A 115496-nucleotide genomic window follows, 5' to 3' on the forward strand; every position below is an offset into this window, starting at 1 on the left:
CAAACTATCCCAGTGTCACATTATGGGATCTCCCTGGTATTGGCACCACCAGTTTTCCTGCTGACAAATACCTGGAGCATGTTGGATTTGAGAAGTTTGACTTCTTCATCATCATCTCTGACACTCGCTTCAGAGAAAATGATGTGAAGCTCGCTCAGGAGATTCAGAAGATGGGGAAAAAATTCTACTTTGTTCGCTCAAAGATTGACAACGATGTACGCAGTGTGAAAAGAAGTCAGAGAGAGTTCAATGAGGAAACAACTCTGGCACAAATCAGGGAATACTGCATTAAAGGTAAGAGGCTTCTGACTGAGATTTATAATCAGAAATAAATAATTACCAGATTTGATGAAATGGACAAAATGTTGATACCATTTATTTCTTTTGTGATGCAGGTCTTCAAAAACAAGGTTTTGAGTCTCCACAGGTCTTCCTGGTGTCCAGCTTTGATCTCCACCTGTATGATTTCTATCTACTAGAGGAGAACTTAGAGAGAGAGCTTCCTGCCCATAAGAGGGATGTTCTGCTGTTGTCTTTGCCCAATGTCAGCCTGGAGATCATCAACAAGAAGAAAGAGGCTTTACAGGCCAAAATAAAATATTATGCCACGCTATCTGCAGTTGTAGGAGCTGTACCAGTTCCTGGGATGTCTTCTGCTGTTGACATAGGCATGATAGTTGGTGTTGTTACACAATACAAAGTTGTGTTTGGTCTTGATATCCCATCACTGGAGAGACTTGCTCAAACCACAGGAGTGCCATTAGATGATCTGAGGGCTGTCATGATTTCACCACTGGCTGCAAAAAAAATTACCGCTGATCTTGTCATGAAGCTGTTATCACAGTGTATAACCACAGCCTCATTAATGGCAGTAGAGGAATGGTCCAGATTCATTCCAATATTTGGAATCCCAGCAGCAATGTGCATTTCTTTTGCCTGTACATACAAAATTCTGAATACTTTCCTCAACATGCTCGCCATCGATGCACAGAGAGTGTTCACAAAGGCCCTGGGTCTCGACACAGCAGTGTGATATAAAAGATAAATGGAAACATGACATTTAACGGCACAATTAAATTTGTAGCAAAGAGTTTTTGAATGATTTTACTTGAGTATATTTGATCATTTTTGTGATAAAGACTGGAAACAAAAATCAGTCTTTTATCCGAGCTGCCGTTTGAGCATATTTTGAGTCTATCAAATGGCCTCATTGCAGGTCTCATTTAATCTAATTAGTAGAAATATTATTGACAATCAACTTGTCGCTGCTTACTGCATTCAAACATCTTTCTTTATTATTACAATAATTTTTTATCTTATTTTCCAGATATGAAATGGGTACGATGCAAAAGCCTTTGAATTATTTGTTAGTAGATTGCTTTCCTCAAATTATTTGTTTTATACTTTGTTGTTGTTGGTTACATTAAGGAGAAGAATAATATTAACATTTACAACAATACTGATATTAATATTCATGTTCAGAAGGTTTGATGTTGTGATGAGTTCTCACTGCCTCTGAGTGGCCACAGTGAGGAATTACAACATAAAGTCAAACAGAAAAAATACAGATATTGTTAATTTGTGATTTGTGAGTATAAATAAAACTGACATAGTTTAGGTAAATTTACTGCATGTTGAGCTACTGTGTAAAATTAGGAAATATGTTTGCCTAATTGTTTTTATTATGTTGAAATGAATGTCTTTGGGTCTTCAAATAAAATTCATTAGAATTAGCTGATGACTTGACTTATAATTAAATTATCTATTATAAACTGTGTAGTGTGGGTTTGAGGTTGTTATGAACTTTTACTGTCTCCTAGTGGCTAAAGTGAGGTATCTATCTATCTATCTATCTATCTGCATCATACAATGTATTCTAATACAGGATGAGGTACTACATCTCCACTTTCTTCAGTGGACAACACCAATATTGAATACATGACCCATCAATCAATCAATCTTTATGTAGCGCCAAATGCAAAGACCTGTGAAGAGAACTTCACTTCATCAATGCCCTTATTCACTGATACTCATCTACAGAGTCACATCTGACTGTCAAACCTTTTTTTTTTAAATCATCATCATCACATCTTTGATTATATTTACTTTTGTATGTAGGCTATAGCTAGTCTGTATTGTGAGCACAAGCAATCAGAAATGAAAACTCTAAAGGAGAACATTCTTTAGTAAAGACTCTTTTCATCACAGCAGTATATTTAGACTGATCTGTCTAAAGGACTGAATTCAGCTTTAAAGAGCCTCCATTTAAGTATATATTGTGTAAATGTACATATGCTTCTGCTCCAGTCTCATCCATTTTGACATCAGAAAGGAACCTGAGTGAGTAACTGCTATCATTCAAGTTTAATGTTGAATTAGTTTGACAGACTTAGCAATAAGCAGTGTTAGTCAAATACAAAAGAATAATGTAGCATTATTCTACATCTGATACACTGTTTATCTAGTGTCAAACATTCAGTTATGTCACCCTTAACTTCTTTTTTGGAAGTTAAGCTATCAAGCTCTGTACGTATAGACACTTTATAAACACCTATATGGAAACTGTCAGACCTGGACGTGAATGAGGTCTCAGATGCAGAGGAAGGACTGTTAAGGCAGACTTTTGATTCAAAGGCTAAACTTTACTCTATTGAGGCTTGGAATGTAGGGAGAAAAGAGTTAATTTTCAAAATAAAACAGGAAGGCACGAGACAAAAACCCCAGGAAGACACAAACCTCACCACGGTGTGACAGAAACATAATAATGAACTAATCGTAAAGCTGTACAGTAGCAGCCAGTGCAAATGAAGTATAGCGCATGAGTGTAACAAGCACAGCCCTCCTCTCTCTGTTTCTTGTAAATCAGCTGCTTTACTGATACTACTGTACCCTCCCTCCCCATAACAGGATGCTTTCATTGGCCAGTGTCTGAAGTCAAACTAGATAAACTCGATATATGTCTTCACTGCCTTTGAAATGAGTTAAAGGTTGACAGTTGAAAGATGATACACTGGAGAATAAACAGTTGAACACTCATACTAAATATTATCTCTATTCTGGTGATCATACATTTCAGGAAGATATTTATCTGTGATCTGTTTCAACATCAGGAAGAGACTTCAGTGAGTAGATTCTAATATCTATTTGAAAATGTAATGTTTTCTCTTTCTGCTCATATGTATCCGTATGTTGTATAGGTAATGTAATAGCCTATATGCTAATGAAATGATGCAAAATGGATCACACTAGTGATGGAGTTTAACAGGATGGGTTTTATGGTTTTTCTTAAGATGAATATGATTTGTTATTTTATCTGGTTTTAGGTAGTTGTTATTTAGGTAGTTGTTATTTTGTATTTTGTTTGTCTGTGCAGGCCATTGCTCAAGTGTGTCCATTTATTTCCCAAAGCCAACACAGAGACACTAATTCATGCTTTTATTACCTGTAGAATGAATCCTGTGTGCTTCAAATCTTTTTATTAGTTTTTAAAGCTTTTAATGGTCCTTAGTCCTTCTTATTTATCACATTTGCTTTGAACTTATGAGCCATCCAGAACTCTCAGGTCTTCACATAGAGGTCTTTTACTCATTTCTAAAGCTAGAACCAAAACTCAGCTCAGATATTTATTATTACGGCCTACGTATGTGGAACGGCCTCCCTGCTGACCTTAGAGCAGCTGTGAGTGTGGACATTTTTTTGATTCAATTTTTTATTATATTCTATCCTTTAATTTATCTATTTTAATCTTTAGTCTATTAGTTTATTTAGCCTATTTATTGTATAATTTTAGTTGTTTATATTATTATGTCCTTGTAATAATGTCAACTTTTTAATTCTGGTTTGAAGTTATATTTTTTAAGTAATCACCTTTTATTGAAAATGAACATTGTATTTTATTTATTTAGTTAATTATTTATTTTTAGCTCCTTTTGTTTATTTGGCTTTACAAGACTCTGGTGTTTGCTCACTGCAAATTGCTGAGAGTAAGATAGCGCTTCCTCAGTTTTCAGTTGCCTTCCTTCAAGTGTGTACGTGTTGAACAAGTCCACAGTGAATTACCCACAAATTCAGTTAGAATTTCTTTTCTCATTATGTTCTTACCTCTGGTAACTGGTAGATCATATAGATGTCATACAGTGTACTGTATTAAGTTAAATACAAAAATTATGTTTGTTTATTATCATGTCAAGTGTATAATGTTACAACATTGGCAATTCCAACTTTACCCTAAAAACAAAAGTAATTTTTTAAACTTTTTTCTTTTACTCCAGTTTTCAGTGATCTAGATGGATACCCAGGTTGATTGTGACTTAACAGAAGAAATTAAAGAAGCACTACAAAACAATGATCTGCTTCTAGTTGCTGAAAAGATCCAGAAGTATTTGGACAAATGTAGTACTACTCCAATGAACATTGCCATCACAGGAGAGTCTGGTTCTGGTAAATCAACCTTTGTGAATGCTCTCAGAGGCATAGACAACAGGGATGAGAGATCAGCCCCTACTGGTGTTGTAGAGACTACCAAAGAGGTTACACCTTACCCCCATCCAAACTATCCTAATGTCACATTATGGGATCTCCCTGGTATTGGCACCACCAGTTTTCCTGCTGATAAGTATCTGGAGCATGTTGGATTTGATAAGTTTGACTTCTTCATCATCATCTCTGACACTCGCTTCAGAGAAAATGATGTGAAGCTCGCTCAGGAGATTCAGAAGATGGGGAAAAAATTCTACTTTGTTCGCTCAAAGATCGATAATAATTTACGTGATGAGGAAAGAAGTCAGAAGGAGTTCAAGGAGGAAACAACTCTGGCAATAATCAGGGACAACTGCACTAAAGGTAAGAGGTTTGTGTGTGTTGTGTAATGATTTATAATCAGAGTGAGATTAATTACCAGATTGATGATAAAGTTTATTTCTTTTGTGATGCAGGTCTTCAAAAACTAGATATTGAGGCTCCACAGGTCTTCCTGGTGTCCAACTTTGATCTCCACCTGTATGATTTCCATCTGCTACAGGAGACCTTAGAGAGAGAACTTTCTGAACACAAGAGGAATGCTCTGCTGTTGGCTGTGCCCAATGTCAGCCTGGAGATCATCAACAAGAAGAAAGAGGCTTTACAGGCCAAAATAAAATACTATGCCTTACTATCTGCAGGTGTAGTAGGTGTACCAGATCCTGGGATTTCTTTAGTTGTTGACATCAACATGATAGTTGGTGTTGTTACACAATATGTATTTGCATTTGGTCTTGATGTCCCATCACTGAACAGACTTGCTCAAATCACAAGAGTGCCATATAAGGATCTGATCAATGTTATCTTGTCACCACTGGCTGCAACAACAACAACCACTGATCTCATCATAAAGGTGTTACAGAGTTTAGGCAGCACAGCTGCATTAATAGAAGCAGAGGAAGTGTCCAGATTGATTCCAATATTTGGAATCCCTGCAGTAATGGCCTTCTCTTTTACCTCCACATACAGAATTCTGAGCACTTTCCTCAACACGCTCGCTGACGATGCACAGAGAGTGTTTAAGAAGGCCCTGGGTCTGAACACCTCAGTGTGATATCATATGGTGAATGAAAATATATATACTAATACTACACTGTTAATATACATTAACAGTGTAGTGGACATTGTAAAAAATAACTTTTGAATTATTTTTCCAAAGTAAATTTGCATGTTACTTTTTATGATAAATGCTGTAAACAAAAATCTAAGTTTTGTATCTAGGCTGCACAATTGAGCACATTTTCATTCTAACAAATGGCCTCCATGCACTTCTCATATACTCTAATTGGTACAAACATTATTGACAATCAACTTGTTGCAATGTATTGAAGAAACATTTCTCTTTCTTCAATATAGGGATCTTATTTTCCAGATTCAAAACTGTGTACAAGGCAAAAGAACTTTGAATTATTTGCTTTGCTCTTTGAATTATTTTGTTGTTGTTGTTGTAAAATGAATAATATGAATTTGTATCAATACTGATACTAATAATCATGTTGAGCAGACTATTCATTGTGTCTGTATGTATAATAAACTCTTGTGGTGTCTGTGAATTTGATGTTGTGATGAGTTTTCACTGCCTCCCAGTGATGAACTACAACACAACCTCAATCTACAGAAAAAATACAGATATTATGATGTTTATAATTTGTATTCATTGTCATTTTACCAATGTCAGTAATAAAGATGTTACTACTATTGTAGGTTTTATTTGTGATGTTTGGATCCGATAAAATCAACTGATACTGTATAAATAAGTGTTTGATCAGTGGGGAAACTGGGGAATAGGACAGTATTCACTCTTATCCCTTAAAATAATGAACCAGGAGCTGTTAGTCCTCTGGTCCACTAAAATGGACATGCTGTAAAATTAAAAAATAGTAACACATTTTAAAATGGCTTAAATGTAAAATGTTATTTTTAACACTGAAGGAAGGAAATCACAAAAGAAGAGAACATTGGAAGACACTTTTTTCCTCGACTCCCAGGATGATAGGTGGTATACCATACACTTCAGATACACTTCTACTCCACATTATAGTATTATAACATCATACTTAATGTTCATGCCTTTATGATGCTAACATTGTGATAGAACTTCAATATACTTTTGTGAACATAATTGCACACTTTTGAAGTAATAAATACAACCAGAAAGTACATTTGAAATTCATTGCAAATGTTACAGAGGCATTCTAGAATGATATTCAGAAGTATGATAAGAGTGTGCTCATTTTAAACTGCCTGACCTTTCACTTCTCAGCCTGTGGTTGTGCACACGGGGAAAATATATTGTGTCTAACTCAGTTTCTCGGTACCATGAAAAAGACACCGTGTGGGTTCAGAGATACAGGAAGTTGTGGTCAAGACAAGGTAGAAGATGGCTAGCAATGAACTTGTGAACTTTGCATGACAGCCCCAGCTTTACATGCTCACTTACTGTGTACAACAAAGCAGACTCAGAGAGCATCTCTGTGCTCTTTAGACCAGTAGACTAAATGCTGTATGTTGTAGATGTGTTGGATCTGGCTCAACCTGTAAAATATTGACAATAATCTGTTTTTGCCATGCATTTCTATTTTTTCTGCATCTTCTTTATCATGGACCATGTGTAAAATGACTCATGTATGGATGTATATAGCAACACTATATCGTGAACTCACTCGTCACTCAATAACTACAGTGATGTCAAAAAGAAAACAACTGAACTCAAACAAACTGTGATTGACAGTCTCATAAAAGAAGTGGCAGAATCAGACTTTGTGCACATGCTCAAACATCTGGATACACATTTTTGGCCACAGGACTGCAATGCATTGATCTATATGGAGAGAATGAGGTATGGGCACTTGCTAAAATACTCTTCAAGCCAATCAGAAAGGGGGTTCAAGAATTTCATATTTTTTCTGCCAGGAACAAGAAAAAGAAGTAACCACAGCAAATCTTCATAGCAATGAATGAAAGTGCAGTCAGTGCTAAAGAAATAGTTACATTACAAGCTGTCAATAGTGATAAATCTTTCAAATGCATCTTCCTACCACAACTTTACATAGACCTTGTTAGCTTTGTCTGTACTTGCATGTCAGTTGTAATTCAATTAATTGACTAAGTTTAAAGAGACAAGGTGAAACACATTTTATCTCACATACTGCAAGAATAGAAAGACTAGAAAGAAAATGGAAATCAACATTTTCTGAATTATCAGTATACCACACCTCTGATTTCATTTACCACACACACACACACATATATATATATATATATACTGTATACACACCATAGACGCACCCACTTACCATATACAGTATAGCAATTATTTCTGTCAAATCAAAAGTCTAACAGACAAAAGCAAACCAGGCTCCTCCTTCCTTCCTATTTCTCTTTAAAGTCAGCTTCCTTACAACGATCACTGTAGTCTGCACATGAGGAAACAAGAAGAACATTCTATAGTTTAGACTCTTTCATCACAGCAGTATGTTTAGGCTCATCTGCCTGAAGGACTGAATTGAGATTTAATGAGTTAAACATCTGTAGAAGTTCTCATCTACTGGTCTCCATAAATCCAGTCAGTGTTGTTTCTGCTCCAGTCTCATCTGTTTTGCATCAGGAAGAAACCTGAGTGAGTAGCTGCTATCATTCAAGTTTCACTAGCTAGGACCTCCAACAACAAGATGCAATTAAACAATTTATTACAGTTTACAGTTATTACAAGCTCTATCTTTGATACCATTAACACTTGTAGTCAATGCATTTACTAAGTGTCAGCGTCCTGCACGGGTCCCATTCTGTAAACCTGCATCTACCCATACCTGCTGTGTCTACAACAGGTCAGGTATGGAGGATCTCAAGGGACATGGAAAGAGGAATAAAGCATTTCATTAATTAATTGTACAATTAAAAACAGGAATCATACAAAAACATAATTTATAAGATACATTAATGATTTCCCAAATAAATAATTGAATTTCAAAATCAATTTCAAAATGCAGTTTTAAAAACAGAAATAATTCACTGAATTTACAAACTGAAGAATACAACTTTTATTAAGGCATTTAATGGGGGAATTATGTTTTCTATTTGTATTTTCATTTCATTGTTGCTTTTCCTTATCCTTTCACTAATGGATTTGCTGAGTCATCAACTCTCTCCATGTTGCTGCTCCGTTGCCTTATATGGTAAAAACTTTGCCGATACAAATTAGCCATAGGCTTAGATGTAAGAAGCTATCTGATTGGCTATCATCTGACATTCAGATATATGACGTGGGTGTGGAGGAATGTTTATGTATGAACATAAACGAGCTAGACTGAAAACAGTCGCAATTTTAAAAGACACTTTATTAAGATTTTGTATTTTTTCATACTTGAAAACAACTATGTAGATTCCAAGTTTCCAGTTTGTCAACAATAACTATCAATCAGATAGCTTCTTGCATCTCAGCTCATGGCTAACTTGTATTGCCACAGTTTTTAACATATAATGCAATGGTGAATAGGAAAAGCAATGATGTTTTATTCCCTTATATTCCCTTATATCCCTTTTTATAATTCCTCTTTTTAATTGTATGTCATTAGTTATTAATTATTGAAATGCTTTATTCATCTTTCCGTAACCCTGGTGGTCCTCCATACTCAGGATTCGTTGCAATGACAGCAGTAGATGGGATTTTTAAAATGTAAACAGAGAGTTCTGGGAGGACGCATGCACGAATAAACTACATGATTTAAATAAGGCTTTTTTCAACTCTTATTGCAGGCAAATTGTTCCAAATGTGTTGCTAAAAATATATATTTAGCAAAATTACTTTTTAAAAATAGCTTACAGTAAGTGTTTCACTTTAGACCGGCGGTCCACATGTGTCTGACCCGATTACACAATAGGGTATTTTTCAAGGGTTTCATTAAAATTTGTGGACCCCCAGGATCCATACCCTGCACACAGAAAAAGTAAAAGCCACAAGTGTTAGTTTATATTATCAGTGTGTACTGTAGTTACCTACTTAGTGCTTTGTGTCCTTGTAAATACCACCTAATCCTAACCCTAACTCATTTGACTAAGAATGGCTGGAAGCAGAGCAGTTGTGTGTATTATCTAGTGCCAAACATTAATTCAGGTCACATTTGACATCTTTTTTGGAAGATAAGCTACTTTTACTTATTCAAAAATAGCACTGCAGTGATTTTCACATAATTTTTCTCTCTTTTTTAAGGATAAATATGGATTATCTCTTTAATTCATGTCCAGAAATTGAAGAAATTAAAGAAGACCTGCAAAACAATCGTCTTGATTCAGCAGCTGAAAAGACTCAACAATTCGTGAATAAGCAAAATAATGTTCCATTAAATATTGGGATCACAGGAGAGTCTGGTTCTGGTAAATCCACATTTGTTAATGCCTTTAGAGGTATAACAAACAGTGATGAGGGAGCTGCCCCTACTGGTGTTGTAGAAACCACCTCAGAGGTTACACCTTACCCCCATCCAAACTATCCTAATGTTACATTATGGGATCTTCCTGGTATTGGCACCACCCGTTTTCCTGCTGACAAATACCTGAAGCTAGTTGAATTTGAGAAGTTTGACTTCTTCATCATTATCTCTGAAACTCGCTTCAGAGAAAATGATGTGAAGCTCGCTCAGGAGATTCAGAAGATGGGGAAAAAATTCTACTTTGTTCGCTCAAAGATTGACAACGATGTACGCAGTGAGAAAAGAAGTCAGAGAGAGTTCAATGAGGAAACAACTCTGGCACAAATCAGGGAAAACTGCATTAAAGGTAAGAGGTTTGTGTGTGTTATGTAATCATTTATAATCAGACTGAGATTAATTATCAGATTTGATGGAATGGTCAAAATTCTGATATAGCATTTATTCCTTTTGTGATACAGGTCTTCAAAAACAAGATTTTGAGACTTCACAGGTCTTCCTGGTGTCCAGCTTTGATCTCCACCTGTATGATTTCCGTCTGCTAGAGGAGACCTTAGAGAGAGAACTTCCTGAACACAAGAGGAATGCTCTGCTGTTTGCTGTGCCCGGTGTCAGCATGGAGATCATTAACAAGAAGAAAGAGGCTTTACAGTCACAAATAAAATACTATGCTTTACTATCTGCAGGAGTAGGAGCTGTACCAGTTCCTGGGGTTTCTTTAGTTGCTGATATAGCCATCATAGTTGGTGTTGTTACAAAATATGTATTTGCATTTGGTCTTGATATCCCATCACTGAAGAGACTTGCTCAAACTACAGGTGTGCCATATGAGGATCTGATCAATGTCATCATTTCACCACTGGCTGCAACAACAATAACCACTGATCTCATCATAAAGGTGTTACAGAGTTTAGGCAGCACAGCTGCATTAATCGCAGCAGAGGAAGGGTGCAGATTCATTCCAGTATTGGGAATCCCTCTAGCAATGGGCCTCTCTTTTACTTCGACCTACAGAATTCTGAGTGCTTTCCTCGACATGCTTGCTAATGATGCACACAGAGTGTTCAAGAAGGCCTTGGGTCTGAACACCTCAGTGTGATGATGAATGAAAATATGGCATTTAATGTCACATTTAAAACTGTACAAAGGAGCTATTTTTTGTAAGTACATTTTCATGATACTTTTTATGATAACAATGACAAAATTCTAAATCTTGTATCCGAGCTGCACATTTAAGTACATTTTTCTATCAAATGGCCTCCATGCAGATGTCATTTACTCTAAGTACAGCAGCTCAAAAATGATAACAAACGTGTTGTAGCTTAGTGCATTGAAACTTCTCTCTCTATTGTTCTCTTTAGTATTTCAATATGAGGATTTTATATTATGTTCCAGATATAAAACTGTGTACAATGAAAGACTTGTTTGTAGTTAGTTATACTAATCTGAAGAAGACAATTAAATTATGCATCAATACTGATATTAATAATCATGTTCAGCAGGCTGAATCTGTATCTATAACAAACTTTGTGATATGTTGGCATCTGTGGGTTTGATATTGTGGTGAGTTTTCACTGCCTCCCAGTGGCTACAGTTTAGAACTACAACATGCCTTCAATCAACACAAACATTACAGATAGTAGAAGCAATTTTGTGAGTTTGGGCTAAATAAAGCTGACTTTAAGTGCTGGATTCAAAACATAGTTTGGTAATCTTGCTAAATTGAATGTAAAACAGAAAATATGATGTTTGCCAACTAATTTCTTTGGGTCTTCAAATAAAGTTAAGTATGATAACTGTGCCTGATCTATCTATCTATCTATCTATCTATCTATCTATCTATCTATCTATCTATCTATCTATCTATCTGTCTGTCTGTCTGTATTTATGTATAATAAACAGGCATCTGTGGGTTTGATGTTGTGATTAGAGCCGTTGATAGAGAGAGTTTGGACAACTCGGTTTCAACAGTTCTGTGTTATGATTGGTTCAGGGGCTGTCACGTGATTCTCATTGACATTAATTGAAAGCAACAGGTGAAGATCAAATGTAGAGTTATTTAGACACATATTAAAATGAAAATGCCATGCTGGTCAGTTTATGGCTGCAGCGAAATTGTAGTTGTTTTTTCAGCAGATGACGTCACACACACGCACATACACACATCCACTTTCACACATGGATCCACTCACACACACATGCACTTTTCTATTAAAGACTGGTTTATTTGAATGCACATTTTAAAAAAAATCAATCATAATAAAACATATTACACCTGAAACAGTGTGTCGGGTCAATGGTTAATGGTCCGGTAATGATTTGCTTAACTGACCTATACCGGTAGCCAGACCGGGTTCGGAAGAGGCTATGAGTTTCAATGAAACCTTTTAAAAGGACCCAGTAACTGTACATATTTAATACAGTGTGTATATACTCACTCGACTTCCAAAAACTCTTCATCAGAGCTTGTCACACAAGTCTCACCAAGCTCACTGTCCTCAGACTCTGCGTCCAGAGTCAAACAAAACATCATCCTCTGAGAGAGAATGCTATAAATACAGAATGGCAATGCTCCATTTGTATCTGCACATACACACATACACACATGCATTTACACACACTCACTTACACACACACACACACACACACACACACACACACACACACACACACACACACACTTATTTTCATTGAGCAACTATGAACACACATTGAGGTACCTCTGTAGGGATCCTTTCCATGTTGTGAGCAAATGATGATGACATTCATGTCACTGGAGAAAACAAACGCTTTATTTAGACATATTATGTTCGCCTCGTTTTAATGAACTCAGCACCATAGCTTTATGGTGACAACATGGCACCGAATTCTCTCTATCAATGGTTCCAGTTGTGATGAGTTTTTACTGCCTCCCAGTGGCCACAGTGAGAAACTACAATACGTTAATAAAGATTGTGATGTTATCATTATTATTCATTGTCATTTTACCAATGTCACTAATAAAGCTGTTACTACTGTTGTTGGTGTTATTTATGATACACATTTTTTATTTTAAAAAAAGTATATATTACTGCATCATACAATGCATTGTGATACAGGATAAGAATAAGTAATAAAATAATAACTAGAATAAGGTAATACACTTTCACTTTCTTCAGTGAACACCAACATTAAATTTGTGAGCCAAACTCTCTCATGTCAACCAGTGACCGTGAAGAAAAGAATAAACAATCAGCTGTAAGGGACAAAAGTTTATTGTAACCCTACAAAAGACACAGGGTGAGAAAAATACAAAACAAAAATAAAATTATAGAAATGAAAAAAAAAGAAAGATTCTCATTCTTATACAAGTCTCAAAACTACTCATCATACACGGACCACAGTTTAATTATTCATATTTTTAATATAACATTTTGTTGTAATGCTGTGTGTACATACAAAATATAGCAAACTAAATAAGGCAAATAAATAGAGGTACAATTTACAGGAAAATGGAACATTCCTCAATGTTTTAATCTTTTTTTAATTCTTATCTCAAACATCAAGAATGGTGTACAAAATGCTTTTTTTTCCAACTGTACATCTTTCGGTGGAGGATACTTTTTATTTTCCAACCATAAAAATACTGACTCCTCACAATTATACAACCTCTAAAACTGGGTGCAACTTTTCTCAGGCAGTACAAATTGTCGTGTAACAGGTGTGTTCCATATTGCAAGCAATTTTCTATCAAAGGTCAAAGTCAACACATCACACTTTGTGCACCCTTCTTTAGGCATGCAGGTCAACGCCAAGTGCATGATTTGACAAATGTGGTGGTACTAGAACCCCCCACTCCCACCCCTTTTTTTTGTCTTTTTTTTTTAAACACACCAAAGCGACAGACAGGTGAGGCCTTTAAACTCAATACACTCCTGTTACTGTTCGTACAGTAGCGTCACCTCTTTGTGTCTGTGTCCTGTCCACTCATGTCATCTTACAGACTAACTGTTATGTGTTTCCAGCGGCCCAGCCGGAGTCCCCAACCTCACTTACCCTTTTCCTCTCTTTCCCGTTCACACCATTTTTTTTTTTTTTTTACACCACTCTCTCTTGCACCCTTCTCAATTTCAAAGGGATCTAAGCCCTGAAAAAATGGTGCCATGAATGGAAATGTCCCATAATAAAAAGTGCATTGAACAAGCTATTAATTTCATTCCTCTGATTTCCATCTTTACACTCCAAAAATCAGCCAGTCAATGGCCAAATAAACATCCAAACATGTAACAACACAAACATGTAATAATACTGACAATGTTGCAATACCCCATACTCAGTAAATAGTCTGCACTACAATACGGGTTAAAGCTCTGGATTAAGAGTTTAAAGGGTCTGCCAAAGTCTGATATACTAACTCTGATTAACTGGAAAGACAAAAGAGAGAGGTTAGAAAATAGGACAGCTCAAATATACATGAGACGCTGGTTAAGAATATGCAATCATATGTCATTTTCCCCCTAAGGGACTTTCCCGATTTGTCAAAGTGTATTAAAGTTTCAATGGATTTGGTTTACAGGTTAATCTCTAAAGTGTAGGACATGGGAGCTGAAAGATCATGTCCTTTTCAGACCAGCCTTCTCTCTGCTTTAGTTTGAGGAAAAATTGAAGGACTATGCCCCTGGTAGGATGAGATGTCTCTGTCGAATAACTGATTATGGATAAATTAAAGCTATGGGGGGGGAAAGGGAGCGGGATTTTATGTGCACAGGTAATTAAATCAAACCTCTCTGATGACAGGCCAGCTACACAGAAGAATTCTTGTGCCAAGAGCTGAAGTCAAATGCCACATCACGTTGACAATTTGAACTATAAATGCTTGTGATATCAGATAAAACACAAGATGGCGCCAATATGTCCAATCACAACTGTCAGCTGCATTTATAGCAAATACATTGTTTTTGAAAGCAAAACGCACATAAAACACAATAACAGGAATGGTACTTATGTGAAAACAGGGTCACAGGCACTTAAAGGTGGAAATGAACATGTGTTTAGAACAGAATAACTGGAGGACTCAAGGGCAAACTAGGATAGTCACTGCTACAGATCTTAATTACATACAGTAGTAGATGATCAGTCTATCAGATTATAACTGATGTTCTATAACAAAATAAGTTTGTGGATCCAATATAACAGACCCAGCCTGATTCTCATGGTTTGTTACACAACTATACTGTATAAATAAGTGCTTGTTCAGTGGGAAAATTAGTATTCACTGTATCTGTTACTATGCTCTTATCCCTTAAAAAAACAGATCCAAGAGTTGTTCGGCTAGTGTCTCAGCCTTAAACGCCCCTTTCCTCTTCTGTCTCCGGATTATTAGAACACATGCCTACATGGGCTAACAGAGGATTTTAAACATATGATGACTCTTCTCCCCCAATTCCCCCTGAAAAAAGAGAAGTCAAATCCTCTTACACACAGCCCTATATTATTCAGTATGTGGATGGAATGATAAAATGGATCATTTAAGAGCAATATATTTAATACAAATATGATTTCACTCCCTGGACTAATCTCTATAAATGCTGCATAACAAAAGATGGAATTCACCTACTGTTTGTGACCATCAGCTTTCTCTGTCCACTGAGGAGGAGCTGTAGCACTGTAACAGCTTCGCTAATTTACATTGTTGTGACCCCGTTATATTAATCGTAAACCCCTGTAAACCTCAACATATGTCCTTTCCTCCTATTTTAATGAACTTAATGAGTGTGCTGCCCTCCATTTGCCTACATATTGTTGTATGTTAATATGCGGTGCATGTTGCTGGTTTCAAATTGATCCTTCCTTTGATTTTATGCCCTAGAACTCACCCATCAGCTTCCCTCAACTGTGGGTACACTTCCTGTAGCAAGTTACAGTATGTCCATCTCCAAGAAGATCTAAATGTAGCACTGAGTCGACCACATACATTGCAGCCCTTGTCATATCTACTGCTAAGATTTTAGAAATGCATATATTAAAAAAATACTACTTTGAATACGTCCAAAACTCGAAAAGGAAAATGAGCTGAGTTGGCAGTAGTACAGGCTGCTGACTCTTGTTTGTCCTATGAGTTGTAACAGGTCGCTTATAAGAATGGAGCCTGGACAATTGTAAACATACATTTACGAGAAGCTGGAAGGAAAGCTGGAAGTAAGGATTGTTTTCTGAGATGCTCTCTGAAGCCTGTTAGTGTCCTGCCAATGTGCAACCATTTAAAGCCACTATTTAATAATGTACACCCTCTAAGTGCTCTGTTGTACCCTGACATTGCAGTAACAGACTCATCACATGGTGTGGTCTGATATTACAATGCAAACTGAAATACAAACGTGCAGAAATATTGTACAGTTACCTTGGTAACAGCAAAATCAAGCACTCGTTTGACTTGTGAGAGTATAAAATGTTGGAGTGGACTGATGGCTCTGTCCACAGAGTGAATGTTTTAGCACCAGGGGGACAGATACTATGGATGAGGCTCATTAATGGCCCAATGAAAGGCCTTTACTTTTCTACTACAGTAGCGTCAATGCGACCTACATTACATTTTCCGGTCCATGGAGCACAACACACACACACTCGCACAGATACAAACATACAGTCCACATTCACATGTGAACCATGCAGACTGACAGTTGAGCAGCAGTTGAGTGCTGTAAACAAACGGCAGATTCTGCCTTGGAGTTTCAGACAGGCAAGTTTCCTAATTTCTAAATGGCATTCCTTCATTATCTTTGTCATCACTTATTGTTAAGTACAAACAGGACTTGGTCGTGGACTTAAAAACCTGCGAGTGTAAAGTTAGTCAGAAAAGCTACAGTGCAAATGAAGACATACAGGTGTGAAACGGACAAGCAAATATCTTTTTTTTTACATAAAGCGCAAAATGTATATAAATTCACTTCAACAGCAATGTGAACTTGCAACACCTATGAATAATGCATTGCGAGTACAAAACCCAAAATGCCATGAAAACATACAAAAAAATCCACCCTCAACATCTTTGCAATTAGCTTGTCTGCATCTAAATATAAATATAAACGCCTAATTGCAGTATGTTTTTGTATTAATACATTTACATTTGCTTCCTCTTTGCTTTGGCACTGGTTAATGCCAGAACAATGAAACCATTGAAGAGCGGAAGTGATTCGTGACACCTTGTGGCACAGTCCTCATTTTTTCAGGTGGATCAAGCTGTTTTCCTTGAGAAGAGATGTATCCTCTGAAATCGCAGCTGGAGATGTACGTGCATCCTCCCTGGGAATGCTGTGTGCTCGAGGAGGCCACTGGGATGAACGATAACGCCCTGTCGAGTAACCTCCGGCTGTATCCTTCCTCTGTCGTTCACACTCTACGCCCTACTTTGCAGTAAAGGAAGTTCATGAACATCCATCCATTCCGTTGCTGAAAGATCTCTTTTACATCTGTTGGACACTTGAAGCGACCTTGACAGTGGAGGTATGGCTTATTTCCTCCATCCCAACTTCTTTTTTTTCCCTGTTTTTTAAACCAGCCCTGGAAGAGCTTCAGAGTCCTTTTTCCAACCCTTTCTCTTGGCCTCACGTTTATGTACAGTGTGACTGGTTGATCCCAATACCCCTGTGTTTCAGAGCCAGATAGCAAGAGACAGGGCTGCTCCAGTACCAGAGAACTTACTGAGGAACAGCAAAGGGGTTGTGTGGACAAAAAAAAGAGCAGTGTGAAACAGGGAGTGATAGAAAGCGAGAAACTAGAGCACAGTGTTTAAAGGATATGGTCAAAGACATGGGATAATGTGTCACAGTGGTCTGTCTGTCCATCCGTCCATCCCAACTGCCTTGTGTCCAGCTCAGGAGATCGTACAACGTCCGGGACATACGGTTTGGGAGTAGCTTTACAAGACCAATCAGAGGAGTGTGTGGCATCCTTCAGAACGACGTGGCTGCCATTACATGTCTCAACATGTCCAGTCCGGCCGTTATTTACATCCTCTCCAATGTCAATGGTCACTGTTCCAGAACCTGGACTAAAGGTGTTAAGAGATCTACACCACGGCAGAATTTAGGTGTCTAGTGTGTATGTGTTTTTTTTTTTTAATTTCTCCTTCCTTTTCCCGAACTAGTAGTTGACCTTGGTGACAGCTCGTTCGCGGCCGCCGCCCTCCACCAGCTGGTTGACGGAGCGCTTGCGGTTGCGCTTGAACTTGTTCAGGTCCTTGTCGAAGACCTCGCCAGAACGCAACGCCGACACCAGGTCGTCGAACTCACCGCCGACCTCGTCTGAGGCCCCGCTCTTCTTGGCTCGCCGTTCCCGCTCCCTCTGCTCCTTGAGCTGGAAAGGGAGAGAAGAGGTCAGAGGACAAAGACGGAGAAGGGGTTAACACATGCGTCATACATCTCAATTTTTTATTTTTAACTAGAAAGTATGAGAACAGCAATTGAGAAATGACTATTGGCGACTGATGAAAAACATTTCTTTCTTGGACTACATGCTAAATACTGTAGAGCCGGACCGATATATTGGTCAGCTGTTATTGGCCAATATTGGCCTATCACAGATCCGTATCAGCGAATAAGTTGTACGATATGTGCCTATATATATATATATATAATATATGTATATATATATATTTAAGTTACATGGGCAGTATTTTATGTATAATTATAATTGTTGAACTCCCAGCAGTTTTTACTGTCATTTTATACAATAGATAATAAATTTGAGGGATCATTGCAAAAAATGTGTGTTCATGTATATATTCTGTACATAGAACATGATCGGTCAATATATCAATATCAGAATTTTTTTGCTCCCTAATATCAGCATCCGCCCCCAAAATCCAGTATCGGTCAGGTCCTAAAATACAGTTTGTATTTCTCAGGTTTGTTTCTCACCATGGCCTCCATCCGTGCCCTCCTCTCCTCCTCGTCCTTGCGTCGCTGCATGTTCTCCAGGTCTTGCCTTGCTTCGCCGAACGACTGCAAGAATGTGTCGAAGATCCCAAAGAACTCGTCGGGCTGCATTCGGCCCTCTTCTTCCCCAAAGTGCTTCAGAGATTTGGTAAACTGCACAGAGACAACCATGTATATACCTTTTACATTAGGTGAGTGAAAAGCTGGCTGGTATACAGCAGCTGATAAACACACAATGAACTATTTCACTAAAACACTAATATCCACTGTACTCTCTGCTCTGAACCAGATATCTCTTTAAGTTTAGGTGTACACGTGAGCCAGCTTATGCATGTCTTTGTTCTAATTCATCTGCTGGTACACACTGCTTGATGTTCTCAGAAACTGCAGGAACACACACACAAACACACACGCACACACATTAACACACACAGGGTGGGAGAATGACTGCATGATTTGACCACCGTATGTCTGCCCTGTTCAGTCCAAGCTGTCCAGTGCTCTGTGCCAGGACGAAGCCTGAAGCCAAACCTACTCTACATTCCTGCACACACAGCTTCATCCTGCGGTAGAGTATACAACAGAGCACACAGTGAGGCCTCACTAATGTACTTTAAACACAACAATGTGATAGGTGGAGGAAAAGATTTTAGCTATGTACTGTAGAATCCAGTAGTAGTTCTTCTGGCAAAAACAGAATATGGACCAGTTTTCCTTTTTTATGTTTCAGTAAACATTTCACGTTCACATAACACAAGTTCACCTAATATTTCCAACAGAGGCAGCAGCTTTTCAGTCTTGTCTTACTGTAGTGCCCACTATCAAAATTGACAGAAATTAAAGCAGTGGTGTAAGAAACTTTTAGAGGCTTTCTAGGGGGAAATAATAGTATTGTAATGTAAAAATATTGTAATTGACCAGACACATAATCACAGTATTGTAATGTAAAAATACTCAATAACAATGCTTTCAAAATTGTATTTAAGTAAATGTACAAAAGTATTATCAGCAAATTGTATTTAAATCTGGATTAATTGCTTTTCGACCACTTGGGGGCAGCAGAACCAGCTAAGACAAATGTGTTGGCAAACACTTGTATTCACACATCTAGTAGTTAGACAGCAACATTAGCATTCATTTGGAGTTATGTTTCTGCTAATGTGAGGAATAAAAGTCCAATATTCACTCTCCTTCTCCAATCCTTGAGGGAAATATCTGACTCTTTAAGCTGGTAAACGATCCTCTTTTAGAGCTCCGCATGAGATTTTTCACTGAAGAAAACAAAGTTGATGAGAATAAAATGGGGAAAACCCAAACAATGATCTGAAATAGACTTTAACAGCTGTATGATGGAAGAGACCAGCAGAATCAGGTGATGGTTCATCACAACAAGAGAAACCTTTCATATTACATGCAGTCATTTGATCCATTCCTTATAGAAAAACATGGTTTACAGCAGCTTTAAAGTATATGAAGTAAAGCCATTATACTGTACAGAATGGTTCCCTTCAGAGTGTTTTCTTATTGATGAAATTGCATGTAAGGAACATTTTAAGGCTGCAGCTGGTAAAGGTGGAGTTATTTCTAACTACTTTATATCCTCTTGTGTGGTTTATTCTATATACATGCCTCAGATTATGTAAAATGAAAATGAAATTTGGTAGAGTAGAAATATAAAAGAGTATGAACTGAGTCTTTTAGAAGTACTTGAGTAAAAACTTTTATATTTCTTTAAGTATTTAGATTCTAAAGTAAATAATAAATGCAAGTAAAAATATGTTGTACTGTTTTTCTTCTCTAACAATGCTGGCTGCTTCTCCAATTTGTGCAAATGACGCCTCTGTGGTGCCCCAAATCAATCAAGTTCAAGTTAGGTCAGCAGGTTAAAAAGCAGCCATCTGTACTGTACTATACTTAACTACTCGACTCTATTAGTTTCTTATGAGCGTGTAAAATGACAGACAACTGTTCCAGTTCATAGGAAGCTAGCAGAGTCTCTTGTGTTCTTATTGTTGTGATATGAAGGAGTTGGGGCTTGCTCTTTTCTGAGGATGCAAAACCATCCTGTCATTATGGCCCGGTCACCATAGCAACCACCACCATCATCGCTCTCCCTCCTGTGATTATGTGTCTGGTCAATTCTGTTTCCTCTCGTCCCCTCGGGTCTGCGCTAAATGAGTAAACACACACAGACACGTTCACACACACACACACACACACACACACACACACAGACACATACATGCACTAACACTGAAATCGAGAATATGAAGTCACAGAGATTTAGCTGCTCTCACAAAGACAAGCACACACCCACAGTGGCTAATTATTATTTTCTTGTTTTACTGTTGATAGAGTATTGAATGCATCCCTATTGTTTTAGGTCTAGTTTTCTCATTTGTTTATCATAGATCTTGAATGAAGACATTGTCCAGCACTTAACATTTAAACCTGTTAACCTCCTCAAATATTTAAAAGCTGCTTCAGTTTGCCTCTGATTAATACATCCTGGAGTTGGTCGAGCTTGACTGCTTAAATCCTGTCAATTATTCAAAGGTACTCTGCATGTAAGAACTCGCATTATTTTTTTTTATCCAGCACTAAACTTGGATTAATCTGACATTCTGTGGTCTGATCCCTCCATGGACACTAGCACAGTGAACACCAGAGGACATGAGCCAAGCATGTCTTACAATAGTCTCCCCCGCTAGTCAACCTAACCATCCTGCCAGCTGCGTCACGCTGTGCCAACTTATTAAGAGCAGGAAGAAACAAGGTGAGTAATGGTGCAATAGCTAAAGCATAAAGGATTAGTAGCTTGAGGTGTGAGGTTCAATGAAAGTGGGCAAGTGGGAAATTAAGTGTTGGACATCGGTGCCGAGCTAGAAGTGAGAACTAAACATTGTGTGTATGTGCAGGAAAAAATGCAGTGTTGTTTCTAAAGAGCTTATGTCAGATGCTCCAGTTTAAAAGGATCAAAATGTATTTCTTTTTTTAAGCTGCATTACTTTGTTACGTTAGCATTGATCCTGTTAACTGCACACAACATGGAGAAACTGGCCCCGCTGTTGGTCACATGGTTAGACATCCTATGAAAATGTAACTATTGACTTTAAAATGGAACACAGTATTTTTTTTGTGCATGTTTTAGCCAATTTACTGCAACTCACATGTGTTTTACGTTTCCACAAGCCAACATGTTTTTAATTGTTATCCAGGGGAGCCAGTATTGATTGGTCCGCTTTACTCCAGGTTGAAATATCTCTGCTAATGTGAAGTGTGACAATACTGAGGTCAAAAAAATGATAACGATCATATCCATGTATCATATGATAAGTTCATATATAGACATGATGATGTTAATAATTACATTATTGTATGATAAGTTGATAATTATTGTGACAGACCTACAAATGTTAGCAGGTTAACACGGCAAAGAAAGATGTTTAGCATCTACCCGAAGGATTCATGAATATGTCTGTTTCGATTTTTTACCAAAATTAAATGACTGCTGCGTCAATCCACATTTTAATCTCAAATGACAACTGCATGACAATATAACTTGGACACATTATAAACACAGACATGACATGAGAAAACAACTGAAACTAATGGCTGTCATTTAGGTGGGAAAACACATTAGAGAAATCACTTAAGGGCAAACAGTACTTCAAGCATGCTTTGGGTTGACTTATGGTTGGCATTAATGTGAAGTATACATCATTTCAAGTAAATGGGCTAAAATGTGCTAAGACAGTGGGTTCGGTTGTATGAACAATGAGAGAGTGACTTGACGATACACCTAGGTGCTGTTTTTAACGTTCCAACCCATCTACTAACAGTGTTTTATTATCCAAATTACTACCTGGACCTGCATTTTTTTAATGCCACATTTAGCACTAGTGTTCATAATTCATTTTATCTTCAATGTTTCCCCTTCAATAGCACATGTGGCGATGGAGTATCTAGAAACACTCCCTGCTCCGCTTTTTTAAATTTGTGTTTAAAAAAAGGTTATTTCTTGGATATAGACTGAATCTTGTATTGTCTGTGAACATGTTGGCTGTGTGGGTGTGTGTGGGGACTCGTTGGTAAGTATAAATCCGACCAATCTCTCTGGATAAGAGAAAAATCCCTTCTCTCCTCTAGAAACCTCTGTCCCAATAACCCACATGACCCCGGACAGCTGTAATCCTTTGTAATGTATGTTGTAGTGTCTGGTGAGGGTGTGTATGTGTGCATGTATCTCTCTCTCTTACAGACACACACACACACACACACACATTTGTTGCTATGGAGCTTTTATGACCCTCAGTGGATGGCCTGCTAGGTTTAGTCATCCTCTTCTACCTTCTTAAGTCCGAAGCAGCGACCGCACACCCACACTTCCATATTTGTGTTCCACTGGAAACCTAACGGCGCGTCAAGGAGCTTTGACAAGCTTCGAGTTAATGCGTCAGACTACCCACTTACCACACACACACACACACACACACACATACATACACACACAGACGGACACACAGTCATGTTGGGAAAAGTGTGTATTAGGAGTCTGGGTCGGTGAACACAGGTTCTTTTGTTTTCCCGTTTTTTACCGGTGCTCCGCTCCTCCCGTTCTTTTCCCTTGACATCCCTACTGGCCCATGTTCCCTCTGGTTTTTTTTACCGACCTCTTCCTTACACAAATAATTAAGTAGAAGGGAGACTCTAACGCGAAAACCCAAGGGCCTTTCCTCCTTCTCTTCCACTCCATCTCCCTCACAATCTGTTGATCATTTGGAGAATTTAAGCAATTGGTGGTGTTTAGCATCATTATGTCAATTATGTTGAGAAAAACACGAGCCTAGTAGTAAAGCACAACGCAATATCGTTTAAATGTAAGCACTGAACGCAGCCTGCAAGATTTAAAGGCGTCTAATGTGTCGTCGTCAGAATGCTGAATGTGCAACGGTTCACCGGAGGCCTGCAAATTAAATAATATGTTCGAATAAATCTTTTCAACACTGTCTCCTTTTTTAAGCCTTTGGGATTCCCGCAGTCCCACTGATATCTTCAGCTCGCATGCTTCCTACCATACATCAATACACGAGCCAGCAGGGTTCAAAAGGCCATTCGTCCCAGTTGGACAAAGAAGGAGAGAGTTGGATTTTTAAAACACTAACTCAAAGAGACAAACATAACGAGAAGACGAGACAAGGGAGGTGGTGGTGGTGGGGGGGGGGATCTAGGGTAATCTTTCAGTGCTGGGTTTCCCCGACGCTGCTGAAGTCATCACACTGGACTATAAGAGATGCGCAGACCCACAGATTCTCCCCTCCTCCTCCTCATCCTCATCTGTCTGACATGAGGGCTTGGCAGTGAGGACAACTAGCAAAGGATTCATTCAAGCCACCCACACGGTTATATGAACTTAGAGCGTGATCTCATTCACATTGACATACATTATTCTCTCTATAACTGAGCGGTTGAGCTGTTAACTACCTTGTCCTTGGCTTCGCTCAGCTGGTCCTCCAGTTCGGAGAAGCTGAAGCCGGCCACGGTGATGAAGTCACCGATCACAGCCACAAACTTATCCCCGCGTTCCCTCGTCCTGCTCTGCTGGTAGTGCAGCTCCTGTGGAGAAACACACAAGAGGCGACCGTCAAGCTAAAAAATTGATCAACTTGTGAGGCTGATGGATGTTTCATATTAACTTTCTGTGAAATGCAGTATTTGTACATACCTCAGTGTGTATGTGTGCATGCGTGGGTGTGTGTGTGGTCTGTCATAAGCTACTTTCAAGGACAAATTTCAGACTTAAGACCAGTTAATTGGGAATGGTTTGTCCAATTGGAGACAAAAACTGTGTCTCCATTTGGTAAAAAGCTGATTTTTGGGTCAGTGGTTATGGTTAGGGTTCTGTTAAGGTTAGGGTTAGGTAAGTAGTGGTTATGGTTAGGGTTAGGATAAGTTTCCAGGAAATGAATGTAAGTGTAATGTCCCTAAAAGTGACCTAGGGCAACTTGTGTGTGTATGTGTGTGTGAGTGCATGCACATACAGTAAGCTCTTGTTTCTGTGTGTGGTTGCAAATGTGACATTTGGCGTTCCATGTGAGCGTGGAACATTACCAGCATTTAAACACTTCACCCTGCTGTCCCTTTCTGCAGCGCTCAAACACATAATTACAGACAGGAGAAGAACCAATGGGAGGGAACGTGACACAAACTCACCGCCTCGAGAGCCTTCAGTCCACTTTTGATACTGTGCACCTCTTTTTCCAACTCTGACAAACTGGTGAAAGAAAAGAAAAGAAAGAAAAAAACCCAGATATTAGTAAAGCGTTTCATTTTTACTCAACCGCTGTTGACTCTGCAATACTTGAAATCTCTTATAGCAGATATGGTGAAAGTGTCTTTTCGCTGCGAGGGTCCCTACAGGCTGGGTTACATGTTGTAAGAATGCACTCACTTGACTTTTGCGGCCTCTGGTACACTGTTGAGGTCTCGCTGGATGTTCAGTGTGTCAGGGTAGTTCTTCTCAAAGATCATGATCAGGTAGTGCAACATGGTGATGCTCCTGTTGAATCACAAGTATGTAATTACTTTAAAATCACAAGTATGTAATTACTTTAAAATCTCTAGAAAATGTTACCCAACAAAAGGACCACATTTTAACCCTTTGAACCCTGGGCTGTTTCCTCTCAATTTTAACTCCCTTTATGTGCAGGCTTATGATACAGTCATTGTATTTTAGCTGATATCAGCGGATAACTTACTAAGAAATGCCATTGTTTAATTAATTGTTAATATTCTATTAACCCCTATGTACTGTTCATGGTCTCATTGGCCCATTTTTACATTTTAAAGCTGTAAAAAAACACCCTATACACATTTCTTTTAGGTGGACTGATCGTAACATGACCCCAAATATAGAAAAAAAAGCATCATATTTTCATGTTTATGTAGCCAATACACATTTTTGTATATACAAATGTTCAAATTTGACCCTTTTTACTTTTCATATTCTATAAAATGTTCTCCTGGACCATAATATAGTGATGTGAATGTCTTTTTTTCCATATATAAGCACTGTTTGCTCTCAGACAGCTTCATTAAGGATTCATTTAATCAATTTATTAATGACTAATGGGGAATTTGTGAATGTGAATGGGTGTACAGACTAATTATGAGTCAGAATATGAACAGCATTTAAGGGTTAAAATGTGTATATGAATGAACAGAGGGGAATGTCAGTGTTTTTTTTTTCTTATTTCCGTTTGGGATGATTATAATTTCCGTTTTGGCACTACAGTTCCAATTATGCTTTGGGTGATAAAGTGAAGTTTAATACTGTCCCATGGAGAAAATAAGTCATGTCTAGGAAAATCATGCTGTTACTATAAGTGACTAGCACTGTAACCATGGAAGCAGGGACAACAATCAGCTGGATTACTTTTGATACTGACCAAAAAAGTTGATTATTATGCGTCAACATGAAGTTCTGGATCCTTTTTTTATATGATTTCTGAACAGATGTTTGGAGAGTAATCTACAACTGACCTCTGATGAACTAGCACAGTGCTGATTCCACCAGTATGTCTGTAAAATGTGTTTATTTCGGTGTATCTGACTGTGAGAAGCTTTGATTTCCAATACAGACTTCATCAATCATGTGCTAAGGGTTAATTTGACCTCCACTTCCTGTCCCCGCTGGCCCACCTGTCTATGCTGGACTTGGTGTCTGCGATCTTGTTGAGGCTGGAGACTTTGAAGCCGTAGGCGTTGCCCCTCTGGCCCTTGTTCATGAAGTTGCCGAAGGCCAGCACCACCTCCAGTATCTGAGTCAGCCTATTGCTCCGAACCACCTCCCTGGATGCGTTCAGGATGGCTGGAGAGAAAAGAACATGGAGAAGAAAAGCGAGGGAGAGAGAGAGAGAGAGAGAGAGTGAGTGAGAGAGAGAGAGAGAGAGAGAGAGAGGGAAACAGCTGGAGAGATCATATCGTAGGTGATTGATACAGTGTGTGTGCAGTTTGTGTAGTGTATCACTTAACCTTTTTATATTACATAATGATCTGGCCTTTTCCATTCTGTTTCTCTACTCAGCCCCCACGGACAACACATGCGAACTAAAACCTCAACTCTACATGGCCTAAAGGTTCTCATCCTTAACTTCATTTTAAACATTCATCATAATGATTGATCAATACTTCCCACAACAACTGGGCAACTCAGTGGGGAAACCCATCAAGTTCTTCCACCCATCCATAAAACAGCAGGGGGAAGGGAATATTCCAAACACAACCCCATGCCGTCCGTTTCTTTCCCCTTGAGATCGGACCTCTCTGGCAGAGTGCAGGTGCTTCCCTCTCTCCCTCTCCCTCTCCCTCTCTCTCTCTCTCGCTCTCTCTCTCTCTCTCTCTCTCCACAAAGGAAACCTCAGTGTGAATGTGAAAATCATTAAGAAAATCCATATTGTTATTGTTACAGTTCTTTCTGCTGCGATACATCATGGGAACCATTCTTCTGGCTGTGCTGACAGTGTTCTGCTGGATGTAAAAAAAGCCTGGCAGCACACTGCACTGTCTCCTGAAATGCTGCTCTTGAACATGCTGGGTGGTCTAAGGCAATGTAGTCTCATCTACAGTATATGACAAGTAAGTAACATGAATAATAAAAGGGGATGAGAACTTTATTATGGGCAACGATGAGCCTTTGCGGTTTGGGAACATTTGGATCCAACAACAAAGATTCTGCAGGCTTGAATCAATACTCGAACTCACAGGATTATGCCTCCGCTCGTACTCTCTTTTCCATTTCTGCCGGCCAGTAATTCATGTCAGAAGATACTTTTTATTTGATGTCGGACTATAATGGATCGACTACGTTCAGCAATTAATTAGTCTTGAAACCAGCACACGTAAAAAAACAGGCGCGTGCTCGTGATACAAGCACATAGAAGGAGTTGTGATGAATTGCGAGCTTGACCTCGTCCCTACAGGCAACTCAACTACTCGCTTTCTCATCAAGAAGACTTTTGAGGATTTAAAGGGATGAGACAGACAGTGGCTGATGTCTTTTATGATGTTATTTAATGGCTGGATCGTAAACAGCTTTTAGGTGCATTACCGCCACCTTCTGGATTAGTGTGAATCAGAACGATTACTGTACTATTCCATTAAATTCTTCTATGAATTCCTGAGGTTTTCTAAAAATCTGAAATAGCTCTGAACTCTACATCACCTGAACTCCTCTGCAAAATCTCTCTAACATGTAGTGTGGCTCCTTTTAAGTCTCTCTTGATGATGTCTAGGATAGTATAAAAATACATGCTGTACTGTTTCCTGCAGTCTGTAATGTTCACGTCAATCAGTAGCACCTCATCCTCGATATCATGTCTTCCTCCCTTCTACTTCTACGACTTCCTCTCATTTCTTCTACTTTTCTTTACATGCTTTTGTATTATCACCCCTTATTTACTCTATCTCATTCATCTATCCCCTCTATACTATATGACCATTCTTCTTATTCCTCTTTTTGAATATTTTCCTCATTCTCATACACCAGTATGTGCAGGAATCCACATGAACTATATTTCTATTCCTGCTCTCTTAATACTGAATATTGTTTACTTCTGTAAAACACAGACTGTCATTATGGTTGGGGATAGAGTTATTTACCTTTAATTCTTCTGCAGTCTCCGTTCAGGACGTACACAGTGAGGAATGGAGGACACTACTCACTTTGTGACATGAATAGCCTCTTAGCTGCTAATGTGAAGTGTGGAAATACTGAGGCAAAACAAATGATCCAGGTCATGTCCATGTATCACATGATAAATCCATATATAGACATGATGATGTTGATAATTATGTCATTGTACAATAAGTCAATAATGTAATTATTGTGACAGGCCTAATGTCTGACTGCATGTATTTAATACTTGTTTGTGCAGTACTGGAATCAGAACTTATTAAAACTTTGATTGGTTTGACTTCCTCTGTCCAGCTTAGAGCTAAAATGGTTGTTCTGTCAGGCATATACTGTGTTCAAGTGTGAAAGTGATCAAACTGAATAGCCAATTAAAGGTTGTGGTCTGTATTCAAAGTGACCAATCTAAGGAGAGGAGACATTAGCCACTGTCTATTCCATCCACTCCTCCAAAGTCTCAAAAGTCAGCTTAATGAGTGAGCCAGTGCTGAGCAGTTGGTGGTGCGTAGGGACGGTCGTGGGACTGGATTTGTGTACACAGAGCAAAAACACTCCCTCATGAGGATGCTTTTCCATTTGCAGATACTGTTCTGTGCTCTTGTATCATGTGCACGCGCCTGGTTTTTACGTGCGTGTGTTTTGAGACTAATTAAACACTGTACCGTCTGACAAAACTGCTGCAGCACACAGACAGGGGCAAAACTGTCAGTCAGCACTTGCTGAAAATAAAACAGCGCTGGCACAAATAATACGATGTTCTCATCAAAGCCCAGAAGACATTTAGGCAGAGAACTGTCTTTCAAGTAGGTCTGGCTCAAACATACATTATGACAGCTCAGTCATGACACACCCATGCTGCACTCACACGTGCACACTGCACACACACACATCTAATTGAAAGGCTTTTTCCTTCAGTCTTTGAACTGAGCTGCAGTGTTTACGAGAGAGGTTCTTCCCTCTCAACACGGGCCAGCTTTCCAAAACAGCCTCCCTGGTAACCTGGAAGCCTGCTTGCAGGGAAAAACTAGACACCCTCTCACACACTTGCACAATGAACACATAGAGGGGATTTCACAGCTTATTGTGAAAGACATTGGTCAAAGTGTTCAGAGCTGATGACATTTTTAGTGTCTGAAACACTTGTTGTGCCTCCAGCGTGTAACTGTATACAGTCATATCAAAGTAGTACACACTAAATACATGTTGTACAGGGTTTAATTGAATGTGCTGCCTCATTTGTATGCATCAGTGTTTAAACCACATAATGAGTGCACTGTTTTAGGATAGTTCTGAACAAAGGAGGCTTATGGTAGTTAATATTTCAACCATTTACAGGATAAATGCTTAACACAGGACTTTGTGTTGTGTCAATTGACAACTGAAAGTAGGCATGGTACTGCAGATGCAGATGTAGAGTGTGACTGCAACAAAATTCATGGCAGTCTTTTTGTGTTATTTATTGAAGAATAAGAAAAATACAGCTTATTTGCAACGCAATCCTTTTATAGGCCACAGAGGTGTTGCGTCCTTACCTTCCACCTTAGGCTTGGTTTCAGCAAGACGCTCTGCAAACTTCTTCTTAAAGAACAGAGCCTGGAGTCTCTGCTGGTAGTGGTCAATTCTGAAGAAGAGGGGAAAAAACAGAAAGAGAGGAGGTAAGTTACATTTGTCTCCAGGGAGTGTAATTTAAAAAGCTGGAAGTCACCCAATCGTCTAAAACCCGCTCGAAGGTCTTTTTATCATGTGTAATAGGCTCCCATCAAGTTGGAGAGTTGACAAATCGGTATGTTAAACTTGCCCAAAAGTTCACAGAGGGGAGGGAGTGTGAATTTCAAAGGAGGGACGAGTGATATTAAACGGCAAAAAAACTAAATCCCGCACGTATTCCTCAGACCAAAGGAGATGCGGTCAAAATGAAATAAAAGTGGACGAGGATAATATTTCACAAAAAGGAAATGAAAAGGTTTAATTATCTTATATAAACAGAGCAGATTCTTAGACAGGATAAGATGCAGAAAAAATGATTTAAGATGTCTCTCCTAGCTCTCTGCTGTGATTGGAGTCTTCAAAGGGCAGTCGGAACGTCTTTTCTCAGCTAAATGATGAATCACCTCCTACATCTGAGGCTCCGTCTTTATCCCAACCTCCCCTTGCTGCTTCATAAGCTCATTCTTTTTGAACAGTGACTGCAATCTTTTTTTTAATACTGTACTGTAGCAGCTATCCTGAGATGACCTGCCGATACATTCGTTGCTTGCAGTTTTTGGAAACCAGACAATACGCAATGCTTCTGTCGTATCTCACAGGATTAGTCAGCTATTTAAAAATCAGTCATTAACCAGCCCTGATAATTACAGACTGAAGCAACTCCAATGATTTCAGATGATTTGGCTACAATTAAAAATGTTTTACATGTGAAACAACAAAAATCAAACATCTAGTTGTAAACGCTGTTCTGTGTACCTGCTCATCTCAAAGAGGAAGCGATCGGCCCGTGCCATGCGCTCCAGCTCGTGTTTGTGCTCTTCCAAGAGATCAATGTCACTTTTCTCTGGGATAAACTTCAGCAGCTGCAAAAGACACATGGACAGTGTTAACCCAAAATGTCAAAGCCACAGTGACTGCAAAAAATAAGAGAGTTTATTAAGAGTTAGAGTAAAAATCATAAAAATGTAAAAGATAAATAAATACAAACAAGAGAGAATAAATGAAAAAGCTTATTAAAAGTTAAAAGTTAAAAAAAAAGGTGAAATAGATTAAAAAGACTAAAAGTAACTCTCTAATTGGTCTATTGCTCAGTTCTGTCTGTATATAATCAGTATATGTTTAATTTTATGGATATTGGTTTAGCTTCATATCTTTATTTAGCAGTATGTCTCTATCTATATTGTCCTGTGAATTAATTCTCTGCACTGTGTGTAAATATATTGAAAGTTACTGAAATCAGAGGCAACTTCCTTCCATTAATTCTGATTCCTGTTGTTCAAAAATGACTAAATTATACAAAACAAAACCACTTGAACATTTGTGCTTATGTACTTTCTGTTCCTTATAAGGATACATGAGATACAAAGCATTACTTTGTCTGGGCAAAGTGCAAATCTAGCCCTGTCAATCCATTCCATATGCACTGCCTTTCCTTAGCCAATCAGTCGTAACAGACTTAATGAGCCCTGCTGCTACGCTGCTGCACATGTCTATCAAACATTGATCCAACCTCACCTGCTCCAACATATCTTTGGCTAACTCTTCTCTCTCATCCATCTCTAGGATCGCCCTCTTGATCTCTTCATTGCTCATTTTTAACCTACACAGACAGAAAAAGAAACATGTTTTTAGTTAATAATGGCAACATATGATCACTACATAACGTTTGCTGCATTCTGGATGAAAGCATCATTTTTATGACTTTGTATTCCCACCTACATTTAAACATACGCTACGTTGGGAGCATGTTTTAATGAACTAACACATTATAATACACAAACTTAGAGCAGCATTACTGAGCATGATACTAATGTCTGTGGTCTGGACCAATGTCAAACCCGGGAGAACTGCCAGCTGTTTTCAGTGCATCTGATCAGTGTTAAGTGTGCCGGGGCTGGGATCAATAACAGCATTGTTAGTCTGTGCATCAAAGCCTTATTGACCAACTCCTGACCCCATTTGGGTCTAGTTCGTACCCCTGGGTCATTTGCTATTGACACGAAAGTGAGTTCGGGGACCATGCTGCAGTTTTGTCAGACAGAGGAAGGCCTCAGGAAGCCTGTTTATTGATCTGGAAAGAAAGGTGGGGGGGGTTAGGGTTCAGATTCTCTAAAGGGTTTTGGATTACTGCTGTTAGGAGACATACAAATGGTCACCATATTGTTGGGTGGGTCTTAAGTGATGACAATTGATTCCACTTCAGATGGAGTGGGACTCAAAGCAAAGAGGATGGGGTGGGGGTCAATTTTATATGTCTTAATTGATTTTATATGATTATATTTAGAGTCTTTAGCGTTTTTAAAAGTAGATAAAAACCTTAATTGTTGAAAGCTGAATACTACTCCTGAGATGCATTCCCTACTGAATGTTTCCAATCTGTCATGTGGCTACCTTGTTCTTCCTTTCAAAACACACCATTGGTAATCTAATTACACTGACAGCTGTCCTTTAGTCCTTTAAAAACAAATATCTTGTACCACACATAAGAAACACCTGCCTCAAGCACCTCCACAATTTGTTACTGCTAACATTAACATAGTGACCATAATAGCCTTGCTTGGACAATCTCTTCAGAATCACAATCCAGTTAATAATAAGCAGGTGTTAACTGATGGTATGATGTAGCATCATAAATCATTCTGGTTTTGGACACATACTTTGAAAGCAGGATGACACAATTTTGTGCACGTCGGCCATCGATGACCGACAGCTCTTTGACCTTCCTCGTGCTGACGTATATGTCGTCCATAGAGCCCGTCTCTTTCTGCACAAAAACATCAAGACAGAGAAACCGATTAACTTTAGTCCCATTTATAACAGTGTTCAAACAAAATGGTGAAATGTCTCGTCCTCACATCTGCTTGACATCTTTATCTTGTTTTGAGATGACACGACCCCTTCTGAGCATTTAACAATGTGTTAATTTGCAACAGATTTTTTTTGTAAAAACTTTAAAAAACTAAAAAGAACCGAGGTCAGTCATTGCAATTCGATCGCCGCCACTATCAAGTTCAGAACAAAAGGTTGCACTGCAGCCAAATACTTTAGCTGGCCCCGGGTCAAGATCACTGACCTGCTTTTGCAGTCAGTAACTGCGTATGACAGGTGTCATGCATCATTTCTAAGAGGCTGTAATGCACATTTCATTAAAAATGATAAACACTGGACTGAATGGAGGAATGTGTATAAAAACATACCGAAAGGAAAAAACGAGTACATTTTTAAAAATGTCACAAAATCATGTCAGTAAAAAGCTGCAAATCTAAAGCAGGTCTTAGAGAGAGGAAATCTTTTTTTGGTGAGTCACCGCTGTGAAAAACACAATGCAGGCAGAGCTATAAACCTCTCAGAGGAACAGGAAACGCTGTTCAAAAACTCGGTTCAGGCGAGTCACATATTTTTGTAAGCTTCACACAAATGTAGTATTAAAAAAATCCACATGGGGAAAGAATACATGTCTGAGAAAAAATGGTTGGGGCTGAATGTTAAACACATTCTATTTATGGTCCGAGCCAGTTTCCTGCTTGCCAGAAAACGGCCTTTTTTGAGGTTACTGGTTATGACGTATGTAAAACAGATGCGGCTTGTAAAGAAAGTGTCGTTTTTCCATGCCCGCGTTGACCTACGGTGCCTGGCAGCGGACTGAGGTTGGCACAGGGTTAGGGGGGGGACAACTCCCATTCACTGGGTCTGCCAAAACCCTCTGTGCCCACGCGCTGAAGCCGAAATTTGCCAGCTTGTGTACAACGTGTGCACTCAAGCCAATGCAACTAAAGACTATCCCCTTCATCTTTTATGACCGTTATTAAGTGGCAGCGATCAAAATGCGGTCAGGTGTTTGAACTCTCTCTTTTTTCTTCTTTTGTGTGAGGCAACATGGTTTTGAAGGCTTTTCCAATATGCAAGTAGCTGCACTTAAATCCAGGCTTCTCGTGCTCACTTCATGATGAATTATGACGATTGAAGCAATGAAACATGATGATGGTAGTCAACTCAATAACTAAGATGGAAATGGGAATGATAATAAGAAATAAGGTAATGATGATTGAGATTAATGCTGCATTTACATCTGGGCTTTTGGAAACCTCTACAAACCTCAAGCCAACCAGCTATATACCTTTAATGATTTGCTATATATTCTTCACTTTTATTCATACAGAGAGGAACATAATATGTTTAAACCTGCAATAATTGACTTTATTAACCACTTGGGGCAGTGAAATAAGCTGAACATACATCATGGACATGTTACCACCTTATAAAGTTACTATATTGAACAGGTTGGCAAACACATTTGGAGTAATTTTTCTAGGGACCTGAAGAACGTAAGTCATGTATTCTCTCTACTTTTAGCTCTATTTTGGTTTGACCCAACTTCTGATGGAAATATCGGACATTTTTGTTGGGAAATCCTCCACTATGTTGACCAGCTAGTTGCTATCTTTGTAATGTACCTTTAATTCTTCTGCAGTCTCCAGTCAGGATGTACACAGTGAGGAATGGAGGACACTACTCACTTAGCCAATGTGACATGAATAGCGTCTTAGTTGCTAATCTGAAGTGTGGCAATATTGAGGTCAAAAAAATGATCATACGATAAGTAGATATGGTGATAATTATGTCATTGTACGATAACTCGATTACACAATTATTGTGACAGGCATAGTGATAATTATCTATGGGTTTGTCTTTATGAGCAACACCTTTCAAAGTACATGTATTACAAGTCACATGACCCACTATTACATTTCACATTAATAAATATACATTCATGATACAAATAACTCTCTTTGCTGGCTGCCTGCAGTGTGGCAGAAGAGAAGGAGAGGAGTGCAATGAAGGTAGATAATTGTGTTGTGAAGAAGCTGGAAGAACCTTTAACTCACCTGTTTGAAGGATTGGTTAGTGAGCAGGTCCTGCCCAGGCAGTCGGAGAGTGCAGAGAGACAAAAAAATGAATAAAAATTGAAAAACACATGCAAAGATTAGCACTTCAAGCAGAGAAAAAGTGGTGGCTAGAGCAAAGAACTACAACTATGCACACTAGAAGCTGAAGCTAGGAAGCCCACTGTGAGAGAAAAAAACATCTACTGGTCGAAGTCGTCAGGGGCTCATGAAATCTGTGTTGGTCCCTAAAATGTGCCGATGTTGCATAGCTGAATAAAAATCTAGTTTTTCTATCCTGGTTTGCTTTGCTTAAAGAGGTCATGTTTTTGTATTTTTTATGTATTCTTTTGATTGCATCTACCATTCGCTTTGACATGGAAAAACAAGAGCATGAAAAATGAGTGTGGAAAAGTAACTAATCCTACAGAGGGCAAATGTAAACAAATGCCTTTTCCGACCAATGACGAGCTTTACAAAAAAAAAAAGAAAAAGCAATTATGCCATGTATAAACATTACAATATTGTCTAGTTGAATTGAATCTCGCTCTTGCCAAATGGAACCAAAGTTGTCAAAGCCAGGAAGACGTTTGGGATTTTTATGTGGCTACATCCATAGAGATCTACATTTAACCGTCGGCTTGTGCCAATAAAAACCTGCACTATATAAATAAATGCCCACAGTAAATCACTGTCAGCTACAACCTCAAACGACCCATTACTCTTTAATAAAAGCCTGTGAGGAGACGTTGTGCTTTTAGCTGTCAAAAGGCTTTTAAGCATGGCAGCAAAATGCATTATAAAAGAATTCAACAATGGTAATGCCTCTGTAGAGTTTACACATCGCTCCACCATTGAGACCCTGCTTTAAACCGTGATTACCAGAAACTAATTAGGGCGTATTAACATTCCACGTAAACCCATTTGAGGTAGTAAAATACATCAATTTATGCAATTGCAGTCAATATTATCACATGACAAGTGGTGTGTAATTAGTTTGTAGTGAGGGAAGTAATTGCTACGTACTGTATGGTATTGCCCCAAAGGCGTGCATACTGCAATTATCCTATTAGTTAACCCCTGGTTCAACATGGTGTAGTCAATTGCCTCTTTATTTGAGCACGCTAGCGCCAGTGACAAGTTTCCTGTATCGTGACTCCTTGTGACTTTAGTGGTATTGACTGTTTCCTCTGTTATACTGGATCCATGAGCCCGTGAGGACCCCAGTCAGAGTTCCCCAGCTCTCTCACACGAAATGCTCTAAAAAAGACACTAGGGCAAAGCTTGAGCTCTGTGGCATCTCTACAATAGGGCATTCAGCAGTGAACAGCTGCTCATGTTAGCCTGGAGACGGACCCTTGGCGCTGTCACGAGTCCTCTTAAAACATCTCACCCATCAGCCCATAATACACACACACACATACACAGACACACACACACTCACTAATACACACAAGTTCAATAATCAAGGCCAAATTCACACTTCAATGGAACTCTAACAGTTATTACAGGCACACAATGGATATCTGTTTCATTCGCCAACACAAACACGCATACACACACGCAACTGCAATCCAAAATAGTGTAATCTACTGTCCAGCAAATCCAAACCTGCTGTCTCTGATAGGCTGAGAACATCTTCTCTATGTCTTTGAGGTCGAGGATCTTGAAAGCTTTCAGGTCATCAATGTCATTCCAGATGGTGCCATTGATCATATTCTACCAAAGAGTGGAGGGAAAGAAGGGAATAACATCACACATTTAGGAGAATCAAGGCAATATTAAATATATTTGAGAAAGTTTTAATATATTTGCACAATCAGATATTGTCAGTCCTCTCTCACCTCTCCTAGTTTAGCCCAGTTGAAGGACTTGAGAGGATGTGAAGGCTGAGGGATGGACTTGGAGCGCAGCGTGGATGCTGAATTGAAAGAAGAGGGTATGGGAGGAGGCGGAGCTCCGAACATGGGAGGGGCTCCCGGTGGAGGAGGTGGGCCGCCTGGCGGGGGAGGAGGTGGCGGCGGAGGCGGGCAGCTGAACGGTAGCGGAGGAGGAGGCGGAGGGAAGCCGCCCATCATCGGCGGCGGAGGAGGAGCCACTGGGGCGCCGGGAGGAGGAGGAGGTGGGAAAGACACAGTGCCGCCCTGTTAGAGGGGAAATAGGAAAATGAAAGATGGAATTATTATGATTTAAACAGTTTATGTAAAAAACAAAAGTAAGTGAAAAGCTAGATTTCATCAAAGCTTGGGAGTGCAACCATCTCAAATAAACAGTTTAGCACTTTAAAATGTGTATAATATAATATGTATATAATATAATGCTTAAAATGGAGGTAAATACCAAGAATACGCTCAAATTTTGGAAAATCTGCTTTTTTGCTGTCTTATCGGGAGTTGGGAAGGACGTCAGATATCAATTTAATATCATCATGATGAACTTGCAGTAAGAAAGTAAAGAAATATTTACTGTAAATTCTGGAATATGCCTTTAAACTTGATCTATAATTGTTCTTTGGGAAAACAAGAATTTAATATAGTTTAAATTAAATAACAAAGTCCATTAATAAAGCAAAAATAAACATTATTAGCTACATGATTAAAGAGCAGCTGACTCATACAGCATGTTACATATTATATTGTATTAAGAAAAGCTTCACTACTCACAGCTATGTCACTGATGCGTGAAGACAGATCCAGGACTTGTTCCCTGGCTGAACGCAGCTCCACGCCCTCACGCTGCAGTTTATCCTTCATCTTGTTCAGAGTCTTCATCATGTCCTCTTTTTCCTGGGTCTTGGTCTCGCACTCCCGCTCCTTCCTCTCCAGTTTACCTAGCAGCTCTACATGATCTGAAAAAAAAGCAGAAACGAGGGAGGCAAGAGGTTGTGAGTGGAGATCAGATTTTATAGGCAAATATATATTTAAAAACTGTTTGTGTCAAACTAGTCTCACCTTTCCTGAACTTCTCGGCCTGGTCTCGCCACTGTTTCACCTCATTCTCATTGACCAGCCTGTGAAGTACCAAGACAAAAATGAGCATCAACACAAAACAGGCAGGTAAACTGAGCACTGCCTTACACAAGAACAGATTGTAGGTAGAGGTCAACTGCAGTCCAACAAAGTCAAGCCGGATGTGAGGAAATTTAATAATCATTGGCAATCATTCTTGACTTCCTGTTTGTGAGAGATTCATATTCTTTGCCAGCATTGACTAGGTTGTTGCAGTTTGCTCTTTTTAAGCTGCGTAATATAACATTAGTGCTGGAATTAATTCTGCAGGGTTTGAATCAGTTTAAGAGTCAAAGGGTTACTACAAGGTTCTGAAATGATGTTTGAGAAATGAGTGTTTCTGATACTGAAACAATTAGAGTCTGTAAATGGATAACATTTTAAATATGAAGTAAGATATAAAAAAGAAAAAGAAATAGAAACAGAAAGATGGAGTGTTTTAAGACATTAATTCAGAAGAAGAAAGATCTGGAAAGTGAAACCTTGAGCATTGGTGGTAGCCATGGCTAGAGGTGAAAGAATAAGACATTTAAGATTTTTCAGAGTCACAGCTTTACAAATATATATGGGTCAGTGACAAATAAAGTTTGGCAAGATGAGCAATTCAAAAATATCTTTAAAAATAGTTTTATAAGCAGCATCAGGTTTGTTAAAAATGTACATTTAGTATTTTTGTTTGTTTGTTTTTACCAAAAGTCAGACTGAAAATGTCAAAAGGTGTAACCACAAAAGAATGATAAATATTTAATATTTTATCCACCTACAGTGTATTTAAATGGACTTATACTAACAATGACTTCATTAAAAAAATGTAAATGGTTCCTGATCTCCATGATTCTCCAGATTAAATGTAATATTTAGAACAATTGTATTCCATTAGCTTTATTTAATATAAAAGTTATAATGTAAGATCATGCCAAACTAGTTGATATGGTGTTTTATTGAGTTTAATTATTTGGTACAAAGTTTTTATGGTTACACCACTTAGACATTTTTACCATAATCCTCTAATATATTCTCTCTAAATGGATTAAAAGCAGAAATTTTATCCTGAATCCACAAAAAAAGAATGTGTGCAAGTTATTCATATGTTTATTTTCACATTTTGACCCCTTTGAATTTGACCACATGGACACAAAAAATGTCATTGACCTGTATAGAGAGAGTATAAACAGTGAAAAAGACAGAAGAGAATGAGAGGTGGAACTGCTGCGGAACTGTGGAATCGCTGAGGTACAACTGCCAACGAGGATAAAGTAACTTCACCGCGCTAATGATTCGCACTTAAACACTTGTAATCAATTCACACGAGGAAATCCACAAAGCAATTTAAAGCCAAATTGGTCATTAATCAGATTTAAGTCTTTTTCAGATCTTGCATTAAGCGCACAGAACCGTTTCAACTTGATTACAAAGTGGGTTCAGCTTTAATTACGGCTCCAACTCGGCTCAATTAACACACACGCACACACACATGCAAAAGACCCAATCACTTTATTGTCGGCTCGTCAAACATACCTTCAACACAGCAGTGGAAAAAATGTGATTTGTACAAGAGTGTTAATTTTGGGGGTCCGGCACACGTGTGAGTAGTCTTGGACGTCGTCATGGCGACCGCATATGATGAATGACTTTGTCTCCCAGTTGTTTTAACAGTTGTTTTAACGCCCTCCCTCCTCCCTCCTTCCCTCGCCTTCTGAGCCGCCGCGGCACGAGACATACGTTTTCACCCGTTAACCGTCGTGGGCCTCCGGCACGCGGCCAGAATCATGAGGAAATGGTAGTTTATGCATCCCTTTTCCAGACGTAACTTACTCTAGGAGAGTTTATGGAAACACAACAAGGTTCTGGCAGTAATGTAAAGCATGGAGAAGGAGGGGGGGGAGGGGTGGGTAGGTTCTGACCACTGTGATGGATCCACAGTGGACAGTAATGGACGTCTGGGCTTAGATGCAGCGTCCAAGTTTGCTCTCTGTACACTACTGGAAAGAATTACGCTCCAGTGTGCTGATTGCACAAACAATGGTGGCTGAATTAGCGAACGGAGAGGAGGGAGCTAAGCAGGGGCCAAGGTTTACCACGCTACATGCTTTATGGTGCTTTCAGCGCTGAAACTAAACACATTCATCATTGACCTGAAGCTTTCGGTTTACAATAACGAAAAAAAAAATGTAGACAGATGGTGCAATAGACGAATGACAGCGCATCAGAGGAGGAGACGCACACTAAATGTAATGTACAGACAAAAAATAAAAAAGCCTCCGAATGCCATCTTTTAACACCACCTACACTCGTGCACATGCCGCGGTCTTTGGCTTCTAAGCACCAGTCGGGATTAGTTACAGTTTTCGGCGAAAACCCAAAACCACAAAAACCCAGCGAATGTCGACGATGGTTTGGAAAACAATCTCTCCCTGCGACGGTGTAAACTGTGCCCATGATGACATGCAGAAAACATCCACTTCCAAGTCATAATGCTTGGGTTTTGCTTTATAAAATGATTACTTCTCCCTGTTGTCTCTCGGGTGAAGCCAAGCGAGCGCTGCCGCACCTAAACATGGCTGACTTGGCCGGCCTGCCCAGCTTAATGCGATTAGAGCGATTTCCTTTTGATCTCCAGCTTCCGCTTTCATGCCAATTCACGCTCCGAGGACAGCTTCCTCTGATTCTTACCCCCTAGACCCCCTGCTGCCACTTCACCTCACCTTCCTGTTCAATCATCTCCTCTCTGACCGCTGGCACAAGTCTTCAAACCAGTCTTAGTACACACGTGAATACTTGTTTACTGTACACTAAACCTCTCATGAATAACTCACAATATCTCCCCTGCTCCTCTGCCTTCTCACCATGCCTCCATCATTCTGACATAAAAGCGCATAACGTCGATATCAGTCTCGTCTTTGATCTTAGTGATGCTGATTGGATGCACGAACCGCAAGGATTTTTCCAGAAATTAGAGCGTGTTTACATCTTCTGAGGACGAGGAGAAGCTTTTACAAAAAAGGCACGGAGCCCTCACGGGAAATGTAGTACACTTACAATAAATCTCTCTTATGATGAATGAATTATAATGTTTCATTCGTATTATTTTAAGCTGCTTTATAAACATTTGATAACTGCATTTATTCCAGACATATAAATCAGACATGTCCAAACTATTCCATAAAGGGTTGTGTGCCCGTAGGTTTTTCTTTTAACCAATCAAGAGCACGCATGATTCGACCAATTAACTGTCTGAAGACTGAGATCAGTAGATTAAATAAGTCAGGTCTGGTGTGTTTCTGCTTGGTTAGAATGAAAACCTGCAGCCACATGAACCTTTATGGAATAGTTTGGACTTACCTGATGTAAATGTAACACAAGAGGAAGTATTGATACTATATAACAGCTGTTAATGACACATCTGCTTTGAGTGAGGATAATAAGATGCATGATGCTGTATGATTATTAAAATCCTTTTACTATATTGTATTTGTTTGTTGATATTTGCATACTGTATCAGGATCAATTATGTCAGTTTTGTGGTTTAGTCAAACTTAAAGGGGTTAAAATTTGAAAATAAACGTATGAGTAACTTGTACACATTGTTTTTTTGTGGACTTTGCGTAAAATTTCTGCTTTTAATCCATTTCGAGAGAATATATTAGAGAATTATGAAAAATGTCCAAGTGGTACAGTATGACCATAAAAACTTTTTAAACACATAATTCAATTATGTAATCACCATTTCACCTTTCTTAAAATGAAGTAATTAATTGTCTAAGCACACTTAAATGCACTGTAGGTGAATAAAATATTTAATATCTATCATTATTTTGTGGTTACACCATTTGACATTTTAAGATTCTTACTGTTTAAAACAATTTTTAAAGATATTTTTGAATTGCTCATCTTGCCAACCTTATTTCTTTGCTGCTTTACTGCTATGGCAATACAGTTTTCTGATCTGTCGTGCCAATAAAGTTTATTTCAATTTGAATTTTGACTGAAATTTTTCACTTACATGCGAATGATGTTCTTAACATTGAAGTTGTCCAGAGGGGCCAAGTCGGGGTCCTCTCCCTTGTCGTCCTGCAGGACTATCTGCTGCAGGATCCTGTCTAGAAGCTGCCAGTGCTGCAGGCTGCCTCCACCACGCTTATCTGGATGTGGAGTCAGAGACAGAAATGTTAAAATACCTGATATGTTGGAGGTCTATTTCAGGTACATGAGGCAAAAAAGCCCTGCTATGCTGACGATGCATTCATTCATCAACATGGCAAAGAAATACTCTTTATTGTGTAGCTACTCACAGGGCATCTGCAGGCAGTGTTGGAGGATGGAGAGGAGGTGTGGGTAGGAGTCTGTGTGGCTCAGCTTCTTCTTGACCATCTCAAACATGGCACCTGCACTTTTAGTATCTACATGGGTCTGTTAAGAATAGAAGAATAAGCTTAAATACACTTCAACCTGATTTATCTGGTTGACTATTTGAGCCATGTGGCTACAGCAGGAGTACAGATCTCTGTTTAAAAGATAACTCGAAATGACTCACTAGATCAAATCTTTTGGCCAACTCTGAGTCATCCTCATTCCGCACCATCTCGAAGAAGTCCAAATGCCTGTAGAGAAGGATGGTTTTCAGTCTGAGATGACAAAGCCCCTTCATTCATGTGTAATTATTTGCTGTTTTGCACTATAGAGTAATAACTGAAGATATTCGTTCATCATCTCCCTCTCACCTATCCAGAGTGGCGTTCTCATGCTCTCGAAGCTTGTCGATGACCGGCTGGATGCCCAACATCAGGAACTCGTACCTTAAGTGGAGGCGGAACTCCAAGTTGTCCTGGAAATAGGAAGGTGAAACCAACAGGTATGAACAGATGAATAAAGTATATCTATCTATCTATCTATCTATCTATCTATCTATCTATCTATCTATGAAAGTGTTTCCTTAGTCCTGCTTTTTTGTTTGTTTGCTTTTTGACTATGTAGAGCACTTTGTTCTACATTACGATGCATGATAAGTGCTATACAAATAAATAATTGATTGATTGATTGATTGATATGTGTGCCAGATGGGATCAAATCACTGATCAATACAATACAATCACCCAACATCCACTAAAGAAACCAAAAACATCTACACTGGACTATAGTTTAAGATCATTAAGTGTTTACATTTTTGAAATGTTTGACTGGTTGCAACACACAGTCAAATTTAAAATTCCCATGACCTTTTTTATACAAAATACAGAAATAAACAATTGTCACAACCTCTTTACCCAAACTTTATTTAAAAACTGTGTGTGTTTGTTAGTGTTGGATAGCAGTGTAGTTTTCTGACCTCCCCGGCTCCAGCATTGAGCACAGCGTTGATAAAAGACATGATGGCAGTCTTTAAGTTGACCTCGTCTCTGTAGCGACCTGTACTCCTGTCCAGCTCATTCAGCAGCGTCTAAGATGTCCAAGAACATATGAGAGAGTTAGTCGACAAATATATTTCATCTAAATCATCAAATAGCGACGAGTCAGAGGGGGAAAAAAAGCAACGTGTCACTGAACTGATGTGGAAATCTTGACATGTCAAAGTTGAGTTTGCTCAATCTAACTTTGGTGGGAGCGTGTAACACAGAGGTCACTGTTCTCACTTCACACACCCTTCGTTCCCTCTCTCACGCTGACCCCCCCCCCTCCTCCCCTCCTCTCCGACATACTTCTGCAGGCTAATCATAACTCAAACCAACATTAAAAGACCTCTTCACTTCTGAATCACTCAGCTCCTGTGGTGTTAGCTTAGCCTGGGGGTGGCATGATTTACCACACACCCCCGGGGGGGAACGTGTGAGATGTGGCATGTTGACTCAGTCCTGCTAGCTGCTAAAGCACTACACATACCCCGACCTCCATAACTCTGGATGTCCTCACCTGCCTTTAATACGGCCTGTGTGTTGACTTAACCTGAGGCCAGCAGTCTGAGGCGCTGCAGCATGAGTCTCCAAATTATCAAAATGACCACAGCTTGATTTATTCGAGCATTACCCTGAAATATTTTGTCTGCCCTTTCCCATAATCCCTGTCTGACCCAGGTCTCCAGCAAAGGCTCCTTAAGTATCCATATACCAAGAGATATGACCAACAATTTAAGGAACGTGGCAGCTGTTTACTTTCCTTAAAGATCACTTCAGTTTCCCCCCTCACCTGAAAGCGAGTCCTCTCCGCAGCGTACTTCTGGTAGTGCGCCATGGCCTGCAGCACCTTCTTGTGTCCATCGGGGACCAGGCACACCGCCCCGAGGATCTCCAGCACCGCCACTTTGGTCTTGACGTTCTCCGTCCGCAGGCTCTGTGAGATGGTGTTGATGCTCTGCGGGTGGGCTAGGACGTGAGCGCGCCCCTGCGAGTTGTTCATCAGGGCCTTGATGCAGCCGATAATTGACGTGTGGACGCGGCTCTCGGACGTCTCGTAGTCCATGCTGCGCAGGAAGTTGAGGAGGCAGGTGAGGCCGTCCAGCTCGATGAAGCGCGTGACGAACCTGGAGGAGAAGAAAACATAGCTTTAGATGGAGTGTACCAGAGATTAAAGTGGAGACCTGGGTATCGTTTAAAAAAGTATGATACCAGTACCAATCCAAGTACCCTTAAAGTGATGCTGATACTAGTTGAGTACTTAATTCGATACCCATTGCATTAAATTGAAGAATGCTTGTGTTGATTGGCTGTGAGCAAGTCCATACAAATAGTCATATCTTTTAGCTCTGGGTGCAAAAAGGATCGACTGCAGGTATCGTTTGACCGGGGACAATTCCATACTACTTGGTATCAATTTATTTCGGTCGATATCTTAAAGGCATCAAGTACCGATACCCAGCCCTAAGTGGCATAATGTACAGCTCAGTTTAGAGGTGAAGCACTTGGTAAATAGTGTACATACAGCAAACTCATGGATGCATCATGATTAACTCAACAAAGCACCTTCACATTCTTTTAGTATGTATATGTTTTGTACATGTTTTAATGTGTCTTCTTAACTACTTGCATGCTGCTGCTCCACCACAAAGTTACATTTGAAACATTTACGTAATCAACCCAAAGTGAAATCAGTTCATATCTGTGGCTACAACAAATACATGAATGATATAAACAATCAGTTAATCTAACGTTTATTGTCCCATCACAGTATCTCAGAAGCAAAGGTGACATCTCTAATATCCTGGCCCATAACCTCCATGTAATTACTTTATAATGATTTAAGAAGGGAACTAAGAAGAGTAGAATTTTTCAAATTTTCACATTTGGTTTCTTTCCTTTTTAACTGACTTGGATCATATTATCACCAAAACTGTTGTTGATTCATTTTCAGAACTTTACCTACTTGATTAATCAAGTAATGGACCCATTTAGATATTTGTCGGTCGGTTTCCTTGTTATTAGCTGCAGTGGAGAGACAGTAACTAAAAGAGGGGATTTTGTTCTGAAGACTTACTCGACTTATCTAACTTAGACAGGCATGTTATCTTCAGATAAACTTTGTAACGCATTTTTACACAAAACAAGGACTGTGGATTTCCCCCTATCTCTTACACTGACAGCACATTAGGAAGAAAGTGAAAAACAGCATTTAAATCTTAAATCTTTCATAAGAATAGTAGAGAGAAGTAGAAGTGAAACAGCCCCTGTATGTTACAGTATACTGTATCACAGTAAAACTCAGAGTTAGTGGAGGTGGAACAATAACTAATACTTTATATGCAATATGTCATACTTTAAGAGGCAATTGCATGTGTGTAAAATAGCTCTAGTGGAGTATAAAGCAGCATAATATGGAAACACTCAAGTTAAGTCCAAGTGCTTTAAAATGAAACTTAAGCATATTACTTGAGTGAATGCACGTAGTCACTTTCCAAAACACAACACATCAACAGAAAAATGATAAAAAGCAACCACACCAGAACTGCTTGCTATCATCTAAAACTTTCACACCCAAAGTTCAGCCACTCTCCTCACAGACAACCCTCATTAGCCGCTCTAATTATAACACAGGGAGTCATTAACCTCTCTGGGAGAGCAGCGGACTTCACTGAATGACAGACAGGACGTGTAAACATTGAAGGATGTCACAGAGAGAGAGAGAGAGAGAGAGAGTGAGTGAGTGAGTGAGCGCACTGTGGGCTGTATGGTAAATGACCTTCCCACTCGCTGAGATTCCTGATAGGCCTCATAAATTATTTCAAACAAACGAGCGCTTGTAAGAAGGAGAGAAAGAGACAAAGAGAGAGAGAGTGAGAGAGAGGGGGGGAAAAGAAGGATGGAGGCAGAAAAGTGAAAAGGGGATGGTGGGGGAAAAAGAAGGGGGAGATTTATTGCTACTCATTGTAACAGATACATTGTTTTGACACTGTCAAAAAGGACGCAATCCAAGTTCCATCCCCTCCCACTGATGTCTTGGCTCAGGCAGGCGTGGAAAAAACAAAAAAATGTAAATCATCCAATTATTATCCTATACGTTGAGGCGAGGGTTCTTTCCTCTCATCACGCACTATCAATCCCAGATTTCCAGCAAACACACACACACACATACACACACACACACAGACACACACACGTTACCTGGCATGACCAGATTCTCTCAAACACATATAATCCTCTGATCTCCAGCAGCGCCTGGATGAGATCAAGAGGATCATACTACATGCATGCATGCGTACAGTCGGCCTTCTCTGACAATGCATTGAAATCACACAGACACACGCACACACACACACACACACTCGCACGACCTTTCAGCAGACAATGTGCTTCTTGTTTTAGCAGCCTCGCTCTCCGCTCCGCACCAAGGTGGCGGAGGAAGAAATCCAATATATTAGATATGGCTTGATTCAGATGTAAGACAGACAACTGGAGAGGGAGCAAGAGGCGGAACCGATCCAACCGTTAAAAGTTACACGTCTTGTATCGGTGACGGGCGTTTTGGCGAGGGATAGAACGTACGCCTGTCCTGTGAATTGCTGGGGCCACCTCAGAGAGAGAGAGAGAGAGGGAGAGAGAGAGAGAGAGAGAGAGAGAGAGAGAGAGAGAGAGAGAGAGAGAGAGAGAGAGAGAGAGAGAGAGAGAGAGAGAGAGAGAGAGACATTTCATACTGGAGGAGAAATTAAGCCGAACATCCCAGTGATGAATGTATGGAAAGCAGAGGGTGAGAGATGTTGTTTTTGGAGCGTGGGTTCAAAAGGGTGGACGGGATTCAAGGCTTCGGTCCGCTCGGCTGGTTTGCCAACAGCTTGCCAGAGACACACACACACACACACACACACACACACACAAAAACACACACACACCCTCATAACCCTACAGTGTGCTAGTGCACGTATAGGGGAAGTGGGAAGACTCACGCATGCACGCACGCAAATTTAATCCTCTGTACTTTCAACAAAACCTTGTAGTAAGCCGACATCCAACTACTCCCAACTCTCTCCTCTACCCCCCCCCCCCCCATCTTTCATTTTCATCCTCAGTGAACGCTTGAAATCAATGGATCCCATCTCCCTCCTCTGACTTTGGAGTCTCCTCTTGTCTTCTCCTATCTGCTGACATTCACGCTCAGTCGAGTGGCGTGCAGCAGTGTGCAGGCCCCCCCTCCCCCCTTTTTTTTTTCTTTCTCTCTCTCTCTTTTTTTTTTTTTTTTTGGAACAACCGCTGCATACTTGAAAACCCACCGGGGTTGCGTTCAAGACAGCGAGAGCTAGACAACTGCTGCATACGATATGAGCTCAGGCAGAGCTTGAACAATACCGGGGCTGAGCCAAACACACACACACACACACACACACACACACACACACACACACACACACACAGACACACACACACATGTATGCACACTAAGTTCTTGTCAGACAGACAAAAGAAAGGAGTGAGGAATATAACTCGGAACAGGACGAGACTAAACAAAAGTGACAGTGGAGGGAGTGAAAAAAAAAGAAAAAGAGTGTAGCGTGTGTTGAGTCCGGGCTGAGGAGGGTCAAAAGTAATGTAAGGTTAGCTGAAGATTGAAAAATGAAATAAATTCTTGAGCTATTAACTTTTTTTTTTTGACATTATTAAATGGTTGCCAATGTTTCCAGTTAGCAGCCTTAAAGTTGTGTAATTTGTGCAGACTTGTGAGCCTTACTACAATACCATTGATGTAAAAAGCGTAAAAACCCCTCAACCAGAGCAGACAATGCTCTAAATGAGCAGGACAGAGTGGAAAACTAATCCAGATGCTCACATTTAAATTCAAAACTTCTCTTTTTCAACAGTCTGGACTTTTTTAGAGGTTTTAGATGCAACATTTTGGCTTTTCGAACTGCAGGTGACCCCCTTTATGGCAGACAGTCAGTCGAGTGTTCGTTCCTGCCTCAAAGCCTAACCGCACAAACTTATCAAAGTGCAACGCTACCACACACACACACACACACACACACATACACTTCCACACACACACTCAAGCATGTGGTCATGTGCTCTCCGCATCTCTTCCGTTCTTCGTTTAATCGCAGCACGCACTTAACATCTCTTTCAAACACCCACTCACCTAACCCCCAGGGCACAAGGACACACACATGCACACACACACACACACACACACACACGTCTCGGTTCTACTATAAAAGGGCCAGAAATGTAGACCAGTGTTTCTTCAGAGGTGCTGAGGTGTGTGAAAAGTCATACGATATCGCTACGGCTACAGCTCAAATAAATTTGACTTGATGTGAGGCCCGGCGTAAAAGAAACGGTGCTAAAATGAGGGCTGGACAAAGGGCAACGCACATAAAACCAACGCACACACACACACACACACACACACACACAGATCACAATAAAATAAAAAAATAAAAAACCCTGGCCGAGGTGCATGTGTGTAATTTGTAGTATATCATGACATGGAGGGAATGGCTGTTATGGACCTACAAATCCACAGGGAGCAGTTTGTGTATATGTGTGTGTGTGTGTGTGTGTGTCAAGTGTTGACTTATTGATGAAGCCCCACACTCTCACACACACACACACACACACACACACACACACAACACATTAATCACATGTATACTACTACTATACTAAACACAACCGTTTCACCTTCACACACCTTTGCTCTTTCTATGTGTGTATGAGGTTTTAAGCAGGACCAAAGAGCCTGTATGTTACATAAAAATACATTAGTATCGGGGATCAAAGGGAGGGCAGACTATACTATAACCCCTGTACTTCATCCCCATCCACTCCCTCTGTCTCCCACTCTCCATCTGTTTATTGCCATTCCAACACAAATCCCCCCCCCCTCCTTAAACCTGCCTGTATCTACTCACCTGGGCCCCTTATTTCACTCCATTCCCCCTCTCCCCTCCATCTAAAATGCTACTGTAAGTACAGAGATGTGAGAACTCTGCGCTTGAACTTGAAAACAAAGTTCCATCCAAGACTCTTTAAAAGGTGTTATGCCCCCCCCCTTCCCGTTAATGTATTTGGTAATACGTGAAAACAGATATAAAGTTCAATCTGTGTTACGCTGAACTTTTCGAGAGATCCGGCGGCAAAATGTTTTGAAGGATAATATTTGCATGTGGTGGTAGCGAATCATCCAAAGGGCTATTGACACAAGCGCTCTTCTGAGGAACAGAGGGATGGGGCTGGAGTGGAGTGGAGGAGGGGGGGGAGGGGGGTCAACTATAGTCGACTCGAGAGTCAATATTCTTGCTGGAAGAGCTTTGCAGAAACAATGTCCAGAGAGCTGTCCTGGGAAGGCTTGAGATGCTGTACTGACATGAGCTTGGGACTGCGGTGCATTGTGGGCCAGGATGGCCTCGATGACCTCTCCGAGGAAAGCTTCATTTCCTGTCCTCCCGGAGTTATTTCGCCACGGAAATGACAGAAATGACTGAGGAGCATCATGTTTTACATGCAAGAATGCACAGACAGTATTCTCATCAACATCAGCGCTTATGTAAGCACACTTTAACTGTGTAGTTACAACACCGCCGAGCCCCCACAAGAGAGTATATTAAAATATTTGGAAGCTAAATTGAAATAGCCTGCGCGTATGTGACTGCAGTAGATTAGCAGTTTGTACATTAGCCTTCCCGTAGCTCACTCAGGGTGAGATTCAGCTGTATGCGAGTAAACACACATCCCCGGCATGATGGTTCAAGCTTCATTAGGCAGCTGGTAAACAAAGCCATAACTGCCAGCAGAGACAATAAGATAAGCTGTAAATGCGAGCGCAAGAAAAATGATCTGCCAATTTTCCTAATGTCTGTCTTCTTTTTTTGTGGCTGTTTATAATCAGTCAGATTTATATTTGAAATAAGTCATCTGGGCTGTTAAAGTGTTTAATGATCGTAACTGTTCGAAACAATTTCTGGTAAACACAGAACAGTAGCACTCAACAAGACTGAACCTGTCTGCTGCTTTCAGTGATGGAGTCATTCACTTGATGCAGCCCAGTTGTTCTCCAAGTGCTGTGGTTTCATTTTTGTTGCACCGCCTCACTATTTCCTACATTACCCACAATGCTTTTGAGAATTTATAAGGAGGGAGCATAATAACAACAAAGACAATGAAAAGTAGAAAAAACACATTAGAGACAACCAAAAGTGCTAAAACTTAAAGAGATTTTGGGGGATTTTCTATTCAGTACAGGGAGTTCCCAGGATAAATAAAGGAATACTAGAGAAAGGATATTTTTGCTACACCAAATGATGTCTTTCATCTTTTCTCAAATTCTTACTTATTTCCTGAGAAATACTGGACAGATTTACTTAGAGGCGCACCGATCCAACTTTTTCTCTCCCTATACTGATTCTAATATCTCAATCTGTCAATACTTAGTCGTGATCCAGCACTGGGATTCTGCATGAATCATAGTCAGCGGCCCTGAGTGACTAATAACGGAAACACAGTGAAAAACCTGTATTTAACGTGGATCTGTCAGGTCATGGTCAATACCCAATCCACTTTATAATGTCAGCATCTGTGCCAGTACTGATTAAATGGGTACATCTCTACTCTACTACTCTACTAATCTCTACTTTTACCTCTTCAGGTAATGAAAAATGAAAAAAAGCAGAGAAGATTAAGTCACATTCTGGTTGAACGTCATCAACTGTGATAAAAGAAACTAAATTATCTTAAAAAATAATCTAAACTAGGCCTACCTGTCCACACCCCAAACATATTCATTTACCCTCATAGAAAACTAAAGAAATCCAAACAATATTCACCTTTGAGAAGCTGGAACCAGAATATCGGGCAATTTGTTTATTAGCTAGCAACTAATCGATCAATTCATTGCAGCTCTAAATTAAATGTCTCTTATCTTAAAGGTCACAAGTTCACCTTGCCTCATTTAATAGGGTCTCAAACAAAAAAACGAGTTTTGAAATAGTCAACACTAATATAATACCATGTTTAACCCTCCTGATATCCAAGGGTCCAATTTGACCTGTTTAAATCAATGTTTTTATATCAGAAATATTCATTCATTTCATCTAATTGGTTCCATATTACATTCTTTGCAAGTATAATTATCACTACTTTCATTGAATTGGCTGATAATTTGTACTTTATGCTTTATTATTAACATTCAAACCAGACCGGGTCAATTTTGGAGGAGAACAGGTTGATTATGTGCTGCCATTCAAATATTAGAAAAATAGTTTCAAAACTGTATCCTGACTAAACTTTGACATATACCAGTCTGTGGTAATCCATCAACATATTTTCCTCTGATCTGAAATTTAATTAAAATAATGAATCTGCTTTTCTTTAACTCAAAAATGAGGTAGAATTTCATTAAAATCAGACCTGTTGACCATAATTTCCTAAAATAAGCATAAAGTTGGAATGAAGTTGGCACAGAATGAGTGATAATTTATACTTTATGCTTTATTTACAGTCAAAATTGACCCAGGGGAACAAACGTTGCCTGGTTGATAGGAAGACAACGGGAAGGTTAAGTTGGCACAGTGAAGGAAATTAACACCTTCACATCACTGCGTTGCTGTGTTCATATCACACTTCATGTACAATACACTTCCACACAGCAGAGCACATGGCCAAAACATGCCACCTTGTCATTTCAATGGCTTATAATCAGCCTGTAAGTGAAAGTGACAACAGTGGGTAGCTTGCTGACAATGCACCGCTTCTGTGCTTATGTGCTCTGCCTGGCACCCTACAAGCCCAACATGTGTTTGCATCCTGTGGCCATGCAGAGGGGGACTGAGGGCACAAGGGCACCTCTTCACTCCGCGACCCAGCTGCATCTCTGAAATGCAATTGGGAAGGGAAGGAGGGAGGCTGTTTCAGGCAGTCACCAAAAGGCAGTCGTGAATCAAAGCTGAATACGAACAGACGCCCGCCTCTCACAAAACGCTGTCGTAAAAGCGTAGAGCGCACACAGACGTGACACATAAAGAGTACAGCTGATAGCCGCATTCAACCCAACTGTTCCCCCAGACATCTTAGCTGTCAAGCACAGAGCCATCTTTCTACCTCGGCCACCCCATTTGTCACAAACTTGGCGGGACGTTAAAAGACAGGATGGGCTTTCCCTGAACGCTCGTACACTGTGGGGACACACCTGCTACCCGCATCACTGCTACAGTACTTCAAACATCTGTGTGTTAATGAGCAATAACTCCCTGTCCTGACAGCGTAAACGCAGGTGCAAGACTGAATAGTGGAGATTGAGTCATTGTAATCACTTTGATGAGGTAAATTAAGCACTTGAATATCATGTGGAGAGTGGGAATGAGTAGGAACGAGAGAGAGAGAGAGAGAGAGAGAGAGAGAGAGAGAGAGAGAGAGAGAGAGTGTCAAAAACTACAATAGCAGAAAAAAAGATGCTTCAGTATTCAAATTAAGTACAGTATATGCAAATGGACTAGTTTTTTTATCCTCTTTCTACATTCTGTCAAAATTCACCCAATTACTTTTTGATCATTTTTGCAGCTTAAACCGTCCAAACTGCTGCTACAGAAAAAGCAAGCTACTGTGCCCCTAATTAAAGTCACAATCCTGACAAGTGTTGCTGCTACTCCGCCTCCAATTCTTACTTAAGTCTAGTTATTTATTGATCATGTTTTTTTTTGATTGTGCATAATTATCCTGAAGCGATTCACAAGCCAATGAGCAAAATGTGCAAAAAAAACCTGTCATCTCAAATACAGAAAAACTAAAATAATTATTCAATACAGTTTCTGCACTCTCTGCTTTGGGTGTTATCTATACAGGTCTATTTCATTAGCGAAAGTCATTAAATGTGCCTTTTCTGGATACTGAACACATGCTTAACTGCAGTGTAAGGTGATGACAAGCAATGAATTATGCATGAGTTTGACAAGAAATGATTCCACTATTTCAGACCCTGAATGTCCGAAATAGTCAGTTTTCATATCATGTGCCATACTGTATTTACTGTCCAGTTTAGTATCTGAACAGGTTTGGGTAATAAATCAGAATTAATGAGGGTATCCCCAATTTTTCTCCCTCATTTATGTCCCAACTCAATGGGGTTTCTGGAAAAAGTGGGTTTTTTTTTTTATTACCGTTAATATTTTTTATATTTTTATAATGAAATCATAAATCCTTAATTTATTGAGAACATTTGGTATACTTTGTCATCACTCTATATGTATTTATAGTTAATCTCGGAGTGTTCCCACAGTTTACTGGTCAGGTGTGCTTGACGTGAGATTGCAGCATCCCTGGTTCGTGTCTGTTAAGAGGCTTTTGTTGCGTGTCTTTCCCATAACCCTGTCCAAACACTTCCTGTCTGTCTCTACTGTCAGCCATAGGGAAAAAACAGCTGATGTCTTTATTTCAAACAAATATCCTTGAAGACTACCTTTCATGACAGATTTATGAACGGTTAGTAAGTAAGAACATCATATCATAGACTATCAAAAGCAATATCTTCTCCCAATATGAACATTTGTGTTCATATTATTTTCATATTATTTTCTGATATCTTGCTTCATTTTTTTTTATTAGAGTTTCTATGTGACTTTATGTTTATACAGTAAATATCACAAGAAAAAGTAAGAGAAAAAATGTAGCTGTGCACAAATAGGAATGCATAACTAAGACTGGAAGCAGCAATACTTCTCATCACTTGAACTCTGGCAGCAGTCTAGCCTTATTCCCAGTTATAGTGGTTTGGATACTTACATATGCACACATTAAAATACAAAAATGCATGCACACACTTGGCTTACAATCACACACACACACACACACACACACACACACACACACACACACACACACAGAACCCAGACACGACCCAGACACTAAGACTGCCCTGACTTTTTGTCACTCTGCACATTAGGTCTGTCACTTCATATCTCCCCATGAGAAAACTTAACACCCCTGCTTTGGTCCATACCACTACATCATACGACTGGCACGAGTTGATGGACAGCTCCAAAGGAGCTGCTGACGGGGAGAAGGAGGTGGTTTGTATTAGCGGGCTGTCCGACGTCCTTGAATGTTTCTTTGTGGCTGATGAGTGAGGTCTAACAGCTGCTGGTGACCATGTCAGGGGAGGAGAAACTATGAGATCTAAAAATATCTTTAATTTTTTGTATTTAATTTGATAGACTTCAGACTTCATGGAAAGTAAATCTTTCTGGTAGCATATCATATTATTAACTGTAGTAAATATGTGTGGTGTTTCCTCAACAAGTCGACAGCAGGAATGCATGACGGAGGCCAGGCAAACAATACAAGGCTATGTACTGTCTGCAGCAGAGGAAGAGGTCATGGTTTAGATGGACAGGCAGATTTACTTACCTCATTGGCTGAGTCCGAAGCGCCGTCTTCAGATCTTCCACCACTTTGTTCCTCATTTCCATTTCCTCCTCATCAAAGGCAAATAGGGTCTGCATCTATAGAAAGGGTAAGAAATTAAAATGGCAAATAATGGAACAACAGTGGATTTGTATAGCTTTTAGCTTTAGCAGGTAACAGTGGACAAGTAATTTTTTCTCACTTCTAATTAAGAGCTTTTCTTTTTTTTCTGCTTTGTGATCAAAAGAATTTTAATCTTAATTTGGCAGCAAGTAGACAGCAGTGGAACATATTCCACCCGTATACAAGTAAACGTGTTTGTTTTAATTAGTCGTTGTGGCACTGGACATATAATCAGAGCCTCATGAGTCGACTAATGTTTCAGGCACAACAAATCAGACAGATCATGTGTAATTTTCTCCCTTTCAATGTGATTTTCCTTCTAAAGAACAGTTTGAAGCTATACAACATGCCAAAATAAGTCATGCGGGCAATTAGCTCCAATCAAGCTTATAACAAATACGACAAATCGTAAAAAAACACTTAGACCAGTGGTAGTGTTAATGCATTTTTGCATCACTTAAAGGCTCTCTTCAGTGACATCAAAGAGCTGCTGTGCTTGCATTAGTCAGGGCCTCAGGGCTTCTGTTTAGCCTCTTCAGGCTTTTTCCATGGCAGTTCCCTGCCAAGTGCTAAGGTTCAAACAGTGTGTGTATTAGCAGTGGAGTACACTAGTGAAAGTGGCCATTTATTTACCTGAAAAAGATATTTGCTTAAATGTGACCCTGTTTTCCAAACTTTTAAAAAGGCAGATGGGTCATAGGTGGATGCAAATATTCCATGACAAGGACATTTCTTTCTTGCCATAATATCCACACAGCTAAGTCCATGTTTGACTACCTAACAACAGCTCCGGTCTGTCCAGTGTGTGAGTGTTTAATCTAGAAACAGTGCAGTCAAAACATCCATCATGTAGACTTAGCCTCAAGTCCAGATGGTTCAGTCACCCTGTGCCAAGAAGTAAAGGCTCTGGCTCCTGTTTCTCTAAACGAATATGTTCATAGTCAATGGGAAGTTGGACACAACAAGTGTTGGGGAGAGTGAATGATATAGTCGTGCTGCGAGCCAGTTCACCGTGTCAATGAGTCTAGCCAAATGGCTCCTTCCTACATCTGCTATTTGTAAGCTCATTCTAACCTGTGGCCAACATGCACATAAGGATACCATTATAGCCAGTTGGTAAACCAGCAGAAGGTACTTCTCTAAATCCTTATTATGGGAAGTGCCCCCCAGAGCCAGAACCATGCCTTCAAGCTAGTCGTCAGTGCGTTGTTAACTGAGTGAGTGATGACTGCAGCTCATCAAAACTTTAATTTGGACCATGTGAGTCCGTGATGCGCCAAGTAAAAAAGTATTTGTTCAATAAAAACAAAGACAAACAACATTACTATAACAAAAACAACCAGGCAAAGTGAGACATAGGCACTAAACCTAATTATGCTAACCAAATGCTAGCTGAAGGTTAGCTATTATCCTATTTTTCAAATGAAGCTAGAAAGTAATGTCTAAAATTGGTCTTTACTGAACTGACATATCAGCATACTGTATATTTACAAGAATATTAGGAAAAGTTGTCAAAATATAGGAACTAGCATTTTTTTCTAAAGCATTTCAGTGACATAGAATTACACTTCTACTACAGTAGGGGCTAACGTTAGCTTGTTGAGTGTCTTTACCTCACAGCTAAGCAATGTAGCTCGTAAGCAGGATTGGAAACAACTAACACATAGAAGCACATTGTTACGTTGCTACTGATAAAAGCTACAGTGTCATTTTAATGAAACGTTTACATGTAATCTTTCTCATGTACAGTACCAGCCTAGACAGGTACTGTAGTAATAAAGAAAATAAGACATCAACTTTCTACAGTAAATAACACCGAAGGGAATTACTCTTCTTAGCTAACTGACCATTTAATTTGAATGGTTTCACAGCTGACTAGTTTCTGATGCAAACTCTCACTAAATTGCTTTTGCTTGTAAGCATTCATCAGTAGAGTTTCCAATTTTGTGGTTGGGAAGATGCAAGTGAGTAATAGCTGAGTTCTGGGTAATTCTTCACATCAATAGTCGTCTCCGCCTTAAAGCTCTTTTCTCTTTCTATCGATAGACATCCCTGTCCATGTGGGAGGCTCCACATGCTAACTTAGACACAGCAGGGCTACAGAAACTCCTGTCAGAGTCACGAGGACGTTGAATTATCACTCAGTGGCCAGCGAACAACCTCAGGGCTATGACATGGTTTTTTTATGAATGAACATCAACATGCTGGTTGTACGATAATCTCTCCGGGGCGGCATAGCGAAAATGAGCTCATCCAATAACTCAGCTACTGTGGAAGGGCTGTCCCTGGTGAGCTTGCCTGGGAGCCAAGACATGAAGTCATGGACGAGCAGAGCACCTCCAAACTTTAAAATGCACCCTTGTCAAGATGCTGTCTGGAGCACTGCGGTGGAGAAAATGGAAGACTGATAGTAGTAGTGAAAAAATGATTCAGGAAGGGGAGGAAATTAGCTGGAGCTATGTTGAATAAGGGGGGGTTCTAATAAAGTGGGGCTTGAACAAGAGACTACTTGTGCAAAAAGGGGAATGGAGAATAAAAATATCCTTCTCAACAAGTTACTTAATATATTAGAGTCATAAAATCTTAATCATCTTTATGCAAGAAAAACCAATTCGGCCAATGATGTAACATAATTTCAGCTGCTGCTTCAAAAGGCAAATCATATTTTCAAATTTTTCTTAAAATAGACTACTTTTCTCCAATATTAGTGCGACTATTTGCAATAAAATTTTCTAGAAAATGTCTATAAAATGTGCCACCATTGGAAGAAAATGGAAATATCAACATTTTACGTCTATATATACACAGTAGACTGTAAAGAAATGCTCACAAAGTCTTGTTTTGCAGTAGGTACAGTAAAAAAGAGAAGGAAAGGCTGATATATAATTCTGACAGTGTGTCTGATACCTAATAGCACAGAGGCACCACTACAGCCCTGGCGGATTTAAGATTCTTGGCAATGCACAAATCAGCACTTTCCCTCAGCTACACCTAAAATACTGTGTATGTTGTCTGAGTCTTTAAGAGACTGACAGTAAAATTGTTTCTCCAGACTTCAACAGTAAGCTCAGGTACCGACACACGGTTCAGAAGTTGCTCGTTCTCGTCCCCTGGGTGGAGCCAGTAAACAAAAACAGCTGTAAAAATAGCAACCTTTGACATGGGTTGTTGCTACAGGCGTGTTTGCCAGAGAAACAAACATGGCAATAAACAGATATTAAATGCCATTACTTTTTGGCTATGGTTGAACAATTTATCTGATCCATGGCCTGGAAAGACTTGTAAATGTAATAAGTGTAGGTCTGCTTGGTTGAGTGGAGAAAAAACAAAACAGCAACAACAACAAAAACAGTCCATTGCTGATATAAGATGTTCTTACTGATTTGAAACATTTTGTCTCCAGCACTGACTGAGCAGTCTCTAAATTTCATACCTACATGTCATCCTTAAGGAGCCCCTCTTAAAACGTCATGTTTTATGATCTCCAAACATTTGGGAGCCAACTTGTCGTCCACATGAGGACTTGGGGTGAGAGGTCAATGGCTCACTGGTCAGTGGCTGAATGTACTATCAAATAACCCAACTCACATAGCAGTAGTTATGTCTAAAATAATACTGAAATCATGGTAGAATACAGTTTTCTAATGATGTCATGTTGTTTTCATTGGCAGCCATACAAGCTACAAATAATGAATATTGTCATCCTGGCTTCGTTCCGTGTTTCTGACAGTCATTCCCACTGACTGGACTGCTGAGTTTCTAAATGGCCTGTTTGTCATCACAGTGTGTGTGAACGCCGGGGTCACAGTGAAGGAATGTGACCATGCGAATATAACAAGCAGTCAGCAGGGAGGCGATAAAAAGCGAGCCAAGAGAGAAGTCTGAGAAAGAATGACGGAGTTAACAGTGACCTCCTAGGAGAGGTATTCGGATGCTTTGAGTAAGCAGAGGATACTGTAATAGGACAACTAAAGTAGGCCAGGAACATCACTCATCTGGGAATTTCAATAGAGATCGAAATTTGATTCTGACAGAGAGAGCAGAGAATGAGTTTGACTTACAGCAGCCATGGAGTTGATGCGGTCAATGTAGTAGTCCGGCCAGCTTGTGGCCAGCTTGTTGGGGTCCTCTTGTTCCTGTACATGGACACAAAGATAGATTGAGTCAAATGAATATTGATTTATACCTTTAAAATGTTACAGTATACCTCTGGTGGTTGTATGTATGAGGATGTATATTGTGTGTTGACAGCCAGTTGGCCTGACTGTTCAACAGTCCAGAGTGAGATCTTTCATCAACTACTGGCTAGATAAGCTTGTTATGGTCCCCAGAGAATGATTCTTAATTATTCTGGTCATGTCCTGACCTTTCCTGTAGTGCTTATAGATCAACACAATAAGTGTGATATTAAGAAGACCTTTATTGTCAGACCAGACTTGTGGCCTTCATCCTGGTCTACTTAAAACATTGTAAAACAGACAAAAAACATTTGATCCTTTTTAGCACAGCTCCAACAATAAGCTAAAATGTGTCAGTCTTTCAGACCACTTTACCATCTCAATGCACCTAGCAAGTAGGTAAATTACTGTCCTATATCACTACCATCAGGTCAAACCTCCTCCCTGACTGAGACTTGAGTAATCCTGATGTTCTTTGTGACCCTGTGACCCTTCCATAGGCTGGATTATCTTCTATGTACAGAAGATACCATCATCCAACCACTGTTAGGAAATTCACTGAGAACATTTATGCCTTCCAGATGATAACCCCCCTTCTCTTCGTTTGTGAATATCTGTGAACGTTCCTCTCATGCCACCTTTGGGACAAACTATATTTGAAAATCCACAACAGAAAAGGTTCTTGAAGCAGTAAAATCATGAGGATGTTGTTTATAACGGTAGAATGTGACAAACAAAGCAATCTTGATGGGCTGCTAGTGGGGTTTTAACTTTTTCTCTTGTTAAAACACAAATTCTGTACAAGACTATTAACATAATCTTGTACAGAACTGATGTTTTACTCCCTTTCACTCTACTTTTCAATATCATGGTTATATCCTTCCACTTTGCATATCAGCTCCTTACCTCAACATCCACAGGCTGTCCAGTCAATAATAATGGGGTCAAAACATCTCAGACTATTCACTTGTCTTAACTTTTTATTGCACAGAGAAGGAGAGAGAGGAGAACTGCCTCGAGGAACAAAGTGCACTTCACAATAGTTTTCAAATAGCTCTGTCTGAGATCAATTTGTCCTGGCCAATCCGAGGAAGCGTGATGCCACGAGCAACCAAGGCACAAGGGAATACAAAGACCATGTTCCTCGTTCACATCTGGTCTTGTTTAGCCAGGGCTTAGAGCACTGGTGGAACGCTGTTGTTGTTCATGTTACTGTGTGCACGTCAATGAGAGCTGGAAACTCAAATAACAGCCACATTAAGGCACAATTTGATAGCTCTATAAGATATGGGTTGTAACAATTCTTTGCCAATGCTTTAAGTGTATTTGAAATCGCAGCATATGTCAAAAGTTTAAAGTTGTTTTTTTTTTTGCAAAGACAAAAGATGTTGCTTTTTTATTATAAATATAGTGGGAGGATAGATATACATGACCTCAGTGCTCCAAGGACTGTGTTTTCTGTGCATGTAAGGACTGTGTATGGCATTTTTTTGTTTGTTAATGCCATATCACAGCACTCTTGGTATTTCAGAGGCTCAGACTCCCTCTCTGTAGACCATAAAACACTTCATGACAGTACATCTGCTGAGAATAATAAGCATAGTACAGTAGTTATTATAGTAATCCTCTGCCAACAGATCATTTGGGAGACTGTCAGTTATACTATGTTGCATGCGTCGGGGGCAAACTAAGCTCCCTGACATCTTGTAAAATTCTTTTACTACCTCATTTACTGCAAGGGCATTCATGCTGCAACACAAGCTCATCACTTCTGTCTGCGTTCACTCCCTGATATGTGAAAATCAATATTTTATGCCACTCAATCCCCTCATTTCCAAAATGTCGCCTCACTATTTGCAAGGTGGCACAACACAGCTGAAAGCAGATGACCTTTTCTGTTGATTAAGCCAGACAGACTCTATTCTAGCACCGGCCTGAATTGATTTTTCCCCAGACATAAAATCCTTTCATTACCTCTAGTGACCTCATGAACTACAAGTCTGGAAAATAAAAATTGCTGCAGAAGCAAATCCGCTGATTTATGAATCAAATCCACTCAAGAAGCTCCACTGAAGAATGTTGGGTTGGAGTAGGTTCGGTCGATGTGGATTTAAGTCTTTGTAATGACCATTGTTTCTGATGTGCCAGTTTTTTGAGTTGAAGCTAAAGAGCTAAATTAAAGCTTAAAACAATAGAACTCACTGTACTTCACGTAGTGTGTTTTGAAGCTGGCCGTCATTTCCACTATACTGCTGACACGCTCGGGACGCGATGCCAGACAGATCCTGACGCTGAGATTAACAACTTAACTGCCTCTCTTTGGCCCTTACAGCCGCCGACACACCCTCAGAAAAACACGTCGAGTCCGATGCAACATTTACTCTGGCAGTTTCACAAGCTAGAGTAAAGTGCTGTAATTTTCGTCTTGTTTGGGACAAATGATTACAACACGAGGTTTGTTTTAGGGGTTCGAGTCATATCAGACCGTACACTTCCTGAATATTTGCCCTTTTAATAGCATTTCTGAAAGGTGAAGTGATGGTAAGTTTGTTCTTTGTGCACTGCGTTCTTGATCAAATCATTTTCTGAGTTAATCATAGTTGATGACTAGTATTAAAACCCTGTGATAAGCAGCCAGACTCCATAGAGTGGAGCCTGTTATAAAAAAAAGTGCAAGACGTGCAAATAGCAGGCTTTGGCTTTGAATAGAGAGTTTGTGTTTGTCTGCCTGTGTACACATTTGTGTGATATCACTGAATACATTACAAATATGTACTGTAATGGGTGCTGTTCTGTTATGGTCCTCTTCTGGGTGAAAACATCCAAGTCGCGTGCTCCGCTGCGACAGTTTAGGGTCAACCCCATCGTTCTATTACAGCAATTACACACTTACACTACACTGTACATTCCTCATGTCTGGTGACATTAAATATGATTTACAACCTGGATTGGAGCAGAGGAGGACAGGAATCCCCAGCAGTATATCAGGTATATTTCTGTTAGGTGTTCCTCTTGTTACAACCATCTGTTGAGGGATATATTGTTTCTATAAAGACCCAAATACCTGACCAAAGCCAGAGTTCAAGAATATTTCCATGTGTGTTTGGCAGGCTATTTTGTTTGCAGAGGCACCTGTTGCAAGGGTAGATGAAATTACATATTTCAGCTCCCCTGCTGTCATGCAACAAGCCATCTCTGAGATTTCAAACCTCTGAAAAGGGTTCACCGACGATGATAATTGAGCTCACAGATTGGAGAAATCCTGTGCCCACATACCTTTCGAGTCAAGGTTTTAAGGAGCAACAGGGGGTAGAAAGCCCAAATACCCCATTGGCCACAGTTAAACCCACAGCACTTTGAAGTGCCAGGAGAGGTTTGTACTGTTTGTTTGACTCTAAAACTCACTCACAATCACATTTTCAATTCTGAGAAAGAACGAGGGAGGGAGGTAAAAATAAATAATGCCATAATACAAGCTGCTGTGCTGATTCAAGATCCCTGCTTAACAAGTGCTTGGTCATGACCCTTTTGCACACATGCGCACCTGTATTAGCGTGTTCTGCAGAACAAAGATAGGAGAAGGACACATTTTCACACTCATGTGTTCCAGCCTCTGGGATCTGGCAGCCAACTTGGCCCAGTAGCTCCTTCAAGAGCAGCTCAATTGTTCTGGGTCTCAGAATCTATACACTAGCTTTCAATGACAAGCTAACATGTTTGTCCCGAGGTCTCTAGTTTCTCTGGCAATTTGGGGTGCCGGTCAGGCTCCTCACACTCTGTTCCCATGTGCTCAGAGAGGCCCGGGGGGGACCCTGTCTTTTAATGTGGGGACTCTCATGAGTGCCCAAATCTGTGACAGCACAGAGAAGCACAACAACACTGAATGAAACACTGTATATTCAAAGACCACTTCATAACAGAGCAGAGTACTGAAAAAGAAATAAAACTGAATATGGAATTGTCAAAGTTTACTACTTTGTTTGCCAGCAATACAGTTTGGGAAATGTAATTTTGTTGTGGCCAGTTCTTAAAGACCACAAAGCTGTTAAGTTGTAAGCAAATTATGCATCCTGCAAACAATTTCACCAGCAAACTTTGATATAGATGCTTTTATACACACTTACACTCCAACACACAAGCACTAGTACTTCCAAAAGACACACTGAGCTGCTCATAGGACAGCACAGGTACCCACAAAGAGACTCTCTCTAAGGGCCTTAAATGGGCTGTTAGTGATTGTCATAGCACTGCTGGCCTCCCTTTCTTTACTGCTGAGACACACAGAGCCTGACATTAGTTTATGTAGCAGCAAGGTTGGAGAATACTTCAATGAATCTTAATTTGATTTTTTTTCTGCTTTCATGTGTTGACAAAGACCCTAAAAGCTGTGTGAAATACTTTTTTCAATAGTCCTTGTTTTTTTCACAACACTATTGGTATAGGTATTATTTGTTGGTATGCTGTAGAGCCCGACTGATTTATCGGCCACCATTTCTCCACTCTTATCGGTATTGGTATCGGTTCAAACGTCCCATATCAGTCTAGTGTGTGACACTGAGCTGGTTGGAATCAGTTACATGTGCCGCTTTGCACATATAAACGTTTGGCAGGTTTTGGTAGTCTCATCATCATACACTATGAAGCTACAAGGCCACACCTGATACATATGCTGGGAGGGAGTATCATGGTAGAAGTTTGAGGATGTACTTGTATCTTAAATGAACTCATTGTCAATGTTAAATTAGCACAAGTTCCCAAATGAAACAAATAGGTGTTATACTGACTGGTGAAACATGTACGTCACAATTTGTTGAGCCAAATTTTTAACATTTTTACTCCTGTGTAGTTTAGCACCATAGCAAATAGGCTATCCAGCATCTACAATAGCACTTTGTTACATCACGACATTGAGACACATTAACTGTCATTTAAGGATATATAAGTCAACAATCAAGTCATTTTTTCAGTATTCTCTGCTCCAGCTGTCACCACAATATGTTCCATTCTGCACAACGAGGGGGATTGTCCGACATTCCAAAGAGCCAATCTCTCCACAGGGAATATTTATCTATGGAAGCCGGGATATAAAGTCTCACCTAGAGAGGCAGGAAATGGACAGGATATTGAATTCTGGAAGATTATGTAACACTTGCCGTTTCTTACAGGTAGCTAACATTACACACGTTTTACCACAAGCTGAAACAGAAATTTTGCCTGGGGGTCACGTTAGTTTAAGAGATGGGGATAAAGAACATGTGGCTAATTTGGGTGCCACTTCAGCAGAGAGCAACGTTTGGGAACATATGGTATCATCAGCCAAGTCATGTTAAGCAATAGCTGTTCATTAGCAGGATCTGAGATAAGCATATAACGCATGGTTGGATGATTTTCGAGAAAAAAATAACATACAGAAAATCCTCTTATTAGGGAAATTCACAATATTAGATCATGGGTCAAAGCTAGTTCTGTCACTGATAAAGGGCCATATTGTAGGATCATGTCCTGACAACATAGTGTGTGTCAGTGCAGCACTACTAATGGAAGTCAGGAGACCCTGTTTGGCTCCCAGCACTGAACGATTATCAGGAGCTATTAGATGTTACATCATGTTCTCTACCTGGGGACTTCTGGATGGGATGCGTGCAACAACAAGTATACAATAAGACACACACACACACACACACACACACACACACACACACACACACACACAGGGTATATTCTAACAGAGATTACCACATAAACACTAAACTCTCCGTCACAGACTCACAGACACTCACACACAGACAGACACCCAACACCCCTGGCTGTGGCTGAAATCAGAGGTGCAGATACGCTTGGCTTATGTAAAGCCTGAGGGCCTTGACAAGATGTTCTAGTTAGTCATAGCACTCAGTGACCATATTTGCACTAAATCCCTTACATCACCGCTGGCTGGTATTAGCAAGAGACTCTAAGAGGACCTCTTTCAAGTAAATAAACCATCCTTTTGAAATGAAACCACTCAATTTGTTAAGTGGTGCTGTTGTGTAAATAACTCATTATGTAAGTATTCAACACCAGTCTTTGTATTAACATTGAATCAAATGATGCGTAATGTGAACAGGGTATTTTGTTTTAAACACTCTCTTAGCTTGTTGTTTTGGCACAGCAGGCACATAAACCACTGTACAGACAAAGCATGTAACTACTGGGTATGAAAGTCTACTAGCAGGCTAACAGCAATGTTTTCAAGACTTCAGAAAGATCAAACTGATGCTAAAAGTAGAGTGAATATTGGACTTTAGTTCATCAGGTTGACTACAAATCAACGCTACATGCTAGCTACATGTCTGCTGGTTGTTCATGGTGCTGAATGTAAGCTAGCAAGTTTGCCAAATCAACCTGTTAAGAATACTTTCAGGACTGTGTCTGTTAGCTTCTTTTTAACTTCTTCTGCCCGTGTAGTGGCTAAAGACCGATAAATGTCTGCAGATAAATGAAATGAAATGAAGATTTTCTAAGGTCATACAGTATCTATTTATACCAAGTTTGCAGACAAGCAAACTGGATGTGCTGTGAAAACAGGTGCACTCTCAATTTGGGCCTTAAATTGTTTTATTGAATTTACTCAACAGACAAAGAAGCATTCAGTCCTACTGTTTATATGAAAACTTACAAATCCCCTGTATTTGTCCCTGGACGGCAATGAAATGGAACTGGCCTAGCTTAAGTGGTCTGCAGTAAATGTGTTGGCCAGTTTGTTTTGCAGGTGAACAAAGTTAGTTTGTGCCTTTGTCGCACCCTCAGCGGCTCCCTCCAAGTGTTATCTAACCAACAACAACTGGAGCCGTCGCTTGGCCGAGGGAAACAAGGGAACCAGTGTTTGTCACGGACAGGACCGGCTGAGGGAAATTCTGCTGTCCTGTGCTCTCCATTCAAATCACTGTCATGCTGTAATTTGCGGGAACACAGTACACTACTGTGTGGTGTGTGTGTGTTTGTGTGGGGGGAGTTATGTCCGAATAACTTGTGAGCATGCATATTTACTACATACAGTATCAGTCAAAGTTTAGGACACACTTTCTCATTCAAGTAAATGAGAAGGTGTTTCCAAACTTTTGACTGGTACTGTAAACATTATGGCAGTTATTGCTTAATGGGTGTGTGCACATGACTTCCCGCCTGCATATACACACACAGACATGCAGGTTATTATCCAATATTGCACACCAGTTGTTTTTTTCCCCTCATTCTCCAATAAGCTGCCTCTATCCATGAATGAGGCGTTTGTTTGGTTTTTCCTCCGGCTTTCCGCTGTGCACTGTTACCCCGGTTTTGCTCTCCGTTTCCTGGCCTGGACAGGGCTGTTTTTTTTCACCTTAGTCTTACAGAGGAAATGATTTCTGACTGGAAGAGATGGGGGAGGAACGACAAACTAATATATCCTACCTCTGAACCCGGCTTCAGCGCGCACTTGCAAACCATTTTTGTTCCAATGTGCCCAGGCCGTTGCCAAAACATTGTTTCCACTACCTTCTACTACAGTACAAAGAGTGCTCATAAATGTCTGCGGTTGTTTGAGTGAGATATTCAATAACTGATATCGGGGTAATATTGAACTTGTGCCTTTTCATGTGGGTTCACATATGCAAATGAACATTCTGTCAACAATTCAATCCCCTTTGATACTATGCAATATATTCAAGGAAATAGCACACTGCGAGTCCTATGGTTATCATAATGTATTAGAAGAAAGATTATATCTTTCTTTTATATTATTTTTTACCCTTGTTCCATTTCATTCTAAACTGTTTTGGTGCTCCAGCTTCCATCCTCGCCTTGACATCCCTCTAAACACACCATAATTCCACTGCTCTTCTTTTTCCTAGTAACTTAATACTGTCCTGCACCCAAGTACAAACTTTTACACATGCAGGTGCTCACACGCACACATACGCACACACACATTGTGTGTTTACTCCTTTTTATAAAGGTTGTCAGGACCTATCACATCACCTAAGCCTGCATGCCTAGGAAAGAGAAAGGAGGGGTTCGATCCTCGTCATGCTTCTAACACAAAACCTTCAGCCAAAAAACAAATTAGCAAAGAGACACAGGGGAGGGTTTATGACTATTTATTCAATTTGCTCTTGAGGGGGAGTAGGGGGGATGAATTCCCCTTTTTCTCCAAGCACAATGTCATTTCCTGGTGGATTTTTGACCACAAAGTGAGAGCAGAGTTGTTGTGGAGAGACACGCTGAAGGGTATGAAGAGAACGAGAGATGTTTTGGCGAGGGGAAAAGGGTGAAAGAGAGGGCTAACCAGAATGTTCTAGTGCTCTCCTGGTATGTTGACAATTCTTAAGCAGCACAAGGAAATTGCTCGCTCCAACGTGGGGAGCCAGATTTGGAGATTGAGGGTCCCGAAACAGAGGCTGGAAGTGTATTTGTGTACTCAGTGTTGTTTACGTATGCGGGCTGCCTTTGCACGTACAGTAGTGCATGTAGCGCAGCCTGCAGAAAATATTGTGCAAGATGTAGCTTAACACGTGCACACAGTGAGGATGCTTACGTCAATGCAAGAATGAGAAACTGGAATGAGGGCTGACTGTGTGGCTGAGCTCTTCTGGTAAGAAACTGCCTTTCAATAACATTCATCGTTGACAGTTTAGCTCTAAATTGTGGGTGCAGGCAGCCGGTCAACAGAGGGCCAGCCAGAGATTAGAGCATAGACCTCAGATCTTACCTTCTTCTTGCTGCAGTAGATCTGCCATTTCTTCTCATCTGGCAAAGCGAACATGGCCTCCCGGTTCTTATCCGTCAGGTCCAGTTCATCCTGCAAACAACAGAGAAGGCATTCATTTTTAAACCAAACCACTAACCATTCCATTTATTTTGTATTGGATTAGATTAGATACCCATATATGGCACATCAAGAATAAAAGCAGAAAAACCATGACAAACACAACTATTATGTTTGACCGGGAAAGACAAGAATCCCATCAGGACACAATCCCTCAATCGCTGTTCTTTTTACAGAGCCAAACACTTTAGCAATGACTGGAATCACTGGGTTTGTTGAGTTTACACAGTGACATTTGATTGTCCAACCTTCCCCCTGTCTGACTGCGAGCTGGTCTCCACAGAGGAGTGTTTTAATATTCACCCTGCTGCTCTGTTCAATTCTTCCGCTTGGTACAAGGAGCCTCCTGCACCTTTTGAAATGCATATGAGCCCAGGAAATGAGTCTGTGTGTGCCAGGGAGGAAAAGTAAAGACTTGGGAAAGAAGAGATGGATAAATCAGGGTTGAGGAGAGATGGAGAGAGATGCAGGGAGGAGACAGAAAGAGAGATGCATTGAAAAACGGGAACATGGCGAGAGAAAAAGAAAAAAGGGGGGAATGTGCACATACCACAAAAAAGAGAGGATGGGATGCTATAGCACCAGGGCTTTGTGCTCAGGCTCAAACTAATCTCATCATAATGGTTTTGCTACCATGACGTCAGCCAGAAGTGCCGGGCCCCCTGGGCCCCCCAGAGTGAAGATGGCTACCGGTGCCAGAGGTGGGGCCCCTTAAAGCTAGCCAGTAGATTCACAGGGTTTGTTTTCATCCATTCAGCTGGCCGGGGTGGGCTGAGGTGGCCCACATTCCAAGTATCCCAACACTATGAAGAATGACATCATCTCTCACCCAGTCCTTTCAGTGGGATAACCAGCGGTCACATTATTGTGGTTTTGAAAATAAAAAAAAGAAAAATCTGAAGGGTGTGAACTTCAAGGGGGTCTCATACAGATAAAAACCTCAAAGAAGCTTTAGAATCTTTGGTCAAAGCATTTTTCATCTCAACAGCATGATTGCAATGATTAATTGTGACCCAGAGGGGATCATACAGAGTCTAGATTACCCACCACAATCAAAGTATGCTGCTGCATCAAGCAGAAAAGCAGCCACCTTGTGGCTGCCCAGCATCTAACCTCTGACTCTCTGTCCTTCAATATTTACAGATTTCAGCTTGGGTTTGGATCATGATCCTCTCTCCACATCCTCAGGCTTAGAAACGGAGGCTGAGAAGCCAGCTTGCCTCTGGCCTGTCGCCTGGTCGCCAGGTCAGAGCCCTACTGTCCAAGCTGCTGCTGTTTGGAGGAGCTGATACTGGGAGCTGATGGGGAAATCAGTGAGAATTGGAACCCTGGATTTGAACCAGATGGGAGCTGAGCCTAGCAACTGATCTCTCTGCTTCTTCATGATCTTTCTTGCCTGCCCCCTACTACTCCTCAGGCCTCTACATTTAGTCTTTTATGGAGGGAGTTATGTGAGAGCAGGATATATGCCAGTGATGAAAATGAGTATTCAGGTGTCTGCAACATGCACATTCTACAGTTTGGGGGAGCAGGTAAGCTACCCCAGCAAGAGAATTCCATTTAGAAATTGATATATGATTATATAAGGCTTTACATAAGATTTAAGGTGTATGAATGGGATAATGACAAAGTCAAGTACAGGAACAGGAATAGAGGAAAGGAGTGGCTGGCTGGACTACAAGGGCTAATGCACAGATGCTGAGCTTATGTTTTATTTAGCTATTGTCAGGTAGAAGTGGTGCATTTGAATGAGAGAAAAGAGAAAGTCAAGGATTAAGACATGGGGTGGGTGGAGGAATGTTCATGTCATGCCAGCCAGAAGACTTTTCGCTTCTTTCCAGTTATGCAATATCCCACCATTTGCTTCAACCTCCACCCCCACCACCCTCGGTTTTCAAAAACGTGCTCCAATACCACATCCGCATCACATGGCCTCTCCTCATGACCATAGCAACACCCAAGAAACACGCAGTCCCTCTCTCTCTCTTTCTCAATCTTCCAAAACAAAATCAAACCACTTTCCACTTTGCTGTGTAAAACCTTCTCTTGATGTGCCCCCGTCAACCTTCGCCAGCACGCTCCAGTTGGGAATTCACATAAACCAAAGCTAATATTGTTACACCTGCTGCGCAAGAGGGGGGAAAAAAGACATAGCTAAGGCCTCTGAACCCCTTCTTTCATATTTCCAACAGAACTGGCTATCGAATAATGTTACAAATTAAAAAGGGCTGTCACGGTGCTTTGACTTGTCGTGTCCACAGCACACTGACTGACCTGCCCTGTCGTTCAATTTCCTGTTTCTCAAGACATGGTGGGCTTTTCAAATGTGCCAGGGGACATGGTGGAAAGAGAGAAAAGGCCCAAACAACTTTTATAAAACAAAATGGCTTCATAAACGCATAAAATAACTAAACTGCATGTCATCATAGCCTGTTAGCTTGCTCTAACAGTTACTATCTGAACTACCATCAATTTAACTCAAGAATGTACTTTGATTTGGGGAAAGTAGATAAAAAGTAATGTCTGCTCATTATGCAGGTGTCTGAGTCAGAACACATTGAGCCTGCATAAAGACTGGAGGCAGCTGTGTAGCCACTAAACAAAGCAAACGTGTTAATTTGTGAACTTAACGGTGTATTGAGACAAAATGTGAAGCACATTTTCACCCCTGTGTTCACATGAATTTAACTGCTGTCTGCTGAATGTGTCTGTTTATTCACCCCAAACAGCGGAAGTACCTACTGTATAAGTATTAGCTCTGGCTAGCTAGCATGTACCTATTGCTAGCAAGAACCTTATGTTGACCTTGCGCTGTGTGTTTTGGGTGTGTCTGTGTGACAGCTATGTGTCTGACTGATCTCTGAATTATCCAGACATGCCAGTTACAGCATTTCCTCCAGTGTCTCTGCTTTTTTTTTGTCTCATGTCTTTATAATTACGAGGTAGATTCATAGAGCCCCGGGATAAGTTTGATCTTTTGTCACTCAGTTTGAAACCTTTCCAACTTGTATGAATGCACGTTCACACAGAGTGACTCACGACTTCTCTCCAATTTCACACGCAACAGTGACACATCTACACATTGCTTTGCCATCACACTTTTACAACACACTTTCACTTGCTGCTACCTCCTCCAGTCACTAAGCTAGGCTAAACATGTCCCAGCATGTCCTCTGTCACAGACATGAGACTGACATTTATCTTCTTTTCTCCTTCTCGGAAGGAGAATGTTGAATTGTTTCTTTAAGCGAAAACATTTTTCAATAGGAATGATTTGGAAATATGATTTTGAAGTGAAAGTGAAAGCCTACTGAGCTGCAAAGAATGAGCTGTTCTGGGCACCCCTATTCCTGGAAGCTCCTTTGTCTTAAAGACAATGTTGTATCACAGTTGGAGAACTTCTACAGCTTGGAAAGACATGAAATTCTACCAACGGGATCATCAGTACAAAAGATTAATATTAAAAATATGTTTTTTGATTTTTTTTTAAAGTGTGGTTGTAAAACCACACTAAAAAGGGGAAGTTTACTTTAACTCTCAAGGTGGATTTGGCAAAAAAAACTCTGTGTAATTCTGTGTAAATACAGCATTAGTTTTAAAACTGACAATACAACCTGTAGCTTAAATTAATTCATCTATATTCACAAATTCAAGAACAGAAGCGTTTTCAGTTCACTACTGCTGTGCTTTATTTCTCCGACTGGCTTCCTCTCCATAGCAAGAACCACCAAGGCTCATGGGTATTGTAGTATTTAAACTCATCTGCCATGCCAAAATGATGGAAAGAACAGGATTTATCAGACACGAAATTGTAATAATTGAACCTTGCCTATATGATCATTCCATTACCTAGAAGAGTCCCATGTTATTTATGTTAAGTAACAATGAGGATATCATTTAAAGAACATTTTGAAATAGAATACTCAATGGGAATACTGCTCTTCTCACTTAACAACTCTACAGCTACCAAATGTATGATGTACTGTAATACCCCCAAGGATTAACATGATGAAGATATCTTAGCTTTTGTGCCACTAATCATAGATTATATAGCTACATAAATTAATTTGTGTGACATAACAGGAGTCAGATGATACAACATGTCTGTGGGAGATTTAAAATATTTATCTACACCATATGGAGAGAGCGTAAAGAAAGGGGAGGGAGGGAAGAGTCAAAATGAAACATAGTCAACTCAGAGCGGTGTGGGAAAACTTCAATACCTGCTACTGTTTAGACTACACGTTCACTTCATGGAGACAGATGTACCACAGGAGAGGAGGTGGGGGTGTGTGCAGGGCAGTATGGATAGGTGGAAATGGGTGAGGAAAGTGGTTTATGCATGTGTGTGCATCTAGCGTAAAGGTGGAAGAAATCTAAGACTGAAATGTGAGGGGAAAATATTCAGGAGAGAAACGGGTGAGTGAATGAGTAGGTGTGAGTGACTGGCATAGTAGTGGGAGTGGGAGTGTCTCTGTGACAACTGATTGAAAATGTGTAAGACTCCACCTAAATGGGAAATGTGTGTGGTCCAAGAATGACATCCTCTCCAATGTGTGTGTGTGTGTCTGTCTATGAAGTGGCATTTCCACAGTGGATTTGAATGCCTTTACCTCATGCGAAGTCTTATAGTACTGGCTGAGAGGGTCAGTCTGCTGTAGCACTGACACACACACACACACACACACACACACACACACACGCTGTGGATATATCCTGCAGCGGTCTCTGGGCGAGACAGGAAGGCAGAGGAAAGACAGGCAAGATGGCAGGAAGTCATATGAGGCCTCAAGGGGACCCACAGGAAGCTGTAGCTGCCATTATTGACCCAAACGAGATTCAGTGAGGGTTTTTTTGTCAGCGTGTCTGCCTTTTAAACCAGATATAGACTCACAACTCATACTAGAGTTTTTCACATAAGGCAAACTAGGCTAAGGCTGATTCATTAACCACAATCAAGAAAATGTCAAAGATTAACTTCTTCCTCGTTAGATATCATGCGAATGGTCTTAGTGGCATTACGTCCCTTTGTAAACCATCGCACAACACCACACACACACAGGGCTCGCACCATTTAGCACCATTCAAATGACTCATAGTATTCTCTCTTTGATGAGTCAGTCAGTAGGCTAGCCATCACTAAATGACCGCCTTTCCCCTCGTCCAAACAAGGTTGACTCAGGCCAGGGAGAGCTAAACTTTAAAGCCAGTTAGACAAGCAAATGCGAGGGGAAGGAGGGAGGGAATCAGAAAGGAAAGAGGGTGCATCCCAAGGCGTGCACCGGGGAGGAAATTCGCTCCCAATGGCTCAGCGGGTGGAGAACATTTCCATTCCCTCCTGTTACGCAATGCATTTTTGATTTGCGTCCGGCTCGAAAGTCACACTGGAGGGAACATTAGGAAAGGATTTATGTTTAAGAGTCCAGTTTTCCTGGAAACCCAAGTTGAGGCTACATATGAAAGAGCCTAATTTTAACCACCACTGCTTTAAGAAAAGAATTTGCATGCCACTGAAGACAATGATTGGGAGTCACATGGAGTGGACGCTATTAAAGGGTTTGGTGCACAGATGCCGTGCCTGACACTGGACAGCTGGACCATTGCCCAGAGTGGTTGGATTAAAACTGTCCCAAATTACGAGACACAGAAAGAAAGAATGAGGCACCCACATGGGGAAATAGACAGACAAAGCAGATAGAAAAAGAGGGCAGAACAGAGTGCTACAGAGAGAAAGGCAGAGAGAACACACACTAATCTGATGTCTGCCAGTACTGTACTTGCCAGATGTTGGCCTGTTAGAACGAAATCGGCTGCATTCATTTGTCCAGATATACTGTACATATCCTCTCTTACTGTATCTATACTCAACAATTCATTGCAGAAGCGTGAAAGACAGGATCTTTCTTTCTTAATTATTTGAGAAAGAGTTGATGAATAGGTTGGGTAGAGCAACCTCTACAAGAAGAACAAAATGCAGATGGTGAGTCAGACTTGGCGTCTTTCTTTCCTCATAACTAATAAATTGAGTTACTGCTTTCAGTTCTATTCCACAGCACGTCTGAGCCAAAGGTGTCCCCGAATCGTTTCCTTCTTTCTTAAGAATTTAAGCCCCCAGTGTTTCAGTGGCACTGCATAGTTGGGCTGAGGCACTTGCGAATGTGTCAACACATTGGGACCATATGCAACCTTTTCCATAGTAAACGCAGTGTGTTCATTGCTATCAGCTGCAACTTGTAAATACCAGTGTAGTTGTCCCCAAACAACCTCACACTTTGGTTTCTCTTTGAAGAAACAAAAATTGCATTTCGGCTTACCAAAACTGCAACCAGCAAGAAATGTATTCAAGTACCCAAAGGACTGAGCATATCCAATTTTCAATTACGATACCTAAATATGAGAGCAATTTCACATTTGGTGATAAAACGTTATTAGCAGGGAATTGCCCGATAAACAAAAACGAAGCCGTTATTGCTCTTGACGCCATGCCAACCTTCACACATGGCCTATATATCAACTATGCGTGCAAGCCTTGAAACGCTGGTGGAAAGAAACTGTTTAAAATGCACCCAGATCCGTAAAACAGAACCCAGAGCTGCAGCACATTTGCTATCAGGTAATTCTGCGGCCATCTGCAAATGTGTAGTTTAATTGATGCGATCCATTAGCTCCTCTGATGTGGTCTTTGTTCATTGTGTCCAAATCAGTGGCGATTGCTTCCAGGTTCATTTGCATGGGTTTGCCGAGTTCGTTATCAGCACAGGAGGATTTCATATGGATCTACTGCAGACTTGGAGGAAGGTTCATTCTACAGACTTTCTCTAAGATGAGTTGTAGAACATTTGGCAGAGGAGAGTCTGTTGGAACACAGGAGAATCAAGACTGGATCTCACACATGCTTACACTGCAATATTAGTTTCTTAAACTGCACACTAAAGGATAATAAGTCATTGCTCTTTTGCTGCATGTTTTTTTTCATAAAGCAGCAGGGAATATAGTGGAGGCTGTTCAAACTTAATCCTACTGGGGTACCCGCAGACCCTAGAGCTATACTTTTTGTCATATCTCACAGGTGCTTTGTTCAGTCATTCTAATTTTTCATGGACTTTCTCAACTAATTTGTTCCTGATGACTTAATATCATTGTTTTCCATTTCTGTTTACTTGGTGCTTTTCAAAAATACCATTGTATTGGGATCCTGGGGGACGCCACTCAAAAGCACCCAATTCCGCCTATGTAATTTTAATAGATGGAACTATTTATGGAGTTCATGTTTGCCAAGGGTCCTAATTTAAAGACTATCAGGGGGTAGAGGCACTCTATCAGTCATTTTGAAGGCTTTTTGGAAAGGTTGTACTTGGGATAAAAGCTGCAATGTGTATTCACGACAAGTATATATATGCAAATTAACTAACTTATCTAAAAAAATAAGCAGTTTCTTTCAGATTGGATTAATTGCATTTCTAATAATGTATTTAGGAAGAAATAAGTTAACATTATGCTGTGATGGTTAGTCTTGGGGTCACCAGGGACACCAGTAAACAGTCTTTGTATGTTAAATATGTTAGTCGGATCAGGTTTAAAGCTTATACATTTTTGCGTTCTTGCAGTGTGTAGGGTTAATGTAGCAGAAAGCTGATAGTGGGTGAGGAAATTGTAGGCTTGTGATACCAGAACTTTCCACTGTATCTAGGATGTGACAATGGCCAAAATATCTGCTATCAGACATATCCATCTTATTACCAAAGTGATATTTCTGTTTTTAAGCAATACTGCCTAGAATATTATTGTGACATCAGCTCCAAAGACTTTTCTTCCACTAACAGTGTGAGCTGAGTGTGCACTGTGTAGTCTCTAGACACAGTGGAAGACCCCATTATGGATGTGAAGACACGTGGAGGTGGTTTACTCCTCCATTTGGCCCAGATCTGTCGCTCCCACTCCAGTGGCTCCATTGAGTCTCATTCTCCTCCTCAGGAGAGGCTTTCATAACAATAATCCTCATCTCCCATTGCCATGGAAACACACTATGTTATGTTATTCTCTATATTTCTTTATTTCCTCCCCTGTAGCACAGCTCTCTGCTTGTGTTACAAGCACTGTGTCCAGACTGAGTGACTGCTCAGGGTCTGGTTGTACAGATTTTTGGATGACTGGTCAAATATGTCAGCATGTCGGCTGCAGGAACAGTAAAACAGATGTGGAGGACCGATGGCTTGGCCAGATGACCATCATTAGATAGGAGAAGTTTGTACATCGGTCAATCAGACCAGACATGAATCAAACTGTCATAGGTTGAGTGATCATCTCGCTGGAACATCATTTTTCCATCTCATACGATCAAGTATGAGATTTTAACCTTTAAGTTCTGCGTTCATTGCTGGGATACTGCAGTAAAACTAAACCAGAGCCCAACAAAAGACACGACCCCAAAGACCAAACATCTGAGCTTGTGAAAGACACCATCAGACGTAGTCGTCCAACAACCATCTCAAGAATAATCTATTCACAACATGTGGAAGGGCCCAGATCCAATGAGAAAATGCCAAATCCTCTTTTTCTCCTGGGTCGAAAAGCTGCAAGTTAAGAGGTTTTGAAATCAGGGATGGCTCCTTCTGCTCGGTTTCTTCCTCAGCTCATGCATCTGTGTCAGCCTCATCGCAAGCTCAGAAATTTACCCCAAAATAATCTGCGGGTCATCCATTCCTGTCGACCGTGAGGACTGCCGTGATTTGGGTAAGCGCTCCCATATGAAAGGCATGTTTGTATTTTATCCAGCAATACATGTGTCTGTTCACTTTCACAAATCTTCTTATAACCTTTGTCCATGTAAAAACTTTCTTTGTGTAAGAATTTAGGCCATTATGTGTGTCAAATAACCCGCTGGATCTTCAGAAGTGGGTTTTAGTTGTCATATAACAGAAAGGGCCTTAGGTCATTCCACTCTAGTGATACTGATTGAGGCATTCAATGTCTTGATTGCTAACTTATAAGCTTCTCTAATCAAGACAAAAATATACTGCAGCTACTGAGGTTTAATGGCTTGTGCCTTGCCAATGATTATAAAGGAACTTCGACAGTGAATTTAAGGTTAACTCAGGTCAATTGGCTGGAAACATGGGGGAAGGATCACCACTGGGAAAACATCTGCCTTGATAACAGTGAATCATTTCCTATCACAAATGGAATTTCACTTAATCTCCTGTATTGAATTTGACAGTTGGAGGAGTGATATATCCTGCAGGCGGTGAAGTTTAGCGTTTCCCGAGACTAAGACTCAACAGCGCCAGAAGCAGTTCGGTAGCTGCACTGTTGAACACATTGTTGAAAGAGAGGGAGACTGAGACAAGCAGGAAATCTAAGGTTGTGGAAGAAAGACAGAAGTGCTGAGATGGAGACCAAAATAAATCCATGAGACGGCAAACAAAGAGACAGAAAAGAGACAGAAACAGCAAAGCCTCAGTTCTTCCAGCTAAGCCCGAACCAGCTTGCATGGCAGATGAAACCCATAGCAGACTTCTCCACTCTGACAGCTGTGCCCTGATCCCTCTTCACACCATGGGTACATGCCAGTACAGCCATGCCAAAGCTGGCACCAGCACAGACTAACAACCTCTGCCAACAAGCGTGATCTGGGCACGAGATGGGAAGCATCAGACACGGGGGGTGGGCTGCGTGTAGTGGAAAAGATGAGCTTCTGAATTTGTGGAATGGGGGGTTTGGCGGTGGAGTTGAGGTAAGGCTTCATCCAACTATTAAGATGCCCTCCACAAGACTCAATCTCTTCCAGTTCCTATTCTTAAACCTGTTAGTTGGTAAGGATTATTAGCAACATGCAAAGAAAGAATCAGGATGTTTAGCATTAGAAAAAACATTATTCCAGGATTTATATTGTACCAATACTGTTCTGAGCCTCATTCATATATTTTTCATGTGTTTTCATGTGGTGCTTTCCTGTATGGTGTCTATTTCTAGAAACTGGCCTTCAGTCTAGCATCTATGACATCACAGAACTGGTGAACAGGCTCATTAAACTTTCAGTCAATGGCAACAGGTGGTGGAAATATGCAGGTTACCCAGCTACCTGTTCTTGATCCTGAAAATGTGCTAATATAAATTTGAATCTTGCAAAAATCTTTTATAAGTTAGTATTTTGCAAACATTCTCACAGCTGAATGTCAAAGTAGTTAGACTGCAACATGCAGTGGTACATGTGGTACAAAAGTGTAAGATTGAGTCATGCATTATTTGGCACGTGGTTCTTATTGCAGGAGCATTCGGTAGGCCTTATTGATCACTACTTGCACTACTGAGACAATTGAGGGGATGATGATTCCAAACCACAAAGACACACAACATGGTAAAGGTACCTGGTGAGATTCAATGGGAACATGCATTTACTTTGGATGACCCTCTAAGGCAGTGGTCTCCTACCCTGCTCCTGGAGAGCTACTGCCCTGCATGTTTTAGGTACTACTCATAACACACCTGATTCTAATAATTAACTCGTTATCAAGCAGCTGAAGCTGGTCAAAGGGCTTGATAATAAGTTAATTACTAGAATCAGGTGTGTAAGAGTGGGGAGATACCTAAAACATGCAGGGCAGTAGCTATCCAGGAGCAGGGTTGGTGACAACTGACCTAAGAAATCATCCAGGTTGCTTGCTCAAATATTCATATCGTTCTATCTTTACTCACCACTAATTCTGAGAATCGTGCATGCAGCTCCTCAGCAGGTGGCATGGGGGCACTGAACTCCAGGAGCTGCAGGGGCACGCTGTCCTTCAGGTTGATCTCCGGGGGCTCGCTGCTGCCGAAGCAGCACAAGAAGCCCAGTCCCGGCCGCGTCCTCTTCCTGGGGGGCATGGTGGCTGTGGTAACACAGGTGGCAGTGGTGATGCTGGACCAGGAAGGTATAGGAAGGGGCCAAGGGGCGGGGGGGGGAAGGGTGTGGAGAGGAGGACGAGGCTGCTATCTAGGGGGCATGATCTAGAAGAGAAAAGAGAAAGAGGGGAAAAGGTTACATAGAGATAGTGACAATCCAAACAGGGCTATGTTTGGTTTCCCCAGTGTCATTACGAATGACATGACAAGCATGTTTAATGTCACGCTGCATGACATTTTCATATGCAATGAATAATTCGTTTTATTCCTCATCACAAGAATAATTCAACCCCATTGTCAGTTCATGAACCTCTGGATATGTCTGGCCTACACATCCAGTATCTGGTACTGTACATGTTTCCGTGGAAAGAAATCATTTGCTGCGCAGGAAGTGAAGTAATTTATGTTTCCAGCAGCTCAGTTTTGTTTGGAATAAATACAGGAAGACACATGAGCAGCAACAGCCACCACAGACAAACAAAGGAAAAAATTCTGCTGAAAGAAACTCATTAACTCCATCATGAGAAAACTTAAAAGGAAGAAAATACACTAAATACTGGAAATACACATTGATTAACAAGTGATTTCTGGAAAGTGCTGTGCAGGAACGCCTCGCCAGTGAGAGTCTACCACCACAGATGGCACCAAAATCAAAAAGCAGGAACTAGATGGTTGCCAGTTTCAGTTAAAGCAGCAAGTGCAAGACTGTAAACAGCTTCCATCTCATAAAAAAGAATGTTTGGAAGGAAATTCATGCTTTAAAATTCCAAATCCCCCCCCCCCCTCCACCTTCTTTACGTCCATATGAACATGTGCCAGGATGGAGATGTTCATACAGTGTGGTGAGAGGACACAGAGGCAGCAGGGACCGCCATCATATCCTCATCTTGACATCGTTTGCTCTTTCGCCTCGACAAAGAAACCTCTTGTCCGTGAGGTACAATGGTGCCTGTGCGGTGTGTGCGTCTGTCTGTTGTTTGTGCAGACTTGAACTGAGCTGTGCCAACACTGTGCTCTCACTCCCTTCAGTGGAGTGGACACTGTGTATATGTGTGTGTGGTGAATGACACCCACTACAACAGGAGCAGAGGGTTGAATGGGCCAAGACACCCCTAAAGGATTTCCTCTATGCTACAAAAAGGATATGGGTGGTCTTCACTGTATGAATAATACACTCTTTACACTATATTATGTCCTATCAGGCATACACACACACTTGGACAATGTGAGCATACACCCACAGCAGCTCACAGAGTTGCCAAAGCTCTTCTTTATACGACAGTTTACAGCATTTGCGAATGAATGGACCTCAAGCCTGTTATGCAAATACGGCAGACATGCAAATCCAGCAGAAACATTTGACCAAGAAAATCAATTTTGGAGCCATTTATGTGAAATACAATAAAAATTTTCCATGAAGTTGCCAATACTGTTAGAGCACAGAACCAAGACTAACTGATGCAGGTTTTAAAAGGCAAATACTCCTATTCAGCTCCCAGATTTTATACCCTTACTGATATTTGTACATAACCAAACAAGCATTAAGTGATGGCTAGAGCTTTGCACCCATCTGTTTAATATGGCAGTGAAAGTTTATGACTTCAGTTTCCACAAGAAGCCACAATCTACTACATCTTGACTGAGCACAACTCTCTCCGCCATCACTCTCTCTCTCACACACACACACACACACACACACACACACACACACACTCACTCAGCGTAGGAGTTCTCACTGCGCCGCCTAAAAATAGCCGGATGGTAAATTCTTTATGAATGCGCCGGGCCCTCGACAGGAGCTTAAAGGAGGAAAAAAAATGAAAAGAGAAAACACCACATTTCCATTTTGCCTTTTCGTCTTTTTGCTCATTTGTTTTTTCCGCCTCCTTGAATCTGTCGTCCCACTCAAAGCAGAAGAGCAGAGCTGTGCGTAGCTACAAATGTACTGCAGGCTATTTTAAATGAAAAGCAATCAAAGGTTTTTTTTATCCTGGTGTGTTGAACATGCCCATGCAACCATCAGCATGCTTATTTATTAGTATTTCAATACAGTATCTTAAATGATTCTGTATGATCGCCTATAAATACTGTGACTGTTTCATAGCCATTGCATCAGAGTGTTCAATGTCAATTCTAGCATGTGTGGCATTTTGTAAATGTGTGTCTGTGTGAGTGGTACATTTGATACTGCGTCCGCTTGTGTGTTATGATAGCCGAGGTGTCAATTCCTGAACAGCCCCCCCATCAGGACAGGATTAACCTGAGCCCCTACTGAGCACCTGCTCCTCCTACTTTCTCTGCACTGTTTGCACTGTTTATGCAACATGTTGCCTTTAAGTACCATCAGAAGCTGCAGACTACAGATGGTATCTTAACTATATTTTGCACAATATCAACTGAAATAATAAGAGCGTTAAAAGTTTTACTTTGCTTCTCTGTGAGGCTGCAAGAATATGTAGAATAAGGAACCTGCCTGAAGGCCCTTATCTTAGTTTATACAGTGCTTTAGTGAAAGTTTATTAAAGTTTATTACCAAACAAATGTGCAGTTTTTACTACCCTAGTTTGTCATCAATAAGGTTACTGAACTGAAATCGATCAAATTACAGGTAGGAAATCCACGCTATTATCTCCCAAAATCTCTAATCTCATCTCAGTCTCATCTTTTCCTACATCAACATCCAACACTTTCTTTTTCTCTCAACAGAAGCACAGTTCTAACACACTAAGACTACTGTCACGTGTGCATAGGGTATTGTGCTGAACAAGTTGCAGAGATACTGCATTAACTTCTTCTAAACCAGATGTGGCTAAGCACGGCACGCTTACCACAATTGCATCAATGTACAGTATAAGCATATATGTGAGTATTCACTGTGGTTAGGCAGTGGTAAAAAGGAAACAGTACAGCACTTTAAAACAGTGAGATGACAGATAAAAAAGGGAGGCATGTCATACAGATTTTTTCCATACATTTACACTTGAACAAGCTCTGCCTCAGACTATTAACAGAGACAGCTTTTCATCGTTTTTATTACTGTTAAGATAAAGTATGAGCTGGTGCCAAATCTTTATGGTGGTGAATTAGTTATTGTTGCTGCGGACAGCTGGCGGAGCCTAATGGAAAGGAGGCCGCTCTACGGGGGTTTTAAAGCCATTCAGCAAAAAAAAAAAAAAAAAACGCAACCTAAACCTCCTGTCCGATCTCTCTGTGTTTATGTGTGTGTCTGCTTCTATCTTCACTCTCCCATAGAGCACCACGTGCGGGCAGTCTTCACTCAACACCAGTTCTGCTGGCCTGCTTCCAGTCTATGCCCAGAGAAAAGTAGGCCAAGGAATCCAAATACACACATAACCGTCTATACACACAGAAATACATATGAGGAAACATAAGGAACACTGGAGACTACTGTATGTGTAACATTTGTCACTCTTTATGGTAGAGTCACCACACAAACACAATCCAAATCGACCATGTCCACTGCCATATGTGGCCTGAGAGCCCCTCTTATCTCCCAGCTTTTCATTTCATCCCTCTGTGTCTGACTCGCTGTCATCTTCCATTATTCGCTGCTTTCAGGGTGAATGGAGTGACATTTTCCTCGGTCAACCCCCCTCTGACAGTAACATCTGTCATTTTTCCTCACCACCTCTCCTACCATCTTTAATTCCCCATTTTTTAAGTCTTCTTTTCTTTCCTGCTCATTCTTTCCTTCCTCGCTCATGCATTCCCTGCTTTAAAGACAGTTTTAATACTTTTCTTTAAAAAAAAAAAAAGAAAAAAAGGCGGCGGCAAATACTCTCATTTGCTTTCTTTCCATGGCTATTCTTTCATAAGAGCTGGAGAAAAAGACATGGTTAGCCTAGCTTAGCACAAAAACTGGAGGCAGCTAGCTTTGCTCTGACTGAGATACACCTGCCAACATTTCTAATGTTCACTAATTAACATGTCATGTCTCCTTTGTTTCCCTGTAAATACATAGAATTATTAAACAAATAAAAAGACATAGACGAAGTTACAACACATGCTAAAACTGAAGAAAGCTTAACTCACCAACTATATCTGGCTAGCTGCGCTACAGCCAAAAATGCTAGTAAGAAGTGCTGGGCAGACACTGTTACTAACAGACCACAATATTACAATTAATGTTCATGTTCAGGCCCTGCCTGTGGTTTTATGCTAAGCTAGGCTAACAACATGCTGTGTTTTGCTCTGTACTTAAGCATGAAATTGATATTGTTCTCACTCATTCTTATTTTCATTTTTTTTTAAATAAAAATAGATAACTTTTCTTTGAATTGCATTTGTTGTCATTATATTTTCTGTGTCACATTTACTTTGCTATTCATTTTCATATTCGCTTTTATTTCCTGTCAGTCTCTCTCTGGTCTTTGGTGTGAGTGACTTGTCACACATCCCGACACTCGAGACTGAGGAAAACGGAACACACATGCAAACAGACTTCCCTACATTTCCCTGCACATCACTGGGAAACAGATGTATGTATAGCTGAGCTATATGTCACAGGAAAAGGAAGCTATCACTGAAAGAGTGAAAGCTTCTGGATGTCTATAGCCTGGTGCTAATTAAAACCATCTGTGTGCATGTCAAAATTGGAGGTGCGGGAAGAGGTGCATACAGATTTGTCACTGCTAACTGCTTGTCATGACAGACAAGAATTTCTGCTAACATGCGCACACACACACACACACACACACACACACAAACACACAAACACACACCTGTGGAGAGCATAAAATCACACGACTTCTCTGCTTAGGTGCAGTTGGAACAAACACTCTGCGTCGTGTGCGCACAGCCATACAGTCACATGTGTTTAAATTCAGACACACCCACTCAAGATTCAGATGTAAGCGCATGCACACATGCAGTATTTGCATACTCACACACCAAGAGCCCTGAAGCAGAGAGAGAAGCCTGCTGGCTGCTCTGTGTTTGAAGGGTCTGGAGAGCAGCCGAGCAGAGAGAGGGAGAAAGCGACACAGAGATGAGAAGGAGGTGAAGGAGGGAGGGAGGGAGGCAGGGATAAAGGGAGATGCTGCTGCCACTTCTCATTCAGCCCACTACCTCATCGCCTCATCCCCAGCGCCGGGAAGTAGGTCAGTGGAGGAGGAGGAGGGAGCGGGAGTGAGGAGAGACGAGCTGCTGCTGCTGGTGCTGATGTATGTGTGTGTGTGTGTGTGTGTGTGTGTGTGTGTGGAGAAAGATAGAAGAAGAGGTGTATAGCTATGCAGAGATCAGTCTCTCAAACAGCTGTGCATGTGTAATTTCAATTCTAATCTGTCACACACACACACACACACACACACACACACACATACAACACAATGCTTTTAGTCCTGAATACAACATTTTTTAACAAGCAGACAAGAATCAAGCTCCTGTTTTTACCATCCCTCGTGAATACACACTGTTGGACCAAATCAAAAAAAGCTGCATCACTGTCTTTCCCTTTTTTTTTTACTCTGCATACTACACTCCTCCTTTATCCCCAAACACAGCTCCTGCAGTGTGCTTTTAAATGAACATGCTTGCTCACTCTCTCCTACCTCATTTTTTTACTTTTCCTGCTCACGTTCACACCCCAGTACCTCTACCTGCCCCCTACCTACTTTCACACCAAGTCAACGCCCTTGTCATCCTATTTGTAATACACGGATGGTTGAATGAGGTCTAATACAGTTGCAGTTCTTGCTCATGCCATTCAGATACAGTAAGAAGGATACTAGAAGCCAAAACTAGAAGCTGCAATAAATCTGTTAGAAACAAACAAGTACAATAGGCGATGGCAGAAAAGAAGCAAGATTTTAAAGAGGCACTGAATAAAAGATCAGAGGCAAGCCTGCAGCACACTTCTTTTTTTTTCTGCACACACATTGTTTCTGGGTCCCACAAATGAGGACCATTCCTCCGGAGTGCTGTGCCGTGGAGGAGGGTACAGACAGGCTTACGTAAGGGGACGATAGGGGAGCAATGCCACGTTGGCACAAGCAGGAACAAGATGCCAAATGCAGTGGGGATTAAGGGATTGGCATTGTTTTGGCAAAATATTGGCATACACCTGACGAGACACACACATGCACATACACAACTGACTAAGGCACACACACCAGTGTTGCATGACGAAATTGCACCAGACAAGAGATTTCAGTCCTGGTTGATTTGGAGACACCTATGATTATTGTGGAATAGCAAGTGCATTTTAATTATATAGTTCCAGGAGTTGCATTCAAAATGACAAATGTATCAATTACTGGAGGGAGTAGGAGTGGGTGCGGGGGAAGCTTCTTGAAGGATTATAACTGAAACAACCCATCATTTCCAATTTAGTTTTTGTAAATTCACCTTTCCCTTAAATTGATACAGCCACCCACAGAAGATAACAAATCACGACACAAGAGTAAAATCCTGACTTGTCTTTTGAACCACAAAGCCACTACACTGGTGGTATATGAGCATGCTGTGTGCATTTATTGTCACATGGGATTTCTGAGCACTAAAGATCAGGTTTTTGACAAAAGTCGGATGGATGGACACCAATGCAGATTTAATGTTGAACATGTACTGGAAGATCTCCATTGTGTTGTGTTGGCAGATGTCAACATGTCCCCATATTTATGAGTAGCCCTGGTTGTGTATTGGTGTGTAAAAATTGCATGTGTCCTTTGACATGGAAGCAAAGTACTAACACTCATTAATTTGACATGATGTAGCTATTCAACCCAACCATTGGACACATTGGAGCCATGCCACCCCTTTGGATGTTGGTGCCCCAGACATGCCCTCTCCAACAACCCCTACTCTGCCTTTCTACTGTCTGGCTGTCTGTCCAATGACTAATGGACCTATCCCCCAATTTTGGTCTCCCTCTCCAAAGCCACTGGCTCCAAGCCAAATCACCTGGGACACTGAAAACTAATTCTCCCATGGACTTCTACCGAACCCATGGCCCACCCACAGTTACTGCTTCAGGCCTTTGTGGAAGCCACATCAGTCTTGGCCTGTTAGGGTCAGAGGCCAGACTGTAGTGTTAATCAGTTACATTAATGCAGCATGTACAGTGTCCCCTCCATACACACACACACACACACACACACACACACACACACAAACAAAGTCTGTGCTGTCTCAAAGCAATGGCAGTGGCTTTATTCATGCATCACTTCCTCAATTGCACTGAGTTTAGCAGCATGGGTGGTCAATTTACACGATTTGTGTACTGAAATGACAATGTGTGATTTATCTGAGGCAACTGGCATGATAAATAGACAAGATCCATCTGCGATAAAAATAAGAAATGCAGAGCACCGAGCGCACCACACACATAGTGACTCGCATTCCTGAGGTGTGACATCACCCATCTATTCCAGTACACATCTCCGTGGTTAGCAGCGAGTTACAGCCTCAACTGACAAATGACCAGAGCTGTCAGTGGAGGTACTGCCATTATTTCACGGTACATTTGCATGCGATGCATTCCTGCGCTCGTTCTGAAAGCACACATTCTGCTCGGGATTTCATGTTGGAAGGCCCAGCGTTTCCATGAGTCTGTGCAGCAAGTGTATTTCTCATGTGAACCTGGACAATGGGCCAGAGGATTTGGTTTGGACAATTCTGCTGGGGCCTAGCAGGGTACGGTAAAAACAGACAGGGATAGTTCATTCCGCCTGTGCAATGTTAAACTTCCTCCCCAAGCTTCTGAGTCTAAGTGCATCTGATCTTCAATGGGACTGTTATTTTTAGCTATAACAGCAGGGTCTCTCTTCAAAACATTCTCGGCCTCTTTGATTGCTGTAGCAAACACATAAAATGAGAAGGGAGGAGAATGATATCAGAAGTAAAGTTAGGAATCTTTTTATTATCGCTTCTGACAGCAACAAACTGTCAACAGTGTCTTCTACCAAGTTTATGGGCACCATGTCGAAATAACATACAGTTAGCTATGACAGGCTTCCTCTGCAGACACTCTCCAGAGGTTTGAGGCAGCTGCTGATAAGAGCTGTCTGTGCTCTTACTGTGCCTACGTGCATCTTCCAGGAAGAAGCTCAGGATCAGAGGATCTGAAACGCACCCTTTCCCTTCGCCCCCCCACTCTTTTCAACTATTCTTCCCAACCTCCCTAATTCCTTTGCCTCCTTCAATCGCTTCCTTTCTGCCCTGAAATCAGATAGGGGATAGCCGCGAGGATGAGAGAGCTGAAAATCTATTCAGCTGTTGCACTGGGGGGTGGGGGGGGGGGGGGGGCTTGCCTTCAGATAGTGTCACCTGGACATTGTCAAGGGCAAAATTGTCATGAGTCACAGGTGAAACATGTATTAGTGAAATGATACTTCTGAACTTGAACAATGGACTTCAAGCGAGTAGAATTTCAAAAGCACCTCATATTTCTAGGCATTGTATATAACAAGTATTAACAATTGCGACAGTACAATGTTAAGGAGGTGTGGTTGAGTCTGTTCCATGAGGCTGTCATACAGTATAGGGCCAGCACTGTGTATAATGTAAGGAAAAAATGAATGAGTTAAAGTACCTCCACTTAAGTTGACCACAACCACAATTATTATTAATTACTTTAATAGCTCATGGTTAATACTGTTGCTTAAATATTTCCAGACTGTCTCCGAGGCAAATGCAATCACGTTTGGACTGAGAGACATTTTTCATTTTCTTTTGTTTACAAACAGCTCTTGTCAGACAGCCAATGGACAGGTTTACACAGTGGTTAATTATATTGTATATTGCAGACTGTACCTTGTCTGGGTGGTGAACACTTTCATCCATGCCTTCTTCACCAGGAACTTCATTGCTTTAAAATCATTCCAGACAAGCGGCTCCAATTGATCCTGATGTGCATATTGTGTCTCTCCTAATGGATCCATCCATTACATTAATTTCTTTATAATAACAGCGAGAAGCCAGATCTCCACTTTCCACGAATGGCAGCCTTTCAATATCACATCATAAACTCCTAAACTGTCAACTCTTTCACAGCCAACATTCAAGAATTCTCAGAGGTCTTATTGGCTTGTAGCCTCATTCAAAACAAACATATAAGCACTGTTGGTTTTTGCAGGGCCATGAGGCACAGTAACCCACCTCACCCATAAAGAGGAAATGCCTAAACTAAACCACTGGAAAAAGAGGAGGGGGGGGGGGGGGTTGGAGATGTTTCCAATCCTCTAGGGATGTCATTAATAGCATTAGTTTTAGTTCATTTAGTTCATTTAGTTTGATTCATGAAAAAAGAAGTCATTTCCTGATGTGAGGAATGTTCACAATGGCGCAGAAATAAAAAGGGGGTTTGTTAGAACTGTGCTTTTAGACTGCGTTTTTTCGCTTTGATCAAAACAAATGTAGTAGCTCCATATGTCAGCGTTAGGGCCCTAACCACGCACAGTTGCCATTTGAAGCAAATTATTATAAACATGTTAAACCCCTTCATAAAAGCCACGAACCACAGACACGAGTTGCAAGTACAAACATTGAAATAAGAACCTGTGCAGAAGCAGAAGACTCGGTGATCATCATGACAACCATTTGGAAGCCTGACAGGATAAAAATCACTTTTCTTCAGACACCTTTCTGATGCTTTATTCAAACATGCATCGACTGTATATTCCACCTCACTTAACATGGTTTCTCTTGAGGTTTCAGCATGTGTAGAAGTAACTCTATTCAGAAGGTCATCCACATGTTGCACAAGGAAAGTCCACCAGTTGCTTCGTGGGACTCTAACAATACAGATGTTAATGTTGGCTCAGGAAGGAGGTCATATCAAGGGGGGCGGGAGGACTAACATCAGAAGCATAGACCCACTGTTGACCCACTTCTCCATTGGCCAACGGGCATATCTTCGCAAGTCTCTGCTCATCAAATAGACCGGATCACTGGGATAACTACGCTATTAATACTAGGAATGGGGCCTGACTTCCCAAGAAAAACAACACAATAGTTCCTAATGTCAGTCGCCAAAAACAACCTATAGTTATGTTTGTTAGACAAACGCTATCTAGCAGCTGAACTAATTATGAGAAGTGGTGCAGTTTACATGATGTCTATATAAAGTGACAAATGTCCATGTACAGAGGCGGCAGGTTGAGTGGTTGGTTACATCCTAACAAAAAGTGGACTTAGTGGACTTGGCTGCAGGAGAGCACTGTTTGCGAACCCTAACCCTAACCCTTCCTGTTTCCAACTCCGAGTCAAGAGTCTTGGGGCTTTTTTTTTAAAACCACAACTACAATTTTCATGGTGTTTACTGTTGCTATGTGGCTGTAGGTTGCCTATCTCTAAGGAAGTAGTAACTTTGACCCACACCATGTTTCAAGTCATTATTTTAACCCAAACCATGATCTTTCCCTAACCCTTAACAAGCGGTTTTTGTGCCTAAACCTAACCGGACCTTAACCACACTGTTGTCACATCATAAAACATAATCATTTTTGATTTGATTTGTAGCAGTTTTGGAAAGCACAGACTGATTAGAAAACACTCCTACCAGTCATTCTGGAATGTTAGGTCAAACAATATTTGGTCGCTTAATTTAGAGGACTTGTTAGGGAATGAGAAGAAAGTTGGCCACGCTGCATTCCATAGGCCCCCACATTCCCACATATTAACAGGGCTCGGATTGAAATCTAATACTTGGCATCCCTTTCCCTCGAACCCCAAAGCACTACCCTGCCGTGTCAAATCGTTTTCTTATTTCATATGGGAGGAACGCGCCAGAGTCACGAGCTCCGGGTCTAACTAAAGACATGTTATTATATGGTGGAAAAATTTTTTTGGCACGAGTACAACCTCAGCGCTGGTTACCATGACTCTCAAGAGGGAAAGGGATGCTGGACTTCCCAGAGATTCCATGTTCTTCAAACACCCCAGAGTCTCATCTTTTTGAGGGAATGAGCCATTTCCATCAATGCAGTGCACTCATCCAAATTACACAGATGCTTGAGAAGATCCACGGTTTATGATGATGAAAGGGGCAACTTTTTAACTTTCAAGTGACACAAAACACTGATTAACATGCTATTTAACAATTAATTTCCATCACATTTATGCTGACAACACCACTCACTGGTTAGCTCAGCAGTTCACAGCATACATGAGTTTGGCAGCTTGCCATTGTTTGGCCTCTTGTCCACTGCACCAAGGTTTAAATATGTCTGTCTATGTCTGCGAGTGGACTGGGGCACTCTATATTGTGCATTGTTAAGCTATTAATCTTGCCTGGGTGATAGGTCAACAGCTGCACCATAGAGGACAGAGGGCTTCTGGGTAATGTCTGGAATGCTCTTCTAGGACAGTTATAGCTACGTACATAGGGACAGCCCTCTGAAGTGACCAGCATTTTTTTAAATAGCCTGCAGTAATACAGCACTGAATTGAGGCACTGTAAAGAGGAGATATGCTTACACATCATAAGCCCCAGAAAGTGTGTCACTGGCACAAATACAATAGTGCCATTTGACACACACTCAGTGTGGGGACTTCCAGTAAGCGAGAGAGTGGAACAGCAGCCTTTCTCCTAGAGTTTCGTCCTGCAGACACTGTAACCACTCTACTGTAAATACAGGATGATGATTATCCCAGCCAAAAGATCCGATAGTTGAATTTAAGCAGCTTTGCAAACCTAGTCTCTTTTTCTTTTTCTCCCTATCCTAATGAGGAGGCCGTTGAGCTGCCAGTCAGCAGCAGGGCTGAAGCGATAAAGGGTCGACAGTCGCTCGCTAACTCTCCCTCACGTTCCCTCTAATCCTGAGAGAGCAGTTCATGCATCCGTAATGGTCGATAAAATATGAAAAGCCCTGAGAGCGCTGACGGCAGCAGAGGGTGTGTAAGCATGCAACGTGTGAGTCCTCAACTTTCGTTAATGCCCTCCCAACATACTGAATCTTTTAGCGATGTCACTGTGCTTGCCCCCCGGTGCACGTGAGTGTATGAGGATTTCCAGAAGACTGGAGAGTAAGCCTTTAATGTAGTGGAAATTGATACTATCTTGTTCACAATGCAAACAAACATCAAAGAAAACTTGCATGGCCCTATGACTGTATAACTTAGTTTTGCCTCTGTTCATCAACCATCAAATGCAAGCCATTAAACAGAATGAATTACTCTGAATATTGAAGTGATAATGTTTGTTTTATGCCTTTTCATGATATTATCTCCTACATTAGAGTTTTAAAAGCCCAACTTCTAGTCAAATGTTCTGAAACGCTGAGGTATCTGTTTGGAATGTTTTCTATCCATAAACCATTGGACTTAAGCAAACTCTAAGTAGGCATCCCTAACCGATTTCACAGGTGGAAATTTGTAGGGCTGGTGCATGAACTTTCATCACTGTGCTTTCGACACACTAGAAGGATTTACAGCTAAGATGACAGCCTCTCAACTGGGATAGGCAATGCTTCCACATGGGAAAGGAGGCTTCAAGATTTCTTAAAATGAGGAACCCTAGGAGATTAGGACAGGGTGTTTATGTTGGTCTGAGCTGCCATGGAGTATTGGCTTCCCATGAGGGAAGGGTAGAAGTGTGGTCCCAAAAAAATGATACCAGCATCCCAAGCAGGCTGGAGTTAGAAGTTAGTGGAAGTCTATTCTGCGAGTTCCAAATTGGGTTGAGTAGTTGAGTTGCTGGGAGGAGATGTGCAGCATATATGGAATGTCTAACTGCGAGGCCATTACTTACACCAAAGGGCTGACTGTGTGATTGATGAACATGTGTGATCAGCCCATGTCTAGGACCCGAAATAGGCCCGTGCCCATTACATGTGACACTGTCCAATCCTCCCACAAGTCCTGAAATCCCAAATATTTCCTGAACTTCATGTGAGTCTTATGGCATTTTCAAACCAAAAGTTTGTTTGCCCAAATCAGTGGAAGACTTGTGATTTCCCCTTGGTTTCTCCCCATCCACAAAAAAATTTGAGCAAACCAAAATGCATCACTAAAAGCCACGTGATCACATTCATTCCACTCATTGGTTAGATGTGTTTGGAGCTGGAGCCGAAAAGTAAATAAAGGAGGAATGTCCTGAAGCAGGTCCTATCTCCCAAAATATCAAGAAGCCAATGTACTTGTTGCTAGTCAAGGTCAAACTTGGACTCAAATGAAACACTCCAAAATTTGTTTGGACCAGGACCACTTCCTCTAAAGGGTTTTGGTTCAATTATTTTGGTCCCTTCCCAAGTACGATTGTTTTGTTTAGATCTGCCCAAACTGCTCATACCAAGGGGGGAAAGGAATCAGAGTCTGATTCAATTGGAGTAATCAATGCAGGTTTGCAAATGCACTTAGAACCTTTTGGGTTTAAACCAAACAAGGATAACAATCTCTTTTAAATCACTTCTACTTGTAATGCTGAACCCCATCCATCCTTGAAATGCAACAATTTTCATGTAACGTTTTCCAAAGCAAGTGAAACTCCAAATGATTTCAGCAAGACTACCACCAAGATGCCACAATCTTATAATATAATGCTCTACCGCACAAAGGGGGCAAGGGGAGGCACGCTGTCAACACCATCAAGACCATGCACATTTCACAACCTTGCTTTTGCTGCTGTTTATGAAAAAATGAAGCACTGTAAAACACTACCCTTCCCTCCAATCACATCAAGACAAAAATGTGGAAACTTTATATTCTTAGTGGGATTAGTAGCCCTTGTTGCCCACCAGATCCTTCTTTGCTCAGCTTTCAACTGAGGCTACTGACTAATGTTTATTTTATTGGCTGCAGCAGTCTATGTTTTCCTGGCTGAATTGAGCAGCGGGATGCAGTGCATGGACAAACTGGGTTTACACTCAAACATCTGTAGCCCGTCGTGTATGCAATCTCCTACTGGGTGAACAGCACTACGGTGTAGCTTTTACTCACAATGACCGACGAGGGTTACGAGTATCAGTATCAAGATCAAGTATCTCCTACTTACCCACTTCAGACAGGCTGCCCTGAGAGATGGATTGCCCCTGTGACGCGTCACTTGGAAAGGAAGAGAAAAGCTCCTCAACAGAGCAAAGTTTGAAGAAGATTTTAAAGCATTCCCGTGTCCCCTGGTGTTATTTCTCTCTTCTCGTCATTTGGGGTGTGTTTTGTGGAAGAATTCCACGGCATTTCTGAGTCTGACGATGTTTCCTGACCAAAGCTGCTGCGTTGTGTCTGCTTCCCCTCTCTGGGCTTCTGAGCTGAGCTCCGGGTTTCAGCTGACTGTGCTGAGAGCTGAGCTATTGACATTGTCCCCACTCCCTCTCCCCCTCCCTCTCTTGCTCTCTCTCTCTCGCCCTCTCTCTCTCTCTCTCTCACTCTCCGTCTTTAGATCACTTGCCCGCCCCCCTTCTGGATTCCAGCTTCAGCATATGACATCCATGTAGATGTCAGCAAGAAGGTGATGGACTTTCTGTGAGTATATATGTATATTTGTACAGTATGCGTGTGTGTATGTGTGTATGTCTGCTATGTGAGGCCAAGAAAGAGGGCAAGATGAAAGGAAATGACCCCTGACGGCTTGTGCTTCCCACCAACACCCATGCCCACAATCACAGCTCCACCCAATGCATTCCCTCACTGAGCCGACAAAAAAAAGGTTGTTGGGGCAGTGGGGTGGGTGGGGGCGGGGGGGATATCACATACAAAGCCCAAAAGGAAACCCCTTTTCCTGTCGCGTCGTCTCATTGCCAACACACGCAAAAAAAAGCACACACACCAACATGAGCGCACACATGCATGCCAAATATGGGATTCTCCATTAGGAATTACCCCTATGACACACACAGGAAAAGGATTTCCCTGAGGTTCAATCAGTGTTCATTGAGAAAATGGTGAGACTCAGGGATGCTTGATTATACAAAGCCCTGTTGGCCTTGTCAAGTTCAAACCATTATCTCAGCCACATGTAATGCATGGAGGTGGGGGGTTAGGGGCACTCCACAGAGGGTATTGTGAAGTGGAGTTCAAGTATCTTACTGTGATAATACGAGGGGTCATCAAGTGCAAACATTAGTGTCAAAAACTCAAGACTCCCTAAAAATCCCACTTCACTGGCCAGGACACAGGCACCACCTCCCTTTCCAAACAGCTCTAAATCAGCACAGTGAAAAACTCTTAAAGTAATAAGCGAAACATTTTCAAGCATCGGGTTACCACAGTTAAGGAGCAGAAGAACTCATCATGCATCCAAACACTATTCTCAGTCAATGTGACTATAGGAACATCTCCATGTGATTCAGCAAGACCCTAAACATCTTTCATAACCTTGAACCATTCAATACAAACCCTCTAACGTTTCAGGATGCCACACATTTTTAACTTTATTGCCAATTGCTTTGAAGACAAGGATGAAATGTGACTTCATTTCATATTTGTGATCTGCCGCTAGACTGCTTGTCTGCTACAAAAGGTCAGTCGAGGTCGCGGCTTGTCTTGTGCTGATTTCTGATCAATAGTAGACTATTGATTCTAGCCTTGTTTATACAATGTAAAATTGAGGGCAATATTACAACAACATAATAAGAATAATCAGAACACTGAGATTTCTGTTCCTTTTGTTTGACTCGTTGACACAGGGCAAGTTGTGTAAATATACTGTAGCTCTTATGGCAATGCTTTGCTTTGGGCAATAAATACATGCAAAAAGTACTTGTATTTTATAGTTGGTATTAACTACACATCGGCTCTGTAAGAATATTAGTGCGCATCAATAAAAAGAAAAAAATCACATAGCCTATAAAGGAAGACCCAAATGAATACAATAACCACCATCCATTCTTAATGAAAGTATGATGCTTCCACTCTCATGCACACAAACTGGAGCCATTGATATGTCGAAGACTGGATGAAGGGGGAGTTATAATACCATTTGTCATCTTTCTCTGGGGACAGAAGACAGATGACACCAAGTTGCTGGCGGTAATGCCTGGCTGCATTCCTGTGAAAACCCAGGGGACGCATCCATTGGCCCAGCTCTTAGACAGACCCAGCTTATCTCCATGATGACCACTTCCTCTATCGCCTCTTTCACTCACTTTCTGTGCAGCATCACTGTGACATTTGCATAATTTGTACTCTCTCTCAAGGGTATTACCTCTATCCTCAAAACAAGGGAAGAAACCCTGAGAAAGACCCTTTGGAATAGGGCAAGCTTACTCCAGTCTAGCTAAGTGCACCTCAGCTACCCCTGTATCATCCATCACTGCCTGGCAAATTGCTTTGGCTAATTGACGTAAATGGAGTGGGCTACACGTGTGCGATAAACATCACAGCCATTAAAAAAGGGGTAAAAAAGGATTCCAGCAAACCCAAAGGTCTCTCTGTTCTCCTTTTTTGAGGGTATGTTTGTTTTCACTTGTTTTGGACAGCATGCAGTAAGACAGAAAATAAGAGGTTACACACTGATCTGCAACTCCACATTGTCACTCTGTGTGCCAGGAAGAGGACCGCAGATTGTGGGCCTCTACAGACTTGGCTTTGGTGAACTTGCACTGCCCCCTGGGTAATTCCTTTAAAACGTGAGTGAGGCTAGTGTTTGCCCAGAATAAATCACACTGGATGGCAAATGTCATGACTGATAATCCAGCTGCATAGTACGTTGAGCAAGCCCGACACTTCAGGTAGGGCGCTTTCTTTTCAGCAGATCTGTGCGCAGTGAAATGACACGTAGCTCCAGACAACCTGCCAGTCACTTGTCAGTCAGCTTGGTGAAGCTTGCTGGGCTGCTGTCTAAACTGAGGAGGTGGATGAAAGGCTCCATTGAGCATTCCACGCAGCAATCTTTGGCAAACAAAAATGGGCCACCACAATGCAGAAACAATCGCAGCGTGACTAAGGCTGGCAAGTGCTAAATTTAGGAGCAGCAGAATTGTGTTGAGTTGGACAAAAGGTGGATGGAATATTGGACAAGAAGTGGGTCACCCAAGGTGGTCTCCTCCAGGCTCATAAAACCACACGTACTCCTTCTGACCTTTCACACGCAGAAGCAGTCAAACTTGATAACGGGCGAAGAAACAGCTGTAGAAGAGGCTGTAAAGTGTTCAAAGGTGCAGTGTGTGGAATTTAGTGGCATCGAGTGGAACGGACTTGGTAGAAATGGAATATAATAGTCATAAGTGTGTTTTAATTGGTGTATATTCACCTGAAAATAAGAATAATTGTTTTTTCGTTACCTTAGAATGAGCTCTTTATATCTACATAGGGATCAGGTCCTCTTCCATGGATGGTTCTACAGTAGCCCAGAATGGACAATCCAAACATTGGCTCTAGAGAGTTTCAGGGCCACTGTAGGTTTTCTTACTCACTTGGCGGAGGAGGGGTATTCATTTGATTGCAATCTGTAACCTCACCACTAGATGCCACTAAATACTTCACACTGGCCCTTTAAAATTGCACACACTGGCATCTGAAACAATGTTTTCAGGGTTGTCACTGAATAGAAGTGGCAAGGGTACTCCCTCTGAGCCGTCAGCAGCCACAGCTAACATGGTAAACAGTCATGTTTTACGACATGTTGTTCCTTAATCTATTATTTAAGGTTTCTTTTGACCAGGCAGTTCTCATTTAAGTTTGTTTTGTTTAAGCCAGGAATTCCTTGTGACAGCACTTTGCACACAACCATTTCTTTCACGCCCGCACAGAGATAAATTGCCAGTGAGAAAAATACCGCCACTGCACAAAGCCTGAACTCTTGACAGCATAAACATGAGGGCACATTTTTATACATGGTCTAATTGTATGTTAGCTATAAATCTTGATAGTGGGGAAGACTGTACTATCCATCTTTCAAAAGCCTCCACAGAAAAGTAGTCTAATGACAGTAAAACCATAAACCATAAATCTAATTGTAGTCACTGTGTTCTTATGATGACATTCTTTCCTGTCTTTATTATTTACTCCCTCCTTGTACTCCCCCCTCATACTTTGTACTGTTGGGTTGCCCTCCTACCTCCTTCCACCTCTTTCTACATCCATCACAAATACATGCTTTTCCCAACAATAACAGAGTAAACAAGCATTTCAACACGATTACCAGTCATTTACGCTGGCTGAGAGCTTTTTTTGGTGTTTTGCAAAAGTACTGGGCATCTGAATGGCTCTTTTGTCCTGAAGGCAGACTGGGCAGGGTCAGAGGTCACCCAACTGCCTGCTCCCACAGTACCTCTGCTGTCTGCCTGGATATGTGCCAGCTAAATGCTGTCATGTTTGGACAATGGTCGAGCTTTCCGCTGACTGACTCATGACAGCTTCATCATGTTAACCAATGATGTAATGCCTTGATCTTTGGGCATGAAGGCCATCAATCTAATGTTTTGAATAATAAGTTGGAATAGTTTCATCTCACAGTGCGTAGCTGAACTGAATGTTCGCTATGATACATCTGTTCTCCTTTTTTCACCACAATGAATCCAGGTGTGTAAACTGTAAAAAGGAAAATAGAGACTAACAGAATCCTAATGGAAAAAAAGACTGAAAACTGAAAGGAAAATGTCTTTTTTTTTTCCCCAAACGCTTCCATTCAAAAGCAAGGTTTATATATTCCAGTTGCTATTATATTGGCAACATGGGAAATTCTCTCCAGAGTGCAACTACAGCTGTATGGCAGAAATTACAATTTATTACCATTTCTTATCCCACCATTCAAAAGAAAACCGACCATTTCAGGGGAGACTTTTCAGAATGAGTTCCTTCTTTGGTGACCACAAACTGAACCCCAGACTAAGTCCTCTATCTGAGCCTTTCCAGGTGTAAAAATGTCCCTTCTTAAGATCCATTCAAAACAATGTAAATCAAGGCTTTTACATCCCTCTACAGCATTGCACGTGTCCATGTATGGTGGAGCATGTCTGGAAAGTGTGATTGAAAAGTTTAGTCCAATTCTAAACAGTGCAATTGCAGGGGGTACTCTCATGCTATGGAAGCACCACACACCCCTCACACATGGCCATGGCTGTCACATTATCTCCATAAAAACATCTGGGAGTCATCTGTCCTACTGAGGGAGGCCCCCTGTGAACAGGTGTGTGTCTGCGCCCATGGCCTTTCGACCTTTTTCTTGATCCTTGACCTCTTGTTACTGGTGGGGAACTCTTTGAACCCTGTGGCACCACTGGACACAGACGGTGCTGTCTGAACAGCCAAGGTCACATTACCATAGACTGATGGTGCAAGTTAATAGGGCGTATTAGTTGCTACAGAAACCTGCAGGCTAGAACTTCAAACAAACAAAATGCACATGCTCCAAATGTTAATTGGCTAATGATAGACTATGTTCAAGAATGTCAGAACGTGAATAAAATACTGTTGTAATTATGCATTTGCATAATGATGTGACAGTTAAAGCAATGACTGACCCAACCTTTGAAGCCACCATGACAAAATAACTATTCCATCGTCTCTCAAAAGATTTTATCACAAACCAGAGGAAGTGGAGTGTCTAAAAATAGCCCACCAATTTTCTTCTCTAACCCTTTGGTCTGGCTTGACCATAATAGGTTCAACCAACCCAGCTCAACCCACAGTTTACTCTGTGTGATGCTGCTGAAAATACATGCCAAACTGCCATTTTTCAACCGTCCTCATTCTTGGTAGATGTAATGCTTAGAAAGATGTTGCGCTGTTTCATTCTAGAGATGACAAAATAATAACAAACACTTCCTGTTTATCTCTACAGTAGGTCAGAACAGTCTGTTCTGAGATGCTGTTCATTCCAACACAAAGCCAGAGTTATCATGCCTTAATGTTGAAAGAATCAAGTACCATTTCAAACAGCAAAGGGGGGAAAAACCAGCAAATGTATGATCGAAACCACAATTAGTACAAAACACACAGCCTGTAGCATCTGTGGATCTTCAGGAATGAGAGCACATGCAAAATGCAACATCCCCTCAAAAATGCAGAACATTTAAAGGATTTCACCAACAACTATCCAACAAATCTGTTTAGAAAACCCGCAAAGCCAAATAACAGTCAACCTTTGACCCATCAGCATCACTCAAGCACACGTGCCTCGTGTTCCATCCAACCACACAGTGAGTTTGTCTATCCAGCTGCCTCTTATATGCTGGGAAGGGTCAGACATTTTATTACACTGATTTACTATGCCCCCAAAACATAAGGGGACCTCTGCCTCATCCTGTTCCCCAGCTGAGACGAGTCTCCTTAAAAGATACACTGCAGTTGACTTCACAGTGAACGGTCACATGGATCACGCTGCTGACCATCGGATCGACGTGTTCCTTCAGTGGTTGAGAGGAACATAATGTGACAAAAGGTCCTTGAGAGTTGCATAGTTTTAGGGCTGGGTCAAGACTACCCTACTGCTTTAGCTGATATGCAACACTCAGCCCTGTCTGCAGGAAGCTATCATGTACACAAACCATGTGAGTAGAGATTACACCCAAACTTAATCGATAAGAGCCCAATCTTAATTTGTCCCTCCATTCTTTCCCATTTACGTCACATTACACAAGCAGGATGCATCTGCTACTGTGCTATGCTACTTAACTGTGTAAACTGTGTGAATATAGCGGATTTACAGAATTCTTGTGCTGGGCGCAAATGCGGATGGGAACGCACATATTTATTTACTCTCTAGTGTGTGTGTGTGCAAGAGAGACAATGTAAATACATATCGCAGCACTATGCTATGGAGGGGTGCTGGGGGGGGGGGGGGGAGCAGAGGCAGAGGTGGAGGGGAGTCTTGCTGAGGGGGCCCATTGTGCGCCGAGGGGTAAATGATGGTGTTGATTAAAACCAGCTGAGCCCAGGGGCAGGCTCCTGGAGCGGCGGGAGCACTCCTAGCACCACGCGCCCCTGAAATCCATCTGGCTTCTTCAATGACACACACACACACACACACACACACACAAACCGACAAGCCGGTCGTGCACGCTTGTTCATTTTCGGCTGCTATAACTGTACACACACGCGCACACACATACACACACACCCATGGATTGCGACACCAAGTCAACAAACAAGACTCTCTCCTCATAAGAATGCAGGCTTTATGAGACAGCCAAAGTATTAATAAGCTGGAATCTGACCACACTGCTTTGACAAACACCTACACAGGTTTGTACTATTTCACTGATGAAGACTTTCCATTAACTACGTTCGCTGTGTGGAGGTGAGGAAGTAATCAGAATTTAATCGTCTGTCTCAAACCCCTCATTTTTCCACCATTCTTTCAACAACTTCTTCCATCTTTTTTCTATGTACAACCAGGTGCAGCACAGTGAATGAACAATTATTACATCTTGCCCCTTTCTGTGAAGGCAGCCTTTTCCCTCCACTTTAAAGCACATCATGTGAATTTGTTTTAAGCATTGCCCTAGCCTTAAAGATGCTTTATTTCATATTTTAATATTAACAAAAGGATCACATGACTATTTGTATGTGAAAGGGTTCGCCAAAGAAAGTTATAACCTGAATCTGTCGTTCCCCCTCAGCTCTACGGAGCTTTAAAGTGTCTGTCCGTTCGCTGTTTTGGTTCACTCTCACAGCTCTCATCACTTTTGTGTTTGATTGCAGCATGCCGCTGTTTTCATCAAAAAGCTGAATGCTAACTGCCCACCGCCAAATGGTAGACAGAGAACGTTAGTAACTAGCTTATGAACAAATCGGAGCAGATAAGCTATATTAATATTATTTATTCAGGGGAAATTCACTCTTTTCCAAGAATGCCCTGATAATATTGACACAGTTCCACATATTCACACCTGGAAGCTGTCCAGTACAACCACAGTCTGGTCTGCCACCACTGAGCAGCTCCACTGGAGCAGGTGCGGTTAAGGGTCTTGCTCAAGGACCCCTCAGTGTTGGTCATGTTGGAGAAGAAAGTGCTGCTTCTTCACTTTTTCCACCCAGATTCATCCTGCTAGTCGAGGGGATTCAACCAGCAACCCTTAAAGAGGTGGACAGACACTGTGGACGTGGACACTAAAAACAGAACTAAAAGACTGTGAATATTGGATTCACCAGGTGGCCAGAAACACAACAAAGACAAATGCTAATGTGGTGTTGAACCTGCTGGATGTGTAGCTAGGCAACCGTTGGTCATATCAATGTCAAAGATGATATATGTAGTATACAGCCTGGCTCTCACAACTGTAACACAAGCACACATTCACACTTACACACAGTTAAACAGGTTGACAGTGTGGAGTACATGGTATAGCATGACCTCTACTGAGCTCAATGATTAGTGGTTCCTCTGGGACATTCTAGCTGCATTCATGTGTAGCATCCAACCTATGTGTAGTCGCAGCCAACACTATAGGCATCATTTACTCACTACATACTGCTTGTATTTAAATGCAGTGCAGATGTTTCCCCATGCTTTAGAAATGCATAGCTTTGCAGAAATGTGAGTACAGGTTATAAGTGAAGAGAGAAAAAAAGTGTCATACAATGAGCTGTTGTCCCATTCGCTGGTCTCCACAGGATGAAAACCTGCTCTGAACAAAAAAAAAGAAAAAGAAAAAAAGAACCTTGACCTCCGTAGAACAAATCTGGGTTAATCACATCTGCTTTGGCTGCATACAATCAACACACATTGTTCCGATTACATGTTATTTAAGTTAAATGGTCAGGTTGAGCCTCGGATTGTTGTCCCATTGCATGCTGCAACAAAAATGTGGGTCAGCATTTTTTTCCCCCTCAGCTTTTCCTCTCCCTGCATCTTAGTTTCCTTCATAGAACAATGAGTCTGCCTTTTTTTTTTCCTCCTGAGACAGTGGGACTGTAGTGAGAACTGGCATGATTATGACCACAACGGTCAATGTGGTGCACGTCGACCGTTAACGCGCCTGCCCTCTCAGATGCAGGGCGTGATATGAAGTCAAACTCAGTGACCTCGCTTCATGACTTCACATCTTTATTTAAAAACAAACAAACATGCAAGCTCAAACATCTGCATAATCATGAGTATTGATTCTTAAGGTTTGGATGAAAGAAGAGAAAAAGAGCAAATCAATGAGAGAACAGGAAAAAGGACCGGACAGCAACTTCATCCTCTTCAGTGTCAACAGCCCCCTCGATTTGAGCGGCGCTGTTCCTCAAGGGAGGCGAAAAAATGGCTTACTCAGCTTTGGCCTCAGTGTTGTACTTTCACTGGAGACAATGGTGGAACAAGGAAATCAAGCCAAGTTGGAGAGGTGTCTGCATCTGTTCATCCAAAGTGGAATACCACAACTAAAAATACACTACAGTAAAAAAAAAAAGAAAAGGTACTGACAATTGATATGCCGTTACATTTTGAAGGTTTTAAGTAGAAGTGGATTCGACTGAACAAAAAAAAAAAAAGGAAGAGAAGATAAGTCTGGGAAATGTACTGCAAACCGCTGACCAGTAGCCAAAAGCGTGAGACAGATTTATGATCGATGTCTGCTTTAATACTTTGTCAACGGTTCTCGATGTCAGCTTGTGTGTGTGTGTGTGTGTGTTCGAATGTATGCGACACACAAATGGATCACAGCAGGGCTTCTTCCCTCCATTCTGTTTCGTGGGCGTCCGATCAGCAGCTCCCTTTCCTCTTCCTCCAGAACTTGGATGGAATGTCAGGAAGGCAAGGTAATAACGGGTAGGGTGTGTATACATATATACAGTAGAGGTGGAAGGTGTGTGTGTGTGTGTGTGTGTGTCACTGCTAGTAATGCACTGAGAATTACATTCAGTTTCTGCATCATGACCCTTTTATTCCTTCTTTCCACAAACCATTTCTCTCTCTTTATTTTTCGCTTCCTTTCATTTTCTTCCCATAACTTACAAAAAAAGGGGAGCGTGGGTTGTCCGGAAATTCAAAGATTTTGTTTATCTCTGGCTGAAAAAAAGGTGGAAAAAAAGGAACCGGATAGAAAAATAAGGCTTCCATTTGCTCATGTGGCTCCTGCTCCCTACTGAGGTCTGCAGGAGCACCATCCAAGGGGTGAGAGATAAAGAATGCGCAAGATTTCCTGCCTCGCAGCGCAGCGTTCCCCAAACATCAACCGGTTTATGTACTGCGACCCGTCGCTAAGGCAACCTGGCAACAAATCCGGGGCCTAGCACAAGCGTGGTTGTAATCCAAGGAAGGGAAAGAGTGAGGGAGCGAGAGGAGAGGTAGTGTTAGGAACGGGCTTGAAGCTATTCTGGAAAATGTGTTTTCTAAAGCGAGATGAACCACATGAGATACACAGAGTTAAAAAATCCTCATGCTTTCATCTTTAAAGCTTGGAGATATACTAATATATAGCACGTTTTCACTGCACTCACTCACAATTGCGGAAGCAGCTCGTTGGTGGTTAGGCCACTGCTTTGCCTTTTAATTGACTTAACAGGAGGTCTAAAAACCCACCTCCCTCAAGCCTGCTGGAAAATCTCATTTAATTCTCATTGACTAATTGGATTGGAGTCATTATTCCAGCAATATTTCATCGTAGACCTTTTAAATTGATATACACAGCTCAACTTCTGTCCAAAATGTCATTCCCCTCTGGCTCTTGGGTTTCCCGCAAGCACTTAACTTTCAGCAGTAAAAAAGAAAAGAAAATCACAACCATATCCCTGTCCATATTTAAGCTGATCTCTGTGTCATTGCAGTTAATTGTGCATTTAAGGGATTTTGTTTGTCAGCGCAGAAGGGTGGAGGGGTGGGTGGGGGTGTATACTGGTTTATATGGCAGCATTAATGTCTGCACCAAGGGGTCCAGCCTGTCCTGCCTAATACCTCTAATCCACTCCCCACTGATGTGGTCAAGGGTATGTTAACAGTCCGGTAGCATCACTGCCACTGTCACTGTGCTAACCTCCCCCACCACCACCACCCTCTCCACCCCCCTACCTCTATTTCACCTCCTTCGACAATCATAATATCTTTCAGGTCTCCTCACGCTACATGGCACAGCTAATCCCTGCGTCTGCCGGACAATGAGAAGGTAGGGGGTAAAGGAGGAGGACCGGAGGGGTATAGGGTGGGGGTGGGTTGAATTGTGATGATGGGGTAAGACTGGATTTTTTTTTTTTTTTTTTTTTTTTTTAAAGAAGCTATTTTCTAGATGGATTGCTGCCTGAAGAAATATTGCAGGCTCTCTGATACTGCATGAAAATGGGCAGTCCAGGCCAAGCTGTTAAGACAGAAAAAAAATCAGCCTCCAGTAGCTTTAATACAAGCCAACTCCTGCATTCAGTGTGTGGCTGAACAAGTCAGATGGTTTGGCACACGGAGAGGTGGCTTAAGGGTTATCTCTCCATCACTCCGCTGCTGACAGGATGGACCTTTCAACACACATGAGCACACACAGGCACATATTTTGCAGAGCTTTTAGCTTTATAAAGCTGCATTTCTCTCTCTCTATCTCTCTCAAACACACACACACACACACACACACACACACACACCTCTGTTTGAAAATTTCCCCCGAAAGGCAAACTTTAACAGTAATAAAATTATAGAAAAATACCAGCCTTATCCCTTAAATGCACACCAGTAATGGCCAAACTGGTCACAGCGACCTCTGCCAACGCCACATTAGCAGAGAGGAGTTAGAAGAGAGCTGCGTTAAAGTGCACAAGCTTCGACAAACGTCATGCACAGGAGCAAAATATAGTCTAATGAGTAATTAGTCATTGGCAGGGCTGGAAAGAAGTTGCATCACACGCCATCTGGCACAATCAGTGATGATGCTTAAAATGAAGGGAAGCTGAACCTCGCTTCATTTTTCCAACACGTGTAATCTCGCCAACGCACGAACGGGTTTGTCCTTGATTCATAAACAAATATAAACAAGGTCCTATAAACACAATGCAGATACATACAGAAAGTAACCAAAAATAACCCGCTCTCTGCGGTTGCTAGGACGTGGTTGGGTCATTCGAGTTTCTCGTGCTGGCTGCTGGTGTTTGTTTACCCCCATACTTCCTGAATGCTGATGGCAGATAGTCTCCTGGTTTATACAAGCGTAGGGAGAAGAAAAGCAGCCCCAAGAAGCTGCTGCGTGATACAAAAGAGGAGGATGTGTGAGCAAGGAAAGGGGGGGGGGTTCAATACATCAGTAACCAAGGAGACAATACCAAGGGGGTCACCTGATGTCGACATGTGATATTTACCATGAGGGAGTGATGGAGTGCACATCAGTGGAGGATGACAACTGTTTTAACAGGCTTCCTTCCTCCCCTTACTCCTCATCTCCTATCCATCTGCAGAAACTTTATGGGTGGAAATAGAAGTTGGAATCTACATGAAGACCTTTTTTAACATCGATATCGATCAAGGAGATGGGATGAGATTATCTTTTTGACGCAAAACAGCAACAGGCAGGATAAAGAGGGGAGTAAATGGTAGTGTTTCAGGTGATTGTATGAATGTGAAAATAAAGGGGTAGGAGGGAGGCACAGTCTGGTTGTGCTCACAGATGATGGAAAAAAACACCAACTGATGCTAAATCTGGGGAAGAAGACACAGTTTATAACACAGCACAAATAAACGCCTCGCCTTTCAACAGTCCATTTGAAGTGTACTGCCAGCGTGAACCTGCGCAAGATCAATCTGCCTCATCAGAAGGGATAAAAGCAAAAAAGACCCCATTTCAACAAGCCTCTCCAGAGACAGACCCCTATTCATACTGCCTCTGAATGCTTTAGTTGTTGCCAACCACGCGGTTTGTCACTTGGCGAAAAGGAGTTTCTGAAAAGAACTCGCCGCGGTTGAAGGATCGGTGGCTCGGATCCACTGTTCGGATGGCGTTCGTCTGTTTGGCTACTCGATAGCAAAAAACAAAAAAGACAGAACCGTGTGTCATCGTTGTTGGATCCTTAACCGCGCTCGCTCATCCATCTCATAGCTCAATCACAATAAGATGGCAGTTAGCTCAGATGATGCATTAGGGCCTGGGACAGAGCCTTTAGAACACAGTAAAAGTGCCTGCCGTGGCTTTCAATTCTACTGAAAAAGCTTTGAACTGCATTGCAACGTCATTACATGATTGTGAAGAAATGCATGAGAAAATACAGATGCCAAATTTCGTAATCCTTAAGTCTTAGCAAGAATTATGACTGGTGTTGAGCTTATAAAATGTTTTACTGTTTAGTTTTTAAACTGGATTTCTGGGTTTTAAACAAAGTGAGATCACTGGGGAGCTTTTGTCTGACACTCTGTTCATTGCAATTTATGACCGTATGGCTTTCAAACCCCTGGTGAAAACAGGTGAGTTTACTCAAGGTGGACTGCTTTGGGGAGGTGGCGACAGTGGGAGCAGGAGTTGGGGAGGGGGAGTGTGAGCAAAACTCAAGAGAGACTCAGCAGCCAGACATTTCTCCACTAGGAGTGGCTGAGATTGTGACTAAAATGGGAATAGCAAGTCTACCTTAAAGGTCAATCCACCTTAAGTGAGCCCAGTCACGTTAGGCTTAGCCGCAGTTGGTGTGCTAACCCCTTCACTTTAGTCAGGGCAAGCAGGACACATGAACTTGGCTTGGGTCTCAAGGAGTTGTAGCATTTATTCACGGATAAATAGCCCTAAACTGTACACACACTGCACTGCTACATTCACAGCTATACTGCTAACCTCACTGCCAGCCTCACTGTCACACACATTCTCTCTCTGTCTCTCTCTCTCTCTCTGTCGACCACACACACACTACTTTCTGCCCTAATGGAAGACTAATTCTCACTATTTTGGGCTGAATTTAAGAGGTTTGGGGTTGTCTACTTGTCCATCTTTTCCACGGATTACATTAATAAATGACTCTTGTTGGCTTTTTTACTCACAAAGCTTTTATTGCACTTGCAGTGACGTGCGCACATAAATTAGGTAAATAACATCAATATATTTAGTTTCTTCAGACCACCCTCCAAGGCAATGGCAGGGGAAACACTGGATAAGAATAATATGATGGATTAGAGGGGAAAACAATACGGGTGAACGGGATGTATCTACATCTTAAATCTTGTTAAGATGTTCCATCCTTAGATCACTTTGATAAAACACATTTGCCACACCAGTAAAGTGAATTACAGCTGTTTAAATTGAGTTGAGGGTCTCACAGTCTTATCTTAAGTAACGAATTCCAGACTATTTGTCAGTCACTGTTCACTGTGGAAAGGGCCAATGTGAAAATTAAAGTGACACTACTGTATCATGTGAGAGTGACTCCAAACCTGTATTTCAGGGAATTCCCATGAAACAGATGTGAAAATGAAACTGTGCCCATGTACAAATGTGAAAATGGAACCAAATCAGTGCAAAAGGCTCCAGAGCAGAATGCATTAAAAGGAAAACTAGAATTCACAATATAAATATACAAAGCCACTAACTTCATTTAATGAGGTAATTCCCTCAGCCAAATGGCATATACTGTACATGAACCAGAGCAAGTCTCATTAACAAAACTGCAAACTCAACGCTATAAACTTTACCTATCTCAAAATGCAACTTTGGAGCCAGGACTTATGCTGCGATGGTAGCCAAAGTAAACCCACCACAGCCTGGCCCATTCTCAAAACTCTGTGTCACATCAAGATCCATGTCCCGATCTCAGCTCCATGTCTGAAGTGATTAATTGGTGGGGAGTGCTTTTTTCCAGGCTTCTTTATCGCTGTGCTGAAAAGTCTGAAGTATCTCTCCCTTCCGAAAAGATAAACTGTTGTCCAGGCTGTCTATAAGAGAAGGGGTCATACAAACAGCATAGACAAGTGGTTTGGTTCTCAAAAGGCTGAAGAGAGGCATTCTACTACCACTGTTACCACTAGGGGTTGCTGGGAGGAGGAGGACCCCAGAGCAGTGGTGGGGCTCAGCCTCTACAAGCCTGGAGGACCTCAAGGGAAAAGCCAGTCCAGAGAGCGGGGGACTCTCACGGACAGTCGAGAAATTTTCCCACAATCAAACACACAAACAGAGCCGCACAGGGCAGTGAAAAAGACCCTTGTCCACCAAGGAGATGGAGGGAGGGAGGGAAAAAGGAGGAAGATCTGATAGTTACAATAACACAGCCCAAGAAGTTCATGCTATGCCATATCTCTTGTGAAGAGGCCCCTCATGGTGAATGCACTCCATAAGTACATACTGTTCTGTGACGGATATTTAGTGGTCCAAGCAAGGAATCAACATTCTTCAAGGGATGTTTAACTTGTAAGTAACCTTAAGTAAATTTTAGAAACCCAGTGGGCTGGTATGGGCCTCAAACAGATGATGTCCAAACCCATACAGTTCATTGGTAAATGACCTCATTAAGGTAATCTGTTCTCAACACAATCCAACGCTACAAATACCATCTGCTAGGTATTAAATGGGGTGTCAGGCCACTAAGGACATCTGGATTGTTAGGAGTTTAGGCTAATTTAGGGAGGATTTGGTCCTGGGAAACCAACAATGCAAAATAAAAGTCAGAGGCTGACAATGCAGGCCAAATAATGTGTTAACAGTTTGGCAGTGGTGACTAAAACTACTCAAGTTTGCAAGCAGAGGAAATTCTCAGGTTAAAGTGGAACTTGGTGAACTTTGTCTTTTGCACTTAGGCAAAACAAAGCCACATGACTCCAGACATAGACACTAAATGCCTTTAGCTACCCAACCTGACATGTCAAGATAATTAAATCTAAAAGCACATAATGACAAGTTCTTTGTAAACAAAATCTATTTCCTATAGACCCAGGCAGGCAGTTGGATGAGGTCACAGGTCAAAGGTCACCTTTCACCACATTTAACTATATGTCGATTGTATTCTCAACAAAAACATAGGTTTGACCTTTGGTACAAAGAGGTGCATCTATTATGGTCAATTTATACAACTTATTTTCAGGACTCCTCTTTGGTATTTATCTTCTATAGACAGTGAAAACTGCAAAGTCTTCTAATGCCAGAACCTTAAATCCTGTGAGAATACACCTGGATGATATAAAAGCAAAATCCCATTGAGGGAAATGATAGTTTTGAATTTGGATTCTTTCTGTAGTGTTTTCAGTCAAGTGTTCAGACATGTATCTGGCTGTCTTTGACCCAAGCCAAACTTACCACTCTTTTTCTGTGTGATTGATGTCCCTCTACTTGAAATCTAAAGGTTACATCTTGAGAAAATGTGGCATGCAAGCCCCCTTTCGAGGGGGCGGCAAAAGTCTTCAAACTTCCTTTTATAGAAGTAACCCCCCGAGCTTGATATCATTGCCATTATAAATAGGAAGCTGGAATGCAGAGGGGAAAAAAATAAACATCCAAGCTGCTCCGTTATCTACATCCAGCTGTGCAGTTTAGAGGCCAATCCTTGGAGATGATGTCACCCTGGCATAGTGTTACTGTTAAAATAGCGCTCCTATAATTTTGTGTGGACTCAAATTCATTCACAGAATGGCAAGGAAATTTCACTAAATGCGGACCTTGAGTTAAGGTCACATAACCTTAACAGAAATTATTCCACAAAGCACCAACAGAAATGAATGTCCCATTGGTGGATTCATTGTAACCTTAACTTCAACAAAGTGAATACAAGCTTGTGATGCATGACTATAAAGTGGTCTACCTCCATGGGGGAATCTAAGTGGTAATTTGTGGTTGAAAAATCAGTGGTCAGTCATGTCCACTGGATAGTATACACAGAATACAGACCATAGGGTCAAACCAGAAAATTTGAGAACATGAAAGAAATTTTAAGGTTTCCTTAATGAATAGACCTCAAGGCAATGGTTTCAGGGTTTGAGGAGGACTGAGGACCAAGGGACAGTGGATGAACATATCCAGGTACAGTCTTTCAATCTAATTTCAGAAGCAAAATGAATCTGAGATGCGGAGGTGAGGGGAAACCTGCTGCTGAGAGAATACGTTGGGGTTGACGCATTGGAGGTTTGATAAATGATTCCATATGTGCGCCTGATCCCAAGTGAAAGAGCTGCTTTGTGCTCAACGAGGTAGCACGCGTACAGGTCCCAAGTGGACCACCCTCCCCTTCTTTCCCTTCCATCTACTGACAAAACCTATCTGGCCCTTTCCCGGTAGCTTGGGGTAATATTAGCCAAGCATAAGGGGCAGGAGCAAGGGGTTTGGATGCCCCAGTCTCAACCCTTCGTCCTGCAGCCTATTTTGACGGGAGCTAATTGCCTGTGACTACATGGAGACAGGGGACCGAAACAACCATTGCATTGAGTTAGTTGTCTGGGGGGTGAGGAAGGGTAGAGGGTAAAGAGGTCTGAGGTTGAGAACAAGGAGGGAGAAGTAGGGGGGAGGGAGCTGTCAGGAAGTGGAGACATATTAGGATATTCTCAACCTCCATTACCCCCAGTGCTAAATCATTCCCACTGATGGGGAAATAATTCCTCAAGACATTAAAGAGGCAATCATACGTGAGCACCTGCTCCCTGTGTGTTTCAGCCCTGATACGACTGAAGAACCAATCATCCAGCCATCATGCACACTTAATGCAAAATATAACCTTTACTGTTACCACAAGCTCCCCTCTGAAGAATCGGAGCAATGCTTGGTGAAACCGAGACTTAAATTGCGCCTGATTTATACCAGTGGTGGAAACATGCAAGTCTAATCAGGTAGTCAAGGCAGCAAGCTACTGTTTCCAACAACAATACAGTGGCACTAGTGCACAAAAGCCTGGATAACAATGACACATTGTGCAGAACTGCGAGAACAGAACTTGAGGTGTCTATTCTATGATAAAGTATCTAGGGTTTATGAGATTTTAATTAACCACATGATTGCGTAACTGTGTTTTTTTTACATTTGAAGTGAGTGAGTAAGTGAATGTGTGTGGGGAGACAGAGGAAATTAGACTATGGGGATAGACTGAAGAGGAGGAAAAAGGAGAAGGATTGGAGGCGGAAGAATGCAAAATGTCCTGTGCTGTTTTGTTTAATAGATCCCATTGGACAAGGACGTTTCCTCTTTCAAGGAAAAGGTATGACACATGACCTTAGGATGTTGGTTTTTCCAAGTAATTAGTTTAAATAGGTTCATAGCTGCATATCTGTAAATACACCAAATAATAACTGGAACATACTAAAGTTCTGTTCATGAACTTGCCATGAAGAGAAAGCAAGAGTGACGCAAAGAGCACAGAAATCTTGGAAATCTACAGATTGTTGGGTGAAGGAGCCAGCAAATGTACATTAAGATCATATCTTAGTACAACTTCACAGTTGGGTAAGCCCCTTGCTGATCAGATGCCAAGGGTCTTTGGTGTACCGGGGCATTCCTGCCACGCAGCAGTTCCTCTCCAACTCAGGTGCTTCACAGTAGAGAACAGCCTCACTACTGTGTGGAAGAAACAGACCAGAGCCTGTTCCAGCCACTCATCAGCAAGACCTGCACACTGATCCCGCATGGCCATGACCCATTCTACAAAACGCAGAGATCGGGCCATAACTTGAGGCAAAAGTAAAACTTAAAATGTCATCATCCATTTTCGGGGCAAAATAGAGAAGAATATAAAACTGCCTGAAACTGTATTTATTCTAGCATCATCAATAAAAGAAAGTCAACCTGAACCATACCCTACAGTCATCTTTGAGACAGAATGAGGCTGAGAGGGACATAACTTTCCTTTCCATGCTTAGCTTAATCTACCAAAAAGCAACATAAGATATTGAAATATATAAATCAGCCTTATGATCCAAGTTCTTTCACAGTGACTGAGCATCACAGTGCAAGCCATTGCCTCAAAGCATTCTTGCATAGTTTTAGGGTGCTTCTGTGCACATATACAATTTGTCCCTCATTGTAGATTTCAGAGTCTGACAGCTAGTGGGAAATGCAATGTTTATGTTACAGAAAGGAGGCCTATTTTAAACTGTGTATGCAGACTATGAGAGTATAATTCATAGTGTAAAAAATATGGTTGCCTCCTGCTGAAAAAACAAATCTATGAACCAAACCAGTTTTACTTTTTGCACATGTACTCATAAATGATGGTTCTAGTAAAGTGGGAGAGGTAGGGTGGAGAGGAGGGGGGGGCATAACCACCACTTGTGACTGAGGATTGGGAGGAGAGGAAGGAGGAGGGGGGGGGGCACTTTTAACAGACGCAACACTGTGTCTGGTATAGGATTATACCCTCACAGCTAATTACTCCCAGTCCTTCACTGTGCGCCAGAAACTCTGTACCGATACAGTAAGCCAGCATGCTGCCTGCCTGTCCACCGCACAAAGAGAAGAGTGGGCTGGAACAGAGACTGGCACGAGGCCGTGTGCGTGCGCTGTGGCCGCTCAGTGTGTTAGCGATGAGTGAAGGGTAAAGAAGAAAAAGAAGGGCCAGCTCCTGGCAAACTTTTTCGGACTTAAGCTTTTATGAGGCGAGACTGGGACAAAGCCATTGACTTGGAATGCTAGTTGATGAACTGTAAGGGTGCACATAGGGATGTCAGTGCTTTTTTAGATAATGTGATGATCTGTATCTGTTGCATACTGATTTATTAAAAGTTTCATTCATTCATATGCAATGTGCATTATCATATTTGACCAAGCACATGCATCCAGCCTGCACCAGCTCATGTCCTATCTAGTCCGCCACAACATATTCTCACCTTTTGTCCCCGACAGCCAGTAGCAATTGCCAAGCAAAACATCTGGCCCTGGTGGTAGCAAGTAAACCTCTGCCTCAGCAGCTGTTTGGGAACAATGGTCCTGTCTTTCCCCGGGCCACCCCTCCCCAGGGCACAGACGCTTACACACCACAGTCCATGTGTGGCCCGCTCGATACTGTACCTGGTAACACATGCAACCATTCTGAGCTGAGCAAAGCTTCCAGTCATCCTTCCGCCCACACAAAAACAAACACAACCAAGAGCTCTATACCCTCCGCTCAGTCAGCAGGGGCACAGCCAGAAGCAGAACACCTCAGCCCAGTGGCCTTGTTACTCTTGGATGTCAGACCTATTTTCCCTTCCCTCCCCTCCCTACTGAAAACACACAGGTAGCTGGACAAGAATCATGCACTATAATCAAAACAGTGGTCCTAAAAATACTCCTGCCAAATTGCTGGAACAGCTGCTCTTGTCGGACTTGTGAGTAAACAGACAAATATTCCTGTTTTTAAAATGTATGATTTTACATGCTTGAAGCTGGAGCTGTGAAAAAGCTTAAAACGTATTAAAAGCTCAATGGATTGCATCTCTGCTTAGAGATATACAGCCAGCTATAGTACCAGGCTTTTCAATAAATCCATCCATCGCTGACATCCATTAACACAAGTCTGTGAGGTTCACTGGGCAGCCTATTGATGCCTGTAAAGTATGTGCATTACACATTGTAAAATATTCCTTTAGCAGCCTTACATGGGCAAATCCTACAAGCCACTTACTCCCAATGGGTTAGCATGATTAAAATGTAATTTCTGTCTCATAATCCATTCCAATCCTTTCACCCATAATCATCGTTTTTATATTTTTATTCTTTTTTTTTTCTTTTTTCTTATTTCTCTGAATCGCATCCAAACAGTTAAGGATCACTGTGGCTCACTTGACGCTCGTAAGCAGCACAATCTTGATCCAGTAGGAGGAATGTAGCGGATGCTAAGTACTCCTTAGGCAAAAGCTGTGTGGGTGAGGAGGAGGGGATGGTTTTGTGCTTAGCATGGTGCTGTGCTTGTAAAGCCTCAACAACTGGCCAAGAGGACCCAATGCTGCATCACTGCCAGATGTTCAGTTAGATTAAATAGCTCTTGATGCCTTCCCATCCTATAAACAGACTCACAATGTGAGCTTTAAGAGGTATGGATGCCCCCAAGTGAGCAAGGTTACAGCTTTCTTGATTAAAAAAATACAGAAAGTTGTTTTTCTGGAACAAAACAACAATTGACTGATCTAAAAAAGTCTGACTGTGCAAAAAAAAAAAAATCTCAGCATTCATCAATCTGCACTGTCTAGATTCATTTCTGAGAGTTAGACAGCAATGAGAGGAGACTTGTTTTATGATCCACAAAGGATTATTTAGTCGTGCTGGATGCAAAAACACTACATGAAAAGTTGCTGTAGCCAAATTTAGCTCAAGAGGATGGGAACTGCTGCCCACTGCAAGAAGCATCAATTCAGATTGTTTCTGAAAAATTGAAAATATCCTCCAAAGAGAGATCTAGAGATTCATCACTCTACCTGATGCCAAGATACTGCCACTGAAAAGGAAAACAGGGCTAAAAAATGAAAAAGTAGGGATCAGAACACTCACATAGGAATATTTTTCACTTGATTTAAACTAAACATAATGTTATCACAGCACAACCTGACTTGTTATGAATAGACATTTTTTGCAGTATGACTGTGCAGTATGATAGAGCAGCTGAGGGGACGCAGCGCCCTCTTTGGACGCTCGCAGGTATAAATATGTGTCCGTTTAGCCCACTGAACGCACAGCCGCTTCATATTGAGGTCAAACATTGCGCATCACGACACTGCTGCGTGCTGCCCATCATGATAACACACCACTATTAATAAATGACAACAATAACAATATCACTGGCAGCGATGATTATAATAAAAACGTCCAAATGTGCACATGATTAAAGGTTGGCACGGATTGTCATGCGCAAACCTGCATTTACATTCATTGATATGTATCCAACAGCAGGCAATAACGAGCGATATTTGATAGAAAACAGGCATTAATCATGAATCCTTTCATATTAAAGCATCCACACAGGCTTGCAATCAGGTGCTGGATCTTAATTGGCATGTGGCATTATAGAAAACAGCAGCTCATTTCCATATTAAAGCACAGGAGTGGAGCTTAGATATTATTCTAAAGCGCAATATTACCCAACGCGGATGACACTGCAGTGCTTCTTTCCAGCCTCTAAACGCGGCTTCACAGTGACATTTTCCAGCTGATGGGCTCCCTGTGGGTCCGCGGCAGCTGAAGGCACCATCAACAAGGTACCCTTCACTTCAACATTGATTCGTTAATAGTCAACTTACCTTCTTGATTGGCTGCGGAGAAACAGTCACTGCTCGGTAATAATAATCCCGTGTCGCTGTCACAAGGCGAAATCAGTGTCAGGGCTGAATTGGGAAAAAAAATAAAAGGGAGAGAGAGAGAGAGAGAGAGAGAGGGAGAAAGAGGGAGAGCCGATGCCCTGTGTTGGCTGTGCGAGGCTGTTCATTCAGAAGAATGATAGTGGAGAGTGAAGGGACTGACAAGTCGGTCAAAACAGCAGCACCACGCCTCCTATCTTAAAGCTACCGCACTCTCTGTCTGTCTGTCTGTCCTTGTGCGTGCGTGTGTGTGTGTGCGTGTGCGTGTGTGTATGTGTGTGTATCTGTATCTCTGTGTATGTTGGAGATGAGGATGACTCTCAACTGAACTGAAACTGAAACATTAAGCCCTATAATAATAACACGGGCACCATTTCAGTAATAATACACTGCTTTGGTCATGTTTTCATTGCTACCTATAAGTAAATAAACTGCAGCCAATAACATTGCACAGTACTGCAAGTGAATGCTGCATAGAGGAAAACAGCTATGAAGATATGATTACTTTGAAGAGTCATAAACAGCTAGATATTAAAGACAGCAAATCATAAAGCCATAAAGATATA

General features: G+C 41.2%; 4 protein-coding genes across 4 annotated transcripts in view; 3 read left to right on the forward strand and 1 right to left on the reverse strand.

Moving 5' to 3' along the window:
* LOC128374982 (interferon-inducible GTPase 5-like) overlaps nucleotides 1-1033 on the forward strand; it is a 2962-nt gene extending 1929 nt beyond the window's left edge. The window contains exons 2-3 of the mRNA XM_053335200.1: nucleotides 1-294; nucleotides 396-1033. The exon at nucleotides 1-294 is cut by the window's left edge and continues 260 nt beyond it. Coding sequence (XP_053191175.1) covers nucleotides 1-294; nucleotides 396-1033 — 932 coding nt within the window. The remainder of the gene's footprint in view (nucleotides 295-395) is intronic.
* Nucleotides 1034-4286: 3253 nt separating this feature from the next.
* Nucleotides 4287-5572, forward strand: LOC128374983 (interferon-inducible GTPase 5-like). The gene is made up of 2 exons (XM_053335201.1): nucleotides 4287-4842; nucleotides 4935-5572. Exons 1-2 carry the CDS (start codon nucleotides 4287-4289, stop codon nucleotides 5570-5572), a joined length of 1194 nt encoding a protein of 397 aa, XP_053191176.1.
* Nucleotides 5573-9734: 4162 nt separating this feature from the next.
* LOC128374984 (interferon-inducible GTPase 5-like) lies at nucleotides 9735-11043 on the forward strand. Its single transcript, XM_053335202.1, has 2 exons — nucleotides 9735-10293; nucleotides 10406-11043. The coding sequence occupies exons 1-2, from the start codon at nucleotides 9735-9737 to the stop codon at nucleotides 11041-11043; spliced, it is 1197 nt and encodes a 398-aa protein (XP_053191177.1).
* A 5698-nt stretch (nucleotides 11044-16741) lies between these two features.
* On the reverse strand, nucleotides 16742-79060 carry daam2 (dishevelled associated activator of morphogenesis 2). The gene is made up of 24 exons (XM_053335634.1): nucleotides 78798-79060; nucleotides 67986-68075; nucleotides 59141-59215; nucleotides 54960-55054; nucleotides 44329-44662; nucleotides 43475-43585; nucleotides 42870-42973; nucleotides 42683-42749; nucleotides 42441-42558; nucleotides 42152-42290; nucleotides 38092-38150; nucleotides 37804-37988; nucleotides 36985-37284; nucleotides 36752-36859; nucleotides 32915-33021; nucleotides 31773-31857; nucleotides 31014-31120; nucleotides 30083-30171; nucleotides 26561-26729; nucleotides 25311-25418; nucleotides 25073-25133; nucleotides 24344-24475; nucleotides 18842-19012; nucleotides 16742-18278 (listed from the first exon to the last, which is right to left on the reverse strand). Exons 1-24 carry the CDS (start codon nucleotides 78963-78965, stop codon nucleotides 18066-18068), a joined length of 3195 nt encoding a protein of 1064 aa, XP_053191609.1. The 5' UTR covers nucleotides 78966-79060; the 3' UTR covers nucleotides 16742-18065.
* Nucleotides 79061-115496: the final 36436 nt, after the last annotated feature.

This window comes from Scomber japonicus, chromosome 16 (genome assembly GCF_027409825.1).
Source record: "Scomber japonicus isolate fScoJap1 chromosome 16, fScoJap1.pri, whole genome shotgun sequence".
NCBI classification, from domain to species: Eukaryota; Metazoa; Chordata; class Actinopteri; order Scombriformes; family Scombridae; genus Scomber; species Scomber japonicus.

What these genes read in the sequence shown, in the direction of transcription:
- daam2 (XM_053335634.1), bottom strand. Translation starts at nt 78,965, where the DNA reads ATGCCCCCCAGGAAGAGGACGCGGCCGGGACTGGGCTTCTTGTGCTGC. An exon ending in GCATCAACTCCATGGCTGCT is followed by an intron (nt 55,055 to 59,140) that starts GTAAGTCAAACT and finishes CCCTTTCTATAG; the next exon opens with ATGCAGACCCTATTTGCCTT. An exon ending in GAGAACGCCACTCTGGATAG is followed by an intron (nt 42,750 to 42,869) that starts GTGAGAGGGAGA and finishes CCTTCTCTACAG; the next exon opens with GCATTTGGACTTCTTCGAGA.
- LOC128374983 (XM_053335201.1), top strand. Translation starts at nt 4,287, where the DNA reads ATGGATACCCAGGTTGATTGTGACTTAACAGAAGAAATTAAAGAAGCA. An exon ending in CAGGGACAACTGCACTAAAG is followed by an intron (nt 4,843 to 4,934) that starts GTAAGAGGTTTG and finishes TTTGTGATGCAG; the next exon opens with GTCTTCAAAAACTAGATATT.
- LOC128374984 (XM_053335202.1), top strand. Translation starts at nt 9,735, where the DNA reads ATGGATTATCTCTTTAATTCATGTCCAGAAATTGAAGAAATTAAAGAA. An exon ending in CAGGGAAAACTGCATTAAAG is followed by an intron (nt 10,294 to 10,405) that starts GTAAGAGGTTTG and finishes TTTGTGATACAG; the next exon opens with GTCTTCAAAAACAAGATTTT.